Source organism: Caloenas nicobarica, chromosome 9 (genome assembly GCF_036013445.1).
Source record: "Caloenas nicobarica isolate bCalNic1 chromosome 9, bCalNic1.hap1, whole genome shotgun sequence".
NCBI classification, from domain to species: Eukaryota; Metazoa; Chordata; class Aves; order Columbiformes; family Columbidae; genus Caloenas; species Caloenas nicobarica.
In genome coordinates this window covers 19,721,755-19,857,073 of record NC_088253.1, presented here as the reverse complement: position 1 = coordinate 19,857,073, position 135,319 = coordinate 19,721,755, and the positions used below count along the sequence as shown (strand labels likewise).

The 135,319-nt window shown below is 41.3% G+C and overlaps 3 protein-coding genes across 7 annotated transcripts; 1 reads left to right on the top strand and 2 right to left on the bottom strand.

The window, feature by feature from the left end:
• Positions 1-29,912: 29,912 nt before the first annotated feature.
• HSD17B2 (hydroxysteroid 17-beta dehydrogenase 2) lies at positions 29,913-39,172 on the bottom strand. Its single transcript, XM_065641183.1, has 5 exons — positions 38,896-39,172; positions 35,705-35,917; positions 34,808-34,993; positions 31,672-31,809; positions 29,913-30,271 (listed from the first exon to the last, which is right to left on the bottom strand). The coding sequence occupies exons 1-5, from the start codon at positions 39,170-39,172 to the stop codon at positions 29,913-29,915; spliced, it is 1,173 nt and encodes a 390-aa protein (XP_065497255.1).
• A 12,728-nt stretch (positions 39,173-51,900) lies between these two features.
• On the top strand, positions 51,901-55,410 carry SDR42E1 (short chain dehydrogenase/reductase family 42E, member 1). Of its 4 annotated transcripts, none has more exons than XM_065640987.1 (3): positions 51,901-51,929; positions 52,390-52,491; positions 53,812-55,410. In XM_065640987.1, exons 2-3 carry the CDS (start codon positions 52,424-52,426, stop codon positions 54,917-54,919), a joined length of 1,176 nt encoding a protein of 391 aa, XP_065497059.1. In that variant the 5' UTR covers positions 51,901-51,929; positions 52,390-52,423; the 3' UTR covers positions 54,920-55,410. The 4 variants fall into 4 exon arrangements, with proteins under 4 accessions (XP_065497059.1, XP_065497058.1, XP_065497061.1 ...); XM_065640986.1 differs by having other exon boundaries at positions 51,914-52,144; XM_065640989.1 differs by lacking the exon at positions 51,901-51,929 and having other exon boundaries at positions 52,442-52,491; positions 53,817-55,410.
• A 5,570-nt stretch (positions 55,411-60,980) lies between these two features.
• Positions 60,981-121,569, bottom strand: PLCG2 (phospholipase C gamma 2). Of its 2 annotated transcripts, XM_065640781.1 has the most exons (33): positions 121,487-121,569; positions 116,112-116,351; positions 102,487-102,627; positions 99,954-100,047; positions 98,397-98,444; positions 95,061-95,145; positions 94,219-94,302; positions 92,802-92,845; positions 91,547-91,619; positions 90,405-90,506; positions 90,113-90,231; positions 88,676-88,761; positions 87,633-87,753; positions 86,312-86,480; positions 84,377-84,481; positions 84,069-84,158; positions 82,864-83,042; positions 81,816-82,016; positions 80,320-80,439; positions 78,834-79,014; positions 78,003-78,071; positions 76,716-76,825; positions 75,761-75,857; positions 74,888-74,954; positions 74,498-74,655; positions 71,766-71,868; positions 70,607-70,816; positions 69,866-70,011; positions 68,736-68,850; positions 67,345-67,512; positions 66,636-66,724; positions 62,994-63,178; positions 60,981-62,224 (listed from the first exon to the last, which is right to left on the bottom strand). In XM_065640781.1, exons 2-33 carry the CDS (start codon positions 116,305-116,307, stop codon positions 62,182-62,184), a joined length of 3,798 nt encoding a protein of 1,265 aa, XP_065496853.1. In that variant the 5' UTR covers positions 116,308-116,351; positions 121,487-121,569; the 3' UTR covers positions 60,981-62,181. The 2 variants fall into 2 exon arrangements, with proteins under 2 accessions (XP_065496853.1, XP_065496854.1); XM_065640782.1 differs by lacking the exons at positions 116,112-116,351; positions 121,487-121,569 and adding an exon at positions 109,824-109,886.
• Positions 121,570-135,319: the final 13,750 nt, after the last annotated feature.

Genomic DNA, 135,319 nt, shown 5'->3' with positions numbered 1-135,319 from the left:
CACACTCATGGGGACACTGGTGACTTCTAACCGGTACTGCAGGGACTCGTGGACATGTGAAGACTCTTTTCACATGTTTTTTCCACCTCTCCATGCACCCGCAGGTGGTACATACAGCACAACATGCACCACGTATAGGTATATGGAAAAGGAGACAGAGTATTCAGGGCTGGAGCAGGAGGGGAGCAAATGGAGCTGGCAGAAATTGCCCGTGGTTTTGCAGGCTGGCACCTTGGGTGCTGCCTACCGAGGAGGGACGGGAGGAGAAATGCAGCTCTGTGGGGGTTTGGGAGGGACAGAAAGCTGGGAAGCAGATTTTAGGTACAGTCGGTGCAGGGAGTTGTATTCTGGAGACCAGAGCGGGGAAATAAATTCACTGTTGACAATATATATTGTCATAGCTGGTGGGATCTAAAAATCACATCCACTTCTGTATTGCTTGGCTGGGAACTGAGTCAATCTTGTAACAAAAAAATTAAAGTTACTTAATCTAATCATCTTCCAGGAATCGAGCTATGCCAAGCAGCAGCCCTTTCCCAGAAACCAGCTCCACGACAATACCCACAATATTTTTTTCTTTTTCCAGCAAGAATCAGCTTGATCATTGAAAGGTCTTTGCTGTGGGATGAACTTAAGTGACACTGACCCCGTACATTCTCATCCCGGAAGGTAAAAGGCAGCTAATTTCCACACAACAGCAATGGTACTTTCTTTCTCACACCATTGCAAATTAATGCTACATCCAGGTGAGTGCTTCCTCTGAGAAGGATGCTGAGGATGCTGTCATGCTGGAAGGTTGTCCATCTGCCTTTCTAAACCTTTATTTAATAGGAGCTGTGGTATGAAATTCTGGTGAAATAGTCCTTGAAAAGCAACCACCTGCTTTTCAAGGGGCTGGAGGCACATCTCTGCTGCTCCCTTATTTAAAATAAATAGACCTATCACAGAGAAAAGCCTATGGTTCAGCCCCACACCGTGAAGTCCCACTGAGACCGAACCCAATGCTAAATTTGTCGATTCACACTCACGTTATTTTTAATTGCTTTCTCGGCAGTTGTGCTCAGACCCCGCTAGCACCAGGCGCTGTGCGCGGCGTTTCCTCGCAGCTCCTGCCCAGCACAGCTCCCGAGCCCCTGAGCCCAGAGCAAAGCGAGACAAATATCATGTTCACAAACACAGTATTGTCACCAGGGCTGGAGACCAGGACCCCGAACCCAGGCAGGTGATGGAAGAAGGTGCCTTCAACTCAGGATGGGTTTCTGATAAAATATCAGAGCTGTGCAAACCCTTTGGGAAATTTCTGAGATGTGGCAAGATTCAGAGGGCAGTTGGACATGCAAAGTAGCTGCAATGCACTTTTTCCTCCGTCTTCCAGCTTCCACGAGAGGCACCAGGTGTTCTCCAGCTCTGCAGCAAAGATGGGGTGAGGTCTATAAACCCTTCAGCAAGCAAACCCCAGCCCCTTCATCACCCATGAAAGCACTAAGCAACCTCACCAGAAGAAATCGCTGGTCTTCTCTCAGCTGTCTCCTGCCAGGTCGTTACCCACTTTGCAATTATTCTTTTTATTCCTGCCTATGCCAGCATAGCTAGTAATTTTCCAAATAGTGTTGCATCAAAAGCTTTACTGGAATGCAGAACCTGAGGTCCCACTACACATTTTTTCCTTCTAGAAAATTACCTGCCTGCTCATAGAAAGCCAGTAGTTAATTTGGGCTACCATTTTTAATAAACTCCTGTTCTGTTGTTATTGCTCACAACTGTCAGAAGTAGCCATAGCATCTGATGTGCCTGAATCTGCCTTATGCATCTATCTGAGGCATATTCTCCAGCGGCATCTGCAATCAGACAGTGCGAATATATATTCTGCTTTCAGCTAATAATTGAGAGACTAAACCTGCCTGGCTGCTGGAGACTCAAGGGAAGGGCTCAGAAATTGGCTGGGAGCTTCCTTCTCAACTTTCATCGAAGCAGCTCCTGAATGTTTCATCATAAGAAAATCTGGCTGCATATTTATATGGCCACAAAGATACCCAGTTTAAAACCGCAAAATCAATTCACCAACTGCATCAGTTATTGTGCTCTGTTGTTACTCCAGCTAACCCGATGGACTTGGTTTTCATCGCTTTGCACAAGGAAGACATGAATAGGCAATGCCCTGCCCCACTCTTGTCAGAGAAAGTGTTTCTCCTAATTATTTGCCCAGTAACACACCATTTGCTCACACCTAATGCTTCAGCTACAGTAAGGTACTTCAGCAAGACAGCAGAATTTAAGTCCAGCCTGACAAAGCAGACACGACCGTGGCCAGATGGCCCATCAGACATTGTAAACCAGAAGAAAAATCCTTTTTTTTAAAATCATGTCATCAGTCAATCACTAACCTGGAGTGGAAAACAATCACTTGATCTAAACGTCACAAAAACGGTGAGTTCCTACTGCTACCCAAATCCCGTTTCGATTCGAGATGCAAACCTGAACTGTAGCTTTGATGCCCACCTGGCATTCTCTCCTTATGTGGTTTTTTCCCTTCAGTGTTGGTCCAGCGCTCAGGCAGAGCTGCTGCAGCACCGCGTATTCCTAACACTGAATAAGGTTCGTTTTGCTTTTTTTCTCCCTGGGGAGTGCCACGTACTTTTCGAAGCTGCACATCATTTCATCAGTTCTCTTCCCAGTCTCCGAAACGTCGACCTTCTTTTATATGAATGTGCTGCAATTTAGTACCATCAGCAAACTCTGCTGAAACAGAGAGAAGTACAGGCTGAGCAAAGATCCCTGTGGGAACCCACTCACAACCCCTCCCCAGCGCCGGCACTTCGCCCTGTATCACCCCTGCAGCACTTTAATTCACATAATCTACCCTCATTTGTAACCCATCTCATTCCCTGGCCTCGGCTAACGATCTGATTTTGTGTGTTATGCGTTTAAAACGCTAACGATAAATGTTTTATTTCTACACTGGCAGCACCTTTGTGAAATATTTATGATCACTAGATGTCACTGTAATTTTACTCTCGCCAGCCCCACTGAACCAGTGTGATTCCCGGGCTCTAGCGAGCTCGCTTCAAAGTCGTTCTGAAGAATATATCAGTGATCAGAAAAACACCCAGCTGCTGTCCTGATGGAGGGGTTCCTGGGGTGGGAAGGCAGAGCTGGTCTGGGTCTGGGCTTTGGCTGTTTTTATGGGCAACTTTTAGGCTGTGGCAGAGTAAATAATGCAAAACCAGGCGATTTTGGAGCCAGGCACTCACTCGTGTGCAGCAAAACGTGTGTGTGCAGAAACGTATTGCCCCGGGCTGCGTGCGGTTCATGGGGCTGGCACGTCTATTAGGGCACCCAGCGACTGCAGATTTCTGTGTAGCTTTAGATTGACAACTGCCCTTAAAATCTTGTTGTTCTTCTTTAATAATGCTGCCACTTCTCTCCCAGGCACACAGCTGAAATTCCATCACTATCATCAGAGCGCTCAGATCTCCTCCCTTTTCGTCTGATCTTCCCATTCCTACTGTAACTTAAATTAATCACACAGGTTTTAAGGCTCAGAAATCTCTATAGAAGCATCTTGCCTGTTTCACTCACCTTAAGATGTTTTACAGAATATATTACTTCAAGGCTGACTGAAATCCACACTGTTTCCTGGGTTGTTGATTTCTCTGTTGGACTCAGCCTTTGGGATATGACAATTTAAATATTATAGACCACATTCCTGCACAGGCACACATGGGATTTTTTTTTTTTAATTGAAAAAAAAAAAAAATCACCATTTAAATCAGTGGAAATGCCTGCTTAAATATCATTTGTCTCCATCCAATGACATTATCCAGATCAGCAGAATATGTCTTCACTCTGTACTCCAGGTCCCGCTGGGGAATATGCCAAAAGCAGGTCTTTCAAGAAAAATCAGGTATCGGGTGTGCAGTGGGAAGGCTCCTAACACAGCGCTGGCAGCTGAGCCTGAGGAACTGAAGCTCTTTACTGGCATCTTTTGGTGAGCAAGGAGAAAGGACCAAGGGCCGTGGCTGTCTCGGTGTCCCCGCAGTGGCCAAGGATGGATGACAGAACCTGGCCACATCCAAGGGATCTTCACAGCTGGGGCAAAAAGATCTGCTGTGAGGCAGTTACATGGGGCCACAATGGTACGAGGGATGCTGGGGTGATGTGCGCTGGGTAGAAGCCAATTGCAACATCTACATCAACATAGAATCATAGAATCATTCTGGTTGGAAGAGACCCTCAGGATGATCGAGTCCAACCATAACCTAACCTAACTCTGGCACTAAATCATGTCCCTAAGAACCTCGCCTAAATGACTTTTAAACCCCTCCAGGGATGGTGACTCCACCACATCCCTGGGCAGCCTGTTCCAATGCCCGACAAACCTTTCCGTGAAGAATTTTTTCCTAATACCCAATCTAAACCTCCCCTGGTGCATCTTTGAACTAGTCCACATTGACTTTATAGAGCTCTAGTGTGGCAGCAGGAGGTTTTTAAAAGCTCAAGGGTGTCCGCCTCTCCTGCAAGCGGCAGCAGGAGGTGGGCTGCATGAGCAGGGGGTAATGCCACAAATTAAAGGCACCTTCTGGCTTGCTACTTTCACCCAAATTACACAGCCTGCCCACCTCTATTAATCCCAACATCTCATCTGCTCTAATACATTACGTTCTGGTATCAACACCATCTCGCTTTTGATGAGCCTTTCTGTTCAGGCTTCATTAAACAGAGCCTAAATGAGCAACAATGCCTCTGGACATGCATTTTATTTTCCTATGGAGCCACCAAAGGAGCTTTGTTGGTTCCCATGAGGTCAAATACCTTCAATCTTCTGTGCCAGCCACAGCCTAAAAAGTTCTAAATTTCCTATCAATTTTGTTAACTGGTTGAAGAGATGTGGTTCTCTCTCCAGAAACTCTCCTCCACATCTTGCCCAACAGGACACATGGCATTTTGCCTAATGAGTTACAGCAACACACAAATCAGAAGAGACTTAAAAGTTTTGCCACTGAATTTAGATAAATGTTACGGCTATGCTGCTAATCCTCAAAAATTACTGGGAACCCTGTCAGTACAACCACAAGTTAGATTAGTAGACAGCAGACAGAAGTCTCTCCTTGTTAACTGGAGACCCACTAGTCCTGGGTTAAAAGTTAATACTGGTGCTTTGCCTGGGGCAGGAGTGGTGGGTTTGGAGGTGTTGGGTGCAGCACCCCAGCTTTGCATGCACCCACTTGCCAAGTTCAAGGCCCCTGAGGGCCAATGTCTGTGATTCACACTTGCAATCACAGCAGCTCTCTCGTTGGGCTCCTCTGCCAGGTAAAGCGCAGAAAGGTCTTTCATCAAGATGACTGGTAAAAAAGGGAAGGAGGGACAGAGCAACCAAAGGAATAAAGTAACCAGCTAATGAAAATTACATCCTGGATCTATTTTCTTATATATAGCAGACTCTTAAGGAATTGCATGAATTTTCTTATTTGTTTTGAAGGGTTATAAATTACCTGGAAGCCTAAGCGTGCATAGACAAAAAAAGTGTTGAAACAGACCAGTTGCAAGTGTGACAGCTTTAAGCCCTATTTAAACATGTGCAACTCCCTATACATAGAATCGCTCCCCAGGTCATTGACTTATTTCAACATGATTCAACTCAACCAGGAAGCCTTTCAACAAAACCCAACATAAACCATCGTCAAGGCAAAGTGAGGGATTGCATATTAAGAGTCAGCACACGCTTCATTTCTTTGGCTGAAAAACCAATTAACGTTACATGGAAAACTGTTCAAAATGAGACTAAAGTTGTGTGTAACACCCCTACATAAACATTACTGTAAATCATACTTTTTAACTGATTTAATCTGTGTTTACCCAGAAAATACCCCAGAAGACTAACTTGAACAATACACAGATATGAATTCATAGCGCAGATCAGTTAAAGCAGATGGTGAGCCTGTATGGATGCGCTCTGTCAGAGAAAATGTGGCCATAATTGGATTTATTTTAATTCACTTATACTTTGACTACAGGAGAAATGCTGGTGAAGTTCCTCATGCAGACAAGCCCTGAGGTTAGGGCTTTCAGGGAGCTACTGGTTCCCTTGCTCTCAACTCTATTTTGAAAATTGGACTTAAATGCAAAAATAACATTAGGTACTTATAAATGAAAGTGAATCCCCAGTCTTAAAACCTTTATTCATGGTCAGATCTTGCCTCCTTAATGCACTCTGACTAGCACTTTATGCAAGCGGCCCTGAATGAAATGATATTCCCCTGAAACAGCATCTCACTTAACAAGTGTTTTGCACAGACTAGGCTAATGCTGGGTGCGGGAGGGCACATCGCTCACCTCCAGCAGTTTCAATTTTCACATGCTTTGCAGCAGAAGAAGGAGACGAGTTCCCGTCGGGAGGTGCCACCCCTGAGGCGTAGAGCAGAGCTGAGGGAAGGCGGGCGACAGGTTTCTCCAGCCGCATCTCCTGCTGCTGCCTTGGATGTGCTGCATCCCATCTCTGCAGCAACCTCCCTTCTGGGATTTTTCTTTCCTCCTCTTGATTTGCAGGCTTCTGCCCAGGCAGCCTGGCTGCTACCTGGATGACACCTAATCATCACTTTTAAGCTGGGTTAAAGATTGTTTTTTCCTCCTAGAAAGGTGCTGCTGGTCTGAGTCCAGACTTGCTGGAGGATGTGTGCAGCGACTATGGGCGCTGTGCCCCAGCCAGAAATGGGAAAGGGGTTCATTTCTCTCCGTACTGATCTGTAATGGGTGTAAATATATCCAGTAACTATAGGCCTATTGCTGTGCAAGCACATAATAAATGCAACTCTCATTTACTTATGAATTATACATAATGGGCCGCCCACATTACTCACTGGACCACATGATGCATTGACTGGCCATGCTGAAATCTGCCAACCACATCATCACAAGCCTCAGTTTCTCTTATAGTTTCTCAAATGTTCTCGCTTGCAAACCACCCCAGCAAACCACGAGCACAGGATGCGCACAAGGTCCCAACCAGCTGCCGGCGACCTGCAGCCGAGCCGGCTGGATGGCCATGGGAGAACCAAGAGATGTGTGACTGCAGAGGCAGATTGTGCGCAGGGAGGAATGACCTGCCATAGATACACCTCTGATATCTCTTTATTTCACCACATTTGACTGATGCTAGGGGTTTTTTTGCGTGTGTGTGCTTATCCTACGTTTTAATTTGAGAAACGCTGGCTGGGTGAGGCAGCGCCCAGTTAACGAGAGGCTGTGGTTGGACGCGGAAGGACAGAGAGCTCGCATCAGAAATACGGTGCTGCCACGCATGTCAGCCTTGTCCCCACATCGGTCACTCTGAAATTATTGCTGATTGGTTTGAGCATAGCCCAAACATCATTTCACTCGTTCATCACTACAAAAATCAAAGTCTGTTTCCCCATTCAAGGCACAGAGCGGAGAGCAATGGGAAAAAAACAACCTGGCATCTGTGCTCAGCCTTGCAGCGTGGATAATCCTTCCCTGAATGTGCCCTGGGGGAAACAGCTGCTGAGAGCCTTCCAGTACACAGATGTTGCCTCCTTTCTGCATTTTTTTTTTCAAACATTTCCTCAGCCATACTTATCTACATACGTCTGATATATACTGGCACTACCCTGTTCTTGCAGGCTGAACAACCTCTGCATTTAGAGTCAAATCACATCAATGTTTCTTGTCTAAGAACCAGTTCTAATTGACAAGAAATCAGTCTGTATTCTAGCACCCCACGCCAAACCTTCCAGATTCACGGAATATTTATTTTTGTATTTGCTAATTCGCATATAATGGCGTATTTCCTTGCAACTGGCTTTTCAAAATATTTCTGTTAATTGGCCTAAATTTCTCTCACTAGACACCTGCAAACTAACCTTGTTGTGTCACATCTCAGCAAGCAGCCAGTCTGTGGGTGCTGGCGAGCGCGTCGCCCACAGGGAGCGAGGCGGTGGGACAGGGGAGGTTGTCCTACAGGAGAGCAGGATTTCGGAGACAAAAGGCTGCTTTGGTGACATTAACTCTCTGAAGCATCCCAGGTGCTGGCTATGACCAGGAACATGGGGACAGCAGGGGAGAATGACTGGTCTCCTTGGACAGCTGCACTATTCAAAGAAATTCCAGTAATATTGTCCTCAAGCAAGATGGGAAGGTCTGTTGGTTTTCAAAGCTCTGTTTTGTGCCCAGCACGCTCAAAACATTTGGAGCAAAGGTATTCACCCCATACACCACTGCGAATTGCCAGCAGCCACTAGATGTCACCAGGATTTTACTTGCTCTCTATTTTTTACCCATCCAGGGACACTAAGAACACAAGAAAATAATTAATCATTAATAATGAAAAAATGATTCACCTATTACAACAAACACAGAGTTTAGAGAAGAGGGAAAAGTGATCCAGAGTCCTGCTCTTGTGCATGCCATCTCAGAGTGCTTCGACAGAACACCTGAATGCATGGATATGACTTCCAATTTCTCTTGATGGCAGGAGGACAGTCTGATATCTTAACGATCAAGCTTCTCCATGTTGGCATCAGGATAAAACTTCCTTTTGTTAATGCCGTTACCAGAGCCCTATTTAATCCTCCAGCCTTGCTAGCTTTAAATTATCCCCTCCACTTGGTAATCCTGCCAGAGAGAAGCAGCTAATGGAGGCTAGCGTCAACTGGGCAGTAGAGCGGACAAGGAAAGATCTGGGGATGAGGTGAATTAAATGCAAAACATGCGAGCAAATCAGCAAAGCCATCTCTGGGAATAATTCTGCCTCCAAAATGCATGAAGCCATAGGAAAACAAAGGGCTCCAGTGATCAGTGCAGCTGACACATTGATCTTCATTAACCTTCACTGGTTGATTATTAACCTGTAACCATGGAGGATAAAGATTAGAAATTGTGTTCATAATCCCAGGAGGCTCCACTTTGTCTCTCACCTCACAGGCACTAAGTCATGTAAACGCAGCCCCAGGCAGAGGTGGGATTTTGGCAAATCCTGCTCAGAGTGTCCCAACTCCTACGCCTGTGCCAGCGTAAAATACAGAAAACGTCCCCAGGTATGTGCTCAAACATATGATGCACAAAGCAAGTTGCCTGTGCAAATCCTTCCAGGTATGTGCTGAAACCTCCCGTGGCGGTGGCACGGCCCATGTCACAGCCATGCTGAAGCCTACAAATCTTTGCTTTTGGTGATTCTCTCTCTAACACTAAGGAACTGGTGCTAGTTCATGTGACTGTCCATTAGACATTGAACTTAAGGTCTAGTTTTTCAGATATTTAGATACTGCACTGAGCATAATTCTTCACTTTTTCTTAAAATCCCTGGCCTCCAACTGCTGGGGATTTTAAACACAGATATTTCCATAGTGCTACACAAGCCCCGATGCTTGCCTGTTCCTCTTCGGCTGTTAAATTCTCTATCCAGATCACCTTTGTAATCAGACCACCCATCCTTGTCCTGTTCTTATGCTTCTTTGCATCCAAGAAGATGCTCGTGCAAGCTTATGCCCCTCTCTTACACAAAACCCAGCAACGTAAAAGTCCTTCAAAAGGAACTGAGGTCAATACCTCATTTCCTAAATCATACGTAAGTTCATCAAATCCTTGTGAGACTGTTTGGCTTTGGATAAGCCCTGAATGGCATAAATTACTGTAAACAGAGGTCCCTTTCTAAATACATTTCCTTTGAGATTTCCATAGTCAACCCTTAGCAAGATGAAAGCGTCCATCCCCCCATCGGCCCCAGTTAAATCCCATTCCTCTGCTCAAAGCTAAAGGTACAAACCCCACAGCAATAACTAGTAGAGATGCCCATGTCTGCTTAAAGGATCATTCTGGGTCTCCTAGAGCACGTACTCTTTCAATCTCAAGTCCACTGTCTTCCAAGAAAAGTCAAACAAAACAGACTTTACAGCTCTGTCGGAAGACAGCTTATTAAGTTAAGTCTGGAGTTATTTTCATTTTTTGCTTCATGACACATAATATATTTAATACAAAAGAAAATATGCCTGGCTCAGAACTTCAGCCAAAGATGACAAGTCCAAAATTATCTCAACTTAGAAATATTACTACCCAGGTTATTAGTCTGAGGTTTGGTTTATGATCGCTCCTTCCAGCAGTGCTGCTACACTTGGAATTAATTGCAGCTTGTGTACTTTCCGTAGAGAAGAAGGTGAAATAGAGTATACATCTTATCACTACTTCTTGCAGAAATATAAAAAGAGCAAAGGTTGCTTATTTTAATTTCTTTCAAGCAAGTATCTCTGTAACTTTGTCTTTTTGTAGCCTGCTACTGGTTATTAAGTTGATGTAGATTATCTTTCATTCCACAGTTTTCCTTAGGAAGTAAGTATCTCTCTTTTAGGATTAAGAAATTCATTTAAATTTCAAATTACTTTTTTTGACAAAATATCTTCAGTTCACTCTGATAGCAAAATGTGTATAATACCCAGAGGGACTGGCCAGATCTCGCTTCCAGAGGAAAGACAAAAAGAAGTGCATATCTACCTTTTGTACCTCATTTCCCGTAATCTCTTCTCTTGCTCCCCATGCCACCCTGCTCAATATCTACAGGACCCACCTGAGAGCAGGGAAGGTGATGTCGTTCCCGATGCCTGCCCACCCAGAGACACAGCTCCCGCCTGCGGTAACCCCACAGAAAAACAAAGTCACAAGGTTTCTGCTCAGAAATCAGACATTGCACAAAATCCCCAGATGTGGGCACTGAGATTTGCCCCCACTCTTTTTTTTTTTTAATATCAGGCAGACATATCCTTCCAGGGCTATGGTTTCATAAGAGGTGGGAAAAACTACCATTTTATTCCTTATTTCTAACAAGAGATGGTGGATTCTCCCGACATGTTGATCAGACCGCCAGGTGAGAGTGGCCACCACTGGGGCAACCTCTGCCTCAAGCAATGACGCTGCCAGCACCACCAGAAGCCCCAGGAGATGCCCACCTCACCAATCTGCTATGAACTCTAATTCACAACCAACACTTCAAGAAAATCCAACTGCAATGGCCACAGATGGGTAATTCCCTCGGTAGTAAATCGCCCGGTCAAAACCTCATGTCTCAGCGTCAGGTAGATGATAAAAGCATTTTAGGGACCAACTTTCCATGACAGCCCCGGTTCTTTTAACCGTTTTCCCCCTCTAAAGCAAGTGCCAAAGTGAGTGATGGATGCTGGGGAGGTAGCTGGTGTAGAGGACCTACTGCTGCCATGCGTCACGCAATGAAGCAATGGCATCTTGCTATTTCTCAGCCTTGTTAGTTTAATATCACTTACTCAACTTGTCTATTTGCATTAAGCCCAACACTTTGGATGCTCTGATGTATTTTATGATACTTTCTTGCTGTTGCTTTTGATGGTCTTACTTGTGATTCAGCAAATAGTACCTAAGTAATCAATATTCTGTCTTGGACATTTTATTTATCTATAGAGCCACCACATGAATTCAGTTGGTTTACTGGAGGTCAAACGCTTTTCATCTTCTCCATAAGCCAAAGAAAATTGAAAGATTCAAAATCCCTTTGAATTTCTTTGATTAACTCAGGTGAAAGATCTTTTTTTTTTTTTTCAAACTCAGAGGCAGAATTGTCTTCGCTATAAATCTCCCTCATTTTGACACATTGATCTCTGCATAATGGGTAACATCAAGCACTGAAACATAAACTGGAAGATGAAGGAAGCTGTAGAAGGGTTATGAATTATGTTGTTATCAATTATCCATATGTACACACCTCCTTTGGGTCAGATTTAAAAAAAAAAAACCCACCACGCACATAAAATCAATAAGAGCTATATAATTAGCGGGTGAGGGGAGAGGGGAGAACAAAGATTCACACATTAGAAAATTGCATATTGTGGCACGAAGTACCCACACTGCATCAGCAAATGGTACATCAACGTTACGTACTCACATCAGTATCATCCTCCCAGCTGGACCAAATTCAGATCATATAAGTGCATGCAAAGCCACTGCTTTGATCACGCTGTTTTTAAAAAGCAAGAAGAAACCCGTTATGTTTCAGGCACATGGAGGAAAAAAGAAGCTGAAGACCAGATTTCAGCTCCTTTGCATTTCCCTCGAGCAGCTGTGCAGTGCCCTAGCTTGCAGGGCTGGCAGAGAAACCCAATGATTAAACCAACTGAATAATGAAAATAAAATCCTGGATCTCTCATGATTATTTTTTTTAACTTGTAAGATCTTAGAGTCAAATTTTTAAGACTGCTTAAATGATCCAAGCCTTTTCACATAAAAGTCACATCATTTTAAATAAAAGCATGCCTTAAACCCCATTTAGTTAAACAGGGAAATCCCTATAAAGACACATTTATTATCAGTTTTGGTAACCTGTTCCTAGTTATTGCATTTTTATCTGGAACTGGTTTAAGATTAATTAAAATAAGCCGCTCTCTCAACACACTGCGACTTGCATTCATTTAACTAAATTAATGTGAAAAGTGGCGTCAGGTTAAGCAAGTGCAGATTCTTCATGCTGACAGGATTTAAGGGCCATTCTCAGTGTGATTTAGACACTACTGCCCAGGATCACAGGAACCTCAGAATACCCTTAACCAGCTTATACTTCATGCAAGCAAGACCTGACTTCTTCCAGAACAACCATGGCCCGAGCATCTGGACAAAACCCCCAGAAGTTTGCCTTGGATGGTTTTCAGAGATTATGAGATTATGAGAGTCCCAGGGATGCAGGACACGAAGGAACATCGTGAGCTGCTGTGGTCCTACCCCTCGCACTAGGATGGATTCAAGCAGATCACACCTGAACCCTGCAGAAGAATTAAATACATCCTTTGTGCTGCCAAGCCCCGGGTTCGGCTCGAGCAGCCGGTGAGCTGTCTTACCCTCACACCCTCCAGCCCATCAGCCCTGTCCTGCTCCCCCTGGCCTCACCACTCACCAGCCAGACACAAAAGTGTTGTTATCCTTCCTCAGCTGTCTCCCTCGAGGACTAAACAAACCCTGTTCTAGCCACAGTTTCTGATAAAGAGATTTTTTTTAAGAAAGCCTGACTTGTTTTTTTTCCTCTGGGGTCCTTTCTCTGCACTCCCTCCTTCGTGACGTGCAACAAAACTGCACACGTCTTCGCCTCTAAATCACTGCGGCGCTTGAACCGTTACACACTGCTCTTTGAAAACAATCTTTCAGTTTTAATAGGTCCACCTCACTGCAGATTTTTTTTTAGCCTGTATTTTCTGTGTCGGTTTATAGGAACGTCACAGGCACAGCGTCAAAAAATCATGTGAAGACAGATCAACGCATACTGCAGGTCTAACTAAGAAATAAATTAGATTGGCTTGAAATTCTTTGGTCTCAGAAATCCGTTTAGCAATGTATTTTCCTGTAGACATTTATATACTGTACAAAAAGGCTTTGCGGTAACACGCTTGGTATCGAAGAGAGAGAAAAAAGGAATACATGGGAATAAAAGTCATGCGGATGAACCAGAGGAGCCAGGAGCTGAAAGGTGAGGAAATATGGTGGACAACCCTCTGTGGTTCCCTATGTGGTTTCAACGGCATTCTTCAGTTCTCCACTCAGACACGAGTGATGCTTTTATGCACCTCGGGTGCATTTTTCTAGAGCACTAACGCGTATTTTAACCTCTGGCTCCAACAGGCAGACGGGCGCATGCGCGTCCCCAAAACGCCATCCCACAGCACTGCACCTTTGGGCTTGTTTCCGCTCTCTTTTCAAACTTTCCCATGCTTCATTGATGTCGCTAAATATTTACACGAGGCGGCAGTGATTTTGGCTGCGGTTAACAGCGAGTTACGCATTTGCAGCATCTGTCAGGCTGTTTGCTTTTGTTCCTGCGCTGCTGGCAGAGCGCGCACCCACACTGCCTCCCGCATCGGTCGCGAACAAACCGTTTCCTCCCAGCCGTCACAAACAGTTTTTCTAACAAATTACGGCTAAGAAAACAAGGGTATTGAATCTTCATTGGGTTTCCCCTTTGCGGGTAAGCAAAACCAGGTCTCAACTTCCGCGTCTCCATTGCAACACTGTGTGACCCCGCTGCCCACGCCAACATTTCTGCTTCGTGTAGCCAGTGATGGAGAGGGATCTCACCGGAGCACAGAAGCTGTAGATATGAAATGCATCTGTCAACACCGCAGCGGTAACCGGAGGTTGCCACTAGGTCAAGATAAGCGTCCAGAATCAGTGTAACGAGCTGGCAAGATGCAGCCCCCGGCTCTCTGTGAACAGCACCGCTTCACAGGGCTTTTTTCTGTCCTTAGAAAAGTTGAGTGAATGAGTTTCCATTTCCAACCAGCTGCCAGGTAATAACTATTTGTTTGCTACCATCTGACACAGAGGTGCTTGGCAGCACCACACAAGTGTACCAGGGCTTTTCCTTCTGTCAGACCCCGGGCTAAAAAGCGATGATCTGTCTCAATCCAATTTGGCCATGAAAATGCCTGTGAGGCATCCACAGCAGCCCTGGCCTGCGAGCAGTTTGGCTCTGAAGACCTTCTAGAGTGTTTCTGGCCATCTGATTTTCTGCAACTAGGATAAGATGACTGGCTGGCAGTCAAGGAGGGGGAAAAGCTGGAGAGGACTGAAGCAACTTGTGCGGGGTGATGAGTCCTGACACAGCAAGCAGAACAACGTGACCTTCATCTTAGCAGCCTGAAAAGATGTTCTGACAATGTTTGGGTTTGGTTTTGGTTGGTTGGGTTTTTGTTTGGTTTGTTGGGTTTTTTGTTGTGTTGTGGGGTTTTTTTTGGGGGGGGGACGTGTTGTTTGTGGGGGTTTTTGTTGTTTGGGGTTTTTTTAATTGTTTTTTGTTTGGTTTGGTTGACATTATTCTTGGTTTGGTTTGGTTTTAAGGGATGATCCTTTACAATCTTGAAATAGTCTTCCACTGAGCCCTTAAATAACATCTCCCGGTGAGCTGACTCGCGGCTCCATGAATCATTGGACGCTTCATCATCAACTTCTGTTTTTTGTAAAGCAGCTATTGATGTTGTATGCTATTACTTTCTTGGCACCTTATACTAGGCTTTCATCAAAGCAAAATGCAGATGCAATTAGGAAAGGATACCAATTTATGCAGCAATCCACATTATCCCTCAAAGCTTCATTAGCCTCAGAAGCTAAGGCACTGGAGAGAGAACTTGGGGAAGTGCTGTGGTACCTTCTGCAGCTCAGCCCGTCTGCGCTGCTGCGTTGCAGCCGGGAAGGGGAGATCTGGATCCAGCAGCTCCTGGCTCCACAGCTCTGGGAGGGGACAACCACCGCGAGGGGACAACCACCACCTCCACCGCCCCAGCCCAGCCCCAGGACCTACACACACATTCTGCATGGGTCCGAGCTATCGCGCGGGACTAAGCATGTTTTGACAGGCAGAGTCAGAGCAGCCAGGGATGTAATTTGCAAGGAAAAAAAAAAAATAAAATAAAATTCAGGTTGTCTGTCTGAAAGACATCCTGGAGCTCCCACCGGTGAGTGATGCTCTGCCACCGTGCCGGTGTGCCCTGACCTACTCCTGCTTCTCCTCTTGTTCCCTACAAACAGTCCTGAGGTCGACAAGGCGTAATTGCACCATTATTTCACAGAAAAGCCACTGACGTCAGCAAGAAGCAGCTGCTGGTGGGACGGAAACCTCACTTAGCAGCCCTTTTGCTGGGAAGGTAATTCGGTCTTTACAACTCTGAACACAACCATCTCTTTATACATATTTCACTGCATTTACCAGCAAATATTTGGTCTCCTGGGTTTTGGTGGGGTTTTTGTTGTTTGTTTTGTTCGGGTTTTTTCTTCAGCTCAATAATTTTTATAATGTTGATCCACGTTGTCATCTACCTCTCCACAATTCTAAATACAAGCCTTGCCCTTGACTGAACAATGCAATGAAAGCCTTCAGGTCACAGCTTTTAGAACACTTGATGTTGCTTTTTCTTTCTGGAAAGAATAAATAATGTTAACCTCTCTGTTAGTGTGGAGGAAAAACAAAAAGGAAAAGACTATCAGAGGCATGTCAGGCTGGTATTGAGCTTAGATCACTCAAAACCCATTGATTAGCTTGCATGGCTTGACACAAAAATTAACTCACCTCCCAATTAGCTGAATAATTAAAGTGCATCATCCGATTTCCAGTTACATCCCATAGACAGATGCACCAGGGCAGCCATGGTGAGGTGAAGCAATGTTTTCCTTTTCCCTGCAGATCAGGGCTGGAGCTGGCTTGTACAAAACATGGGTACTGCCCCAGGCCAAGGCTTGGGGGGGACACGGGCTGTGGGACAGCTTGGGCTGCACCGTGCAGCCAAACAGGCTTCGTCTCTCAACGTCTTCACATCAGGGGCAACGAACATGTTTTAGTCACGCACTAATCGTTTGGCTCAACGAAACAGAAATTATGAACGCCACTGCCAGCAGGACACGTTACACTATTTAGTGATCTGTAGCAAGCTTAAGTACCTATGGATTTACAGAAAATTTAAAAAGGCGACAGAATTTAAGTGACCCATTCGTGCCTGGTACAAATGCAGCACTAGAAAGTACTGGAGACACATTTGGCCAAGCATGCTCTTGTATAAATCCTGCCCCGAAGACTGTCAGCATCTCCCCTACCTTGCAGGGACCCCCCCCAGCCCAGCAGCAAAATGCATCTGTACAAGGTTGGCTCCTTCCCTGTAAGCACCCCAGTCCCGAGGTAGGATCGTTTGCATTTTATACAAACAACTGCACAGCTGGGGGGAAGAAAGAGAGCAAACAAACAGGTTACAGCCCTGCTCTCCAGCTGCTTTCTGCTGCAGCCCGCGTGCCCAAAAGCAGGCAGCGCTATTCATTTGGAGAACACCTTATCTAAGGGATGGGGATGGCACATATGCTCCTTTGAGAAGGTGCCATCTCAGTTCCTGGAGCTCACATCATGGTTTGCAGGAGCACGAGGAACTTCTCATGCCTTCCCAGGATGGTAAATCCAATTCCCAGATGGTAAAACCTGGAACAGCCCTGAGTAGAATGAACTGAACAGCTGAGAATAACTTTGTTGTCTTACCTGGTCTTTTCCAAGTAGCCTTCCCTTTCTACACATCCAGGAAAAGCAAAAAGAAAGTGGTACATATGTTCCAAGATGGAGACATCTGGTATGTTCCACTAAAACAATAAATGTGTTCAGAGGCAAATCTTACCTCTTATTAACTATTCTCTTTCACTTTCTTTCATCTACTTTTAAACCTTCTTGCAATTTTGCAAGACAGAAGAGGTTAAAGAGATGTAAAAAGCAATTAATTGTGCCATTTTACTTGCCTACAACAGCATAAATTATTGCCATTTTAACTTTTTTAGCAGCTCAGGAAACAGCAGGAATTAGCAGAGTGTTTTTTAAGTGAATCAACTGACAGCATTATCCAAGCTTTCTTCTGGCTTCATGCTTGAAAATGCAAGCAAAGCCCAACTGCTAAAAGAACAGTTAATTCTGATTCTGGAGGTGAGAACAGTCTGGTCGTAGAGACATTAGCACAGGACTTGGAAGAAGTGCGGCCAGTCCCAGCTCACATGGCACATGTATTATGTGAGCTCAGGTACAGCTCGTACAGCCAAACATTTAGAAGCAGCCACGTGCCTGATGATGCAGATCAGCACCTCTTGGGACTTGTGGGCAGGTTTCCAAGTCACATTCATGTATTTCAAAATTTTGGCATGCGCAGACATTCGAATTAACTGGATCTTAAATTTAATTAGAAGAGCACTTTGGAAGATCGGGTAGGAAGAGCGTGGTGTGCCCTGGTGCACGCAGTGCACGCCATAAAGCCTTGATGCCTGTGGCATGGTCAGATCATCCCTTCAGCTGCCTGGGATTCAAAGACCGAGAAAGAAAATAAATCCCACTCTCAGCACCTTGCAGGGGAAACACTGGAGCTGCTGTTCACTTTTCTGAATCTCACAGCCAGGACAGGGGCCAAAGCTCGGCTCTGACAGGACTTCTAGGAGCTTTCCTATTCCTAGTTTTTCTAAGTGGGTGTTTCAGCGGTGCCTACTGGCACCCGAAGTTTACCCCTAATTCACTCTCCTGATCGAGCTGAGGGTCTCTGTACGACACAACGCAAAGGTTACTTTGCACTGAGGTCCAAGACACTTCCATGAACTAATGGCTAGGCTGGCTCTGCAGGAATTACTGTGTCTGATGCGATGACCTCGGTGCTCTCCTCGGCTCTCCCTTCCCTTCGCACCCTGCCCGTTAATCCACAACAGGCTCACGTACGCCCAGACACAGGAAGGCTCGGCCTCTCCTGCTGTCATCTGGGGAGCAACTTCAAGAAGAGCGCGTATGATTCATTAGCACTCAGATGGCCAACTATCCATGGCTGACCACCATATGGCCACCATCACAGGCATCCATCACGCCCAGCCAACCATGACTTTTAACTTGAAGCCGAGCGCTATTTCTACAGGATGAAGAGGATACCAGGCACTGCAAGGATGCGATCATGTTGTAAATTACACCTTATCTGCCTTTTCAGCTGTATTTCCGTGACAGATGGCACACTGCAACACAACTAGAGCATCTCCTGCTTAACTGCAGAACAACTTGGCCTTCTGGTTGCATAAACTCCATTGTTGTACAAGCCCTCTGTGGCGGCTGCTGCAAAATCATGGAATATTAAGAGTCTGACATTCATATTTCTCTAAATCTCTGCAGAACTGATAAAAATTGTATTTCTGGATAAGATCTGGAAAATATTTGAAAGTATGAAAGTCGGGCATCTAATTAAGAGGCACAACCAAGCAGGCACCTAGATAAAGAAGCAAAAGAAGCTGCAAGGTAAAAAACCTGAATCTGCCTAGCTGGACTTAGAAAAGGGGTGTAAGGGCTCCAGAGAGAGAGATGCACTTTAATTGATGCTGTCTGATGGGGACCTCTACCCACATACAGCCTGAGGCTTATTATGGGCCCAAAGAAAGAAACCAAGAGCCTACTGTCAGGAAAGGATTAGCTGAGGAGAAGAGAGGCGTCTCCAGTTTAAGCTTAGTGTCAGTAAGGTGATACAGTTTTTCTCATTTCTTCATGTTTTGTTTTGGTTTTATTTAATTCATACCTGTGCTATCTATTCAGACATTACAAACAAAGAGTTAAGTCCTGCCCAGAGGCTGATGAGCTTCAAACCTTTTGTGCTTGCCGGGTGAACATTAAATGACCACAAGAAAAGATGGTGCTGGTGTTGGCGCTTGGCTTCCTCCCCTTAAAATGTGTTTTGTTTGAAATCAACAGACAAGGAGCCCTGAGAAGACCCTGGCCAGCCAGCTGCATGCACATGAACTGCAGTGGCTCTTGTGGCTGGGAAAATTTCACGACTTCTTCTGAATCGCGCATTAAATATGATTTCATTTACAAATTCAAGCCCTGTATTTTTTTTCCCTTGGCTTTTGTTGTTTAAAAGGATCCAGATTTTAATCAGAATACACTGTGAATCCCATTCTAAGTATTTCTGGCAGCAAGTATTTACCCGGGATGACAACAGTGGTTGCCTCAGCTCAGTAAGTTTAGCTAAAGGAGGGGAGGTTGTGTGACAGCAAGGAGGTTGAATGGTTGGCAATTCTCTCTTTCCTTAGCCCAGAAAGAAAATTTGCAGAGGTAATTTCTGTTCAAACTAATTAAGGCTTTAAGCTGGGACAGCGTGTACTGCGCACCTGATTTCAAACCACCTCCATGGTTCATTCAGATGGGCTCCTGCTGTTTTTATCACTAGGTTTACATTCCTGGAGTGCACAAACATAATCTTTTTAAAAAAGAAGTCCAGACTTGCTCACTGAGAACTGCCTGCTGCAGGTCTGCAACTATCAGCACCTGGACACATGTCCAGTTCTAAAAATTGCATACGATGGCAATGATGCTGTTTCTATAAAAACAACACAATTTTTCTAGAAAATGCATGACCTCAAATCTACCAAGTCAGAGACCTTCTGCTTTCTAGAACTGTAAGATTATTGCACCAGTAAGAACTAGTCTGGTGCGGGGGCTGGATGCAGTTTAGCGTTACCAAGTTAAGCCTTTGGTACCACCCTGCCCATGTGGGTCATGCTCCCCAGGCCAAGGCCACCCCTGGGCACCTTGGAAAGGTGGTGTTGAAGGCTTCGATGGGAGATGCCCTGCAGGTAACTCAATTTAACACACTTGGCGCTGGGGATGCCCCATTAGCTCCCGCCTGCAGGGTCCTCGCAACACGCCAGGACACGTTCTCTTGTTTCTCATCATTTTCATCACCATCATTTGGAAACAGGAACCATTTCATAACCCTCTTGGGAGTGCACATCAAGGTGATGCATCCCCAAAACACCAGTCTCCCCAGATGCAGCTCAGCCATGGAAATCCCTGATTTCTGCATATTCTCCAAGTGGTTACCTCCACTGAATTCCAGTCTCGTTTTTCTCTTCATCTACCACTATGATAGAAAAATAGCTAAATCACCTGCTTGTCTCCCCTGTTAAAACTTAAAATTGTTAGATTATTTGAGTTAAGAGACCATAGCTCAACTGCAGAGGAGATGCTTAATGTGGGTAAAACCAGTTTGACTTTTAGGGATTCTGAGGATTTTCTTTTTCAGTATGTTGCATCTTTCCTCACTGCCCAAAGCCTCTCCGTGAGAAGATTTGTTGCTAAAATTCAGGTGTAAATATGCTGTAAATACTTAGCAAAACATAGTAAAACGTCTAGTTAATACGCTGGCAAAGAGCTGCTGGCTCTGATTGCTGTCTAAGCAGAGTTATCTGAGTGGTCACAGTCAAGCAGGCAGCAGCAAGTTTTGCTGTCTGAAGGGGGATTTTTACTAATGAGTGTTGGCCAGTAAGGTCTCAGCCCCAGGTCCCTGTGAGCACCAGGACTGAGGTGCAAGCAACATTCCTCCATACAATGCACACAAGAAACGCGTTGTGCCCCAGCAACGTCTACTTTTCCCTTTTACCACTGGTCCCAGGTCACATTGCACTCTCTGAATTAATCAGACTGGGGAGGAAGAGGAGGCTTAGGTTAGAAGCAGATAGAAAGCTGCTCATGGGAAAAATTACTAACCATCTCTGCTGCCTAAATGGAATTGGATTGTCAAAGTCACCCGTGGCACAAGCGGAGAGCAAACAGCTCAACGGCACGGAGGGGTCACAGGAGAAACAAACTGCTGTCACTACAGCTTCTCCAAAGCTACCAGCGACACTTGGCACGGAGAGATTTCTGTGAAGCTGAAACAGCTTGTGTGACAACCCATGGGGAATCCCAGTTCATTAGTCTAAAAACTAAGACACTTGCCTCAAATGCTTCAGTGTTGAAAACTTAATTACTACACCACGTAGAAACTTCCATTAAAAGCCACGAACGACCCAGTTTACGACGGGACTTCAAAAGGTAAAAGAAACCTAGCCTGAAGAGCTGTCGTTCCTCCATGGAAGCTATTTGCTGGATCTCTAGGGGCTCCTGGGATGCTGCTCGCGGCCACCCTGGCGCGGATGCCCAGGGACCCCGCGGGCGCTGCGGGTGCTCGGGCAGCGTTCCTGCCAAGCTGCACGTGTGCCCACGACAGACTGACGGACGTCATCTACCTGCCCATTCCCCACAGGACAACGAACATGTCTCTTCACTCCCCGTACCTCTGCTCCTAAATACACTCAGGAGCTGTCAGATGGAGGCAGCTGTAACATAGCTCTGATATGCAAGTATTGCCCTGCTTAAGCAAATGTCACTCTGGAAAGAAAAAGGCCTGTGTAAGTATATGGCACGGTCAGGTAGGACCTTGCCAGGTATGTCACAGCTGTCATAAACCATAGAAGAACCAGGAACAATCTTACCCTGGCTGTCCATGTCAGCAATAGCAATACTGCTTCCACTAGATGCATTGCTGCACACCAAATAGCGAAGGACCAAGGACTTCTCAAGACCAGCCCAGATGAAGAACCGGTTTCCACGGTGGCATCCATGACCCCAGGAATCCATGACCTCAGGACCTTCACACCTCAACAGAAGGGCAACCACAGGCAAATTTCATCGGCCCCATTTTCCCTCCTTACCTAAAAACACACACTGCCAGAATAGGGTCCTCTTGAGTTCATCAAGCACCATGGAGTAAGAAGAGAAAACCAAAAGCAATACCTACTTTCAGGGGATATCAGGAGGTTGTGCAAATGTTTATATGGAAGACTAACTCTTCCAGAGTCATCTGGCACTTCTAAGCCAATTCCCTCGAATTGGTTGGGACTCAATATTTTGTGCAGGAACTGGATATTTTTATTGCAGTAAGATACACAAACGTCACGAGCGCTGCCTCAGAGCTCACAGAGTGAGGAAACACCCCATCATCTTTTCCTCATAGAAAGACTCACCTCTTAAGTCATCAATCCCCTCAAAGACAGCAGAGCGCAGACACAGCATATTGCGCCTAGACGGCCTCAGATAACTTTAGGGTGAAAGCCCACATTCCCTCCCTTCGTCGGGGAGGAAATCTCTGATGCTTAGCAATGCTTTCAAGAGATTTCAAACCAAAAAACCTCCCCAAATCGACTCCAGGCAGCGCCCTGCCCCTCGATGCAGCACTCCCTGCGCTGCACCGTGCCAGCACACAACCTCTCCCCAACCAGGAGCTCCTGCACCTCCACTGCACTGAGCCAGTTTGCTGGATTTTAGCTCTAAGCTCTACCTGGTACGTGGTGCATCCATCACGTCGTCCCGGTTCATGCTTAGCACATTTCCCTGCCTGAGGCTGAAATTCGGCTGACACTGAAATTCAGCTGGGCTGCCCCTCGGACACAGCCATCCATTACAGCACACGTGGGCCTGTCACCGCGTCCCATTTGCTTCTCCACGCCATATGTTAAACCAGGAGGCTGAGCAGAATCATTTATCTTCTCGTTTTTAACATCTATTCTTATTTTATTACACTATTAGCCTTTGCCTATCTTTGAGAACACTTGAAAAACGCAGAGGGAGCAACAGCGTGGCCCAAAGCCATGTTTTCATGTCAGTGTTGCTGAGCAGGTGCCTTTGGGGGATGCTTTTGTGTCTTTTTTTTTTGTTAACAACGGTGCTTCCCACTAACATCTAAGGCAACACACGTTTATGATCATAGTGGCAACATTTGGGGTGAAAGGATATAAACCCCACTGTATTATTGCACGAACATGTAATTCAAATGAGACTATGAAACAGCCAAGTCCCAATGTGAACTTTTAACACAATTCTTCACGATGGAACGTTTTCAAAAATGCTAAATTTTTAAGCCTCTTCTTTCCTTAATTCATCTCTGCCAAGCATACAACATGATTACATTGCTGTATATACATTAAAACACAATAACGGTATCATGTTTGCTCTGTTTTCCTCCATTTATCTTTTTTAATTAAATTAGCCCTTTAGGATTTTGTCCTTCAGGCAGCGAATTGAGATTGTTTGAGAAATTCAAGGCATTAAGATGCTTTCTGAGATATGCAGAAGCCATCACAGTGATTTCTAACCCTTTTTCTGAGAAGGTAGGATGCGCCCACACAGCAGGGGTATAAATCACCCTCGGGCCGTTCTCAGAAGTACATCTTCTTCTTGTTTGCTTTGTTCGCTCTGTCATACACGCACCAAAGATTTCCACATGTGCTGCTGGATTGGTGTCAGCGCTATTGCTGACAGTGCATGCCCCCAGGAAACCCCAGACAGACACCACCACCTACTCTGATTGCTGCTATGGAAATTACTACGGCTAAAAGGCAATAATTTTTTTTTTTTCTCCATTATGACACAAAGTACAGTGTGACATTCTTTCCCCCAAAGAGAGCAAAGAAGTAAACGCTGCCAGACTTGTGCAGGCTTAGTGAAGGAGGGCTGACGTGCATTGTTCCACCACTAACATCTCCCTGTTCCCAGGGATGTGGAAATACAAAGACTTGCCTCTCCCATTACCGCCCAAAGCCACCAAGAGCTGGTCAAGCTTGGAGCATCCATCCCTATCCTCAGTGCAACTCCCCATGTCAGAGCAGGTCACTCCCATCCCAGGCTTTTATGGGATGGGACATCATAAAAAACAAGCAACACAAGTAAGGCTTTGGCTCCAGAGTAGGTAATTTTATCACAGTTCACAGTCTCTTAAATAGCACTTTTAATGCCAGGTGTTGAAGGGATTGGTGGAGGAGGTGTGGAGGACAGTGGGTAACACAACATGAGCATGAGACACATCAACGGAGCTGAACCTGCTCCAACTCATTTCCTGAGCACGACCGCGCTTCCTTCCTTCCTCCGCTTCCTTCACTGTCTGCCATTTAAACCAATTGCTGTCATTTTTTTTTTCTTTAGATCTTTCATTCTCACACCCCTGGATCTTTGCTTCATCTTCCACCTCTTAACTTGGCATTTGAAATGTGTCCTTTTATATCAGAAAGGGAAAGTCCCCAGTCCAGATGGGTTGGGCAAAAACATGGCTGGAACATGAAACTTTTGGAAGAAATATTATATATGTAATCAAATTTAAAGGTCACTTCTGAAAGGCTCTGTTGGAAGTGCTACACGCTCTGCGGCTCACAGAGCTCTCCTGATCGATCAGACTAATAGCAAAGGCTGAACTGGCTCCACCAGGATTTGAGTCACCCTTGGACCCCTAAGCCATCCTTATTTTTCTCGCTCATGGGAGTTGGCAAGATCTAAATCCTTAACTCACAGGATTAGTTTCCAGCTCATTCAGTGCTCTTTCCAAAGCCAAAGGCAACAAGATGAATAGGCATATAAACTTGGATTGTTTAACCTACATATTCCAGACATTAAACCTGTGGAGGCTGTTTATATCAGCCTAATGACTTTCGCATAGGTTGGTAAAGCCAGATTCATTAGCTTAGGTTACAAGGACCTATACAACATGCTTAAAACTCATTTATCCTATTAAAGAGATTTAAAACTCGCCTCCTTTCATGAGATATCAGTGATTTTTGATTAATGACTTCGCCATGCTTTACAAATAAAAGCAATTACCTCTCTTACCATGGTAAAAGCCCACTCTCTCAAAGTTGCCACAATACCTCTATAATTGAACAGCAACAGCTGTAATCTTCAGCCTGGATGATGAAGGCACTTGCTATTGAAATATTGCCTATGACGGCATCTGCATCCCAGGGAGCACTACCTCAGCCGATAATTTTCAGCTGAGCGATCGCACCTCAGGCATCTCAGGATCCAATGTGCTGGGTGTTTCCTGGCAGCAGCAATACTTTCCAATTAAGTATTTTAACCCTTTGAGGAAATAAAAAAACAAAACCACCCCAAACCCTCTTGTAAACTTCCTTGCAAGATTCAAGCTCTTTTGTTTGAATGCTTTCCTTTGATGCCTGCATTAATCTTATTTCAAAGGAAGTTTCAGTGTTCCTAGAAATATGATGGCTCCATGATGCACAATACGCTTACGTGTTGTATCATTTTGGGAAGCCAGCTTACCTCCAAAACACAGCCATAAAAAGGCTAAACTAGGCAATATTTTGTCCCAGAAAGGATCCCAAAATCAGTCTTTTAGGAAAAATGACCAAACTCACATATTTGTCCCAAACATACTGTAAATATGCTTGATGCACAGATGGGTGCCTATTTGGTCTCCCCATCCCTGCTTTTAGCCTATACTAATGAAAAATCAACTTTAAGATTACTGTTTGTATGTGATGCTGTATTGACGACTTTGGCTTGAACAATGAAGTTGTGCATAAACATTACCAAGTCGGACACCATAAAAAAGCCCGACGTGGGAGAGTCTGCTCAGCCTCTTGTAGGGCTTGAAAGCAGTTTTAGGATTAATCCCTGTCCCAACACAACTCTCCATTACTGACTCAGAACTACTCAGTCTCCTACACCACCAGTTTTATCCAACCCAAAATTCACTATCAAGTTAGGTAGATGATAAGCTCCAAGCAAACTTTATTCTAACCAGAACTGTTTAGCTGAGAACCAACCAGAATTGGGGTTTATGCAAAATTATTCAGTACTTCAACATTATAAACCACAAATTTGGATACTGGTTGGGAGTTACAATTACCATACAGGCAATGCAGACTCAATGGATCCCAAGACTCCAGAATGATGATTCAAAATGTGCATCTTCCCACTCAAAAGGTGAAGGCTCTCAAGTGCACTCAGAAGATACAATCACTTACCAATAAGGTGTCTCAATCCTCAAGGAAACTTCCTTAGATGGCATCCCAGTCTAAGGATGCGAATCCTCAACTGCAGACCTGCTGCTCCAAGCAAAACCAACTCAATGCAGCTGTGGTAATTTATGGTAATGGTCTAGAAACTTCTCTCAACCAAGGCATTTCATTGGTCATGGGCCCTGTCTGTCAACCAAGGAGTGGGTACATGACCATAGTGGTCTATTGATCTAGAAGTTTCTGGTACTTTTGGGGTGGGAGCTAAGTGCATCAGCCACAATGGTTCTTTGGAGGTGGCCACCAAAACCATCTCCTGTAGTCAGCCAGTGATAAAACCACAAAAACACCTGATATTTTACCTCTTTTCCCCAGCTTGCAATGCTAGAAACTTGCATTAGATACGGTTGTCATCAGGGGCCCCGTAAGGATGGCAAAAGGATCCAGAATTTTTAAAAAAAGTTATAAAGCCAAATGATTTTATAACTCACCTTTTGTCTCACCAAAGCTACATATGCTAAAATCAGTTATTCACATGAAGAGCAGATGTCAGCCAGAGTAATAACCACAGGGTAGGGAAGTGGGAGCCCAGGACACCAGCCAGGGATTTGCTTGGTAAAAAGCATTTGAAAGCATTTACTCCTTGGTCACAACCTACATTCCAGAGGAATGTTGGATCAGAGGGCTGTGCATCAAATCTACTCTTTAATCATGATTTCTGCAGCATCTGACCCCTTTTAAACTGTACATTTGTGTGCTTTTAATATATACACTCTTAATGACTGTGGGGCATCAAGTGACATTTAGGAATGTTATTTATTAGCCCATTTTTCAGGTTACAGCCAGTTTCTTCAATTTGTCAGATACTCCTCTGCATCCCATATGCTTTTTGTTAGAAAAGTCATCTTTGAAAATAGGCCCAAATCACAGTGGTTAGTTTGGGGTTTGTTTTTTTTAATATATCTGTTTCCACTGCTAGAACTAAACATCCTCTCTTCCTACACCTGAAATCGCTTTGGACAGATCGGCCTTTTTAGTCAGCAAAGGAGCAATAACAGCCAGACACCGGTCCTTGAAAGCACGAGCTGGCATCAGCTTTAACATCTACATGGGTGCGTTTGGCCACAAACACCCACAATTTATTCTGCAATTCTCCCACTCTCACGGTTGGGATTATTTGCAATGCAAGTCATCAGCAAAAGAACTTTACCTCTAATACAACAGCCCATTAAATGGCACATAATTCTGTAATGTGTTACAACAGAATTATCTTTAAAACACAAAGATAGATCCCTGTAGAAAGAAAACAATAACAATCTTTGATGCCGCAATTATTTGAGACTTGCTAAAATATCTTTGTAGTTAGGCAAAGAGAGGTAAAATGAATGTTTAGAACATAAATTTCCTGGGAAATAAAAGCAAAATAAAATAAAATGAAATCAAGCCTTCCATGTAGATCCCTATTTTAATATATCTCCAATGTGAGAGATAATATTCCTATTACAAAAGAGAAAGGGAGGGAGGAAAAAAGTTATATTTTATAGCCAAACAACATAGCAGCAATTAAAGATTGTTATGAAGATTGCTACACAAAACAGCTGTCTACTAAAAGGAATTTTGGTTGCATAGTGCACCTAAAGGCAACATTCCAGGCCACCTAAGTTACACCTAAATTAGGTGTAAAGTGAAAAACAATCACCTCTGCCCAAGATGGAGAGACAGACAGGCTGACTGGCAGTAAATTCCTTCACCCTGAATGTAGCCAAAATTCAGAGGTTGCTGCCCAGCACGGACCCAGCTCTGCACCCCATTGCACCCACTTTTCCTTTTGGCTCAGAAGCCGTCTTTGAGCTATTTTGGGATCGTGTCCTTCCCAAAACAAGGCACCCACTGACATCTTGTCCCTTTTCCCTGGAGAAGGTCCCCACCATCTTCCCCCTTGGTGCTCTCCTGCTGTGGGACTCAGCGCAGCCCAGGAAGGGAAAGGCTGTAGTACCAATCCCCAAAAGCACAAAGGGTCAGATCAGACAGAGTCACAACTCCATTTCTAAATAATAATTTTTATTATGCAGTTTTGCTGACAGGTAAATTTGGGAAGTAGCTAAACAAGAAAGACAGGGAAACAGAAAGAGGCACAGGTTTTCCCAAGTTAAAAACATTTTTGGTCACACCTTCTCCAAGTAAAACAAAAGTCTGTAACAGTGGGACTGATGTAAACCCACAAGGAGATGAGCCTCAGTAGGAGAAGCAGTAATAATGACAATACGTACAGGACAGGAGGATTTCCACACTGGGGCACAAATTGAAATCATGGATCAAACCTGCTGTGCATCCTCAGGAGTCTTGTGTTGATGTAAAAGATGCAGAAGGAGGTGGAAGAAATACTACAGATGCAAATTAAATTGTGGTTTTGTTCGGCTGATTGCAAAAGTACATCACATGAGTAGGATTATGACGGAATACTAGAATTTGTTCAGAAACATCTGGGAGAAAAAGTACCTCTATATGTAAAGCCCAGAACGTAATGACTTCCAGTTTTCTATCACCTGAAAAGAAATGCATCTTCGCAAATCAAGGCACAGGACAGATGGACAAACCAGGGAATGCAGGGGATGAGGATTGCATTCAAAATATCCCAGCCTTTCAAAGCCCAATGATGTGACAGGCAATGCAAAAAGGGAAAAAGGGGTAGAAGAGGGGGTAGGAAAATACAGGCGAGCTGCCCAGCCTCTTGGCGTGGGTGAGGGCTTCATGGTGTAGGGCAGAGGGACAACCAGCAACAGGGAGGGCACCTGATGCTCCTAGAATGAATTCAGGAAAGCAGGGCAACCAAAAAAACCTATCAGAAGATAGACACTGGACTCCAGTAAAGCCAACTTGAAGACTGACTGGTCTTAGAGGGGCAAGCACAAACTCTCCCAAAGCAGAGGGAGAGACAGGAAGGTGTCAGGAGAAACGGGCAAAAATTGTGCATTCTTCATAAATCATGCACAGAGTAAGGAATTGTACAACAAGCAGAAGTGACATCAGAATTTATTAATGATTAAAGAAGCACAATATACAGGCAATGTACAAAATGACCAAGGCAGTGATATCAAATTAGCAGCTGATATGCTTATGAATACTTTTTATAATACTGTAGGAAGGAGATTGTTTGCTTCTTTGTGAAGGTCTTGATCTGTCTTTTTTCATTTTTTCCCCCCAATTAATTTATGTTGCTTAGTGTAGCAAAGAGGACACACTATAAACACAACAACTATATTCACAAAACTTGGGGAAAAAAGTTCAATCATTTCTCAGGTCCAACGGCAATAGAAACGAAGTAAATCCACCTTGGGCTGAAACTGTTGCGAGAAGGATTGGGATTAGATATTTTTTAAATTTCAAGTGATAGGAATATATGCAGCTACTTCTAATGCTTAAGAAGTTTGTGGATGCTCAAGCATTTTTTTGCTCTGTCTTAAAAAAAAAACAGGTTAGACATCTCTCTATGTGCTGGTCGTGCCTTTTGAAGCAGACATGATCTATATAACCTCATGAGATACCTTACACAGCAGGCAGAATACAGAGACATCAGGAAAACACTGAAATTCCTCCAAAAAAGCCCCATCTGGGTATAGCTTTCTGTTTATCCACCACTTTTCCTGAACACTACTCTTAACACAAAGATTTACCTCTGTCCGCAAGGCAGTGTAAATGCAATTTAACAAAGACAGTACAATATATAGCAATGCCTTAAAATAGAGTTTTTTCCCCAGTTACCTCATTAAGTAAGACAAACACCAGTGGACACCTTAGAAATTCTTGCGCTCAGATTCCCACGTTCTCAGTGCCCTTGGGACAGACTCAGTACTCGGCATCCTGCTACTGAAAAAGTCATAGAACCAGAGAGGAAAGTAGCAAAAGATGCAGAGGAATATATAAGCCCCTCTGCCTGGGGTGTACAAGCCGTGTGGTCTCCTGGCCAGCAAGGCGTGCAGGATGGCGCTCAGCACGGGGGAGAGGTCGGTGTTGCAGTGTGGGGCCAATTGCGGGAGGTAGCTCTTCAGCTCCAGGAGATAGTCCTCACCATAGTCTTGCCTTGTGTCTGCTGGGAGATTCTCCAGCAGCTCCTTTTCTTGCTTATCCCACAGTTCAGAGGTGCCCAGTATACCTGCAGTAGCAACATCACAGGATAGCAAGTGGGTATGGGGATGAATTAAAAAAACCCAAATAATCTATAATTAACAGTCAATGAGTTGTTCACCACCACCCTCCTGATTCACAGTTTCTCTGAACTGGGTCAGTGAAGAACAGACCAAACAGCAGGTGAGCTGCAAGGGCTTTTACCTGGCAGAGAAGGGAACGCTTGAAACACAGGCTACATGAAAAGCATGGGGGTTATGCACCATTTGGTTACCAGCTCTAACTAAAGAGGCTCTCTTACAGCCACATCAGCTTTTCCCCCCACCCCTTGCTATTCCACCCTTATTCATTTTGTGCGTGTCTCTAATCAGTTTAAGAGATGTGAATGACTGAGGGGAGACAGACAAACCAAGATGAACAGGATTGGGTTGGCCAAGTGCTAAGCTCCTCTTTCACAAGTGACACTGGTATTTCAATAACTAGTTTCACAAAAGACAAGGCTTGTATTAGGCCAGATTTTTTTTCAGGAAAAAAAACCAAAACACAACACACCAAAAACAAAAAGCACACACGCACAAAACACACCCCACACCAAACCCAAACAAAACAACCACAACACAAAGCACACCAACCACACCACTATTTTTTCCCCCGTCTGCATCATGTAAGAATGAAAGCAATGGCTTTTCCAATGCATTTATTGCCTGACTATCATGTATTAAGCACTGCAAATAAAGACAAATCTTTAGATATTTATTTAAATCTCAGATACTGGGCCTTGTTTTGATGCATAAAGTTTTCATCCAGAAGTCTGACCACAGCTAAATGAGGCACTGAAGGTCAAACCTGGGGCAGGTACCACTGACCACGCGGGCGCTGTCAGAGCCCAGTGTCCCACACGGGCCCTTCCCAGGCAGGGAGGCATTCAAGGGAGTGGGATTTTATTAGAGAGACCATTTTGCTTTTCATCAGCATAAAAATTGTCTCCATGAAGTCACCAGGACTTGCTGAACAGGCACATCAGAGGGAAGGAGTGGGGAGGAAAGCCCAGAACTATACAGAGCAATATCGACAGCAAAGCAAGCAGGATGACTGGTATTGCTGCAAATACTTTGGTGCAAGACTGAGCAGCTCAATAAAGAGAGCTCTGATATTGAGAAAGGCAGGACTGACAGCGAGTCCTGAAGCTCTCATACAGGACAAGCAACCCACAACACTCAAACTAACCACAGTGATTTTTTTTTTCTTTTTGTTAACTTCAACAAAACTGGAGCAAAGGGAAAGCACCAATTGCCTGGATCTAAATTTCCATAACCAAGAAGAAAAATGGGAAAAAAAGTCTGACTGCTGAGGGCTCAGGGCTCTGTTTGAGGATGCTGGACTACAGGGACAAGGCAGGAAGAACTACCTGAAATGTCAAATACCAACCTGTTCGGAAGCCTGATGGATGAATTGCAGCAACTTTAACTCCCCATTTGGAAAGCTCTTGCCTCATTACCCCAGAAAACATGGACAGAGCTGCTTTTGACGCACCGTACGCAGCAAACTTCGGTAGTGGAATGCCTCCTGCAGGAGCAATATAAACATGATAAAGCTCAACGGTCGCTCTTTCCAGCCTTTATTTTCGTGATTTAGAAGGAAGATTATAGCACAACCAAAATTATGCAGCTCTCACTGAGGTTAAAGACGAGTCAGTGAGGGAACAATTTCTTTCTGGAGGTTAAAAAAAAAAGTGAAAGTTGTAAATTAGAAGTTGCTTATAGCAGTTATGCTCGGTAACACCTGAAAAGACACCTGGTATGGCAGAAAAAATAAACTGTATTGCATGTAAGGGTAAAAACTGCTGAAAATTATGACTTGGTTTCAGAAACCCAGATAATGTTTTAGTTCACATAAATAGTGAAGCAATAGTTTAAAGCCGCTGTTCTTGTCACTGTAACACGAATTTCAAGCTTCTACTATAAACCACAGTTACAACAGGGTAAGTACTCTCAATTCTAGCTTTGTAAAGCCAACTTATCTTCCAATTCTTGCCAGCTAGTCTCAGAAAGACCAGAGGCAACAGTGAAGGAAGGGCGGAAACCTCTGTGGACAAACCAAAGCTGGAATCGTGCCCCCAGGGTGACAGGATTCCCTGAGACCCATCATGAAAGCAGATCCCCTGGCTATAGTTAAATCCCATCTTCCCCAGTCCCAGCAGCATTTGTTCACATGGAAAAGATAGAATACAGACGTTATTTTAGGTGAATTTAAAATAAATCCATATTTTTACGAAACTAAAACTTCCAGAAAAAGAAGAAATTTCTTCCAAATATGGAGACTTCCTCTATTCTATAAACTGGCGGACTGTCACTGCTTCAGCTTTAGAAAAATCCTAAGATGCTTCGAGCCTCTTCCCTTCCTGCTCAGCCCTTCGCTTCTGTCACAAGGTCAGCATTATCACCACACAGAGAATCTCATGTAGGGTCATCACAGCCACCACAGCTGTTGGCACAGCGGGAGGTGGGGACAGAGTGGGAAACCCTTCTCCTTGGGGCACCTCGCTCCTCCTCCTGCCTGCACAGGCAGTTGGGCACATCCTGTGGTACAGCCTCAGTTTCAAACATTATGTATTTATCTCACTGTATTTGGATCTTTTAAAAGAAAACACTTCGATAGAGGGGAATTTTCAGGTAAGCCACTGGTGCCATTTATTGGGTTTTGTACTGCAACAATCAAGGTATTACAGGAACGTCATACACAGAGTCATTCCTTTGAAGAAATCAGGCCAATTATATGTTAATTATTCTTCTGTATGCATCTGATTGAGTTTCAATTGGTTTGAGCCAATTGAATCACATACTTTTTCCCCTCTGAGGTCAGGCTAACCTCGTGCCCAGCTAAATCAGCTCTACAGACCGGAATAGACCCGGTACAATGAGACCTCGCTAACTTTTCTGCTAATGTTTGACCAAAGGACCCTCAGACCCTGCGTTAAAAGGAAGCTATTTACCCAAAGCAGCCCACGTGCAGGAACATCTGTGCGAACAGCTATAGTTTAAGCAGGGTCATTATCGACTCCTGTAAGGGCAGATTACTCAGCACAGGGAAGCTCTCCATTTATCCCTACGAGGCAGCCTGGGGATTCATGCCAAGAATTAAGACGTCCGCCTCAAAACACCAGAAATGCACCTGGGTGCTCAGGGAAAACAGAGGTTTGTCCTCTGTCCCTGTGCCAGTCCCGATTTAAGTGTCAGCAACGAACCACGAACACAGAGGTGCAGACACAAAACATACTGGGAATTATAAAAAGAAAACAGAAGAGGACAGTGTCAGAGCTAGGCTCTGATGTCCTCAACATCAGCCATGAACACGGGGTAACACCTTCACAAGACACCCCGAAAATACAGCAGGATTCAGGTGGACAACAACTGCAAGGGTCCAAGCAGACAGGGTGAAGGAAAATCTGGGAAGCAGACAACATGGTAAATCCTTAAGAGGTCTTAAACCAAAATACTTTCCAGCATCATGACATCCTGCTTTTAGCAGGTCTCATTTTCAAAGGAGCATTCTTGCTCCTCAGCTGTTGGCTACCAGATACTGTATTACTTCAGTTCCTACATCTTAGTATCTCAGCTGTCCTCCTAGAATAGAAGGTCATGTTATAAAGGCACATTATATATATAGTAAGCACAGGATCCAATTTATGGGATAAACCTGCTGTTAATAACTTGAAAAAATATTTTATTCATGAAAAAATATCACTTTACTCAATAAATTAGGATAAAGTATTTTTAAGAAGATATCAAAAATATTTTAAAAGAAATATAAAACACAGACTTTTTAGGTCCCAGGTTATTAGCAGGCCACACTCTCAGAATGTGCACTCTGGAAAGAGCTGTAGGATGCAGCAAAAAATAAAACTGGCTTCTGCTCTTGAAGAATTAAACGTTTCACTTCAGCAGGTGTTTTCTCATTGCGCTTTTTCACTCTAGCTGTAGTACTTGATCCCTACAAGGGTGGGAGGTGGAATAACTAACTTCTATAACAAACTATTAAAAATGGCAAATTTCATGAACTTCCCTGAAAGATATTTATGCTCCAATTTTAACCCAAAGCATTAAAAAAAAAAAAATGAAAGTTTAGGTGTAACCAGCCCAGATGGAGTAGAGCCTGTCTCTGCAAGAGGCAGACAGCTTTTGGGCATCTCCACAGTGTGGTTCAATGACACACCAACTGAGGTGGCCACAGACTTCTGGTGGAACGTGCTATAGAAACATCTGTTATTTACCACCCATCTTTCTGGAAGCTCACAAAGCTATCACTCAGAGCATCCACAACACGGGAACTGAATTTTACTGTATTTTATATAACAGCATATTTTTAGACATATTGAACTCTTCTTCTTCAAGGGCTGTTGTATGGAAATAGTCTCCCCAAAGAAAAACCTGCACTTATAGATATGAACTCCCTAGGTGTATTGAGAAGCAAGACTGACTGACATCTTCCTCAGCATTTTTACTGAGGAAGTTGGTTGCTTTTTCTGTTGCACCAGGAATTTGTTTGGTGATTTAGTTCAGCTCACCTGCCATGCTGCATATGTTAACCAGCCTCCCCTGGGATTTCCGGAGTAACGGTAAGAAGGTCTTGGACACCTCCACAGCCCCGAAGAAGTTCACCTCCATGCACTGCCTGTACATGCTCATGGGCAGCAGCTCACCATCGGCCGGCAAACCCAGGACACCCGCATTGTTCACCACTCCCCAGAGTCCTGGAAAGAGGAGAAAGAACAAGGCTGCCATACAGCAGGAAACCAGTTCCATAAAGATTAAACTGGTGAGCTGGATGGTGCCTTCAGACCAAAGCAGAGACAATCTGCAGCTCTTATGAGGACAGGCTGAGTTGGGGTGTTCAGCCTGGAGAAGAAAAGGCTCTGGGGAGACCTTATTGCGGCTTTTCCGTACTTAAAAGGCGCCGATAGGAAAAATGGGGACAGACTTTTCAGCAGGGCCTGTTGCAATAGGACAAGGGGCAATGGTTTTAAACTAAAGGAGGGGAGATTCAGGCTGGACATGAGGGAGAAATTTTACAATGAAGGTGGCAAAACACTGGCCCAGGTTGCCCAGACAGGTGGTGGATGCCCCATCCCTGGAGACATCCCAGGCCACGCTGGACGGGGCTCTGAGCAACCTGAGCTGGGTGCAGATGTCCCTGCTCATGGCAGGGGTGGCACTGGATGAGCTCTGAAGGTCAACCCAAACTATTCTGTGATTCTACAGATACACAGTACTGATTCCATGAACAGTCATCAACATTTTTCACGTGTCCCAGAAAGCAGAAGTCAATGTAAACACCCTGGCTGCACACCGACTGTGGCATGGAAGTGACCTACACACATAGGTCGCGATGCAGCCAGCAGTTAAGAGATGCACCTTGTAAAAGGCTATACTAGTACTCCTATTATAACAGAAAAAAGCTGTACCTGTATTTTGCACCTTCTCTGAGACTTTTACATAGGCTTCCTTGACTTGGGTGGCATTGGTTATATCCAGTTGCAGGAGAGAGAATCTCTGAGAACAGGTTCGTCGCAGTTCCTCAGCTCCAGGTCCGTCCTTATTCAAAACCCCAGCAAACACCACAAAACCTAAGTTATCCAGGTGTTTAGCCAGTGCATGTCCAAACCCAGTGTCGCTTCCTGAAAGCATCAAAAAGAGACTTGAAAAGTGGGTCTGTTCTAAACCATCATTTAAAAAAAAAAAAAAAACAAAAAACAAAAAGCACACATTGGAAATATAAACAAATGTAACCAAAAAGAATAAAGTCACCGAAATATATATGACAGTAGGAAGAAAGGTTCAGATCTACTCTGCTCAATCCTTTTTAAAAAAGAAAAAAAAAAAGTGTTTTGGCATTTCCGAAGTCTGCAGTTTATTGAAGATGCACCAGAGCACCACATAGACCACATTTAAGCTTCTCACAGCCCCGACCTGAAAGAGAAGAACAAACCTGCATTATTGGGATTCCCTGAAGAAACATGAAGAGGCCTGCGAATATCCCAAAGATATGACAGATTTCTGAGTTTTGGGGTGGTGCATCTTTCCTTCTTTCACTTCTAGTTAAAAACCCTATTTCTTGATCAAATCCTCCCCCTTTCATTCTTCCTAGCCAAGTACACAGCCACAGAGGTACATATTACTTAAGTTTTACAACGCAGCTTTTAACTTGGGAAGGCGCAGAGCACTCAACAACTAGGGATGGGTGTAGCAACCCTGAGAAGGGAAAAAAAAAAAAAACAAACAACCAAACACCACAGTGTTTATCTGTTCCTGCCACTGGGTTTGTCCCCAGTTTTTATCAAAACAAGTCTGATTTGAGTTTCAGACCTATTACTGAAGTCCAGAGAAAATTTACCCTTCAACTCATAAAATTCAAACAGTAGTATGTTTCGGGGGGGGGGGGGGGGGGGGGGGGGAAGAGAATTCAACCCTCCCTTGCTTCTATGTCAAAGATGACAATTTGTGAACTATTAGAAGATTTATTATGAGAAAGGCAGTTACTACTGACTGTAACTTCTGAGAATTTATCATCAGCTCACACTGAGCATCAGAAACGCCAAGTCACACATCAAGAATGAAAAGACCAAGTTAAGTGGAGAAATTCATCCCACTGCACACAATCAGGGCAAGAATTTTACAATTTCCGCTGCTTCAGATCTTCATGGTAATTTTTAGGGAATCTGGCTATTGGGTCTACCAAACTACAAATGTTCACACACCCAGGAGCTTGTTTAAGAACTCTGAAGCACTCACTCCCAGCAAGAGGATCAATAGAAATGTTTCACCAACAACTTCAAGACTGCCCAGAGTTATTCACGTGAAAAAGCATTTTGACAACTGGGCACAGTTTTCCCTTATCGTGGTATGCTGACGAACTGCCAGCTTAAATAAATAACGCACAATGGCAGTTGTACAAGGGACATTAAAAGAGGATCAGAACAATATCTGACAAAAGCCAGGGAGAGAAGCACAGAGATTATTCCATCCTCTGGCCAAAGCAGTCACCTCATGAGTGATGCGTGGCAGATGCACAGCAGCATTCCTGAACCCTGCAGGGCTGAAAGCGGGGGGGAAAGGAGAAAATAAATCACTGTTTCCTATTAAGCGCCTGCCTCAGGTCTTGTGTAAATTGTAGAAAATGACACCAAATTTGATTTATAGGCACCTTGCACCCGCACGCAGACACACATCCTAAGGTAAAGGGAGGAATACTACAGTCAGCGCAATTTCACCAAGAAATGTGTTGCGTAAAACTTTCAGTTGATGAAGGGTTTGATTGATTGCTTGCATATCAGTCTGGATTCAAGTGAAGACCAAGAAGAGCCTCCTCAGACGTGTCACCTGTCAGAGGCGACCAAACTTGCATTTCTTCAGGACAGTTGCAGCCCAGGTACAAAGAAAGCACATTCACTTGCTGGAATATACCCAAATGCTCTTCACTCCCCTATATTGCTCTAATTCAAATTCTCTAGAGCAGGTAAGAGCGCTCTTTCCGGAAGAACTGCAGTGTAACAAATTAAGAACACGCACAAGTGCAAGCACAACCTCAGCATCTGCAGGGCTGGAAAAGGGGTGCTCCCTATTCCCCACTCCCCAAATACCCATCTTCTTCTGCTACATCTGCAAGAGAAACCAAGCTGGCAGAGAAACTGCAAGGGGAGAACTTGCTGTTCTTCTTCTCCTCTTTTAACTTTTGTATTTAATCCTATATGAATGCTTGCTAGGCAAACCTAAATTATTTCCAGGTGTCCCCATAAAATGAAATTAAATTCTGCAAGAAATAGCTATATAAACCAAAGCAACTTAATTCAGCTTTCCAGAGGGAAAACATAAAAAATAAAACAAAAGAGAGCAAGTTAACAGTGCAAGAAGCAGTTGGCGGGCGCTCCGGTTTAAAGGTTTGATTAACACAAGTAAACAACATTCAAAGTTTTTGAAGAAACAGGAGAAAAGCCATAAAACTACAAAAACGCAATCCCTGCAAACTAAAAGTGGGGTTTGAGTAGATCAGAGTGTTAATAGAGAGTGAATTCATTAGCTCTGAACTTTCACTGCTAGTGAAGGAAATTACTCCTGAATTATTTCATATATCATTTCAAAGAGATGGCACCAAACCAGTGTCTTGAAACATACATATGATATACAGAACATGCACTGTGTAAACGCACACACCAAAAGATAACTGTACATCTGTAATCAGTGCAATAAATTCAAGTAAACAAAAGTAATGTATGAATATAGTGTTCTGAGGGCTTCCAGGAATTAACGTCTCGCCTAAAAAATTAGACCATCTTAAGTATTCTTATGCTTTTTGCAGCAGTTAATTTCACAAGTATGTCTAAAAAGCTACTTATAAAGATTAAATGAGACACTAAAAAATAACAGCATCTATTAAGATGCTTCTCTACTTAATTTCAAAACACTTATTTACCTGGAATAAACATCTCCAGCAAAGCAAATAAAATTTAAAAAAAAGAAAAAAAAAGAAACCTTACAAGCATGCATTTCATAGACAGCTAACCCAAAGACACAAAGTTTTCCAGCCCTCTTGTGAGAAAACAAAGAAACAAAAAACCCCCCAGTTTTTGCTTCCTAGAGCTTATCTGCAGTAGCTTACCTGTGATGAGCACGGCTTTGTCACCCACGGGCAGCATCGTCCTGCCGCCCAGGTACACAGCAGAGATGACGCTCACAGCACAAAACACCCCCAGCCCCCCAGCAGCGCCCAGCGCGGCCGCGCACAGCAGCCCCAGCGCCGCGGGCAGGAGGCTCCAGACCAGAACGTCCCTTTTCTCCATCAGGCTCCTCTTGGCCACGAAGAGCATGGTCGCCCCAAAAAGCGCAGTGACGCCCACGGAGAGCCATCCCAGGGCACTGCTGGCAAGAGCATCCATCAGCAACAGTGAGGAGCAAGAACATCCCACCAGCAGCAGGGTAAATGCAGGTGTTGCTAAAGGCAGCACATGTTATATAGGAGCAGGGGGTGGGGCAGGGAAAGGGGATTCTCTTTAAAGCTTTGACATAATCTCACTTACCCTTGGCATCAGCAAGAAGCAGAAGCTTTCCTCCTCCTTTTTTTAACCTTTTATTCCTTCTGCCTGACAGCTCCACCTTCTGAACAATATGCTGGCTGAATAATGATTGACAACACTAGGAATGGACATGATGCAGCAAGCACTGCCTTCGGGGAAAAATTAACTGCTATGTTTTGTATGTTTAAAATACGTTTTCCTAGATAGGGAAAAAAAGAACAGTTTTCTTTATGGGAAATTGTTGTGATTTCCTGCCGAAAAACTTAAGGTGTAGTTTCAGTGGAACTGATTTTTGATGGGCAGTGACAAAAGTGAGTTGGGACAGGGTTATTTACTCTCTGTAGTGTAAAATGTGTGGTTAGCATTGGGCTTTATCACATGTAGGTCACCCTCTTCTTTCAACAAAAAGCCCCAAATGACCTTCCCCACCTTAGCACACACCTTTGGCTATTTACCTACTCTACATTTAGTGAGTATCTGTGGTTAACTGACATTCCAGGGGGTCAGGAGATGGGGAAGGGGTGGCTGCTCATTTGCCATTAAGGGCACTTCGTTAAAGGAACACACGTAACACACCTGAGATGGAGACTTTGGTTGACCTCCAGTGATGACATTAAGCTTAGCTTTGATAGGAATCACTGGTTCAATACCCACAGCAAGCTGAAAAAAAAAACCCAACACAATTGATTAGCTATATTTGAGAGATGTAACACCTATTCTGGTGTACTCTGAAAGTTACTTAAACAAAAATAAAAGAATATTTTAAAATTCATCCAGCTAAAAGGATTTAAATACAACATAGGCATATTTCACACTGTTTAAAAATCCCTGCTAACTGGTTTGAGAGATGAGCCTAAGTTATCACACAACCAGCTAACATGATGTAGCTGGTTCTCTGAAAGAAAATATACTGCCAACCTATTTTATTTTGAACAGGCGCTAGAAGATTGACGTGCAGGGTGCAAACCTAACAGGAGGCACAAGCACATTTCCATTCCGTTATTATTTTGCTGTTTTATGGGATGATACATCTGTTGAATACAAATTTTTACAGCCAGTAAGAATGTTTACATACCTCTATAGGTAGTTTACATTAGAGATGAGGTCACTGTCTTAAAGGAACATCACCCTGAAGGTCTCCTTGTCATTCGTTACTGTTCTGAACACTCATCCATCCTCCCACTAGTGCACAAGGTGTAAACCATTTTCACTTCTCTTTGCCATTTGCTGTTTCTGCTTTTAGTAGCGCGCTGGTCTCGAGGTCAGTTATACCTTGCCCTCCATTAAGGCATCTTCTTAAAGATTTCCTTGGAGAATTTAGCATTCTCTCCCTAATTGGGCTTTATCGCATGATTTAGCTGATCACAAATGTGCTGGCATTTAAAGCATCCACTCTCGTGCTTGAGGATATGCACAGCTGGAGTTTTTGTGTAGTGGGAAGTGGGGCAGAAGTGACCACATTCAGTTCAATGTCCTCCCCGGCTCCCCTGAGCCTGCGGGGAGGGACAGAGGTGGCCAAAGGGCCAAGCAATGGTGGCCACCGTGCCTGGTCCCTGCAGAGCAATCTCTGTTGGAGCTTTCTCCCTGCTCCGGGCTCCCCTGCCATGTCCCCCAGTGAAATGTCTACATGTCCACCCTCTCCTTCCCACTCCAGTTCAGAGCAGGGGGGACACATGGGCTCTGGGGACGCTCCTAGTGCTGCCGTGGGCTGACACAACACCCGTCTGTACCACAACACTGCAGAACGGCTGTGGGAAGGGCTGATGTGGACTGGTCTCTGAATTAATGTTGAATTTCTATTTTGAATATAAAATCTAACCACTGAAGGAGTCTTTTCATGAGAAGCTGATCATGCATTCACCTTGGTGTGTGAATAAAATAATACGTAAGTGCACAGATCAGACTCACCATAAGACAGAGTGCTGTCAGAAAGTATAAGATTTAAAACTGGCTAAGAATCGTTAACTTGGAGTACCCACCTCGTGTACCGTCTGCACATTCTCTGACAACAACAGAGTCGAGATTTTTCAGCACAATTTTGCAATGTTTTATCATCTCATGCTCACTATCCATCTTAAGAAAGTGTCTACTTTTGTCTCTACCACTTTGGTATGTCTCCAGTTCTCACAGCTATACATTACCACAAGATTAAAATTGATTTTGCTATTATTTCCTATTTCTCTATGCCATGCCTCCTCCTGCTGTGGCTTGGGTAGGGGTCTGCATTTCAAGTTCTGTAGGGAGGTTCTTGGCTACAAGACTTTTCATGGAAAATAATTTCAGCAGAAAATAGGAATCTGTTTCACCAAATGTGTCATTAACTGAGATAGAAAAATGATTCTCATGTGTAAATAGATCTATGAGCAGAAAAAATATGAAATTATTTACTCTGACTACAGCTTCTGAGAGTATCCAAACACCTTCATACATTTGGATTTTGGTGGATTTAATGGCTACAAAAGCACTTGTCACACTATGAGTCCTGGATGCAGAAGCTATTCAACTTGCATATACAAAACTCATTTGGGCAAATAAACTTTGCTCTTACAAATACTACAGAGCTTCTATACGAAAGTTGAGATAATCCTCTGCCTACAGCCAGTCATCTCTTCATGCACTCAACTTGAAGCACAAGAATTGTCCCAGTAAAGACAACAAAACTGTCTGCCTAAAGCTGGGAATGTAGCCAAGTACCTTTGTGAATTAAGATCTCTGAACTCACAGGCATGTATTGAATAAGAGGAAAAAAAACCTATTATCTGCAACTGAAAATAAGGATGTGTAACCTCTCCTTTGTCTTCAAACTATTTCTTTAATAGAACCACAGGGAAAATAATTCCTGTCAAATAAAGTATTTATCCACTAAAGAAAAGTGAGAAGTATCTTTTACCTCTAAGTTACTGGGGATTTTGTTTTTACAAATATAGTAATTGTAAAGACTGTGAATTCAGAGATAGACAGTGATTCCTGAAGATCACTTGGCAGTGAAGAAACAGCTTTATCTCACCATTTCTCAATCTTCAATTCTACCAACAGCTAATGATAATAATAATCACTTCCTCAGCTAAATCTTCTATTAATTTCTCAAGTGTAAGAACCTCAGAGTGAGGAACTTCTGTACTGATAGCCAAACCGGACCTATAAATCCTTTTGGCAGGTACCCATGCAAGTCACACCTTAGCATTATATACTCTCCAAAAGAAATAATTACCACCTGCATTTCCCATGTAAATCCAATGCCTGCAGCAGCTCTATCTTTGACGCAGCTAGTCTCATAATAACATGCCACGTGAAATGAAGCCATGAGCGGAAAGTTCTGTCTTGGTATTTACATGAACTCTAATAGCCCTTTGTAAATTTTCTGCAATAGCCAAAACATCTTAAATCAGAGAAATCATTAAGATTATAAGCAATCCTTTGTATTTGGAAGGGAGGTTTTCTTCTCTAGCTCTCCAGACATCTATGGGTCTCTCAGCTTTCAGGAACAGCTAAAAGCAGATTGCACTCTTCCCAAAATAAGTCATTTTTATCAACTCCGTTGTCATTATTTTCCAAAAAGAGGATAGAATCAGAAAACCTAAAGGCAGTTAGGTACTCTTGAGGAAGCTAGCCAGGAATCATCTCTAGGTTATCCTCATGAGAAATTACACTTGCCTGCCTTTCTTCCGCAATTCGGGAACATGAAACGGCTTTCACAGAACCATCAGTGTCAGGGAAGAAAATATATCAGTTTATCTTAGTCCACTTCTCTGCCAGCAACAAACTCTTCCCTAAAATTTCCTTTGGTACATTCAGAGTACAATTCCAACCCTGCCTAGGACAGAGCACAGCATAGCAGTGCCTCAATACATAGGAAGCAGAGATATAAGCTACACACTGGACTGGAAGAATAGTCTGATTTTCCAACTAGATTTTTATTATATCTCTGTATTCCCTTTCCTAGAGCTTTGCCTCTCTGAAGTTAATGGTAGCATCTATGTGCCCAGAATACAAAGGATTTCCATATTTTCCTAGCCCACACTCTGCTCGTTTCTTTGCAGGTGCTTCCTGAAATGCAACTGGAATTTTGCCTGCCTTCCTTCTGGATGGTTTCACCTAACCACAAGTCACGTAGACCATATCTATACCAGAAAAAAAACCCGCAATTGTTAACAGTAGACATCAAAACATTTTGAAATATTTAGGTATTATCTATGCAAAAGTCACATGATTTTTATCATAGTTAAATTCATTAATAGCAATGTGAATATGGAGGCAAACAGAAAATGAGGCATCCATGGTAATCAAAAGCCTGATTAAAGCATAGGTAGACAAACCGAGTAGCTAAGACAGGTCAGAGTAGTGACAGAGACGCGGAATTCAGTAATCCCAGCTCAGCAAGCACTGCGGGTACACATGGGAGATTATTAGTTCCCATTGAAATGTGGGCCCTAGAGCACCCTTATAAATATTTAACCAAATAGTGCCATCTTGCAGCTAGCATCAGCACGTAACTTTAATCAGACCTTTAAGTGCAGCCTAGACATGGACCGATATTGTCCAAAGCAAGATGGTGACCAAAAAAAAAAATCCTCATCTCCCAGTTTAGCTGCTCTTCTCTCTTTTCCCCCCGAGAAGAGTCCCTTCAAAGTGAGGGGATTTACTACATCACCAACGCGACTTGGCATCCATTGTAGATAGTGACAACATTAAAAATAAATCACATACAACTCGGAACCCTGGAACATGTTTCTGAGCTCTGCATGGATTCTGCAAGAGGATGAAAGAAAATGAGTGGTAGCATCTCCTTATCATCACTTGGGTTATTAACTATGCACATCTGCCACGTGCCTCCCCGTCCATCTGCAAGCTCTTAAAAAAATCTCTGCCTCTCATAAACAGAGTTGACCTATTTTTAGCTTTTCCTCACCGTTACATCAGCTAGTCTTTGAAATGAAAGCCAAAGCAAAATGAGATGAAAAATGAGCGATGATTCAAAAAGCATTAAGTGATCAACCATGACAAAGTGTCACCTGCTCTGAACGCATTCTGTTTTCTGTCACTCGAAGGACAAATCCCTCGCTTCCGAATGGTGAAGCCATGTATTTTTCCTGTTGAGGAATCGTGACCTCACTCTGTGTGTAATCAATGACTTACGTTACTATTTTGATTGAATGTGTGTTTGCTACATACCGAATGTCACCGATTTCTCCTCTAACGCTGCGGATCTGAAGAGCGTTTCGGCGCTTTTCAGTGATGTCTGTGCTGCCTGAAAACTGCCGCAATGGCATCCAACTGCTGTCAGTGCAACCAGCTTTGTGTCGGGAATGACTCGGTGACACACGATGCTCCTGTGGAGCAGGGGGACAAACTCGATGACCTCTCAAGGTCCCTTTCAGGATCTGTGGGGGGCTGTGATGGTCCTATGGCAGGTAGCATTTTAGTTAAATGGTATTTTTCCTTTAGGCAATCCACCAACTATGGAAAAATTTCTATACTCAGCGTCATTTTTTTGTCGTTTTGTTTCCCTTTATTATATTGTCCATCTTAGGCATTTTATATCATGCAGTAACCTTAACCCCTGACTCAAAAATTGTTTAGATGTAAGCATATCTAATCCCATTAAAATCACTATGACTATCCTCACATAAAACTAGACAGATGATTTAATAGTTTAATGCTGAATGATGGTCCCAATACCTGTTAGGTCTAAATGTTCCCCGAGAGCCCAAACCTACAGACACGTACATTCTTAAAAATAAACACGGATATTCATACACAAGGACAGATACGTTCAAACCCATGTATTTAAACATGCGCACAGCTGCAGAATTAGACCCTGTCTTAAAGACATCCTCCACCTGGATTTGAGCCATGCTAATAGATTCACGCAAATGAACCTACATCGTCAAACTATTCAGATTTCCAGGTGACAAAACTATAAAGTGCAACTTTAATGAACTTCTCCAAGTTTTAAAGTCAGTATTAAAACATTGTCAAGCCCCAGGTGGAAATGGCACCTGAGCAGGCATAGGTTCCATGTGATGAGTCTGCACAGGCACTTCACACTAATCGTCCCTCGCAGGGGATTCCTTCCTCAGCTGTGCCGTTTGTAACTGGTTTTATTAATACTGTAAACTATCACTTGACTTTTAGTTTTCATTTCAAAACTGCTTTTCAACAACATATATGACAGCCTTAGGGCAAACATCTCTCTTGGATGCAGGCAAACTTTGCTAGAATCACTCAGGGCTATGCAGGCATAGCTTCAAAGGCAGATTTGGGACCTATAACTTTAATTCATCCACCAAATGGAGCTCCAAAATCCATTAAGGAAAAATAACCAGTAACCATCTGTCTTTATTCATCAGGCTGAAGGCAGTTAATCAAACCTAGTGGACATTTTTACTTTCTTCTTTCTCTCTCAACAGCTTTGAACACAGATGCAGCCTTTCCATAATTAAGCTGAGCATAGTAGCTCCTAGACAGATTAATTCTGGAGAGCTTGTCAAAAATGTCAGATGGCATACAGGTTCTGTGCCTTGTCCACGGGATTTCTGGGATTTATATATTTATTTTTATAAATATGTATGTATATATATGGGCAGATTCAGGACACAATTATTAAAATTAAGAGCTGTCTATAGCCCACACTCTTAAACCATTACAATGTCAGCAGTGTTAGGAGAAGCCTCGCTCTATAATAAGGTGTGTATTTTCTCTCTCTGTTAGGGCTGCAAGTCAAGATATCAGTGAACAAATGTCTCTGGGAACTGAACTGAAACACAGGATGTAAAATGGCCACCAGAAGGCAGATACTTTTCCTCACTGCTGAACGACATTTTTGCTGGTAACTGCGTACAAAAAGTTTTTGTAAACTCATTGACAGTGTTCTGAATGAACCTAAAGATATTCCAAGTTAAAGGAGTTATATTCTAATAAGCTGGAATATAATTAGATAGTTCAAGCCTAACAACTATTCCAGACACGTGATTTTAGGAAAGTTCTCAGATACATGATATAGTTTCTATTAACTTTAAAAGGATCTACACAAGTATCCAAGGTGGCTTTTAGATCTTGATTACTATTAATAATGAGCTCATATGTGTTTTCAATTTCCTTTTTTCTGAGTTCTAACATTTTAAAGCAGAGAGCATCTCCAATTCTTAAGAATTTTATGTTCCTTATTAAATATTCTGGTTTTTCAATTTAACTCTACAATCAAATTTATGGACTGAAACTAGGATTTAAAAGTACCGGCCTCGGAGCAATTTTTGCTTCCTTTAGCCTAGGGTTTTTATTTTCTTTTTAAATAAAGTAAAAGCTCTTGTCAAATATATCTTTGTGCTGTTAAAATCAGAAATGCAATGTCATATAAAAGTTTAAAAGTTCTTAACTTTATAACTGGTTACAAAGAAGAGTTGATGACTATTGCTTTTGATTAGACAATGCAGTTTGAAAATTAGTTGTGCAAAATAAGGAGAGACTGTCCCAGGGAAAGCCATTCGATGGCTCTAGAAAAGAGACAGGCGATGGGCTTCCAAAGTAGCCATGAAAACTGGACTGCAGGAAGCACTGATAGAAACCAACAGATACTGGCCAAACTTCACGAGTCAAATGCAAATGAAATTTTAAAAATTACAGGAGTCTAAAACATGGACTGTGTGTGTAGACTTAGGAGTATAATTTTATTTCCTTATGTTTAATTGCTGATAATCAGTTCAGCTTGCAGTCTTCTATCCCCACAGATATATTCAAAATAGCAAATAGAAATGAGGCACCCAACTATATTTGGAAAAGTGGGCAAGAATTAAGTTGCTGTAGTACCTCCAGATATTGGCCTCTACAGCAGAAAGTAGAGAGGAAAGAGGTATTTTGAAGAAAAACTATGCTGGCATCATCTCTCTGTAAATGGTGCTCCATCCCCTCAGGAATATTTAAACACTTAGCTATCATAAATGCTCTAGGAGGCAAGACAGAATTACTGTTCCCACAGTACACATGAATGAACTGAAGCAAAGAGAGGTCAACTTCTAATTAGTCAAAAAAATCATAGATAAAAACTCCTGTATCATGGCACTCAGTCCTGGGTCCTGCTGCTTGAATATGCTGTCAGTAGCCATCAACTTGGCAGGAGGTGCTCTTTGAGTGCCAGGAACCTAAAGGCCATCGAATAAAGTTTTATAGACATCATAACAGAGTTCCGAGGTCAGCAGAGGATCACACTGTACGTGCTTATACAGAATTGCCCTGGAGAATGAGAGAAACATGAGAAAAAGCAGGAAGATGCCCAGCTGAAAAAAAGAAGTGGGCAGCAGAGACTGGAATTGCGGGCTCATCAGAAGTGGGTGTCAGCATCTCTCTGCTGAATCAGAGATAAGTGTACAAGATAAAGACATATATATGTAAATGGACAGATACAAGTGAAAAGAAAATTGCTTTTACAAAGAAGGCCAAGGAAAAAAGATATTACTAATCCAAGGGAATTATGCCAAAGGCCTGAATAAAAACAAAGATATTGCCCATGGGCAAGTGCTAACTATGACACACCTGGCCTCACTGGTGTGATTCACAGATCCACATTCAGCTGAAATTTGTGGAAAAAGTACCAGGGAGATGCTGAGCCAGCTGAGGTTCTTCACAGGATGTTGTTCTGCAGAACTGCTACAGGTTCAGTCCTGAGCACTGCCTCGCCTTCCCTGTTCCAGCAGGAATTGTTTGCACCCCACTCTTTTCTATTCATTTTTCATGCATCTTCCTTGAATCTAAGTCCAGTGAGAAGAAGGTGAGTGGGACTGCGTCCCTTCTGAGAAAGGATGCTCCATGCAAAGCCCTTTGGATTTAACCAGCAGAGGTCAGAGAGGAGGTATCTCACAGAGCGCAAGAAGTACAAAGCTGAGCCTCAGCTCAGGCAGGTGAGTATCTTTAAGGGCTAAGAATCACAGAATCATTTAGGTTGGAAAGGACCCTTAAGATCATTTGGCACATAACAGAAATCAGTAATACTGGAGTCTTTAAAACTGGAATTTTAGACTCTGTGAAACTTTGTCAGCATGTTAAACAGCTGCTGCAACCTCACGAGGCTAAACCACAGCCCAGCATTGTACAGCAATACACCTGCACAAACAGGGATACATTCAATAAATTATCCATTAAAATGGAAGTTCCAGTTTACAGTAATGCAAGCCAGAATATTAAGAGGAAAGTACAAAGACTTAATGAAAAGGTGAGAAGTGGCAACAATTATTTTAATCCATTCTTTTGAATGCCACCACATACTTGCATGTTGTGTTGTTATAAAGAAGTCTCTTCGTAATCTCTAAAGTCTCTAAAATGCCAGAGAACTCATAAAGCTTTTATAAAATCACTACTGCTAGTAAAGGAACATGAAGACTTAGCTGAATGGTACCTCACCTGTGAGAGTACAGTTCAACTGCTATTGGACAGGCCCATCACCTAGATGTTTCAGAAAGTGCAACTGAAATGCAAGTCATAAGTCAAAGGCTGCAAATGTAGCCACAGAACACATGCACCAGAGGAAAAAAAAATTACTCTGAGAACCTTTCTTAGAGTCCTGTCATGCAGCCCTCCAGCGTGATGCACTAAACAAGCTATAGTCACTATGTGTGAATTATTTTCTGTAGTATTTATATACATATGTTTAGTTTACCCTTAATTTTTGTACTAAATAGTCCTCTTTTTATTCCATAAAAGGAGAAAGTAAAATTTAAAGTTCATAACCTGCAGCACCTTCATCCCAAGATATCAGGCCATGACACTAACTTCAGCTACTATGGACAGAAGCACCTAGCGGTCAACTTGTTAAAGAAATTTAATAACTCAAATAATCTAATAATTCTAATTTTAAGAAGTCTAAATACACTTAAGTCTGATAAGCTGCTTTGGGTGATGCCCGTCCCTCGCAGACATTACCTTCATTTATGATGGTAGGGAAAGGAGCCAGGACCAAAACTACATGAGAAACGCAAATGGTGAAGTCTCTTTGGCTTTCCTCCTAACAATATGGCACTCAAGGGATTCCAACTGGCCACTCAAACTGCTTTCCCAAGCTTTCCCGGAGTATTTTCTAAAAGGGCGAAGGAGCTCAGGCAATACCAGTGACAGACTTGGGGAAAGAAGAATACTAGCTAATGCCTTCTCTTCGAAAGTGTTAAAGTGACAACTACTAAAATACACATTCTTATGATAATAATGATAAATTGTTAAAGCTGAATATCTAAATTGATTAAGCAATTTTGTAACTTCATTACATATTAGACTTGAGAAACTTTCATTATACAAGAAATCCAGTCACTAGAACATGTTGTTCTTCTAAGTCATACAGAATAACATTTCAGTTTACGTAAATTGTCCATAATGCGTTTGATGTTTGATTCTTCCATGTTCCTATGATAAACAAAGAATTAAGTTGACGTATGACCTGGAATTAAACCAGCATTTTCGACTGGCACGAATTCCGTTTCAATGGGCTGGATGCTTTCTGAAAGAAGCAGCACTTTAAATGCAAAGCTCAGTCGGAATTCTTTCACTGCAAGAATCAAACAAAAAATCATGTACTGGAATCCCTCAGCTATTCAGATCTTGCTTCTCCCTCAAACACAGTAAAAATTTGGAATTAGTTATAACCAGATGCTGTGCCCACAACTTTTGTTAAGAGGAATGAAAATTAAGAGAAATAATACCTTGCAGTATGTTACTTCAAGTTACAGGCACTCACGCTCCCAGTTGAACAGCTCCAACTTTCAACACGTTCTTCATATTACCATTCCAGGAAAAAAACATGTCCAAATAAGCCTTTTGAACAGAAGATAAATACACATGTTACAACTACTTCATCTTTGTAACCTTAGTAACTTTGCCCCATTATAGAGCTAGGGGATTTATTTGGTTTTGACCAAGTGCCTTCAACCTACAAAGTTTCTTGTTTTAAACAAATCTATTTCAAAGGAAAACTCAGTTTTGTGCCAGAACCGCTTGATTTGAAATGGGTCAGAATTAAATCACACATCAGGCTGTGATAAAATGCTTATGAATTCTGAATTCTACAATCATTAATTTCATGGAACAGAATAAATAGCATCAGATATGCAAGAAAACTGAGCTATTGTAAATACCAAGATGCCATTAAGTAAGTCTTACAGAGGTTATCTAATTTAAACACAGCTGAAGCAAGAAGGACATTTATCCTTTTTTTTAGGTAGCTTTCCTCTCCTTACATGTTCAAACTCTTACCTAATCCTTCCTCTGCAAAAACTCATGTAATTTTTGCAATGCTTTCAAGGTAATTACAGAACTAAAATGGGCACTACCATTTTTAAGCCAGTGTCTGTTCTGCTTTCTTGCTGTTCCACATGCCTGAAAATGGGAGACCACTACCTAGACTTTGAACATATTATCATGAATCTGAAAGCACCAGAAGTAAATTCGAAGATGGATAACATTTCCTCAGCAAATATATTTCATTTACCTGTCAGCAAATACAGCTTCCACTGAGAAACCCGCAGAAATGCTGCAACAAATTCAGGCTTTGGTGATCTTGCTGACACATATTTGCTCATGCTCAGCAGCAGCACCTGAAGATTCCTTATTCACAGATAGATAATTAACACAGTACAAAATACAGATTAAAGAACACATCTTGCCTCGAGTTCGCTCTACATATGGTATAGCGCATGATTAGCCTGTGAAGCTGAACGATCCTTTAGATCCTTCCAAAAGATCAAAGTAGTACATCTCCAGCCATCAGCTGGATGTTCAATTATTAGTGTCAATGATTCACAGCAGACAGACCCAATCTTGTTTTTGCTGGCTAAGAGGGTGACATTTCTGTAAACCTATGCATAGTTGAATTAAGTTATAAATTACTACAACAGGGAAGCCATTCCTCATTATCAGTGCGGCAAGTAAGGGCAGCTGGATGCACATCCATCACACTTAAAACCAAATCAGACAATTACTGAAACGTAGAGTATATTATTATCTTCTAAAATAGTTGCCTATTTAAACTTAGGAGAAGGTTTGCTTTAAGTAACCTATCGCTTGCTGCTTGGGAGATTCCCTGTTTTAAAGTGCATTATGCTGAGAGCCAAGATCTGCCCGACTGTTGCTGGGGAAGGGACAGGACAAGTGACAGGACAAGGGGAAATGGCCCCACGTTGTGTCGGGGTGGTTTAGATTGGGTATTAGGAAAAATTTATTCACGGAAAGGTTGTCGGGCATTGCAACAGGCTGCCCAGGGCAGTGGTGGAGTCACCATCCCTGGAGGGGTTTAAAAGACGCATAGATGAGGTTCTTAGGGACATGGTTTAGTGCTAAAGTCGGGTTATGGTTGGACTTGGTGATCCTGAGGGTCTCTGCCAACCAAAATGGTTCTATGATTCTAAAGGAAAGGGAAAAGGAGCATGGTCCGGACACACAGATTGCCACAACACGGCAAACTCCAGCAGACTGACGCCCACCGGCACAAAACTCAACACCTACCGGCCGCCTTCCCGCCCGCCGCCTCCCGCCCACACGGCCCCGCCGCCATCTTGCCGCCCGCCCACGCGAAACTCCATTTCCCGGGGAGCCCCGCGGCCGGCACAGCGGCGCTCCGGGAAGGCGGCGGCGGACGGGGCAGGTAGGGCCGGGCCCCGCCGGGCCCCGCCGGGCCCCGCCGCTCCCCCGGGGCGCTTTCCCGGCGGGGCGGCTGCTCAGCGCGGCCCTGCGCTCCCCGCGGGGCCCTCCCGAGGGGCCCCGGGCTGTGCCGCGCTGAGGGGGCGCGGTCCCGCCGGGCCGTCCCGCCCGCACTCGGTGTACACGGAATAACCGCAGCACAAGGCCCGGGGAGGCAAGGTGGAGGCTTTCCTAACTTTTCATAACGACAGCCATAGATCTGCTTTTGCCCTTTTTTTTTCATAATATGACTGTAAGCTCTCCTTTGAGGAATACCAGAGCAGGAGGTGGTTCAGCCTTGCCCAGCAGATGGTGGAATGAAGGGCTTCAATTAAAACATGAAATAGATATGTGAATAACTGAATGTGTAGCGATGTTAAAACACAGATTGGTTTTAATGTGCATTTTTATGACGTCTTTTATAGGACAATTTCCTTCAATAGTGCCAAAGGAAAGAGGATGAAACGAGAAAACGCTGCCAAGGAAAGAGTCCTCATCACTGGAGGAGGCGGCTATTTTGGCTTCCGGTTAGTGCATTAAATAGTTATTACGTACAAGAATAAATGTAATGGATTGTTGCTGGTGAGGCAACAAAATCAGTCTGTAAAAGGGAAAACCGGGCCCGAGGTGCCTGATCTGGTTCCCCGCGTCTCTGAGTCATCTTGGGTCGCAGTTTTAAACAAACATGTTATTCTGTTTGTCACTGTTTTAAGCAAACACATTGTTGTGTTTCCAAATGTCAACATCAGCTGACTTGCAGACATTTACCTGCCTGGTCACTTTCGTAATGGGGATTTAGAGCAAGCCCACACTTGTACGCAGATCTTTGTATTGACAGGAGGCCACGGCCCGCACATAGTTACACACATACTTGGCCATATAGATTAAATACTCCAGCTGCTCTCAAGAATATATTTATTTTTATGGATATTGATGTTTTAGGATTAGATTTGCTAATAAGGTACCTATTTCAGTGAAATCCGTTTCCTGTAACTGTATATGGCTCTGCAGGCTAAACCATGTAGAGAAAAAAACCTATTTTGAGCCCTGGACTATCTTCTAGAGTAGCTTCAGAGTGAGAGATTTTAGAGTCATGACCGAAAAGTAAATTTCAAGCAGGGACCAAAAAAAAAATCTCAGAATAAACCTATCTGAATTCTGCTTGTTTTTTTCCACTGTCTCCCCCTTTTGGCATTATAGAAATACAACAGTTGAAGGAAAGGGGAGGCGGGCAATACCAGATTTATACGTTGTATGAATACCCGTGTTTATACCTGTAACTTGGAGTAAAATGTAGACATGTGGCAAAGTGTTCATACCAGCTTAGAAGCATCTCACTCATTCCTCTTCTCCATAAATTTCAAGCACAGCAGTGAAGACCAGGCTGTTGTCCTGACAGAACTGGGATGGCACAAAAGCAGTAAGATAAAACCAATAAGATTGATGTATTATTTTAAAAAAATATTTGGCTACAGGTTTACATCCGAAGGGTTTGCTATTGCTGATCTATAGGGGACAGAAGCAGATAAAAAGTTGGGTTCTTCTAAAAGGCTGCTGAAAGCAGTTATTTCTGTTCTGATTTTTCCTTTATCATAGTTCCACCTCTCCACCCACCCCCCCTTTTCTTTTTTCCAAAGTATTGATGAAGCCTGAGAAATTAGCTCAGTATCTAAAGTATCACAGTTGAATCTTCTCCATAGTAGATGGGTAAATATTTTTAAAACTCCCATCAGAAAAAAAAAAAAATCAGTATTAAAATAGTTAATAGTCTTCTCTTACCTCCAGGTGAAGTGTTTCATGCATTGTTATGCTATGTCTACTAACATATGGTTTCTATCATGTTTCAGTTTAGGTTGTGCCCTATACCAAAAGGGAGTTGATGTGATTCTCTTTGATGTTGTGAAGCCATGTCAAACCGTGCCAGAGGGAATAAAGTTCATGCAAGGGGATGTCTGTTGCCTGTCTGAAGTGGAAAGGGCTCTCAGAGATGTAATCTGCGTATTCCATACTGCTTCCTATGGAATGTCTGGCAGGGAGCAGCTGAACCGAAAACTTATCGAAGATGTTAATGTGAAAGGAACGGAAAATGTCATCCAAGCCTGCAAGAGCGCAGGAGTGTCGGGTCTGGTTTATACAAGTACATATAACGTGATATTTGGAGGCCAGATTATAGAAAATGGGGACGAATCTCTGCCTTACTTACCTCTTCACCTTCATCCAGATCACTACTCCCGGACCAAATCTTTAGCTGAAATGAAGGTGCTGGAAGCAAATGGTGCTGAGCTTGGAAATGGGAAAGGGGTGTTAAGGACTTGTGCTCTCCGCCCAGCAGGTATCTATGGGCCTGGGGAACAAAGGCATCTTCCAAGAATAGTGAGTTACATTGAAAGAGGACTGTTTAAATTTGTATATGGAGATCCTCTTAGTTTAGTAGAATTTGTACATGTAGACAATCTAGTTCAGGCTCATATTCTTGCCTCTGAGGCCCTCAAAGCCAACAAAAAGCACATAGCTGCAGGCCAAGCCTATTTTATTTCAGATGGCAGGCCTGTAAATAACTTTGAATTTTTCCGACCATTAGTAGAAGGTTTGGGTTACAAATTCCCAACCTGCCGTCTCCCTCTCTCCCTTGTCTATTTTTTTGCATTCCTTACTGAAGTAGTTCATTTTCTTGTAGGTCACGTTTATAATTTTCAGCCTTTCCTCACTCGCACGGAGGTTTACAAAACTGGTGTCACGCATTATTTTAGCATGGAGAAGGCCAGAAAAGAGCTGGGGTATGAGCCTCAGCAGTACAGCCTGAATGAAGTGGTTGAGTGGTTTAGATCTCAGGGATGTGGACCAAAGCCGAGAAAATACACTGTTGTACATCTCATTAGGGATGGAGGATTGCTCCTGCTGCTGATTGCTGTGATGGTCTCATGGTTTCCATCTGCAGTTACATTTTCAGCCTGAAAGATGAAATGCTGAGTATGGAGGAGAGAATTTACTTGTGTTCTCTGAGTACTCTTCGTCTTGGGGTAATTAAAAAAAAAAAACAGGAAAATACACATTTGTGTCATTCAGGTAAATATCTTTAACAGTTTTATCCCCGAGGAACAAAACTGCTGAGTAAAAAGGTGGAATTTTTATACATAGTTCCTCTTCAAAGTAAAATTGATCACATCATGAACAAGATAAAGCTCAGGGTTACTGCAAACAGCATTTTATTCTCAGGTACAACACCACACTACAGGGAATGGAACAAATGTCTTCAGACTGACCCTTCTTCCCCCTGATGGGATTATACTCTCAATCTCTACCCTTCATTCCTAAAAAGCTTGTGCTACATGATCCAGAGGAGAATAAACTTATTCTTCGATCGCATTCCAAAACCAAATTCTGCTTTCCAGCTTGGATGTATATATGACTAACCAAGATTAACTGATAAACTGCTAGACAATAAATAAATTCCTTTTTTTAATGAATACATTCTGGTATGCTTTTCTGAGTTAACTCTGATATCTAATGGCATTTCTGGAAAATGCACAATGGTTAATCTAAGTTACAGCAAAGTGCTTGAAGCAGCACAGATTTGTAGATTTTTCTAACAGTAAAATATGCCTGTTTAAAATGAATGAGCCAGCTAAAGTGCATTCATAAATAAGACCTATGATTTTTCCCAGCATTATTGAACGGTTAAACAAATAATCCATCAAAGATATTTGTTAAGTGATTACATTCATGTTCCACTGTTTATAAAACATTTTTAGCCTTTAATAATATTTCTGTAACCTGACAACATTTGAATAGAACTTCACCTTTGTAGTAGGATGATAAACACTTGATCCAATGAAACTCATAATTTTGTGGAGTTTTAAGAATAGAAAATAAGACCTTGTTAAGTACAGGTCACTACTGTTGTCTCCAGCATCTCCCTCATCTCTGCTATTAAACTATCAGTTTAATATAGGAAGAGATGCTGAGAAAATTCACATCAAAATGTTAAATCACGAAGGTCTTTCCCTCAACCCATCAGCATTACAGTTTCAGTACTTCCTGATAAAAGGACACTCCTAGAAGTCCAAGGTTCTCTTTAAACTTTACTCTTTCCATTTTAATAGCTGAAACTACACTGATCTTAATTTTGTGTAAGTTCCAGTTACTTCAGTTCTGTTACATCCTGCTGGGATCTAAACAGGGAAGTGAAGAGGAAGAAAGAGGCAGTAGTTGCACTGCATTGCTGAAGGATTCTCAGAAAACAAAACTGCCTACATAAAGGAAGCAAGCTTAAAGTCCACTGCCACCTGTGTTTAGACAGTGGAGATTTTTGTAGTTAATGCTGACTGAAGACAGCATTATTTTTTGAATGTTGAGTTCTTTTCCTGAGAAGTTCACCTTTAGAAAAAAAAAAAAACACAACTCACTATTGATGTTTTGTTAGGCTTGAAATCTGAATTTTCTCCTCAATTACCCTACCAGTGTGTACACCATGAAAGAAACTAAATTTAATACTTAGCTTGAGGGACAGCTCAAGAGAACACTCAACTTCTTTTCTTTCCCCCTCCCCCTGCTATAATAGGAATAAAATTGAGGGGGCCTGGGGCAGCGGTGTTTGTGTAGCAGGAGTGCTGCACTCCATAAAGAGCTTACGTGCCTCCAACAGGGTGGTGATGGCACAAAGGCCACGTTCCAGAACTCATCAATATACATCACCATAGTCTGCAGAAAGAATAAACTTTTTAACAAAACAGAAAAAAGACAGACATGACCTCATGAAAGCACCGGACTGCTGTTCTGTTTCCAAAAGGCCCTGTTTTTCAAGTGAAAACCACTTGGTTATTTTCCCCTTTGGGTTCTCTGGTTTTGACACGATGTTATCAGAAACAGATTAAGAAATTTTAATGCCAGCAGAAGCAACAGACAAAACCAAAACGTACAAGAAATTGCACAAGCCCATTGCACAGAACCATAGCATTGGTATTTTATGCTGTCTTGTAAAAAAAATCTTTTAATTTCAGATACGGCACACAACTCCTGTGCCCCAGAGGAATTTCTTCTGCTATTTGTGATATTTTTATTAGCAAAACTCAGCTACTACCGTCATAATTATCTCAATGGTGAGACTGGTGGAAAGTGTCCTAAACTGATGAAGCCTAAACCCACGCTGTTAAGACTGGCTGAGGTTAAAGCCCTGCAGAGGTTTTTAGGTATAACAAAAAAAGAAGATCCTGAGAAGACAAAAAGCCCATGAATACCAAAACTCCTGCAGAAGCTGAGCTCAACACATGAACCTTTTCATTTGCCTGGAGTCAAGGACAGAACTTTTGGCTGATAACAGAACAGGAGGCATTATTTTGTCTTGAGAGCTCCTGACTCCTGCTTGAGCACAGGCTCCTAAATCAGGTACTTGTGAGGAGAACCAGGCAGCGGTTTGGCACCGGCCACCCCGACCGCATCAACAGCCTCTCGGTGAATTCATTAATTCCCCGTCATTCAGCTCCATCTAGGAAAAAAAGCCAAGTCCTGGCTACAGAAGAGGTGAAGGATACTTTTTCCAAAATGAAAACAGGAAATCTGTGGCTTAAGGAGATACTTCAAAATTGTTTGAAAATCACCTACGTATAAAGCCAGTCACAGCCGCTCCTTTTTAACTATTTTACAATGAGAATTCTCTCCTTCTTCCTGCTTTTCATGTTCATACTCTTGCAAGAGTAGCTGAGTAAATTGAGATAATTAATTGAAGTGTTGTGTCTGTTTCCAAACTTTAATCTATTGCCTGTTTTCCTGAAAGTGAATTACCAGAAATGCATCTGAAAACTGAAAAAGCAGAACTGAAAATATAGCACAGCTTCAGTTTTTCCTAATCCTCAAAATTATTTGACAATTGATAGGTGCCTCACTATAAAGAATGACGCTCATGTTTTAAGTAACTACTTAAAGAATCGTTGGTCAGCTGCTTCACCTCGCATACATAGTATGTCAAGGTAAAACCCTCCCAGAAATACACAACTTATATTTCTAATGTATATTTAAATATATTTGTTTTAGAAGTTTAAATGTCAATCACCCTGAAAGTAGACCAGATTTTTATAGTCCCTTCTCCTAAGAGACTCAATCAAAACTTTCCTTCATTTCTATTTATTACTAATTTCCACATACTTTCAACAGTATAGTGGCATATGTAATGATTTATGATGTGTGCTTCATAGAAAAGCATCCTGAACACCGATAATTTAGACATATTGTAAAAGATCTGGGAATTAAATTGCAATTCAGTAGTGCACAAGTGTTAAGGGAGCTACTCCTGTGTTTTTCTAGTCAAGATCATGATTAAATTCTTTTAAAACTAATAGCTGTGCATGCTTATAAATACTGTTATGGATCAGAAGATCAATTTGGCTCCAAACTGATTCTGAAGGTTAATTTGCATTACATTTATCTCCTGTTTCTAATGATATAAACTGAACTTCAGTCTGGAACAAAGTCAACTAGTTGCACTTTGAAATGCTCACACATGACTAGTGCAGAATTCAACAACTGTACTTCAGCTTCCACACCGCATTCAGTTTTTTACAACTACTCTGGAGAATTCAAAGATAATCTCTGGTACACAGGCAATGCCGTCTCACCATCTAGAAGTTCGGTTTGAGAACTGCAAAACTAAAAAAATGTTTGCAACAGAGAAACTTAAGAGATGCATTAGGGTGGAAAAAAGTGAGAACACAGGCAGCAAAACACCTGAATGAAGTAATTTTTTTTTTACTCCAGAACTTGTGCATACCAATATTCACAAATTAAAAGGTGATAAAGACCATTCGGCTCATGTAATGACCTAGAAGAGCAAGGCTGCAGATACCTCCTATCGAGTCCTGCTCAATACGCATGTCATTTTTATCAAAAGACTCCAAACAATGAAAAAGACGACAACATGAAGATGGCATCGTTCACCCAGCAGCACTTCTGCCCAGGCAACCTTACGGGCAGAGCGTGCTGATGCAATTTTATGGTGAACATCACGATTACTTTGCTTCCAGACTACTACAAACCCATCTTTGCCTTGTTCAGGCTTCACTGTTTGAGTTGATCCAAATGTGATGTTCACTAGGGCTGAAGCTTATATCTACCTATCACTGAAAAAGGTCAGTTAGGGTTTGCAAGTTAAACATGATCTTTGACTTTTTCCTTCTGCCCTGCTTGTCTGCAGCCAGGTGAAGTGCAGCAATAACCATGCCTATGGAAACGATCAATAAGTCAGTTCATCTTAAAAAAACAGAGATGCCCTTCCTCCAGCCTCCCGCAGAACACACCATCACACACCAGCAGACCATTTTTCTATAAGAACTCACTCATACTACTGCAAATGACGAGCAAAATTCTTGGAATTCCATGAGCAACGCTAAAACAAAGAAGCATCTGGCATCATTCGCACCGCTGCTGAGATATCAAAAATTATTTATTAAAAATAAGTTATTTTGAGAATTTAAAACAGTTTCTATAAGAATATAACAATTTAACAGATATTGTTGACTTCAAAAAATTTATAAATGTTTTTCCTCCTAGGTTATACAATTAGCACACACATTCAAACCTACTTTCATATTAAAACAGTTGCAACTGTGAAAAAGTTGCTACAGAGTCTGCCCTGGCAAAGAATTGAGAAGTGGGATTTTGGAGTTAGAAGACAGAATGCAAGAAACAGGAGAAGAGTTAGTACGTGGCCTTGCACATCCCTTGCAAGTCAACAAAACAGCCAATGCGGTATTTTCCTTCCGAATACAGTGTAACATTACACTCAGGGGAGAAAAGGTCTTACTGTAAAATGATTTTTATAAATACTGAGGAGTGCCTCTTGTAACTTTTGATACCACGTATGTGTGGGAAATATACACGGGACTTTTCAGAAGACTAAAAAATGTGCTAATTCTTAAATATTTGCAGAGCAGCAGCACAAGGAACTCCTGTGTTCATCGCTGTTCTGTGTCGGGAATATAGATATCAATTAAAGAAGCCAGGACAAATGGACAGTTTGGTTATGTCTGCTCTGGAACTGAGCTTAAAAAAACAAAACAAAAACCAACCCACCATAGCAACAGCCTTGAGCTCTAGGGTTTGGTCTCCCTAGGCCACAGCATCTTGTAGATTCCTATTTTTTGTGATTCATCCAAACTGAGCTGGTAGTCAGCTGCCTATAAATCCTGTCCCGCCTGTAGCAACAACCTCAGAACCTTCCAGACGAGGCTCTGGACCACCTTGTCTGTTCAACACTGACACCACAGTGTTCTCACAACATCAGATGGGAATCATGGAGGTTGCTGAATGAAATATATAGCACAGGGACTGATCATACGACAAACTAACGACATCCTGGAACATGCTACAAAATGCATGCACACCAAAGGTCCCCCCCTCGAGGAACAGCAACTGGATCATCCAGTTACACCTGGATACTGCAGATAAGCCCAGCTTTATACAGCAGTCTAGGTTACAGCTCCACCTCCCAATTCTACAGTTGACGTGATTTTTCTTTGTTTGAGGGTGGTTTGTACCCATCTAATCCTTGAACACAACTGGCTACTGAAAAGACTTCAGCCAGGAGGAAGAAAAGCAGAAAATTGCCTTTAACTTTGTTCTCTTCTCTTTTTCAGTTGAGTGATTAGTAATTAAGTTCTTTATAATAAAAAATTTACAGAAGCCACCTCATCGTGGGACACACTATTATAGCACTTTCATCTTTGAGACAAGAGTGTCTTTACAGAATAACTAAAACCTCGAGGGGGTTCCTCAAACCATCATCTGTGAACGCACAATGGCATCAATTAAGTGCCTCTTGAAACAACAGAAGTCATCGCATGGGGAGCAAGAGAAACTGAAAATTGCTGAGGCAGCTTCATCGGGCTGTGAATCCCAAATCCATGTACATTTTCCGTGATCAGAAACACAACACTATGTACGCAGCATTTTATGCCTCAGGCAGAAAAACTGAACTCCTCTGCACACATTTAGAGGTTGAAGTCAAGCACACAGACAGCAAAACTCCACCCGTGTAGAGATAAAGGAACGTGATAGTAACAACAGTGGTAGCACAAAGAACCAACACATGCACAAATTATGACAACTGGTGCTAAATGTGCCATGGAAGGACTTTGGTTCTGCTCTGGTAGGAGAACACACTTGCTAATCTAACAAGTTTTCTCATGCATGTTCATTTGATTAAAGCCATAAGAAAGATGTACCTCTATGTGCATACTATCATTCTTGCATTAGATACATTTTGGGAAAACAGTCTATATTTACAAAGCACTATCATTTGACGCTATCGTCTAAGTAGGATTGCAAGATTTAAATTGGACAGTTCATTTAAAAACTCATTTCTAAGAAAGTTAGCAGCTGAAAGGATTTGCAAAATGACACTACACCAAAGTAAATGATTTTCAGAATTTCAAATACTTTCCACAAACAAACAGATATTTCCTACTGTGTATCTTAAAACTCTTCCTTGTGGTGCCTTGAGGTTGTGAACATAGGTTCACAAGGGCAATGAATACAGATTCACATATCCTTGCTTTCTTGAACCTCCACAGAGAGTTCAACAGGAAAAATACAGCTACAGTTGCAGAAGATATTTGGTTTCAACAAAATTAACATATTATCTAGTTCTCAAAAATGTAACAGAAAAGGAGAAAATACAGTATGAGCTATCAGCTGCCCAAAATATTTTATACAGTATCAAAAGTACAATCTGCTGCCTTGGGCACTGTAACGTATATGACATGACAATGCTGGTGTAAAAGTGCTTTTACAGCATTTAATAAATTAAAACCTCACTACCAGTTAATTTTAAGGAGCCAGGTTGTTAAAGTGGTGTGATTCCATGCATGCAAATTGTTGTGAATGTCTTATCTGTAGCCCGCATACACAAATATAGTAGATGACTTGCAGTTCAGGTATTGATAATGAGAAGTGAGGTCTATCCAACAACATGCCCTCAAATTTTAAAAGTCTTGAATACGTAGAAGGTCTGGCCTGCACAGATGGTATGCTTTGGACAGAATATAAATTATTAGGAATTAAAACAGTTTTTCTTATAACAAGAAATTATAAAGGAAACCCATCTTTCCTCCTCCTCTTCTTCCAGTCATTCAATCTGATGAGACCGTCATTGAGTAGGACGACCAGGATAAATTAGTATCTCTTCCTGAATTGCACGATAAAGCACGCATCAAAGAACGATTGCTTTAAGAGTAGAATTTGCTGTTACTGACTTTCTTCTCCTTTAATCTTAAGGGAAAAGAAAAGGAAAACGTCAAGTCTAGTGGGAATTTCTCAGAGGAAAACAGTCTACCAAGTTCAAATTACTTAGATACAAATGGCAAGTAATGCATCAGTAACAAGCATTGCATTTTTTTTCCTCAATAAATGGGAGTAAACCAGTGATTCATGCAGCTGTTCAGCACACATAGAAAAGTCTTCCTCCCATCCCATCTTGAGATCTCCTCAAGAATTCCTGCTGGTACATGAAGCCTCTGCCTCCCTCACACCGAGCCCAACGGTGGTGGCAAAGGAAAAGGATCCTTCCCCTCAGCTTTGGTAATGTACTGACACTTATCAGACAATTCTAGGCTGTTACAACTCGATACTGGTTTTATCTTTTGTGGTGTGTGTATCTGGAAGCATCTTCTATTCTCCCATACCTAATACGCTAACGATATTTCCAGGGACACAACTTCACTAGTGTAGAAGGAGCGAGGCGGTTTATTTATTTGGCTGTATGTACCCCCAGGCTTTCCTCCTGGAAAGCAGGAGAAGAGAGGAACATAAGCTCACAGGATTACAAGTTTCACTGCGATCACTGAAACCGAGATGGCACTAAGCAGAGATTTCACGGCATCTGCTGGCCTCTAGTGGCTCGCAGCCCTTCCCTGCTTCGGACATGCCCGTTCTACCCTCGCCACTCTGCAGATGCTCGTTTTGATAAATTCGAGGTTTCCTCACCAGAAATCATGTCTAAATAGAGCTGCCTGGGAAAGGAGAATGATTATCAACCCACCTGCGGTTGCATGTCTCTTGATATATCTGGAGTTTGTGCTCATTCACATTGAATTCTTTTAATATAGCATCTCTGTTAGGATTTCTTAAATTCATATGGGTGTCATAAAGGAACAGCTGGTTATTAAGCTCCTCCTGGCGCTTCCGAAGTTGCCGACATGAGGAATAAAGCTCTTCTTCACTTTCCTTCAAAAGAATATTGGAAATCAATGTGATTTGTAAGACAAGTACCAAAAATGACACTGAATCAACATAGGGAGACTATTTGTTTTCCTAAATACATTCCATTTGCTTTATATAGAATGTTTTATAAAATTAGTTTTACAAGATGTTTCTGGAATGTTTACAGAGACAAACTAACTAAGAAAGCACTAAAAAAACTCCTCAGCCCCACAGTACAAACAGCCATACCCTCTAACGGGGGCATCATGGACATTCCAGGGCAAGTAATGAAATGTGTACATCTAAAAACTTCTATTGGAATATTTTTCCATAATAAAGCATGACAGTCTGTTGAGTAAAGGACAGCAAATGGTGTATTATAGTGCGGTATCAGACTGTAACAGTTTTAAAAATACTTTAAAAAAAAAGTTTAACTTTTGACTGTTCCATCATATTTGTGTATTATGCTACATCCTACCAGTCCTGGTGCTTCCCTATTGCAATGGAGACTAACGGTGGAAATACTGACTAGTAAATAGGACTCCTAATAGCAGCAAGTACTCGGACGCCCAAGAAAGAAGGATAGATCCTGTGTTTCTGTGGAGCTATGGAAATTCAATACTTGCAGCAGGACTAAGTATTTAAAAAAATAATTTGCAGCAGTCTGAGTTTCTGTTGTTGCATGTGGCCCACAGCAGAAAGTCTCAAAAAGCTCCACAAGCATAAAACAATCATACTGATTCCCTTTATGACTTCAAATTATTTTAATACTTCGAAACTTTGGATGCAAAACCTGCCTCCTTTATTGAGTTACTAGTGGGGAATAGCACCGGCAGGACTGAAGTCTTAATTTTCACATCAGCAGCAAACCAAGATACTCATCCTCCATGAAATGACATGCAATCAATAAATGTAATAAATCTAAACATTTCCAGAGGCAGCATACTAATAAGAATGCCTCTTTTTGCACTCAGTCCAGATCAAGGAAAATTGACAGATTAGCAACATACCCAAGGACTTTCAGTTAGAGCAACAAGATCCTTTCCTAAACCTTCTTTTTCCTCCTGAAACACATTCCTGCAGCTCCCAGGTATGGGCTGAAGCAACTCAAACAACCTCAGTGCTATGCTACTGATTAAGATTTTTTAAAGTACTTTTTTTCTTTTATTTTATTTATGTTTTTTTAAAAGGTGAAGGAAACTTTGCATTCCAAAATCGCAAAGGGAAAAGCTGATTGCCAACTACCAATTTGCAGATGTAATCATCAAGACGCATATGTACTACTATTTGTTTTTGTAAATAAATATATCCACAAAGCCAGACTTTAAAGCCCCATTTAAGAATGTCCATTTCAATCTTTATGTTAAAAACATATATACCATTGAGGCTGATTGTAATCAGAAAATGCTGAAGAAATATACACACTTTCTGCAGCAGGTAAATCAATTTTCAAGCAAATAAGACATGCTCCTAAATGTAACAACAACCTCAGTATAGTACAATTTCCACAATATCAAGAAAACTGGTTAACTTCCACAGAAAATGCATAAGGCCCCCCATAATAATTCACAAATGTGCATGCTTATGTGTACAATATTCTTGCATCTCTATTCCTGAGAAAGTCCACAGCCATCTGTAATTCCCATTTATAATTCTGTATTTCATTTCCAAGAGTATGCAGATGGGCTCTGTATATAAATGGGCCTGTTATTAAATTATATCATTTTATGGAGGGTCATCATTTAAAAAAGAGGGGCAGAAGAACAGATGGAGACAGCCTTGATCTTTTCTGATGCTTCTTGAATGATCTGGCAAAAGCTCCAGAAGTTGATTAACAACAGCAAGTCTTGGTGTGTTGCAGACTGCCAAACAAAAGGGGAGATTTTTGAAAGTTCTCCTGCCACTGCGTTACCACCCAGAGATATCAAACGTTATAAAAACACAGAGCTGTGCTGCATCTTCATTTGGCTTACCAAGCAGAAGGGGCTTGAAGAGTGTGAAATGTGCTGCTGCCAAAGGACTCGGTGCTGACAGATTGGGAGACATCCCGCTGCTATGAACAACACGTTAAGAGCTACTCCCGCCCCAGGCAAATAATGATCTGAATTTCTGAAGAGAAACCACGGCAGGAGGAATTTGCAATGCATCTACAAGTGATGTCCATGCTCAACCTATTAGGCAATGGCAAGTCGCTCCCAGTTTTCTCAAAGGCAGCAAGCCAAAAAATAGCAGTTTATCAGGCCTACTCTATCAGACTCGTGTCCATGAAATAAGAACATTTTAAACGTTATCTTCAAAGAATGTAGGTCTCTTTTGTTTACACACAGAGACACAGACTTTTGGTTTCAGCTTCCAGCCTTCTCCTGCTCTCGTGACTCTTGCAACCCACCGGAAAGAACCTACCACGGCTGCCAAACACCATCACTGCACACGGTCACTTTACATCACGTGTTACAAGGCGGTCTTGTAAAAATACTGACAAAGGATGTTTGAAAAAGGCTGTCGCTTCTTTGTGAGGAAGAATGTGACTGAACTCAGTAATTTCCATTTCAGTGTATGCCACTGTGGGCACAAAACCCTCCAGAGACATAATGATTACGGTTAGCAGAAGTTCATGTTTTAATCTGGAAAAATAATGTACATTGGTGTGAACTGCCACAGAAGCCTGAATGGTTGTAAAATACTACAAATAAGAAGTTGGGCTGGTTTTTTTTTTCTCTGAATCTGAAAGATACTGGAAAGCACCCTGAAATATTCACTTCCCAGAAGCATCTTTAAACTTTCATCCCATGGCCTCTACAGCAGTGTGCTTAAATAACATTAAATATTATTGAGATAGAGTCTGTGAATAATCCTGCTTCAAGTCAACATATATACAGCAATGCCTGTGGAACACCAACAAATGCTGTTCACAGATCAGCCGCTTCGATGCCTGGCTTCATGAGCAAGGATGCATCATTATTTTTTCCCTTGTATGTTTAAAAATACTACTACTCCAATTAGGTGTTTTGAGAGGCTTAAAAGATGCAGATTAGCACTTCTGTAGGAATACGTCCTCCACCTGATGGCTTACTTATTTTAATGAAATACTGGGAAAAAGTACTATCTCCTCTTCCTAAAGTGGTTTCTTTTTATGTAGGACCTTTAAAAAAAGACTGTTCTACAAAGCCAAAGCTGAATTAACTTTGCATGGCATCAGTTAGCTAACAAGGGAAGACAACGACCATGCCGTTACAGCAAAAACTAGTGGCGGTAATGAGACTTTGTTAGTACTTTATTTCTTTTAACAACTGCATAAGCTGTCCACCCAGAGGGAGAGTAACTCTATTTGCGTTCTTGGTCTTCCCCAGTACCTACAGAAGAAATGCCTGACAATAGGCACAAGAGACACAGAACAGAAAACTAAATCCTCATTTGCTTTTTTCCACAAAGAACTGATAACACACAGTCTAAGTGCACAAAAAGCCCCAGTGGTTCTCACCAGCACTTGTTGCATTTCACAGTGAATCAGAAGAGAGGCCAGCTCTATATCTTCACTGTAGCCGTTCTTGAGAGGAACTGATCTAAAACCTGGAAGGGGGAGACGTACAAAGGACAATTAGAGTCAAGGCAAAGGGTTATCGGCAGTCACAAAAATGGTGCATACAGTCCTGAGGACTAATGGATCCTTCATTGCTCAAGTGCTCCGCTGCGCAGAGCGGGCTTTGCTGTGACAAATACAGGGAAGCGAAAGGCAAGACTGGCAAAATTGAGAAATACACCATTTCACACACTCTTGAATACAGCCAGAAGCAGAGAAAAGCAGAAAACTTACTCTACATCCACAGCTAAGGTAATTAACAAAACAAATGCACTGACACCAAAAGAGAAAAAGAATCTTCTCAGATTTTACTCAGAGCACATAACCCTGTTGCTGAAATGGAGTATGTGGTAAAGACAGTGCAAATTATTCTACATAATGCTTTCCTATCTCAGTTTTAAAAATGGAATTTCAAGAGGGTGACAGGATTATTTTAAATACTTACAAATGACACACCTAGTATCATAATAAGCAACGGATTATAGGAACTCGGATCAACAGGGCACTTGTCCTTTGGCACCTTGTAACTTCGACTGAGAGCAAGTCACAATACAACAATGCTGAACAGCATCTTTCTGACTTAGCCCCTTATTATACCCACTGATCTTACCTGATTTGATTCCTTTGATGGGAAAAGTGGCGTGTGCTAAGAAATTGGGATCACTGAACATATCCTCCTCATAAACAACAAAGCGCAGAAATGCTAGATTTGGATCATAAATTTCAAATTTCACTTGCTCTGGACAGGGTGCCCAAACTGGATTAAGGCCATTGTCATCTGTAACCAAAAAGAAACATTTTCATTATGAAGCAGTAATTTCACTTCATTCACATATGGGTATGTATCCCAGGATATTTTCCGGGTATACAAAGGCCCAAAAATCCTATTTACCATCTGCCTCCTGTTGTAACCTTGCTTCAGAAGGTTTGTATATGTTTATTTGTGGGGGGAGATAGGAAGAAACTTGGCAGGGATGAAAATCCATGAAGAAAAGCTATTGTTTGAATTTAAACATATAATACGTCCTTGGACATGTACTTGTAAAAGAAGCTAATTCGTTGTTCATATTCATGAGCCTTATACTCCGTATTAGAGTAGAAGTGTGAAAAGCACTAGGAAGACTAATGTGCAATGGCCCAATTCTTACAGTAATTTAAGGAACACCAAATAATTTGGTACGTGTGACACAGCCAGGAAGTTTGCTTTCTGAAGTCTTGGCCACTTCCCACAAAAAATTAAAATCATAATCCTCTTCTCTGAAGTACTGAAGAGCTACAATGCAAATTCTGCTCCTGATTCTGTGTTTATTTTCCACTGTTTTGCATAATTAGAAGCAAAGCCCCTTGCCTACTAGGAGTACTGCTGCATCCAGAAATATTAGATGGTGAAATACTAAGGGCTGAGATATTTCCCCATTTCAGTGCACTTAAAGGAAGCTCTTGTACACACAAACACACATGCACACAAACACACGCCTCTTATGCAGAACTTTGATCAACCTTCTATTGCATTGCAAGTTATACTTCTTTACAGCCATATATTCCCAAGCTGCCTCCGAGGGGATGCCAGTCTTAGAACCCAAGTTTAAATAAATACAGTCTGGATCTCACAGGAGCAACTTCCCATTTGGACCAGGCTTTTGGGTGCTGACTAGCACACACTTCCAAGACAGCAATTTTTTAAAATATGCAAATAGACAAACTTAGGCATAGGCAAATACATAACAGAATTGTGGCGCTTTTTTTCTACAAAATGTAATAATGCTTTTTTTCTAAATTTGATATACATTGTGGTTTCTCAAATTAACTGGCCCTGAGGCAAGCAAAAGAATTACACTGTATGACTCATTAGTCCAGAGCAACAGTTAATTGACTCCTCCCTCTATAGGTTTCTGGCCAATTACAGACAATATATATTCATGGTCATCCTCTACGCATTTTATTTAAGTGCACTAGAAGTATTACCATATCTCCACAACACAAAAAACTGCAGATACTCACTCACAACTGTTGTCTTGAATTTGTTGTTATCATATTCAGTGCCACAAATTTCTACCTCTATAAAGGGACAAGCGATGCTTCTACCAAGTTTAGGGAGATGACGAGCACCTAAAACCTGCAAAAGCAACTGTAAATTATAACCACCCCCAAGGGAAACTTGGCACTATTGTTTCTGTACGGAAGGTAGCCTACGGAACTAGAGGGGGGAAAAAAATTCCAGAGAACATGCAAAAATACATATTCTCTCTCTTGAATGTGTTCGCCTGTATTCAGCACACTATCTATACCACCAATAATAAAATCTTTCATTGTTTGGGTAACCCAGTAATTTTTATCGTAAGATACTGTTGCTGACATTGACTGCACACAGTATGCAGTTCCAGACCAGGCCTGTCACATAAATTTCATCATCTTTCCTCAGCCTTTATTACATACCTATTTTAACAAATTCCTGCTTTACATTCACAGTCCCTGTTTACCTCTTTTCTAAACTGTAGTGAAAAGCAGTTAATGTGTTTCTTCTTTCTCAGAAAACATATTTTTAAAGGACATATCTTATTGTACAGCAACTAAGAACAGAAACAAGTTCAATTCCTGTTTGGCACCAGAAGACAACATGGTATAATCTTCAAATGATAAACCCATCTTTCAATGAAAAATGAGAATGACATACTGATTAAGTCACACTGTACTAAATACAGTGAAGGGGGGAAGAATCAGCTTATTAATTTTTCTGCTGAGTTTCTATATTTCATTATAAATATCTTTCTTCCACACTGGAAATCTCTGAACTAGTTGGTCTGCTGCTAACCAATGTCCAATAGGACCCTTGTATTGAGAAGTGATTAGATTGCAAATGCAAGTTACTTCACTTGAAATTTTCACTAGCAATTATATAAAATTATCGCAGGACTGTGTTTTCAGTCCTATAGCATGTGCTTCATTAGCATGATAAAGATGTATATTTCTTTTCAGGAACCAGTGGAATTAGTTTTATTCTCAAACACACTGACATTTAAAAACAGTATTTTGACAATCTGTCAGATCTTGCTCTGAAACATAATAGCTTTATTTTTAGTTTTATAGATATTTATGACTTGTAAAAAACATAATTTACAAAAGAGATTTACCCTCACTGTCATAATCATCTGCAATTTCCTCTTCGAGTCGTTTGGCATTGGGTCGTAGTCTTCATTTCGCATGCTTTCTGGCTGCAGAACATAGCCAGTGCGTCCATTAAGTGAAAACAAGGCATGGTTCAATTGCATGTATTTATCTAGGGAGAGAGTTAAACAGTCAGAACAGAAGATCTCTATTTGAATAAAGCTAAGGAAGCACTAAACTGCAATCCTTTCTGGTCACCACTTCATCCGAAAGAACTGGAAAGGTAAGTTGGAAGACTCGGTTCCCTTCAGTAACTGAACCTGACAGGGTATTTCTCACCAATTTTAATCCCGATAAACCCATCCATTCACAATTATTTTCCTATAAATGTGTCATAAGCCAGCTGGCCCTTACCAGAAAGTTGAGTGCAGCCTTCCCTGTGCCTGAACAACTGTTCATCCACCTGAAACTTGCTGTAAATCTCTCCGCTTGCGTATCACAAAGAGATCAAAGTGAAATAAATGTTTCAGAACTTTGGGGCTACTTAGGCTTAAAGACCAGGCTTTTGCAGACTGACTTTTGGGGACCAGATCTATCAGGTGATCCACACATTCAAAACCAACCTTTAGCTCTCACACATCCCTTCTTGCTGGGAAGTACAAATAAATAGGACAGCAACAGTGACTAGAATGGCAGAGGGGCCAGAAAGAGGCTCATTTATGGTGAAATGGCAGGTGGATTAGATCCTTTTTTAAAGGTAATATTACCTGGTGTTTGGAAGTTAAGAGCCACCATCTGGGAGCCACAAAGCCAGAGGCGAAATGGGTCGTAGTTGGATGAGTCGACCCTCTGTCCTTTAGGATAGACGCGTGTCAGTCCCTTCAGGTTGTATTTCAACAACTCAACTGGCTTTTGCTTAACAATGTTTTCTGCCTTGGTTTCCACAAAAGAACGGATTTCTTTGAAATCAGGATTTTCTACACAGGGTAAGGAGGAAAAGGAGGGGTTACTAAAGGAAGAAAAGTTGACATTTATACTGCATTTCTACTAACACTTTGGTTTACTTTGTTTTGCTTTGTCCTTTAATGCAATAATTGGCACTGTTTTCATGCAGACGTGGCAAATTGGTTGAGCACAAAGTCTGAAAGTTAAAATTGCCTGCCTGCCACATGCTTTGCAGCAGGGCAGATAAGAGTCTATAGTCATGTTCTCATCTCATCATTGCTAATAATGCACTTCTGACTACTATAACATATTTAAATGAGACAGCTTTTCCTGGGTTTAAATGGGGAGAAGAAAGGGTGAGCCAGGGTTAGCCAATGCCTCAAACAATGACTATAATTATAATGTCTTAACCACACTGACAGCTTATTAGAAACATTTGCAAAGAAACTTAAGGAAGAAGGGCACATTTGCTGGCTTCTCCAGCAGCAATAACAAAAAACTGGAATAAGAAGTACATGTTCCAGTGTCAGATTCCACACCTGCACTTACACAGGCCCCAGTTCTCATATTATGAAACCATATACCATTCCAATAGCTTACTTAAATAGCAAACAGGTTCTTTCAGTAAAATTATATAACGCACAACAAATCCATCTTGGAGGTTTTCACAAGCAAATCACAAGTGTTCAGCCAGAGTTCTTCATCTCAGAAAAGTCAATTGACATGTAACTAGCGAGCTTCCCCATGAAAGACACCTACGGGAGGGTGTCTCTAGTTAACTAGAGGAATTTAGACATTTGTGACAATTTTTTTGTACTCCAGTGCACGATTTCAAAGTGTTACTGAAAACTATATGGATGAGTCAGAACTTTGCTTTCCAGTAGAGAAAGGATAGATTATATCTTCAGTTCTAAAATGTCAACTAACATCTGTAAAGATAAAAGAAGGGGTAAAATTCAGATGTAATATTAAAGGAAATACCTAAATTGTCCTTGGTTTTGCTTGTTGGCTTGCAATAGATTACCAGATCGGATAATTCAATAGCAATCAATTGATTCTTTTCCCAGTATTTCCTCCTGTTCTCCTGAAAAATGTATCAAAGTTTTAGATTACAGAAACTCCAAGTATTATGGTAGAGGAACTCCAGGGTATAATCTAATGAAACGATGAAGTTGAATATTCTTTGTTGCCCAGATTCTTATCTGAAACCTTAGACACTTGCACAGATGTAATGTACTTCAAGACCCAATTCAGAGGACAGGCTAACCAAGTAGGTTTAGGTGTTAGTTGGGGTTGCAGTTTTTCTGAGAGGTTTGTTGTGTTGGTTTGGGTTTTTTTAAGCAAGTGTTTCAGCGTTTCCCTGATCAGTCCTACTCAGAATCCTGGCAACTTTTTTTTTTTCCTTTTAATGTGGGTCTACTCGATTTTAGTCACATTCTCAACTCTGCACCTCATATAAATGCAAAGGTATGAAGAAAAAATGCAAAGGGTAATGAATTGTCTCTATGTTTATTTACAATCCCGAGCAGGACTTAAGTCTTGTTAGTAACTCCCAAAGAGTTGAATTCAAGTCCCATGAGCATCATTCCTGTAGTTTTCTATTTGCGCACCAAACCAATAACGTGATGTATGGAAAATCACGTGCAATCTTCTTGTCATTATCAGTAATAAACCCATTATCTACTTCCATGTTGGCAAGCACATGCTCTGTGGAAGTTGAGCAATGGTCTCTGCAACCAGAGACTGGGAATGACTGAAATCAGAAAGACTTGTCCTGAGTGGAGATATTTGGGCTGGAGGATTTTCAGGCATAGAAGTAATTACAGGATAAAACATGTTAGAAGAGTCCCACACTGAACAGCGATTAGCGTTGGTACAAGAGGTTATGAAGCAGCAGCAATTAGGAAGTTTTCCAAAAGAATTCCCTCAACAACACAAACTAAAGAGGAATGAAAATCAGAGCTAGGGAACCATGGGTTTCCAGAATGTTTCACTGAACCAGAGATTATATATTGAAGTCTAGGAGAAGTGAAGAAGAATATGGCGTTTAGACTTGGAAATAACCTTGGGAAAAAGCTGTACAAACCTCATTGTACTTAGTGAGTGATCCACCACAATTTCCCAGACATTGCTCAACAGTAACTAGAGCTCCAAATAGCAAAGGACCACTTGCAGGTGCCATGAGCCCACCTTTAGACATAACTCTCCAGTGACAACAAGGTAGGAGAGCTAGTAATGAACAGCCACTCCTAGGAGCATGCCAGGTGCCAGTATTAAACAGAGATGACACGACACGTGGAGCTTAGTTTTACTTTTTCTGTATAATGGACACTGCCCCAAAATAAACTCATAAAACACCTGTATAATTTTGTAGCATAGTGATGACTCGCTATGCTTTTTCCTTCCCCAAAATTCAGCCTGTTAACTGTACTGGCAAAAAAGGCCTTTCCTCGTCTTTTTTCCCCTCCCCATGCAGCAGTCTGTCACGTGAACTTTCTAGAGGCCACACGGTGAGAAAAGCCTCCTGACTGCCACAAATGAGTTTTAAAACACCTTTGAACACAGACTGTTTAATACTTCTCTGAGTGTACAGAGAGAGAAAAAGCTGCCAAGCTCCTGAAGAGCCATTGATGTACCATAAAAAACATTCAATTTAGAGACACTTCTTCTAGGCCATATTTCTCTTTTTCTCATTTTTATTTCCAAATGAAAGCCTGGCATAAGAACTGTATCTCTCCTCCCCCAACAATAGGTGAGCAGCTCCTGTCACTTCTTCCCTTGCTGAATTTGCAGTCCTCTGATCAAGACACCGACTTCCCTGCTATAAATAGGATTATGATGACCCTCAGAGCATTACCACTCCAGATCACAGATAAACAGCGTGAGCCAACATGACACTGAAACACATTTTTCCATCACTCATATCACCTGTTTAATAAAAAGTGAATAAAAGCAACAAAGGAAAGAGTATACTTAAGCGTAGTCATTGCAAGGGCTTTTTGGTCATGTCAAAGACTTTTTGAATACTAGAAAAGATGACAGGGAGGTAAATTAATACATCAGAACAGGAAAAGCAAGTCCTGAAGAATGTCTTTAAGTGGCAGTAATTGTAGAGGGACATAAAACCTAAACTTAGGCAGAATCCTTTAATCTTTAGGCAAGGATTTGGAAATACTACTAAATACAGAATGTGCCTATTAGTTACAAACAAATAAAGTATTAGCCAAACAATTTCCTATCAGTGCCACTGCATTCACTGGAAGCAGAGTTAGCAAACAGGATTTCGAAGAGTTCAGGCAAAAGCAGCTCAGACTTCACATATACTCACTAGTGGATTCACAACTCTGAACAGAACAGTCCGGTATTTGAGTTTCTTCTGCTTAACACTAGGATTGAAACAGTGTAACCAGATGTAAAATTGTAATGGTATCCACTTTGTATTACTAAGCACGCTTCTTCACTGAGGTACAGGGTACAAAACAGACAGTACTCTGCTGAAAACTCCTGTTAACATGAATTTACATAGGATTCCCAAAAGAGTTTAGGGAACAAGGTTCACAGCATCAGTAAAATGGGCAGAAAAACAGCAATACGAAAAGAGTGAAGGACCAGGTGTCAGCAAGGTTTACCAGTGTGTGGCAGCTAAAGACAAATCCTATTGTAAATTTATAGCAGTACATTATAAAAAACAATGGACAGATATTTATCAATACCTCTTCTGTAGTTTTCCAAGTGATTTCACGGATACTTTGGTACCATTCAAAGAGTTCTTCTACTTTATCCGTTGCAAACTCAACAGATGGATCTTCTGGATTCTTAGGTTCCAGAATAAAGACAAAAGGCTTGTTGTGTTTCCCTTGTGGCATTTTCACTGTCAGGCAACACAGGAGCAAGAAATTGATACTAAAATACAACAGTTGTTCTTCTAAGCTGTCATTGTTGATTTATTGCAATAGATAGTATCATACATTTTCATCATATTAACTGTACTAGCTGTATTAATACAAGACGATTTTTTTTTCAATCTTTCCTGCTAAACATAAAAGAGTTTACTCAACACAGAAAGCTCAGGAGTCCACGTGTAAGCACCAGAAAATACATACCAACGTTGTACGTATTGAGTACCAGTATGCCACGACAGAGAGAGCCTAACGGATTGTCTTCGATAATCTGAAAGACATGAGTTAAATCCAACCTTAAGTCTTCTCTTGAGCGAATATGCACAGGACATTAACAAATAATAAACATGCACCATTAAATCTAACCTCAGTTTCACTGAAAGCATGCCCACTACAATGTTTAAATGCCTGTTTCCTTATCAAGAATTTCTCATTTTGAGAAACACGTGAGAATCTCTATAGTGAGAGTATATCAAAATGGGGAGTGCAGATTCTTTCCTGACAAATGCTCATTTTTCAAGTCTGCTTAAAGCTGTAATGACAAGGGGGGGTAGGGGTGAAACCTAATATATGTGTTTTCCTCCAAAGACTCCTGGTAAATCATTGGAAGTGCTTGAGAACAATGAAAGAATTCGAGATTTTATTTTTAAAACTCAAAAATGTCAAAACTGCTTACTATGGAGCTTTGTTTTCTTCTGTTGAAGAGATCTTTGTCCAAGATTCTAGACTAGATTTTTAGATGCTTTTGGCAAACACTATAGGGTTAGTTAGGCATAAAAACTTAATAACAGAGTGTGAAATGGCTAGTAAGATGTGTTTGGACACATAGTTTTCTTATTTGCAAATATTAAGGCAGTTATTATACAGGCAACCTAGTTAAAAGTTTAAGGCACATTACTGTTTAACCAAACTCTCTGAAAAAATCTAAACTGGTATGATTTTCATTAGCAGGGAATGACCATAAACACCTTGTTCTCTCAAACACATTATGCAGAGTAGTAATTGTATAAACCAGACTTCCACTTCCAGTAGGCAGTTTCTTCTAGGGAAATGTGTTGGATAAACCTTAACCCTCACCTGGCTCTCGAGCTCAGCAGAGTTATCAGATGACAGGTCTTCAACATAATTAGATGGAAAATAGTGTTGGACTTTTTCTCCATAATCCCCCTTCCACCTGAATTTAAGAAGAAACGTATATAGAGAAAAAAAATAAAGAGCTTCAATAGGACATTAATGAGGCACTAATCCTCAAGAAATTGGTCATTAATATCCTACACTAGCTTGTCTAGCTGGCTATCACCAAAATGTAAGTGATGAAGTAGCTAAAACCTCTAACAAAGTGATCATTAAATGTAGAACAGATTATTTCAGAGGGATTACAGCCCCTGTAAACTGCAATTAATGACTTAAGAGGCTTTTTCCCCCTCCAGTACTAAAGATACTATTATATGGTTGATTACCCTGCAGAAACTACAGGGAAACATTAGATTCCCAAGCTTTCCAAGCAATTTACAAGCCAGCTAAGAAAGAAAACTTCTTATGAAAGAAGACTGTACCGATAACTGAAAAAGGTGGGATTGATGTCTGAGAAGTACTTAGCAGAGCAAGGAAAGAAACAGAGCAATGATGGCAATAGAGCAATGCGTGACTTCCCAGAATACACAAGTGTTCAGGAAGAATAAATGTAGTAAAGGAAAAATACTGGATACACTGGGCTATAGAGGTTCTGCAGGCTGAGTTTATCGCTGTAGGATAGAGAAAATGGAAAAGACATGAAAGGAGACTTGAGGATGAGGGGTTTTTTTTGTTTGGTTTGTTGTTTGTTTTGGCTTGGGGTTTTGTGGGGTTTTTTGGCTTTGGTTTTTTGTGGTTTTTTTTCTTAATGTACTGCCATAAAGATTTATAAGGCCACAGTTAATAACCAGCAATCAGACAATAAGCAAAGATTTTAAAAACAACTACCCAAAGCTCAATATTTTCCTCCATCTAGTAAGTCACCAGAAGTTCTCCTATGAGAAATCTTTGTCCTTACCAGCCTCCAGTTTCCTTTGTGACATTATGAATTAAAGCTCCTCGAGAGAAGCTCAATTCATCACTTCTTTTGGCTCTGTAGTCATACAAGGCTTTCACTGTTCTCTGAGGCTTTAAGAGAAACAGAGCAAAGGGGTCATCTAAGGGTATGGGTCACAAAATGATCAATAATGCAATCTTAAAAAATAATAAAAAAAAAAAGTGAGGGGATTGGATCATTTTTTGTTATGAAGCTTAGAAAATATAATACTGAAGTTCCAGAGTGACATCTATTGGTGGAAGTAAGTGATGCTACTTAACTGCTATGCTTCAAGTATCAGCTTGGAAAAAAGAAAGAGAAAAAAAAAATATTTCTTTTTTTTGGGGTGCTGAAAGAAAAAAAAAAAACAAACTACACATTGAAATATCAGTCTTCTATCTTCATTACATGTATTCATATGCAGTCAGAGTTTGTAGGCTTAGAGGCCCACAAAGCCTCTACTTCAAAACCATATCAGCTAACCTGCTAGTTATATTTCCTTTAGGAAGACATCCAGTTTTAGCAGGACAAGCAATTCCTTATCTGGAATTTACTACTACCCAAATTCTTCAGCAGCTACGCAAATTCACTGGCCAAAAAGACTAAAAATAATTAACAGCCAAAAAATTTACAAGCAGGTGAAATTTTCTGAGAATTTACAAGTAGGCAGGCCCTAACAAGAATTAGAGATAAGTAGATGTTTGCTGTGCCACTTGTTTTTAAACCATTAAATACATCTTAAAAGAAGACAAACTTTAATAACTCACTGATAAACCAAAGACACCATTTTTATACAGAGAGCTCATAAATAAACTCTGCACCTATTTGTGCATGCAGGCCATGTTGGCTAATGGAACCGCGATCATTTTGTGCACAGACAACCATGCTCATAAACACACACGCTTGGGGTTTACATGTTGTACTTTCTTTCCACAGAGATTTGGGCTCCTCCAATTAAATCTTCTCGTAGGTTATTTAATTTGGGGGCACACCTGCATAAGCAAGCATGCTAAATCAAATCGCCTCCACAGACCTAACAGCAAAAAGTGCCCAAGTTCCCAGTAAGGATGAATCAATACAGGATTTGCACACACAAAAAAGTTTGGGTACAAATTTGAAAGAGATGCTAGAAAAAAGTGACACACTTCAAATCAAACATACTAATGCTTTCAATTATCCTTTTCATTACTGCTAATAGGAAATAAAAAAGCCAAGTCTCATCATTTTCAGTGGTCTACAGTAAGTATGAATATTTCTCTTTAAGCTTACCACTGTAGGGGTGATTTCACTGGGTTCCACATACATCTTGACCTCATAGAGGGAGCTTATATCTTTTTCCTAGAAACAGGAAGAAGAAAAAAAAATGAAGTTACAGGAATAAAATATTATTAAAGTACTTAATGTTAACGGAACATTCACTGCTGAAACCACCTTTCTGACAATACAAGGGCAAACAGAAGAGGAGGGAAGCCAGACATCTATGTTATGCTCATTTCTATACTTGAACATATCTGAACATGAGTCTGTTATTTAAGTGTCTCTGGGGGAGATTTCCTCATGCTTATCTCAAAGAGTGAGCCTTCAGAGGTACTTCTCGTTTTTTAACACAGAAGGCAGCTGGACACCATCCCTGAGATGGCTCCAGTGCGGTGAAGCGAATTGCACTGTCTGTCCAGAGCGAGGCACAGCAGAATATTTCATTTTTTTCTGAAATGCTTAGCAATTGGCATCTGCAGGATCACTTTAAGATCTCTGCCCACTCCAGCAACAGAAGAGAGGGCCAACTGCAGGTGAGGCTGTTATCAAAAACTCTTAGCAGAGCAATGATCCCCCACTTCACAGAGCAGCTTTTCTAATCAAATCCCGAGGAAGGCAGGAGCTGACCTGTAATCAAAGATGAAGCTCTTTCCTTCACACATCTCAAAACCTTTGTGAGAGAAGTCAGTACAACCATCTCAGTTTCACAGACAAGAAAACTACCTGGTTAACCTCCCCCGAAGATCACGTACCACAGCCAGAACCCAACCCAGCACCGCCAGGTCTAGATCTGGGACTCCGTCCGCGACAGCAACTGGCACTGGGACACAGACCATCGCTCACCGTGCTGTAGCGCTCCAGCAGCTCCTCAGTCACCGGGTAACGCAACTTCATTTTCCTGTACAGCGGATGCTTCTCGTAGTACGTTACCAGCTCCACTAAACTCTCGAAATAGGCCGAGGTTCCAAGAACAAAATGACGACCTTCTTGCTGAATTCGGAAGTGCTTCACCTTCCCCTCCGCTCTGTGAAACAAGTGCAGGTGCTGTAAATGGTTTTGGTACTTGTAGTGAGAGCATCAGTGCTGTAAACTGGACTAAAACCGCTTTGTGCATCTTCACCACATCAAATAATTTCTCCCTCTTCCAAAGCCTCTTTTATTCACATCGAATTCCAGTTGCTTGATTCAATTCACAAAAAGACAGTCTCACTTTTCTGCAATGTACAGAGCCTTGGAACAAATCTACGGTTTTGCTTAAATGTCCCTATTTTTTTCCTCTACAGGTATTCTGTCATCTTCATACTAACACATATGTCTCTGATCAGACTGACAGACCCTCTGGCATCCACTGTAGCTGATCTGCCACTGTCCCTAAGCGACGGACACATTCCCCTCAGGACGAGTAGCTGTCTCTTCCCTATACTCATTTTGATGACGACAGAAATCCATTTTGAAAGAAAAACAAACAAACTCTCGTGCTTGAACACAAGGTTTGTGCTTGCATTGCTAACAGTAAAACCATTCACTGACAACCATCTCACCCACAGAAGACCCCTACATCCTTTTCAAGCCTCTTCTTGTTTTCCCCACTGTGAAATTGATTTATTGAGTTGCTGCAGCTCAAGCTACTTCAATAACTTAATGTAATACTTGGTAATAACACTTGGTAACAGCAGAAAGCTTAAAATCAAAGTACACAGGCGACTGGGGAATTCTAGACACCTTCAATACACAGTAAGGCATGTAAATATGAGGAAAAAACAAGTATTTGTTTTTCCAAAGCAATTTTATATGTTGCAGAAATATGCATTTTCAGAGAAACACAATTTTATTTGAAGGCACGATGGAAAACATCACAATTCTATACATTTTATTAATATTGCTGCAAGAACCACAGTTTCAAAAATATTTTCCCTGGCAAAAAAAAAAAAGTAGTTTCATTTTGACATTTCATTTTGGTCAGTTATATGACAGGGCAGGATTTCCAAGGGCATAAGGACCCAGAATCACTGCTGAACCAGCACCAAAGAAAACTTCAAAATAACACCCTGTAGTGAGGAGTGTCAAGAAAGTGAAGAAGGACTGTGCACAGTTCTGTATGGGAAGAGAGGGACAGTCAGTGTGCAAATACTCTTTATAAAAGCATCAACGACTTTTCCAGTCACAAATTAACTCTTGTACACATTGTCATACATGTACCTGCTGCACAAATTACCATGCTAATTACTCAAAGTTTGAAAGCAATAATTTTATGATTCTTAAATATTTTTAAATAAAACAGAACAGCATTGGGCTACTAGGGAATGTCATCATATCTGTCTTTTCTTACCTGAAAGTCATGGCAAACGAATCAGGCTCATCTCTCTTTCTAATCAGAAAGGCTCCATCTCGAGGAATTCGCATCAGCATGTCTTCTGCCTCTCCCCGACTCAAGTTACTATAGTACCAACTACAACCGTTAAAAATCAAAACGGACAAAGGATTACAAAGCTTGTCAAGTGTCATTCAGTAAGAATAACATGCAATGTTATTAACAATACTTTCAAACATTACAAGAAAAATTCTGCATTGGATTTTCCCCATCTCGCCACCTATGACAGCAGCTTATTACAAAACATTGTAACACAGCAGCTTATTTTGGATGAAAGCATCAAGAATAGATCAGAACACTTTGTCTGTCTGAAATGATAGAACATAAATCTGCATTTCTTCCGGACACAAAGGTGCTGGATCCTGCTTTTAGTCTACCATTCAGTTTTCAGTAGTTTATTCAGAGTTTTCACATAGTAGACTTAAGGAAAAGCCCAAAAAGACAAAAGAAAAACACCAGGCATTTGAATTATTTTTTTCAGAGCTTCATTTTGTCTTTCACTGTAGAGATACGCCCATCTTGGATGTAATGTGCCTTCAGTGAAGCTGTGGCCACTTATTCCGGCAGTACATCTCCACCTTATACAGAAAGGCAGGAAAGTCTAACCCCTTAAACTCTACCTTTCCTTCTCACTGGCTTCCAAAGTTATCTGTGGGTGCTCAGTGACTCCCAGAGCATGGGGGAGGGGGGGCAAAAAAATAAGTTTAATGTCACAGATCAGTATTGCACATGCAAAGGAGATTTACTTTTTCCAACTGAAAAGAAAACTGAATGAAGGGCAGTGATGACAGTGTTCTGCCAGCAAACAAGAGCAAACTCTGCCTGGGATCTACGTCAAGCAAATACCAGCTGGAAATAACCACCCAGCTAGACTGTTGCTTGCAGCATGGGGCAAAGTCAGCCTAATCATCTCTGACAAGGCTGAGGGGAGAGCAGGATTAGGAAAACGTAACTATTTGGGCTCAGTGCCCCAGTAATAGCGTTTCCAGATGGCATAGACCATGACCACTTAGTTGCCAGACCACAGCCAACTACTAAATACCTAATCCAACCCACTGGGTGTTGTAAAAAAACTGAGCCGAGAAAGAAGGAATTGGCACATTTCCACAGTATTACAGTTCTCACTGATTTTCCCAGTTGCTGCTGCTAAATTGCTTTCCCAGTGACTGTCCTCTGTTGTACCAGGTTCTCACAAAGTCAGTGATCTTACTCAGCATGGAATCATAGAATCGTTTCAGCTGGAAGAGACCTTCAGGATCATCGAGTCCAACAATAACCTAAACTAACTCTAGCACTCTTTCAGGGAAGCCTATCCCTACGACACGCATGGACAAGCAACACTCAGGCGTCCTCCTGAATCCAGGGAATTTTCTCTGAAAAAATCCAGGACGATTTAAACCAATGCCAAGGACACTGACAGAACAACCCTGCTGCTTGCCTTCTGCTGTACGTACTCTTTAGTCTCATGAGGGCTGGGATTAGGCACAGCATCAGTCAGACGCAGCTCAAACTCAGCACATCGCAAGTGGGCCTCCTTGTAGTGTTGAATGAGATCATAGATGCTGTCGAAGGTGAGGTTGTCCGTCAGGTAGTATTTCACAGCGTCCCCGTCACTTGAAGAACGGATACGGCAGTGCTGGACTCTGCCTGACCTCCTGAAGAAATGAAGAGGGGCATAAGGAAAAGGAAAGTTTTACAACAGGTTTTCTTCTTTTGAAGCATTTCCTCACTGTTCCTGGTTAACTAGCTGCTGAGCTTGCCAAGAGGCAAGAAATCTGTATCATTTCTTAAAACAAGCAAAGTAAGAGGGGCAACAAAAATCCTGACAAGTAAGATTACAGGACCAAAACCAATAATTGTGAACTCACAGTGGTTTAAAATCTGGTATACACTCACTCCCTGCAAAATTTGCTCTGACAGCTCTGTGGGTCAGGAATACATGTGATACACTAACTGAACAGACTAAAAAAAAAAAAAAAAAACACAAAACAAAAAACAACAACAACAAAATCACAAAAACAAACCACACACGACACTCTGAAAATTTTTTATTATTTTCCCTCTAGCGGACCCTTTCATTGAAAAGATCAATCTCTGCTACTAAAGGTTAACTCATGAGACTACATTTTCAGTGTAGAAATCAGTCATTTATCCCAAAATGAAAAGATCAAACTTTAGCCCACTTATTGAGGAAATAACCAATCCTATATCCTGCCAGAGCACTAGAAAAGTTGGGGGAGAAGGGCAGGGAATCAAACCAGTCAGTCCTCTCTTGACAACTGTTACACTTCAAAGACTACTGTGCCAAAACCCACTACACTACACTGAAGTTTAATTCAGAAAGTAGTCTTTCACAACCTCATTAATAACATTCTAGGAATTATAGCAACCCCTTATTCATATTTCCTCTCACATATAAATGCATACTTGAAAAATACAGACGTTTTTGTGCACCATAAACCAAACAAAACCAACATAAAATTTTTATGACAGTCGCCATACCAGAATGACAAGGTGCAATCATTAGGGAAAGCCTCACTTTCCCTAACTAGGAATGTCCCATCCTTGCCACCCATTTCAGCACAATATTCCTGGAGCAGTTTCTCAGCAGTTGTTCTCCCCTCCTTCATTTTCCCATGGAACCATTTCTCTTTTAAGTGCAGTTCAGTACGTTTCACCTCCTAGACCAGAAAATAAGAATTTTTATAGCACGTTTCTAATTTTATGACTGTGAAACAAAGTACTTGTTATTGATATAGTAATCTACTGTTTCAGGATTTCAGCTCTTCCTAGCCCTGAACTCTCCTCCCACAAACAAGCCAGTCACCTTTACAGTCACTCTTGACTCTCCTTCCCAGTCAAGCCGTTCCTCTGGAGCAGTGATCAGCTTCAGCCTTATTTTAATATCTAATCAACAGAAAGTGAAAGAATGCAGCAATGCAAACACTGATTTATATTTTTAAGGCAAAACACTCTACTGCTAATTCACAGGGTTTCTCATCAGCTTTTTCCAGGATTCATCAGTGTTCTTCCTTACACATTAGTTATTTTACTGACATTAACATCTAGGTGAACGAGTCAGATGTTCTGCATATGCAGAGAGATCTCTGAACTTTGCACATACATCTTACCCATGAAAGGGAGTGCATGGAAACCTGAAAGACCAAACTAGAAACCATGCTGAATGTTACTGCTATTGCAACCATTACTGAGCCTCATGTTTCTTGCTCTACTGGGCACAACCACCAGGTAAAACATGCTCACCTGTGACAAACACTTTGCAAATACAAAGTGAACAACATGCCCTGTGTAAGAGGTATGCTGTATTACTACCACAACAAATCTTGGTTCATCATACTGTCTAGTTTGAGAATAGCAATATTACTTAGCCAAAGGCATATAAAGACTTTGATTGCCAGTGCACGCAGCAGCATTAGCATGTAAGTACCAAAATTTTATTTCATTGTCTTTGTAGTCTTTTGCACAAGTCCTCAATCAGCCAAGGGAAAAGGTTATTTTATTAAAAATAGGGCTAACTGGAGTACCTCGGCAAAGACCCTTTACATTTTTTATCTCCAGATACACTTGTTATCTGATACCGATCCTCTACAATTTGAGCACCAGCATAGAAAATATGCACCTGTAGACACTGAAACAATCTGTGAGAATAAAACCAACATGCTTAAACAATAAAATATAGCCATCACCTTTGGTGAATCTTCATCAGCATTCTGTTCTATGTCATCGCTGAATGAAAGCTTCTCATCAGCAATAGCACAGTAGTGCCGAGTCCATTTCTGAAAGTTGAGAGATATTAAAACCATTAACAGGACAGAGGGAAACTCACTAATGACAATTTCCAAACAAGGTGTAACAATAAACAAAATACCTTCTTCCCCTCAGTCATAGCTGTTCAACTGACTATATTACCTCACAAATATTGAGAAAATCCATGTAAATTTCCAATATTACACAAGCTAGTAACAGACTGTAGCAAGTGTCACGTAAATGATACCTGTTCTATCGTGTCCCACATGTAAAGTTCTCCTTGTTGTTTTTTTTCTTCTTTCTTGTCTTCCAAGTTCACATCAACGTCTCCCTTTGGCCCCAGTTTTTTGTGCTTAAAAACAAAAAACAAAACTCACCACATACATACACTCACATAGAATAATCTATAAAATTAGTCATAATATTTCACCACACTCAGTATTACTGGAAGTATTTCCCTCCATTGCCCAGCCACCTTCTATCATTACAATAACAACAGCTGTTCCACAAAGCTTTATGCAACAGGGCTGGATTTTCTGTCTTTAAAATGTAAATGTCATAATAAAGGTTAAAAATTTAGCAGAGGTATCAAGCAATGAAGAAACAACTAGTTTGATAAGAGCTTACCATTGTTTAGAGGACAGAAAACATGAAGTGACACATATCAAGAAATAAGGATAAAACAAGAATCCCTCTGCAGAGAGCAGGACATAAGGAATTAAAATGAAAGGGTTCATTCTTCTACAAGAAAAATGAGCAGAAGCAAAATCTTTTATAAAATCTTTTTGGAGGGGATAAGTTCTACTTTCTTGAGAGTGATCATGAAAAACTGTGGCTCAAGGGGCTAAGAGTAACATCAAATATTGAACTGCAGTTAATGATAGGATTCTTCATCTCATATTTAGTAGTTCTTAACTACATTCAGTTCTGCATAGCCTACTCTAGGTAGATTTCAATTTGACAGGTTTATCTGAAAAATCCCACAGGCCCCTAAAGTAGGAGTTGCCTCTGTTTACTGAGAACATTTTCCAAACAAAAGCCAGATAACATGACCAGCTCACTGGCAGGTGCTGATCTATTTAAAGACTCTTTAATGCTCTTTTAGACAGGACAGAGTGATACAGATATTCTCTCGTGCAGACTCACGGTAGTTTGTAATTCTCTTTGAATCAGATCTGTCACATTATTATTCATGTGCCTATGCAACTCTCCTCTATGCTCAGCAAGGTAATGACAGTTTGGAGGGAAAAAACACCCAGAAACCTAAACACAGAACTTTTGGGGTGCTATTATTTCCAGTCTTGCACTCAAGAGTTGTATGCTTACAACTATTAATATCTACCCTTATTTCTTCTGTTCAAAAGTTTAATAGGATGCAGTACTGTCACAAGAGCTGGAAACCTGAAGCACGGACAAAAGTTATTATTTTACTAAAGACACCATGAGCAGCCCCCAGATTCTTCACCTCATTTTGCTTTTTGAAAGGTTCTACTGCAGTTTCAATTTGAGAAGTCATCTTTCAGTTACCTGCCTCATGTTGTTGCACAACAGTAGCGAGTAAAGCATCCATATTGCCCAGAAGGTAAGACACCCTAACAGTGACTGTCTTCTAGTGGTTTCACAAGTGGCTCACTAAATTACATACGTAAATCACACTGAGTTAGCAAATACCCACAAATTTCTGCAGTTTGCAAACAATCCTGACAACCTAAGTGTGCAGCCTGCAAGTACTTTGGTTTTTACTTGAATGAGAGGTATTCGTTGGAAAAAAAAAAAAGTTAATTACTAATCAAACTTCCTCTTCAAGAACATGCTTTTATCATTTTTAAGCAGGCCACATTGAGTAAGAAGTCTATGATGAGCATCTGTGGCAGTGAACTCCTGCTGAAATTTAGCAGTGACATTTCAGGAGCTGGAAGACCATTAGAAAAGAGCTGACATTCAATCTGGCACTTGAACTAGCGACAATTATTGCAACGAAAACCAACAGCAAGCACTTTAATGTGTTGCATTACAGAACTCCATGCAGTATTGCAAAATGTTACCAGCGCATACTTCAAGCATGGGGTCTCTTGTCTCTCGACAGGAACTAACAGCTCAGCTGTGAAGCCAGAAGTAGTGTTTCTGGCTCCTGTTCTTGTTTTCCTGTTTTATCTACCACCACCACACAAAGCAAACCTACCTTGATGATGATTTTTTCTTTCAGCTGGGTTGGTGACGGCAGCTGATCTGCACTGGCTTCAACGGGCTTCATTAAAAGCTGGTCCCCAAACACCTCCTTGAACACTTTGGCCATGTGCCGCTGCTGCTCCACACTGCAGTGCTCTTCAATTGACAGAATGACTGGGTATCTTGATGGAGCAAAGAAAGGTGAATGAAGAAAACTTCTTTTTGCTACAACTGGCAAGGCAAACAGCTCCTGCCCTCATCCCTCAGATCAAAGAAAATGTTTAAAGCAAACAAGAAGACAAAAGGGATAGAGGTAGACACACAACAGATAATAACAGATGTGCAATCATGGAATCGTTAAGGTCAGAAGGGACCTCTGGAGGCCACCTAGTCCAAACCCCTTCTTTGGGAAGGCCCAGTTCCCAGGTTAGATCAGGTTGCTCAGAGCTTTGTCCAGCCAAGACTTGAGTATCTGCAAGGACAAAGATCCTTTCCAAGCTCTTCAGGCAGAGTTTCAGTGCTAAAGAACCATTATGTGACATTTTTTTTCTCCTCTCCTCAAAATTGTGTCTGTTTTCCTTCACATGCACTCCAAGAAGAGTCTGGCTCCATCTTCTCTGTAATAATCCACCAGGCAGTGGAAGACACCAACCAGACTCCCTCATTAACCTCTTCTCAAAGCTAGACAAGCTCAGTTCTGTCAGCTTCCCCTTGGATATCATGTGCTCCAGCTCCAATATTGAAAACTGAGGCAGAGAAAGCACTGAGTACCTCAGCCTCCTCAGTCACTAAGTCTGCTGTCCAAATCAGCAGCACATTTTTCTTCATCTTCCTTTTGTTGCAATTCTACCTGTAGAAGTCTGTCTTGCTGTCCTTCACATCCCTCAGCAATTTCATCTCTGAATGAGCCTTGGTTTTTCTAATTTTGTCCCTGCATATGCAGGAAATATTTCAATATTTCTTCTGGGTAGCCTGTTCCTTAATGGAAGTAGGGAAAGCATCACACAGCATTCATGGTGCTGATGGTCTGAGGCCATAAATTTAAGACATAGTATTCAGCATTTGAAGTTTCACATTTCAATTTAATAAAAGAAGACCCAAGCAATGAGATGGGAGCCACTTTAGGGTACTCGCTATCTTCCTTAGCAATAAATTGTAATGTAACGGGACTTTCCTCAAAACTGAATCTATAAAAGACGCATGTTTAGCAATAATGAAGACTACTGGAATGTTATTATTCTCCTATTACTTTTTGCACTAGATCACAGAGAAAATAAGTTCAGGAAGGTCTAAGCATACGAAAACAGGCTTAAGGAAAGTAAAAAAAAACTTACTCAGATGTAACAAAGGCATGATCTTTGATTGCCTGAACTACGTCATCGAATTTGATCTTTGTTGTCCGTGTCCATCCATGGTAAATGATGGGTTTCCCATCAGGACCATCCCAGCAATCCACTAGGAAAAACAAGCAGTGGAAAAACGAAAAGACCGAGCAATTACTTAAATAATTCTAACAGAAAGAATACACCCACATTTTCAGCATTTCACATACTGAGTCATAGACATTAATGCTCTAATAAAATATTCTATTAGACGACTTTACATCTCTCACAGAGGAAATTAATTTCACTTAAGTAAGAGCAATACAAATAAAATACAACGTAAAATTTTCTCAAAGCATTGTCATGTGGGAAACTGGAACAATAATTTTCCAGGGATAAATACACTCCAACAAGTGGCAAGTCGACAGCATACCCATTTTGATGATTTTAACCCTGAAACTCTGATTTGAGATACATTTTGCCTTAGCCAAATTGAACAGGCAGTAGCAACAAGTTTTATGAAGTAACTGGTGAAATAATATGAAATGAAAGTCAAATTTTTCAATGAGGTACACAAGCACAGGGATGAAGACACATACACGGTTAGCGGAAAAAAATACACAAAGACATCAATTGATTTACAAGCAAGTTAAACAGGATGAAAAATGGCACCAAATTACAAAAATATCTGTGCCTCAGGCTTGTCTGTATTACAATGAAGGCAAATCAACTATCTATCTACACTAAATAAGTAATTCTGGTTGAAATCCTATTCTCTCATATAGTAGATCCGACATTGAATTTTTGGTGTACAGTGAGATGAGATTTAGAAAGTCCTTCTTAAAATTCCGAGGGAACAAGAATCAGAGCAAGTGAACCAAGGCAATACTGAGGCATAAGAAAAACAATTTAGGGAATCGGTGGTTTTTTATATGACCAACTTCAGAAAACAAACTAGTTCTTGATTTCAGTTCTTTTTTCTCTCTTGGTAAACAGAGGAAACTCTACTTATATGGAGAGCACATTACAAACCACTCTACAAACTCTTTACTTACACTCAATACATCGACATCCCATTCTAAGGCACCTGATGTAAGCCTCTGTGGAGGATTCACTTCGAAGCTGGTCTCCTGTCAGATATCTAAGGAATAAAAGGAAATTGTAAAAGACAGGCAGTCAATTTCAACCATTTCCCACTCACTTCGTCTCCTGTCATGAAGACTGTATGTTGATTCTTTGATTGGTTGGGTTTTGGTTTGTTTTCCTTGCAATGGAAGAACTGAACTCTGCTGAACCTGATGCAATCAGATTTTTGAATGGACCAAGTTATAGGAGGTTAAAGCCTCAATCTAAACATCAATCAATTCAAACTGACATGCTTCTAGACAGCAAATCATGAGCTTTGAAACACACCTAAATCTCATCGTGCTGAGGTATGATCATTTTGGAACGGATGGGGAGGGTATTGAGAGTGATACCACAGCCTAAAACTTAAAAATATACCTATAAACTATATCCATATCCACTTTATTTCATTCCCTGCAATATTTTATTTGTTCACCTCTCCTCCCTCTTTTTACACCTTCTTGCTTTTCATTACAATGCTAGATGAGCAAATGCCTTTCATTTGAAGACAGTTCAAACTCATCATCATATAGGTTTGTACTTGAGCTAAAGAACTTGAATACGACAGATTGTCGAGGAAAAGGGCTGGATACCTTACACACAAACTACAGAAATCGGCAGCTCAGTTGCTAGTCACAAAATTCTAAAACCAGTAACAACAAAAATACAGTCCTCAGGCCTTCAGGCTTCTGGCTGTACAATAAACTCAAAATAACAAAGAAGAATGTGGATAGCAAACGGTGCTCTTCCTCTGCCTCAGGGACCTCTGTCTGCTCCGATCCTCGTTACCAGGCAAAGACCATGAATAGCCAAGTCCTCATCAGCAGATGGGCTAATTTAAGGTCTCCATATTCCTGTCTTGCTCAGGACCAAATCTTAGTCCACTTTGTGACACTGTAAACTGTCAGCGTATCTATTAATAGTGCACCTCACTGCCTCCTTTCCCTAGGCAACAAATCCACACAAACAGTGTGGGATTTTCCCACAAGACAAGTGGGGTCCTTCTGGCATTTCTATGTTCAGGTACAATTAGTGCTGACATTAGCTCAGTGCTTGGAAAAAAAATCGAAGCTCCCTGAACAACTTTAATTTCTGAAAGCAGAAAGGCTGGAACAGTGTCGACTCAAGACTTCTTTTTATTTTTTGTAACAGGATTCAGGGTTTTCCTCTTCTCGTAGTGTGTCTAAGATCTTAAGATAAGGGGAAAAAGGAATCGCACAAACTGTATTTGCCACATTTACATCATGCTTTAGGAAGGTTTCACAAATCTGCACAATATATTTCTGGCATAGTCAGAATTATTACTTTCTCCTAACGTGCTAGGTCTGTTTGAACAGGGATAGACAATGGAACTTTTGATCACTTACGTGTTATGAGAGGAAGAAATCCAGTAGTGGGACAAAGGATTATTCATGTCCTGCGCATCTATTGAATCATATTTCTCATCCCAAATACTGTTTTCTTTTGCAAAAAGGTAAGTAAGGAACTATAATACAAAGAGAGAGACTGAATTTAAATGCTTTTACCACACAAGACTAAAAGAAAAACAGCAATGTAGCAAGAGAAGCCTAGAGGATCTGCCACCCAATTAACAAACTAGGAACTAGCAGTGAAAGATAGAAGTCCACGACGAGTTATTAGAAAGTATCATTATTTTACCTCATCAACAAAGAGGAAGGGTTCAGCAGTTTCTCTCATAGTGTCATCAATAAACTTCGTCATTCGTTCTCTGACTTTACTGAGATCTTGTGCCCAAGATTCCTTCAGATAATAATAATAGAGTAGAAAAAAATCTTGAGAAGTGGTACGATGCTATACAAAATCAAATAAGGAACAGAGAGACCTATAGATGTCATTTACTTCTCTCTCATCTCGCAAGTTTACTGCCAATCTGTTTTATTGTACCCGCGTATCTTAAGAGTCTCTTCTATGACGTCTAAAGGGGAAAAAGAAGATCTCCATCTAAGTACCTTTATATAGATTGGAGGCTCATGAGATACATACTACATATGCACACAAATGCACGCACACACAGAGAAAAAAGCTGGCCTCCTTGAAGGATCTGCTTCAACTATAATCTCGTTTCTAAGTGCAGTCTGAACATCCTCTTAACACAGTGCAACAGGGAGAAAAAGAAAGTAGCAGGCTTATACAGGAAGTGTAGGTCTCACTTTTCAATCATATTTGCGAACCTGGAGCTCAGCAGCATCCAGCAAATATCACACAATTTTTCTCATGGTGCCTGTGCTAAATAACGTACTAGAAGACCATGAAGACATGGTTCCAATCCTTGGCTCCATCCTTATCTGCCTGCTGGTATGGGACACCGAACCCGCTCTATTCAATAGAAAATTAACATTGACTCGAATTCAGGCAGTCAGCTCAGCTTTTTATGTAAAAATGAGTTACTGCTGCTAAAATGGGGCCATGGTCAAGGCATTACCCCAGATGTAGCTATGATGACAGCTGTATCTAGGCCAGGCTGTCATCTTTGACATACATCCAGTGTTTATTCGTAACCTTGTCTGTTTATCTACATGACTAAATGGAGACCTGTTAAAACCTTATTTACTTTGTTCACTGTCTCGTCCTCTGGTGCACCTTCAGAGTCTTTGTATAGATGAAAAATAATAGTTCTTGTGAACTTCAACGGCAACAAATAAGGAGAAATCTTTCCAAGGTCTAGTATCACAGCTGACATCAATCATATTCTATGACACATCACATTCATTTTTAATGAGCATAGAATTCTGTGAGACAATCTCAAGAAAAAGAACCCAAAATTTCTGCAGCCTTCCCACCTGCTGCTCATGTAGCAGGAATCTCTGAAAATCATGGAGATGAACTGCTGAAGCATCTGGACGGTCAGTATTTCTTAAAAAAAAAAAAAAAGGGAAAGTGAATCTAAAGAATTAACACAGCAAGTGTCGTCAGATGTTCTATCAGAAAATGACATGGATTTGTATCTTGGATTTACAGCATAAATGTGCTGCCACCACCAAGAGACTTTTTATTACTTCGATAGAATTTTGATTAGGCTTGTAATAGTGTATTATCTAATTCCTGTATTTTGAGTCTTTAAATAAAGCCTCCTGGATTCCTGATGTATTTTTCGTAGCGATTCACTGGAAAAAGGATCAAATCTCTGCCCATTGCTTTGTAGCAAATGAGCAGCATTCACTTGACAGGGGTGTTGTTAAGCTTAGTTGAGGCATATGGAGACACCGTTCTTATAAATGACCATAGAGCCACACTTCCACAAATAACTCCTCGCATGTATTATTCAGATGATCTACTGTGATAGATCAAAACCTCCTAAAAAAGGATATGAGATGCAGCTGCACCAAGAAGAAGCAACACAACTGCTTTCTCTTTTGTAGGACAAAAATGCTGCATCATCTGGTACCAACAAGGTATTTATAACTTACCCATCCTTGCTAAGTCTGTGCTTTTAAGCAGTCCCACAAGGTTTAGTTCATACAACATGACCAAGGGCTAAGGAAATATGCAGCACACTCTGAGCAAACTGTTTAAGTAACTTCCTTAACCTGTCAGTGTAATACTCAAAACCAAGATAAACTGGTTTAATTCACAGTCAAAATGTGAGCAATGCCTGTGACCTCCCTTTTCATGCTGTACACATCTTTCTTAAAAGGTCAAGTCCACCAAGTGAAAGGTGCAGAAACTGTCACTATCAGCATTCTGCTCAAGTGTAGGTCAAGCCACCGCACCACTCTCCAGACTGAATTTAAAATTTCTCCATCGAATTGTCCTTCAATAGTTCTGTTCAGCTCGTAGTAAAATCAGAGGATGGGCTAATTTGCTTGTTCAAGTCCATACCATTTTTGTAGTCAGAAGGTTAAAAACATTTATCAAATTATATCCGGCGTTTTTTTCCATGAAAAGTTCACCTTTCTGAATGCAGAAAAATGTATCATTTCTTTTCACTTACTAAAGCATCAGAACAAAAAACCAGTGAAACAATTAAAAAAATAATCCTGCAGCACTAAAACCATATGGAAATGTGGAAAAAAGAATACAAATGAAGAATCTCACCCAAGAATGAACACAGAGGAATCCTTTTTGAATTCATCAAGAATCTTAAAACAAACAAACAAAACACAGAAAAGGGAGACAAGATAAATAATAAAAGAATAAGCAATTTTCTATCTAATGCCATCTAATAACGTCCATCTGTCTGGGAAGGTGAAATACATGTATTTCTGCTCTAGAGAAGCTGCATACAAGTTGGCAAGACACACTTTGAATTAAACAGAAAAGAAAAAACACGCTGTCAAGGCTGGCACGTGCACTTCAGGCCTTTAGGTATGAACACATACAATTTTCAAGCAAAAAACTTGCTGTTGATAAGGCAACTTATACACACAATCGGTCAAGTTTCTAGGGCGCTTCTATTGTTTGATATCCCAGAAAAACTGCAATTACGTATCATCCATCACATTTATTCATGTGAATATAAAACCTAAATTGCTTCCAGCTTGGAGCAACATAGTTACAGATCGCAGGACACTTACTAACTGACCCAAAGCAGTTGTTGAGCAAACTGAGGCGTTTCTCTGAAATGATCCGGAAGGGCGATAACAAGAGTTTAAGGAAATCGGAAAGGCTCTGTATTCTCTTTTACTCTTCAGCTTTAAGCTCAAGCTAATTAACTAGACTTTCATGGCCAAAATTAAAACCCCTTCAGTAAATGGAGATTCTTTATTACTTCACAGTAATTTCTGTATCACTTTTAAACAGCACAATAAAGCTCTATTGCCAAAAGAAACAGCACTGACTTTCACTATTGAAGCTTCTATTTTAGCAAATGCAAGTTGAATCAACTATAAGCACACGTCGTTATGCAAGTAATTTCAAATTATGTGTTTCCACAAAGTTTTAAAGGTTCCTGACTTTCAGAGTCACTAAATGTATGCAGTTTCCACCAACTTCATGAATCTCTGCAACGAATACATGGAAACAGTAGTCGGGCAGTTTCCCATCTTGTAATGGACTCACCACCAGTAATCTCTAAGCATGAACGATGAGAACAATAGCTGTTACATGATGTCCAGGATACATCCTCAAGCTTTACAGAATGTTCTTAGTGATAAATATTCATGCGAGTATGGAGAACCTCGCTCTTATCAGTAAACAGATCAGCCAAGCCTAATGAAAAGACATGCTGCATCCTGAACAAACTCAGAAGAAAAGTTCTTCCTAGAAACCCCGTTGCATCTGTGCATATCTCTGCTGCCACAGAAGCAGCAATATCAATGTCTTGTTCATCTTCTTAAGCCAATTGCTGACGGTGACTGTTATCTATAAAGTACAGTGCTATAACCTTTTGCTGTTACAAGAATGGGGAAATAAGAAAAATTAGTAATAACGAGAAACAAAAAACAATCAGCATTCATTCTTTATTCTGATCAAGCAATTCAACGGTATGAAGACTACTTATGAAAAAGCTTACCGATTTCTGCTGTTCAAACATGATTTTCTTGTAAAACAAATGAAATTGTTCAAAACTGAGATCTTCCTTGTGAGCGCCTATTTCCTACAACAGAAAGTAGCACAGGGTGAATTTAGAATTCCCTGAACTGCATTTGCACGGCAAACAAGTTGCTCTTACTCCAGCTGCCACCTTCTGACACATTCTGCTCTACTCCAACTTCACTTGTTTTAACCACTGGGGATTTTTATTTTTTTTAATTATTTTTAATGCAAACAAGTAAACAGGTTGTTGGTTTGTTACGTAGTGCTTCTAATCCACATCTTTGGCCTGGCATTTTGTATCGTGACTTCATTTCCACTATGTTACTGAAAGTACCTCATTTAGTCATTGTTAGCTGGAGCAACAGAAGCAAGAATGCAGGCTTTAGGGGTGGAGAGCTGGAAAGCAGGAAGAGGTGGGGATATTTAAAATTCCTGTAGGAATCAAAACAACCTTCAGAAGTTATTAATATTAACACAAGTTGGGCTGAAGAGGTTATGACTTGATCATATTACAAAAAAAAAATTCTTATATACGATTTTTATCTTAAACATAAAACAGTTTCCCATTCTCTTGCACAGTATCAGCACTGGAGCTCAAAACCCAGCGTTGGCTTTGGTCAACCATTCAATGAAAAGATGGAACATTTATATCTATATTTTCTTATAGCCTTAGACATAGGCAAAGCCAAGCTGAAAAAATAACTAATAAAATTTATTTTTCTGTACATGGCAAGAAGCAAAAATACAGGCAGTGTCCTGAAAAGAAAAAACAACACATATCAAATAATACCAAATAGATATAAGTTATCAGGTAATTACCGCAAATTTATCCTTCAAGAACTTCATGCTGCTCACTTTGAAGTTTACTTGGGGAAGGACAGTTTTCAGCTCTCTAAGACTGATACTGGAGGAAAAAAAAAAAAGAAGAAAAAGAAAGATTGCAAAAATCCCACATTTCTGCTGTATCTCGTCAGCTACTAATATATTTTCTATCAACACAAACACATGACTATCGAAACATTTTAGGTAGGGCTCATCTCACAAAGCTTTAGGCTTCTATAAACATAACATGCACATGTGAGCAAACTAGACATGTTGAAAACAAGGAGGTGCAGTTTTCATTACCATTATAACCTTTTTCTCCAGCTGTTATTCACTTTTATGGTAAAATTGATTTGCAGCAGCAAGACTCTCCCCTTCTCCAACACCTGAACATGACCTCATCCTACCCTCACAAGCAAGTCTCCCCAGAGAGGAATTGCCTTCCAGGTCATTTCCAGAGACCTGCTGACCCTTTCTACAGAGTTTCAGAATGCCCAGTGATACACAAGCAACATTCCGAAAACCAAAGTTTTCTAGATAACAGCAAGACCTTTCAAATAAGACACACTTATTTCAGATTTTAAGCAACGTAGTGCTTACATACACCAAGTATTTAAGCAATATTTACAAAGCTAAATTTATTATTATTATGAACAGAGAGAACTTTCTCTGGATAGCAAAGAATGGAAATCAGGTTGCATGTTCTAAGATAGAGTTTGAAACTCTGGGTAGGCACCGACGTGAGGTCTCAATGAGAAAGACACAGCGTTACAGTGGGACATGTGAAGGGCACAGGGCAAAGTCCCAGAGTGGAAGATGAAGGGAATTCATGGCAGCAAAAGGAAGCAGGGAAGAGTCAAAAGAACATAGGCACAGCATCCATGGGTTCTACTGGCAATGCCCACAAAACATTAATGCAATAACACCAGTACCCAAGAAAACAAGGCTCTGTCTTGACCTACAGTGCAATTCATAAGCCGTTAACTCTCTGCAAACACAGGATCTGAACAGAGTCACTTGAAAGCAACAAAAACAACCAGCACATAGACGAAAGCAGCACTTCTATTCTACAGTGCCCATACAAGCAGCTACCCTGTGAGATATTCTCATCTCCATTGTGTAGAGAGAAGGAGGCAAAGTGAGAAGGAACTTAGCCAAAGCCCATGCCAAAGCCAGATTAGAACTCAGGAAATTCCTGGCTTTCCGCCTTGTCGCCAGACCTCTGGAAAAAAAACTACTTCTTTTAGGAGCAAGAACAAGCACTCCGTCTGTACCCTAAAGACCAAGCACAAGTAATTTCCTCTGGCCAGACAAGTACAAGCCAAAACAAAGAGCTGGGACTTCATTACCACTGGAAAAAAACTCAACCTGTGAAACCTGGAAGCCTAACCTTTACAATTAACCAAGAAACTGCAACACTAAACACAATGAAGCTCGGTCTAAACTGCTTTCCTGACTTTTTCTAAAAGCATGAATCATCTGTCAAGAGAACGAAAAACTGCCCTCTCTGCACTGCAAGTCCCTTTGATCCTAATCAGACTGTGACGAAACAACCCTAAACCAACACATGAAACCTCTTCAGCAGACACACACTGTCAGCCACAGTTTCTCCATCCTAACATTTGCTTGTGTTTCATGACCCTCGCCAACATACCCCCATCGCAGGGCAAGTTTTACAAAATATATCAGGAGGTGTAAGCCAATATCCAGTAAAAATGGTTACTTTCCCCTTCACCACTCCAGCCAGCTTAGGAAAGGCTGTTTTGCAATGGTGTCTCAGCTCATGCTGAGGGCAGCTGCACAATGGCACAGGCTGGCTGCACAACGGTGTTGTTTCCTGCAAGAACGCAGTCTTGCACACAATTCAGACAATGAAACACCACACTTTATTTTGCTTTTAGGAAAAGGCCTAAATGAGAGGAAACGCATGTACTTTTAACAGTGAATTACACCTTAGAATAAAATGCATGTTCCAGACAAAGGGTAAAATGATGGTAAAGTAACAGACATTGGGAAGGAGGGGTTAATATTCTTCTCAAGGTCACATGATTTCTGGCAGCTCTAAGGAGAGGTACGCAACTGAATTAATTTTTTTAAAAAGTCTCCTTTGTTGTGCAAAAGCTACAAACCCACATCACACATGCACCTGAAATGAACTGCTGAAACTCAAACATACGAAGCCACACAGCACACTGGGAGCTACAACCCATGGGACGTCTTTCACATGACAAGCACCATGTCAGAGGTAATTCTATGGCTTGGGTCTATTTGAACATGTGGCAAAGAGATGAGCCTGTGTAGCCAGGCCAATTGCTAAAAAAAAAAATTAAAAAAATAAAATCATTTGCCTTATTCCACACCACTAGCTTGCCTTCCTTCTGTATCTATCCTCAAGAGTATCTTCTGTTTCCCACTATTAAAGTAGCTCTTTCCCATGGTACTACCCTGTGATATCAGTACTCTTTCTTTCCCCTAATATCCTCAGGTATCTCTGCTGTCTCCTCTTAATACTCTGTTCTCCTCACAGCTCTGACCCCTGCAGGTAAGAATTCATGTTATTGCTGGGACAAGCCCATCTCTGGATATATTTGACACTGCTGCCGTGACTAGTTTCAAACTAGATACCACACATACTATAACACTACTACTAATAATAATAATTACAATACTAATAATACCACACATACTATAATACTAATACTAGCTATGCTTAAGCCCCATCAGGACTGAAACAAGAGAAGGCTAATCACTCTGCCCTGGATCTTTAGCAGCCCATGTTGAGCTCTGTTTATGCAGCTTCCTTGTTACTAATGCCCAAACAAGCTTATAAAAGCTGGTTCTGGTCTGTCTAGTTTAGAGTGTAATCATTTCAGTGCAAACATGCTTCAGCAACGAAGGAAGAACTGGTGGCATAACCGCACAGGAAAGCCCACAGCAGGTTATACAGTCCAAGCTGCTGGGCTACAATTTGGCTGTGAAAGGGACCTCTATAAGGTCTCTTGGCTTTATAAGGCAAACAACCTACCATACCTGCACAGCTGAGCTGAATCTCTCCAGTAAGACTGGGAGAAGACACCTCCCTGACTCCATTCTGGCAGAGTAATCCTAAGCTAAAAGCAAAACTATTTATTTTTCATCATTTGCTTCCTTGTTATACCATATGAACATAAGCAAGTGCTATGAGCACGTTGTGTTTAGCAAAGGCAGAGCTCAAGTTGTTAAAGCAAGAGCAAATGCCAGCTTCAGTGACCTCATATTTATTTGTTTTCATTCCATGTTAGAACCTGCAACAAAAGTTCACTAAAAACAAACTGAACAAAGAGAGCTTCTTACCTATTTCTTCTAGTTTGATCAACAGAATAGATCTGCTTTCTCAGCCAGCTTGTGGGAAAAAAGGAAGAAAAAAAAAGGTTTAATCTAAGAATTCTAAAGAAAACACAGCCAATGAAATACCAAAATCCACAGATTAAATTCAATAGAAATATTTAAGTCACAAGATACATGTCTTTTAATAAAGTGAAAGCCTTTTCAGTGCAGCATGTAAGGATTCAGCCAGTTTTATAACCGTATTTGTAAATACGTACTTTTCTGCTGCTTAATATTGCATTTTAAAGCCACATAAATAACACAGGAAGGGGAAGGGTGCGCAGGACAGAAAAGAATGAGCAACCAGAAGTTGTAAAAATATAAGCGGATAAAGTGAGCCAAAACTTCAGCTAATCTAAAATGGAGTAAATGTTTTATGCCAGATGACGCTGCTGGCTCAAACATCTGTTAGATGCATAAAAATTAAAAATTAGGGGGGAATCACAGAATAGTTTGGGTTGGAAGAGACCTTCAAAGGTCATGTTTAGAGGATTTTAAAGAAAATCCTCCTTACACTGCAGATCAGTTTTAGGTGCACAGCAAAATACTGTTAGCAGCATTAATAGTAAATACACACACACAAAACGTTGATCTAAAGGATGAACACAGCACGTCATCATTAAGCTTATCCTCAGGCTCTACGGGAATCACTCTGCTGTGCAAACGTAGCCTGGAACCCAGCAGCACTTTGAATAGCAGCTCACTGCAATACCATACAACAGATAAGAATAGATAAGAACCCTTTCTCTCCAACTGGAACAGCACGTAAGTAAAGACAACATCAATGTCAAAGCCACAATTTGCTCAGGTAGCAAGCGAGGACAAGGTATATCCTCACAACAGGTAACAGCAGTGGACAACAAACAAAACTGCCAGCAGTGATGAAAAGCAATCAGGTACAGGGACAGTGTTAAAAGCTTGTCAACAAAACTGGCATTCTGAGCATGAGTAGCTTCATGTGGAGAAAACAGAAGCATTAAGGGCACAGTTTCAGCACCATATGGCTGGCTGCGAAAAAGTAACCCTTAAAAATGTTCATTTTCAGCCTAGCTCTCGGAGTCAGCTGAGCACATTGCCATACAATGCAACGGGTCCAATAAAAAGGAGAAACTGCAAAAGTGCGTGTCGAATTACTGGGACACAGGACACATGGACATCTAGGAGAGCAAGCCCACTGTGATTCCGTAAGACATTTGAATTTTCCAGTAAGTCGATGCACTCTTACATCAGATGTACTTGCGATCTCTTTAAGAGATTTTTGTTTTGTTTTGGAATTCAGAACAAGGTAAACTGCAAGTCCGCATTAGTGGCTGCAGCAGAGGGTGATTCCAGAACATGTATATAGCAAAGCAGACACGGAGAATTTCCATACGAGCTTTCTGTATCATACACTAACTAGACAGTAGTTGTTCTTAAGGTAACTTGCCAGCACCACTTGTTGCACGTTAAAAATTTCTTTCAGATTTTCCACTTTCAATTTGAAAGAAAAGCCAAATTTCACGAAGTGAAATTATGTCCACATACCTCTCTGTGATCGCAGGTGTTGGAGCACTCATGACCTCTTGATACAAGATATTCAAGCCACACAACCATTTATCAGCATCATCTTTAGAGTCAGCTGAAAAAATAATATGCTATGAGAAACATCAAAAGAAAATCAACACAAAACCAAGACATAACTTATGATGTTTAGATAAACCCTAGTATACAAAGCTGCTGACTGATCTTTCTCTTTGATAAATCTCACGGCATAACTTTATGTTGCTAATAATAAAACTAATAAAAAACAGTATAAATTTGGAGGTGGGAGAGTTAATTCTGCAAGCTGTCAGAAAATACCTCCTCTTAGAAGTCTGCTTATCAGGGTAGGCAAGTTTCAATATCTCAGCAGAAAGACTACGAAACTACTGCTGAGCTCTTGTAGTAACACAAACAAAATTCGTCGTCTTATTTTCTATCTCCAAAATGGCAAAAACCCAGGGACCTAGATCTAGAGCAACTTGAGGTGCACAGACAAAAGAACTCAGTGTGTTATAGCATGAAACTAGTTCATTATATTCCAAGCAACCTACAAGAAAATTGTAAAATACTGGCTTTTGATGTACACAACCACCTCCCAACTGTCCTAACCATACTTCTAAACACAGATTGTTCCAGAACGGACTGAGGCAAGAGGAACAGGAAGGGGGCAAACCAGAAGAGTCCTCCACATCATTTAACGTGATCACATCTGGTAATGCTTTGACCCAACAGAAGCAACATGATGAACTGCGTGCTGGGTATAGCCTTCCCTTGGGAATGCCAGTTAAGCTGAAACCCGTTTTTTGGGCCTTGGATGAGATGCTACCACTACAGCCTTCAGCGGGGCAAAGTCCATCTGCTTTAGCATGCTGGTTCTGAAATTTCATGAAGGCATTCTTCAGTTAAACCAGTTCTGAAAAATTATTTTCACACACAAGCTGAAATTGTGTTTCTCACAAGATGAAGATTACATTTTATTTAAACATACTGCCAAACAATGCTTTATCCTCCAAGAGTGAAGCTAGAGCCCAGCCTCAGCTCCCCATGGAAATGTTTTTCAGTTAGTTACAATTTTGGAAAGAACACCCACTACCACTGCCAAACCAATTCTTCTCCCAAGACAATTCTGCCCTTTATGACACCTACCATTCCCTCTAAGTAACGACTATTTTATATTGTTTTAAGAAACCACAACAAAGCACTTCAACAAGGAAAAGGATTTCCCCCTTAATTGAAAGTTATATCATGTTGTTCTGCAGTTCAACATTATGGCAACGTATCTTGTGATACCAAGTGTTTTCAAAGTATTGGCAGAAGGCTGGTTTTGAGAACTGCCATGGAGAAGGGACGGGCGGGTTGTTAGAGGAAATCAATCAGAAGTACCTGGCACGGAAGCACTTAAGCACAGCCGCTTGCTCAAAATTTTCACAGACTTCAGTCAACAATGGTAAAACTTATTTAAAGTTACAAGCCTATAACAATGGATTAGTCACCAGCAGTCTTTAATTTCCAGTGCACCAGACTGCAAAAAAACCCCCTGTCTTCTAGTACTGCAATCCATAAGCAATTCATTCCATCTTTTAAAAAGCTACTGTTGGCATTAAAATGCTTACAAAGCACTCCCACTTTCTCCTATTAAGGTCTTGCAATTAATTTAATTATTTAAATGGACAAGCGTGCTCCTGTATACAACACAGAGAACTACCACTCCACATAAATCATCTGTATGATTCTAAAGGATCCACCACAAACTTTTTAGAAGAAAAATCTCTTTGTAAACTCCATTAGTTAGAAATTGTATTCAGCCTGCACTCTAAGAATTTATATCCCTTTTCATTTCAAAAACCTTGGGTTTGCAACCCTGGATAATCTTACCTGAAATAAGAAGTGTCCCATCCCTTTCCACAGATATGGGATACAACTTCCCTCCATTTCACATGGATCACTTCATCTTCCGATTTCATTTATGGTCCCCTAGTACTTCTTTAGAAGTTTGGTGTTATCGGGTGACATGCACACAAATAACCCAAACTAGAAGTTCACTTTTCCAAACTAGTCTGCAATTGCCCATAGGTGATATGAAGTTTCTGTGATGCAGCTGTAGTCTAATTCTTCATGGCTATTGTTTCCTGAATAATTTTGTCCAGACTGAAAATGCCAGGGCAATATTCTGAGCACAGTGAAAACAATAGCAAATCCTTCTCTGACTTTAAAGAGGACAACATCACCTCTGCTCTTCAGTGTTGAAAACCTTGCTATAGGCATTTAACCAGCAGAAGTCTACCTTGCTAGAAATGACTGAGCAAAGCAGAAACTGTGCTCACACGGTACACTATTTGAAAGCAAAACACTACAAACACAGCAGTTCACAGACACGAAGGGCCGAGTAAAAGGTCTGTCTCCAGATTTTAAACATCTGGTGCGCTCCTGAACAGTGGAAGTCAAAACCACAGTAGTCTTTGCATTACTGTTCCATCAATGTATTTGGTTTGTTGAATCAGTAGGTTTAAAGAAGAAACAAATAAGAAAAAAGTACCTGCTAAGCTTAAGGTGTTGAGGACAAACTGGGTACCATAAAAAATAGTAAAGCAGTGTTCTTCTCTTTGCTTTGCTTTGCAACGCTCAAAGTCCTTCGAATTCTTTCCTGGGCGAATTTCTTTTATTTCCATCAGATCCACTGAAATGAAACAGTATTTAGTCAGTACAACTGCACTTAAGTTCCAGCAGAGTCTGAAACAATAAGATGAACAACTCGAAGCATGTATACATATATAAAATATCTATGTATAGATTTTTTATGGGCAAGAAATGCAAATTGCAACAGCTTGCCATCCACGCATCCACAACTAAATATATTACTGACTAACAGACAACAGTAGAGAAGGACCAAAAGAAGAAGAAAAATAACTTGTCATATTTTTATCATTTCACTGTCACTGATTATCCATGGACAATGTGTATACACATAGCTCCTTTGGGTTATAGAAGACACGATTTCACAAATGGCAAGAATTTTCCAATTGCCATGACAACTGTTCAGAGACAAAGAAGAAAAGACACAACTTCTAACTTACCCACCTAAAAATTATACATCAGATCTTAGTCAGCTAACCTTGTCAGCTAGTATAGTTGCTGGCACTTGTAAGAAAAATATTTAGAAGTAGGAATATAGAGAGAAAATCCAGCCTAATAATTAAAATGTTTGTGAGGTTTTTTCTGGTCAACTCCAAAGAGATGTCTGGTTTTTAACATTATTTATATTATCAGTTTCAACTTGCTGCTTTCTACAGAACACAGGTACTTTTGAGAATAGAGCAGAACGGGAATGCTGCACGAGCACACATTTTCTCAAGTCAGCTCACTTTTTATCAAACCCTTGCTACATGGCCTGCACAACAGCAGTGGGACAGAACTGAAATAGAAATATGTGCACTCTCAAGATAAGATACTTATTAGAAAACTGAGGAAGTGGTTTTGTTCTGCCTGTGGACCAGACAAATAAACAGCTCTTCCCACTTCTGGACAGTCTTGACTTGCAAGCTACAAGATGAAGAGTGAAGAAAAACATTTCATGGTTGCTCTTGAAATGTGTTTATCAGACCTAGAAAGATCCAAGGAAAATAGCTGAGTTTCTGGCCACGCATGTAAGAACACCCAGCGTAAAACCCTGTTTTAAATGAGCACCTCATCGGTAACAGAAGACAGTTAATAACGCAATGAAAAAGCAACTCTGCTGCCAACGGAGGGGGAGCTGAACACCAGTTAAAGCTTTGGCCTGTCTAACGCTGGGATTCTATGATGCCAACACAGAAAGCAGGGAGAGACAAGCAAGGAAGTTCATCAATAAAAGCCTGATAATGAAACATCAATTCATCTTGGAATTTCTTATTCTCTGCAAAGTATTCCAGGCCAAACTTTCTACCAGACACTCCTTTCTCCCAGTCATTGAACAACTTAGGGAAAACAGGATCTCAAAGGTTAACCTGAACTAATCACAGGACACAAGCATCTTAAACTAATTTGTCCAAGTATAATTATCTTAAAGATAGAGCTTTTAATGTGTCAACATCTGTGTCTCAGCCACCCTCTCAAAGCACGAAAATGTCTCCTAAGATCTGCATATCTGATTGGCCAAAGCCCCTAAATTTAGATGTAAACTCTCAAATAAATTCATGACATGACCATAAATGTCCAGCAACCAAAAGCTCCTGCTGATGGCTCTGACCCCCTGACCATCCACAGTCTCACTTGGATCCCTAGTGGTGTATCCAAATATCCATCCCAAAATGCCACCATCTGAAAAAGATGATCTAAGCCCACGAGTTCATGTTAGTATCACCAGAGAAGAATTAGGATGCAGAGACAGAAAGTACCCACATGGAGAGGGAAGGAGGTTGCGTGGGACTGCACACCATGTTGGCTCATTCTCATCACGAGCAAGAGCAAGCCCAGTTACCTCTTCTGCTTTCCCTTCACCCAACAAATCCCTGCAGAAAACCAGTTTTAACTTCAAAGCAAAGCACACCTTTCATTTCAGACTCCTACAAATCCACACAGGAACACCACAACACGAAGACCCCCTCAAAGTACAAACTATAAGCAGCAATAAAACAGATTTCACAACCTGCATTGCTGTTGTCGTTTCAAGTGGCTCTTACCTCATACTGAACTCTGAAACAAACACACAAACTTACTCAATGTCTCCCCTCGGTTACAAATACTCACTACAGTTCTTTTCCTTGCACTACAGCAGCCTTCCAGCCTTACCGTCCCATTCTCCTGCATGAACGTATGTGTATAAACATACAGACACGAGGATTTTTGTATGCACAGGTTTCACGCTGGTAACCATATTACTGTTTCTCCGACTGGTCTTTGAAAGAGATTACTATACTCTAATTGCTAAAATTCAGTAAACAGGAGAATGGTTCAGCAAGAGAACAAAATCTGGGGAGAAAGGGAGGAAGAGAGAGAAAATAGCTATATAAAACCCCCTCAAATTCAGAATTTCACATTCCTTTACTTTTCAGGCAACATATAGGTCCTCGAAAATTCTGGCAAGATATCACTATGTTTACTTAAATAATATATGAAACAAGTGTACAAAACACTAGAAAGACATAATACATGTTATAATTTCAGAAAATTAATAGAAACTACCTGAATATATTTTAATGATATTTTATAGTGTCATTTAGGATGCATTATTCTATATTATTGAAAGAAAAGCCGAGGCAGAAAATCAGAGGGAGAAACAAGAGACATGCACAGTGAGCATAAGTTTGGGTCTCGTGGTAAATTCTGCTGTCTCCCCAGGTAGTCTGGAGTCACCCGGCACCCTCCAAATGATGCTCCCTAAGCCCAGAATGGTTGATCCCAACTAAACCGAGAAAGGAACAGGCCAGGAAAAGCTGCAGCATGTTTCAGACTCAGATTAGTAAATGAGCTGTACCAACTTTGCTGTTACGCAGTCACTGTGGACTTTTTATAGCACAATCTGTCACTGAACTATTAAAACGTAACTTTGTGCCAGTGCTCAAACTACAAGCACAGCACCTCGGACACTCTATTTACTCCCTTGAAGTACTGGAGCCTTCCTCCTTCTCAGCCCCACGTGCAAATTGCAGAGCTGTATCTTGACCCGTTTTTACACTTATTTCACGGGTATGATACACCTGAAAAAAGCACAGACCTGGACATATTCAGCTTGCAGTGTCAGATCAAATCCAACATGTTTGCAGGTGCCATTTCCACAAAATAGTGCAAGAAGATTAATGCATTTTCCAAGGAAATATAAATCAAAGTATGCCCTCCAGTCGACTCACACCCAGCACGATGAGGAGGACACTCCCAACGCATTCGGTCCCCAGCCAAACAGTGCAGAAGTCTAGTGCCACTCTAAACACCCTACAACTGTAGTTTACTAGGACATCCATCCTTTTATGTGGTTATTTCCATGGGTTAAAAGGATGTCCTTGGCAGCCTCATCAGTCACATATTGATTCTGACAACTCCCTCAAGCGGCTCTTTAACAAGGCATCTTCAGTTACCATCCTGTTCCAGGCTCTGAGCTGGACGTGCAGTATTCGTGGCAGTTCAGAGCCTGAAACTGCTGAACTTCAGCTCCTGCTGGTTTGTGTTGTTCGCAAATCAGTTAATTCAATGGATCATTACACTACTACATAGCTACTTTCCAAAGACTGCACAGATTAATTGCTTGGTGCCTTCCAGAGCGCTCGCTAGAGCTCTTTAGTGCCATAAACCTAACGACAAACTTTTGATCCTCGACATCTCCACTGATCTCCATTCAAATAACCTGGCAGTAGTGATCACATTTAGTCACGCACTTATACGTATGAATTGCTGTTACATTTCCTTCAGTTACACTTAGAGACAGACGGTAAAACAGAACTTGGATTCTACCAGAGTAGGTGCTGTGCAAGCTGAGCAGAAGAAAAGACATAAGGTAAGCACAGGTAGGGAATGGTGTGAACAGGAGAACTGCAAAAAACCTTACATTGTTGTACACTACAACACTCCTCATTCCAGAAGAGAACCAGCACTGCTATTCAAAGGGACAAGTTCTGCCTCAGAGCTCAGAGTTATGTACTTAATGGAGGAGAAGACAAAGCCTACAGATTGATTCCAAGGAGGCGGACAGAGCTGGAAATCAGGCCATGAGCATTAGTTACTCCAGCAGGTATTTTCAATAAGTCTCAAGAAGACTAAAAGGAAACTACTAGCAATGTTTCAGAGAGGAAAATAAGGGTCTCTGATAACATAAGTGCTGTGGACTGAGAAACAGGGTGGGCATTCTCTATACGAATATTTTTGCACTTTCATGTGTGTGTGTGTGTGTGTATATATATATATAGCAACATTCTGCACTTAAGAACCAGTTTTCAGAATACACTTTTTTTTTTCCCAACGATTTGCATTACAAAATATTCCAAATAAGGTTTCATTTCAGAAAGGCAGAAACTGTCCCCTGCAACAGAGGTTATGTGCAAATGAGTGCCCAGTGACTGAAGAAAGCCTTCAGTATCCTTTTGCAAATGTACTTCACAGTGGTTAGTGAGGACAATGGCTTTGTCCTCACTTCTGCAGAATTAAAAATTAACTATACAAGGCATGTGTTAGTAGCCTGTTTTATTCAGAGCAGGAGTGAGACACGGATCTTGTGCAACTCTAAAGGGAACAAGGTGAGGCTACTCTCAGCGAAGGACACAGTCACACGAAAGCAGAAATCTCCTGCAGCGTCACAGTACAGATGTGGCACAGCAAGTAATTCAGCTCATACAAACCGTGAAATTTAGCGAGACATTCAAGTGGCCCAAAGAAGATTTTACAGGTAAGCCACAAAAATATCTGAAAACACAGTTACAAGGATGGAACATGAGAAACAGCCTGGTGCATCTTGAGAAATCACACGTGACTGCCTTTCCAAGGGCTCCTCTGGGGATTTAGCGGTGTGACTGACATAAGCTTTAGACAAGTCCACCTTTTAAACCCACAGGTTTTTAAGTAATCAGGTCACACAGAGCTGTTCTGTACAGTAACAACAAATTACCATTAAATTAATAACTTCTCACCGGACTGCTCAGCAGAGCAACAATATATTACAGCCCTTACCAGTTTGAGCTCTGAATTCAAGGGGCCATATATCTCAAATGGCTATTGGTTTCATATTAAAATTAAAAGGCACCTTCACAAAATGAGATAGGAATAGGGTTAAATTTACGTATATGCCCTTAAAAGTTTGCATTGTACTCCATGCAATGAAACGAAACAAAAATGCTGTCATGTAAAACTTGGACGCTGGGGAAAGTGTACTGGAGAACTTCTATTTCGCACTCACTTTGATCAATCTCATTAGGGGTGCTCAGGTACATGAAGTTCAACCCATCCCCATTTCACTGGTTGGCGATGACAGGAAGTCTGGTCGTTGTAAGTTAGCACTAAACATTGCAGAACTGAGCTGCTAAAGGGAAGAAATGATTTTAAAACAGCTAAAGGCTACACACGTTGATTTTTTCATTTGACCGCAGAAACCAAGCTCTAAATACTCAGCTGAAGACTTACACAAAGATCCCCTGGGTAACAACTGAAACACAGCCATTTCAAAACAGAAAAAAAGGTGAATTTTAATGTTACTTTGAAAAGATACTCCACAAAGAGCAAGAAGTGGATTCACTTTTGCAATGACATACTGGTTTTTCACAGCACTCAGAATACAAAATGAAAGAAAATGACAGAATATGGAGTTGAGCTTTTCAAGGTGAGTTATTTATTACTTTATGTCTGAAACAGTAAGGAAATTCAGACAGAAAGAAATTCTGATAGCAGAAACTAGCAAGGTCAAGTCCAACACTCCAGTCAAAAGAAATACTCATTTCACACTCCTCAGCAGAGTATGTAGATACTCATCACTCCTCCCAGAAAGGCACGGATGCTGTAAAAGTTTACACCAACTTCTCCAAAGGGAAAGAAATAAGTTTTCCACCACAGGGGATGTTCACATTGGCATTAACAATTATACCAATTAAATGACTTAGCTGGTTTACCTATGGGGAGGAGGGGGGGAAAGAACCATCATATACGTTTAAGAATGTAAATCACTTGTATAAATAGTCTCTTAGGTGTTCAGGTGTTTGGGGTTTAAGTTTCCCAAAGCACCTGACAGCTAAATGGATGCACGGAACCAAAATTAACTCTCTTTGTCAGGTCATTTTAGCAAAGATTTTAAAAGCAAAACCAGCAAAATTTATTTACAGGGAAAACATGCTGCAAGATAAAATTCACAAAATACAACCATAAAGATTAAAAATACCCACCGCATTTTAGCTAGAACAGCACCACCTGTGCCAACATACATAAGATTGCCATTGCATTAAATTACGCATCCCTGCGTTTCACCTCACGCTGTAAATTTTATGTGGCCTGATGTGGTTCTGTTACCCACATGACTATATTGTAGATGCGCTGCTTCTCCAGCGAGCTTTGATCATTAAATATCCAGGTGCAACATTTTGCAGAAACTAGTGATTTCTGCTTGGCAACATAACACAATCTGAAACCACAAACAGTGCAATCTTGTAGACCCAGAAAAAACAGAGCGGCTCCCACAGGTTCTAATTCTACATAAACCATGAATTTACTAAGTTAGTTCTTTGTTTCCATTCACTTCCTTTCTTAATATACCTGTGAAACATGAAAATTCAACTTGTTTTTATGGTTTTTTAAAAAATCATATTCTAGAGGAAAAATTGTGAAAAATCTCCTCTTTCGAGCAGGAAGAAAACCTCAAGTGATCTCAATCTTCAATAATTTTTTACATAGGTTAGAAGAAAGATCAATAACACTAAATGAATTTGAGGCAGCAAATGTATTTAAAAAGCCATGGTCATTTTATTCTACAAACTCTGGAAAAATATTACAGAAAAAAACAAGAGAAGAGAGACAACGTGAAATTATGAGTCCATGTTAACCCTAAAATAAAATATTATGCATTGTCAGTCATACCTTCCTATTAAAAATGAAAATAGGTATAAGACAGTCCTACTGCATTAATAAAGGTCTGGACTGAATCAAAAAGAAATGGTTATTATGTGTTACACTGCGGCACATCATTAGCATCAAAAGCCTCAAATAAAGTAGCCTTTATTCCTCTGCTTCGTAATTTTGCAATTACATTGACAAGAGGTCTGCATCTCTGCCATTCCCAAACACAGCTATTTCATCCTCTGAGAAACACAAAGTTTTCAGAATAAATTAATACTAATACATCTATTTCCTTTTCTCTTTCAACCTTACCTACGCTCTAACCTCTTGGGCTACATAAAGAGCATTTTAAAAGCTGATATATTACATTACCTTTTTCTAAACATGGTTCTCCAATGCTTTAAACCTACTTCTTGTGTGCTTCCACAACTAAATGGCCACTAGATTTTTTTTTAATTGAGTACTTTGCAATAAATCAGGAACATTAAAAAAAAAAGGTGAACTTTCTTTTTCAAAAATTAAGGGATTAAAAAATGGTTTCGATCATTTTATAAAAGAAGATCACCTCTTTACAGGAAAAAAAAGATATCCTGGGTAACCAAAAAAACAGAAATCATCTTATGTCCTCAAGAGAATCTTCCTTGAAATATGAAAAGTATTACACATACTTGCACATTCAAGGAAGCCACCACAGATTTCTCGGAGCATAAATTCTCCTGGCTGTGAATCATCACTGAGCACAAGGATTCATGGAAGAGCAGGCAGAAACTCACATATTTTCCAGTGACTAATTAAATTCTAGTCGCCACAAACTTTCCCTTAATAATTGTCCTTAAATGACTTTGCATTTGATAAAGAGTGAAATATCCATTACGGATCAGCCTCCTGGAGATTTACACCTTGCCACCTACTTGCTTTACAAGCTTAAATACCATAACCTCTTCGAAGCCTAATTTATTCACGTCAATATAAATGTGTGTACCACAATATGAGGAAATTTGGCAGGCCTTATTTGGTCATATTGAAAGGTCCTCAGTCAGCAAAGCCCCGGTCGCACAGACACGTCTCTTAGCAGAGTCCGGATGGGCATTTCTCACTCTGGCCACCCCTTCTTTCCCCTCCGCCTTCCACTGCTCTCCGCTGCTGCCTCAGCACACTTGTTCACAGGCCATTTGGTATCCCAGCAAAGAAACGCAGCAGCCCAGTGGCTGACGTGGAGGCAGAAATGACCCCCAGATACCACGGGGATGTACAACACACATCCATTGCGTGGCCAGCCTGGGACAGCTAAAGTGGGGAGAAACAACACAGGGTGTGTGGGACCCAAGGGCCACCACACAGACCCACGCACGGTTGGAAAGGGTAAACATATTAATTATACAATAAAAATACACAAGAGAACCCTGAGAAAGTGACACGCTGGGCAACACACTGCAGTAAATCAGGCTGGTAAGTCACAACTTCACAGTCATGTACCAAGTATGCATAAATTAGTTTCTGCATGAAAAAGGCCCATTACAAATTAAACTGCATTCGTACAAGGAAACTGAAGCTTCCCTCTCTCATGCGTTAGTAAAGCAAAAGTTAGATTAGCTCTACTATAGTTACCAAGATCTGCAGTTCTTAAATTGCAAACCCATGAACACACACTGGTTAATAAAACCTATGAGTAAAACAATCCATAGCCAAGTCATAGTGGGTCTCACTTGCCCTAGAGTATCACTCAATGAAAACCACATTTCCCCCACCACACACTTTCCCCTGCTACGTAATCAAAATTGCCAAATGCCATCCCTAGCACCAGGCTGTGCTACAGCAAGGAAAAGTCGGGGGGAAGACTGTGGTCCACCCGAGACTTCTACGAGATTTGCTTATTTTTCCTGGCAATGGTATCTGCTATCAGCTGCAGAACCAGTGCCACGGGATTTAGATCCATGGCCCTGCAAAAAGTGCCTCTCTATTTCTGTGTTGTCTTTTACACTCAAAATTGCTCTCAATGTTCAAATTACATTTTACATTTGCAATGCCTTGCAAGAGAACTCCCACACTTAAACCAACTGCATAGATGAAAGAAACAAGCTCAAAACCCTCATACTGCCTCAGAGTTCGGAGGTTGGTGTTGTTACGCTTTTTATACATTCAATGGCCAGAGAAAGAGACTCCAGCAGACAATAATTCAGAGCAGGAACGAAACTTCACTCTGGAGGAGCCTTTCATTTTCCCAACCGACTATCTGAGCAGCCAGGTGAGTCCAGCCTTGTAAGTCATCCACTTAGTATCAGGTTGTGAAAATATCACCTCAAAGTTATTTCACGCAGTCAGAAATACTCTTCCTGTTTATAACCCCCAGACCCCGTGCATTCTGCATCAGGGTCACTAACCTTTCGCTGGGTCAGCACTTCTGCAACACTCACCAAAACTTACTTCTCATTGAAAAAACGGAGCAAATTTCTCCTACTGAAAACAATGCCTGGGGCTCCACCGAAACCAGAGTTACTGTGGATACCAAGAAATATAAATGGGAAGGAAAAACAAAACAATGGATTTAAAGCATGGGTGATCTGATGAAGTATTAATACCACACTGCAACATACAAAGCACAACGGGGGAATACAAACAAACAAACACACAAATCCTCACAGGAAAAATATTTGTCTTCAGAAGTTAAACCAATCTTTTGGCACTGATGACCTAGGCAATTTAGGAATAACGGCGCTGAGATTCTGAGCTTCACGAGCAGTCCCATAGTCCACCCAGCAAACTTTAGGTTATCTTTAGGAGTTTAAAATGAGGACAATGCAGAACACAAAGAAATGCCATTAATAAGTAAGAGACAAAAGAAAAAGCTCCAACATTTTGTGGTCAGTGTCTACAAGTATTTCCCTCAGATGATCTTAGAGCTCTAAGTGCATCTAAAGTGTCTCTGTGTATAGAACAATAGCCAGGTGACTAAAGGAAGCCCGAGCATGGGTGAGCACAGTCACATCCAGCTCAGACCCGCTTCCTTCAGCCATCTGCAGAGCTCTCTGCAGGCCCACAGAAGGAAGCACATGTTGCTGGCGTGCATTTTAATACACCAATGAAACTCTGCAAGCCAAACATCAGCGATAAAAACATTTCTCAAAGGTGCATTGCTCCCTTCTGTCCAGTTCGGTTTTGACAATGGCTTGTGTTGGACGCAGCTGATGTAGGAAAGGCACATGTGATACTCCGCAGGCTGAGCAGGCGACCAGAAGAGCAGCAGCACTAAAAGCCTTCCTGGCCTCCATTAAACCTAAAAAACACTTCAGGACGGGCAGCCCCTCTCTTTGCATTGCTCATCTTTCCCCTTTTGCCTAGAAGGAAACTTGAAGCTCACACAAAATGGAAAACATGGACAAATTTCTAACTTTTCTTGAAAGGTGCTCATTTACCAGTCTCTCCTAACTCTATGGGCTAAAAAGGAAAGACACCCAGCAGTCACTTAACAATCTTTGCTTGGGTCTACAAAGCATTAAATTTTACAACAGCAGAATCTCAGTAAACCCAAGAAACACGGATTGTACGAGAGGATCAGAGTTTCCTCACAAACAGCAAAATCTACTGTCTTTATCAAGTCTGATTAGCTTGGACAAGCTCAACAGCTAGCTTGACCTCATGAAAATCACGATACCATCCAAGAACTCACTTGACTTGCACAACTCTTGGCTCCGCAGCTCTACAGGAAAGACAGACTGTTCATGCACAGGTTACCAACACCATTCACACATTTACAGTTCATCAGCACTATGACATCCAAAATTCTCAACGTTATACAAGGAGGTAGAGAGAGAGGAAAAAAAAAACCAAAAAACACCACACCACACACAAGACTTTTTTTCTTAATTTCCAAAGGAAGAGTATCAATATAAAGTATAAAAGTTGGTCTCCAACCTCTCTATCTATTAGCAGCCTGGTTTCGTGTCCCAAAGCTTAAGAACTCTCCTTGCTAACTGATCTAAAAACACAAACCCCATAGTAGATGCAAATATTCAGTTTTTAGGTTCTGTAAAGAGTGGTTGCCAAACTTCAGCGCAAAGGCACACACACACAACAGGAAGCCACCTTGCCCTTCCCACCCACATTCAATATTAATTCTTACTGGACTGTAGCACATGCAAATAACAACCATTAAGATCACATCATGAGTACTATTTCTTGTACGGCACAAGAATATTAAACAATACCATACTCAAAAATATATTCTATGCCCTCAGCCAATTAAAATGAAAAAAAGTAGGGTGGGGTTTTTTTTGACTTTTTCACAAAGTCAACACAATCCATCAGTGAATACTTAGGGTCATTCATATGTACAAACCAAAAAACTTTTCTCCTATCACGAAGTATAGCTCCAGAAAAATACAAATTTTAATTGCCCTCTCATTGGTATTCAAGAAGGCTACCAATTTAATTATCAAATACAAAAGCTTCAAATCCATAATTCGTCCACTTTTCAAGCAAAAAAGAAGCCTGAGTCTCAGCCGAAAGAAGCCATAGCAAAATTTAACTAACTAAATAAATGAAATATTTCCCTCTTCTGCAGCAAAAACACTGTCAGCAAGGCAAAACTGCAGTGACTTTCATTTCAAGTAGATCAGATACAGTTCATGGTAAATTTTAAAAACTGTTCATATCATATTCTGAAACAATGCCTGCAAAATATATCTTGGTTTTGGGCAGATTCATTGCTTTTTAAGACAAGAAAACAATATTTTGCATATTTGTGCTTTAGAGTAGGACACATTCTCAGACTTAAAGTTTACATCATTATAAAGGTCACTTAAATGTTGCTCAATTTAAAAAACTGCTGCGGCACTACAATTTTCAGGGAAAGAGGAAAATGGCCTTTGGGTATATCACAGGTCTGTAGCTGTATTCCCTGTTCTAGTAATGACTGCCTGTGTAACGGAAAGTAAATCATTATCCTGCTGGATTATCCAGGAGTGAGAGTCAAATCGCAATATTCCCCTTCTTTTACAAGTGTTAAAATCTACACACACAGCAAATTGCTTAATTATCAGGATGTATTAGCACAAATACACTCTACCCCAGGAAGTTTTGATAAAAGAAGATTACAAGACAAGCACTAAAAAAGTTGACCCCAAAATCTGGAATGCACAGCTTTATATTTGGCCCCTCTGTGCGAATGGCTATGATAATTCTTTAACTGCATGATCACAGACTGTTTTTGCCAGAGAACTTTAATGCCTCATCCACCCACTAAGTGGTCATTTTCTATTTTGTTTTAATCTTATTGCTCTGTGTGTAACCCCAGGCTTTATTTGTGAAGCATGCTCAAGCCATGCTCTCATAACTGAATTATTCATCTCTTCGCAGGACTTTTTTTTTTTTTGGCACACCTCACATTGGGATGTGAGCATATCCGAACGAGTAATGCATTTGCATTCACACGTGTCATTTTAGGAAGGGATAATTACCCTCATTTTCTACATGAGAAATTGGGGCACTGCAAGATTATAATCCAGAATAGCTGTTAATTAGGGTGTCCAGACCTGTTTGCTTTTCCACAGAAGACTCTATATGATCACATTTTCATCATCAATGACAAAAACATCCTCCAAATAACCAGTCTTTCATTCCCTTACAATATATTTCCAGTTGCAGGTCTGGTCAGCACAAGGAATTCGACAGCAGCCAATGGAAACAGTAACAAACAGAGATTTAATATTTCTAAGTACGGAGCATGAAGGGAAGCTGCACAGACAATCGAAAAACCTGGCAACTTGTCAGTGCCTGTCTTTGCAACCTTAGATCAACGCATTTTTAACTTACTGTGTATTTACAAAAAAAACCCTTCTAGAAATCCACAACTCAGACAAACTCCATTCTCCTCCTTCCTGGTTTCTCTCACATTAGTGTGTACTCACACCCAGGAGAACGAGCTGTACAAATCCCAAAAAGTGCAACCTGAGCTTGGTTGACATCGGCTGTGTTCAGTAAGAACTGAAGATTATTCTCACTTTATTCTTCTACCACAGCTTTTACGGTCCTAGGTAGCTTTACCCCTTCTATTCCCTGACCTTGTTACAAATAGTGGGTTTACTCAGTTCAAATATCAACTGAAGAGACAGTATCAACTCAGGACCTTGAAACCACCTCTTATATGTCACAGCTTCCTTGTCCTAAGTCATTGGTACTTTTCCAATAATGTTCCTAAATAATTATTTCTGTCCTGAAACAGCAAATTCCCTAAGAAAATGGAAATTTTAATTCAGTTTCCTTGTAGCTGGTGGTTTTTTCTTTTTGGAGAGAGAAGCAGTAAAGAAGTACTAATCACTTGAATTTACAAGCCATCTTGATGCTTAATGATAGAAAACAGTTGTCACTCAGTAACTCAATTCATAGAGAACACAAGCTCCATCATATTCAAAGATAAAAACTTTCAGAACAGGGCTAAGGGTAAAAACACATTGATCATATTAAGTAATGTTAGATACCTAAATAACAAGCTGCAGAAGATTCTTCATCCACATTGCAATAATTCAGAATATTCTCAGCAAATTACCAAATTATTTTCAGCCAAAACCTTCATTATATTAAAAAGGCTCATTAAATCAATATTTGTCAATTACATCAATATTTTAGTAACTCCAAGTTCAGGTACACTTTGCAAATACTCACAGAAACCTTCAATCTTGTCAGCTGTCTTGCTCCACGCTACCTGCCTGGTTTCCATTATGACTTGAATAGTCCTCCTTTCTGGACTGCTCTTCTTAAGACTGAAAACTGTCATAACAGTTCCCAACTCCAAGGTCCTTTTGATATGGCTTTTCTCATACTCCGGCAGCACTCCATAGTCTACGCTCTTTCTGGGCATTTTGAAATTATTTTTTTAATCAAACTTCTATGGTTTTCAGTGTCCTGAAGGAAAAAAAAAAAAAAGAGAGAAAATTAAATATTTAAAACAGCATTTTTATTTCTTAAAGAAAAATTGTGTAAGTTAAAGCTACCTAATAGAAACTCCTGCCCATTCAAATCCAATTGTGATCTAAATGTATCAGTAAGACCAACACTTCTCTTCTAGCTGCACCATACCACTGTACCACTAACTGCTTCCTCCGTCTTCTAACACAGAAGTACCCAGTGGTCCAGACAAAAATAAAGTAAGCCAAGGTCTGTTTAGCCCAAATACATAAAAATCACGTTAAGGTGCATAACTCCCCGTATGTTTTTATGCATGTGCATTTTCAGCAGCATGTACACTCCAAAATATGGATTTACATCTCTAATGTCGCAGCATTATGACAGGAAAAAAAAGAAGACATGGAAAAAAATAGCGAATGTAAGTATACCTGAGTACTAGGGACAAAAGAGTAAAAACTACAAAGAATGCAAAGCATTGAAATGCCAAGGAAAATAATGAGTTCATAACAAAGCAAGCATTTAAGTCTAAATAAAACTAAAGAATACATCAGAAACATTAAAAAAAAATTGTGTTCAAACAAAAGCAGAACTATGTTAAAAAGCTCTTCTAAAGGAGCAATATTTGGTATCTCTGTAGCATTTTCTGCCACATTTTCTATAGTCTTTTATTTATTTTATACAGAGTGAGATACCTTTGCTCACGGAGATCTTCTCTAACTGACATAGAGACAGAACTAGCTCCTATCTGAAATCACCATTCCTATAGGAGTTTCGTTATTGTCTTAGGGTATTTGTAGAATTATGTTCCATAAAAACTTCATGAGTTCTATGTGGGCTGGAAGTTAAACCCTTCACTCTTGAAACTGACGAAAATTTCATTTCCACTACTGTCAAAATTATCTGGAAATTCATTTTGTCGTAAGTATTGATGATCTAGATACCAACACAAGAAAAGAGCTATTTGCAACAGGCTTAAATCCCACTCAAAATCTTTCTGTTCTCCCAGGATTTTTTTTTTTAATATTCTCAATACTATCTTCCGATAAATAAAATGCTGTCCCCATTGTGAACTGCAGCAAGTTTGTTCTTCTCGCCCTGTATAACTAAAGAAGCATCAATTTGCTGCCAGAAGAAAACTCTAGAAATCTGAGAAGCCTCAAAGGCTCTGCAGCCAGTGATGCTGTCTTCTTGATATTACATCAGGAGGAGCGAAGAAGTGCTGATGATTGAAGCCTAGCAATCCAAAGACAAGATAACACAAGAAATAATGACATTGGCTTGTGTAAACTTTGATGTTCTGACCAATATGAGAATTTAAGCCACCTGTCTTTCTGAGAACTATAAAGAAAATGAAGGGAAAATATGAGTAAAATACAAATACTGAAACAAATGCTGGCTATTTCTAAAAAAATCTCCGTCTAAGCACTTGTAAAACTTCATGGCTGTGTTTCTCCTATACGGTCCGCTTTTCCTGACGCACATGTCAGGTGGCAGGTATTTGTGTGCACGCGCTCAGGACACATCTTGGCAGAAAACAGCCAAAAAAGAGATGCAAGACGCATGCACAGCAGCTCTCAAATATTAGCAAGTTTCTGTGTTCTGGTCTCCCACACACCATTGCATCAACCAGGTAATTAGAAGCCTGATTACTCCTCAGCGAGATGATTTACAAACAGGATGCCCTGGAACTTGCTCTTTCCTCCACGCACAAATGAAAAGTACCATTTTCACACAAACAGCAGGAGCTGCTGCCACATGGTTCCCAACCATTCCCCTGACCCACATCCCTGAGCAGGACAGGTTTAAAGAATCTCCGGGCACATGCAGCCACCAGCCTCAGCATCTCCTCTGGTTCTCTGCCTCTCTCCTCAGTCCACCACTCTCCATCACAAGCAGTTTCAGTTTCCGTCTTGAGAGCTAATTCGACCATGCCACTTCTCGCTTCCCCTTCGTAACTTCTTCCAGCCCTCCTCCCCCTCGCCCCATGTCACCATCTCCTGACCTCCTCTGCACTCAAGAACGTTTTCTCCTCTCTCACTAACACCACAAAACTGCCTTACAACATCATGTCACTAACTGCTTTTGGTGCAATTTGTCTGAATTTGAAGCTGTCCGGTGCAATCTTTCCAATCCCTTTTTAAATTCTACCACTTCAACAAGCACCTTTTTTTGTAAGCTACCAGAGAAGCAAACAACAGTCCCTTCTTACCTGCAGGGTGGCCTCTTCTGCATTGCCCATAGTGAACCTGAAGTGCTCTAGAGCAGGAACCGTCTCACTCCATGTTTTCCAAAGCATTATGCAGGTTATTCAGAGTTTAATATCTATAAGCTTGTTATTGCAACTGGAAAATAGAGTACCCTTTCCTTATAATACTGAAAAATTTACCCCAATCCTACAACTGAGAGGGAGCGGACAACGTCTAAGGGTAGTAAGCAAAGGCAGATTTTTGCCAGAATGTAACTGATCCTTTTTGGCTCCGTGGAATTAATCAGATAATCATTTAAATTATAACAGGCTTGCATCGAACAAGACAGCCATAGTCATCTTGCCTTGGTACAATGACTTGTAATAACAGAAATGAAAGGAGGGGAAAATCAAAAATTAAGTTAAATTAAAATCTTTCTACAGTGTCTGGTTTTCCAACAAAAAAAGAAACTCTGTCATTTCACTTCGCTCTTTTCATTAAGAATTGTAATAAAACTAATATGCTGTGATTTGGAGCAAGGTTTAACCATTTTAGTAACACTTCACTGCAATAATAAAAACTCAGCTTTTAAATTAGTATAGTTCTTCAGGAGACTGTAACAAAGCACACATCTGCTCTGCCTTTTACAGAACAAGGTGTAGCTGTAAAATGAAACACAACTTAGAACAACATGAAAAGGAGTTTCTAAGTATAGCCATTTAAAAAAAGGCAAAGCAACAGTTTTTTTGAGAGATTAGTCCCTTAGTACAAAGAAACTGCCTCTCAGAGGTAGCTTCTTAAACAGTTTCCGCTGAATATAATATACTGGACTTCCCCTTTTAAAGTAGCTCTTTCTTCCGAAAACAGGGTGAATGGTATTTTCAGTCTAACTTAAATCCTACGTCATAAACCAAGGTTTTAACTTACTAGGAAACAATACTGTTGCTGAGGACACCTACTTCATCAGAAAAGGTGGAAAGAATGTCACAGGATTTGATCAGTTTACCTGACCACTTCTATACTGTTTTGGCTACGTGCTTCTGCTTAGGAATACTTTCACAGAGAGCTTTGTAACAGTAAAACACATTGGACCTCCCAAAATAAGTAATGGAAGCCCTTGATATTAGACCTAACCTTTTAAATATTAAGAGTGTTCTTACACTCACCCACAGGTGCCTGTCAGCCTTCTTACACCCATCACTGCACAACAATTTGAATGAACAATATTTCTATCCATTCACGCAGCAAAACTCTATAATAACCCTCACCATCCCATTATTTGGATCCCTGTAAACTAGCGGGGTATGAGCTATGAGACACCCTTATCTGCAATAGAAGAATTACTGCTCTTCTACCAAAGAGTTATTGAAGCCTAAAGCAGAAAGGTCCAGTGTAACTGACATGATTCAATAAGTGAGTTAATAATCACAGAAGTACATCGTAAGTTCTAGTTGAGACACAGACATCAATACATAAATCTTTCCCTCTGATTGTAGGCACTACAGAAGCAAAACTTTGACGGTGTCCTGTACCAGAATAGGGACCATTTGTTACTGTTTGTGTAAAAGACATTTTCATACCGTTTTTTATTGAAAAGCCTGACTGATTTGGACTAAAAAGTCAGATTCACTCCAAGTAACCAAGTGAACACAGACATGGAAAAAACCCTACTCAGTCTACCCAAAAACCTTTATATTTAGTTTTACTTCATTACAGTACTTCAGAGTTTCAGAAACAAACCCTTCTTATCTGAAGATCAGTCTACAACTCTTAACTTTCTTTGTGATAAAACAAAGAAAGAGAGGAAACTGTTATACAGGCAAATTATAAACATACAGGCTAGCAAAGAACACCTCAGATAAGCACTGATGAACCTGTAACCTGTTATAGCTTCACCCATATGACACAGCCGCTGCTTTCCAGGCACACAAGGGCAACCAAGAAGTGCAATCCAAAGTTTGGCTCTATTCAGTTTCTCACTTTTCCTGTGAGCTCTGGGTGCTGTGAAAGGGTTGTTGCACCTTCTGCCCCTAACTCTGCCTTTGGGGGCACTTCAGGTGTCACCTCACCCGAGCAGGTGCTGCCTCGGCACAGAACCACCAGCACGTTACAGCTGGACTCCGTGATGAGGGTGAGTATCACGAGTGTCAGGAGGATGGAGCCAGGCTCTTCCCGGTGACAACCAATGATAGGACAAGGGGCAATGGGTACAAACTGGAACACAGGAGGTTCCACTTAAATAGGAGAAGAAACTTCTTCTCAGTCAGGGTGACGGAGCCTGGCCCAGGCTGCCCAGGGGGGTTGTGGAGTCTCCTTCTCTGCAGACATTCCACCCCGCCCAGACACCTTCCTGTGTAACCTCATCTGGGTGTTCCTGCTCCAGCGGGGGGATTGGGCTGGATGAGCTTTCGAGGTCCCTTCCAACCCCTGACATTCTACGATTCTATGATCCGGAGGGTTTCTTCCAACCGCAATGATTCTATGATACGGATATCCACCAGCAACACCAGTTCAGTACCACGGCGCTAATAATTAATGACAATCTTCGCCCAGAGCTTTGCGACACAGCCGCTGCCCTGGGGCAGCTGCCGGCACACACGGACACTGGACGTTTCCTTCCTTCTCCTTCGGCAGCCTGGCCTGCGGCCGAGGGCGGCCAAGCCTCCAGGTGCGGGGTGCCCGGGTCCCCCGGTCCCCTCCGGGCAGGCGCCTCCCGCACAGCCCGCAGCTGCTGCCCAGCCCTCTCATGCCGACAGCCCTCGCCCCCGCTCACACGACCCTCCCTCACACCCACCGTCCCCGCCGGGACGCGGCCGCGCCGCCCCAGCCCTCGCGGCACCTGCTGCCGCTGCGGCCCGAGCGGAGCCGGCAGGCCGGGACCGCCCCTCGCCGCCGCGGGGAGCGTCCGGCCGCCGCGCCAACCCGCGCCCGCGGGGCCGCCCTCACCTGCGCAGCGGCGGGGAGCTGCCTCCCGCGGCCACGCCGTGCCGGCGGCTGCTGGTGCCGGTGCCCGGGCTCCCCGCGTCCCGCCGCGCCTCGCCGGGGCTCCCACTTCTGCTTCTGCCGTAACCGGGAAGGGGCGGCGCCACGTGACCCCCCGCGGCCACCCACTGGTGCGCGGGGCGGACGGGCCGGGGCGGCGGTTGGTGGCGCGAGCGCTCCTCAGCCCGCGGCCGCTCGCCCGCCCCGGGGGCTCTGCCGCGCCCCGCCTCCCTGAGAGGGGAAGCCGGGTCGGGGCTCTTCGAGACTTCGCCCCCGTCCCTCCACCTTCCCCGACGGTGCTTCGAGGCGAGCTCCCTGCTGCCGCTGGCCCCTCGGGGCCCCGGGCGCGGCCACGTTCCCCCGTCCCCCTCAGCCGTGTCCTGAGGCTGAAGAGGAGGCGCCGTGTCCACTTCTCGCCAGGGCGGGGGGTTCGGCTGCGGCCACAGAATCCCAGAACGTCAGGGACTGGAAGGGACCTCGAAAGCTCATCCAGTCCAACCCCCCCGCCGGAGCAGGAACACCCAGATGAGGTTACACAGGAAGGTGTCCGGGCGGGTTGGGATGTCTGCAGAGAAGGAAACTCCACAACCTCCCTGGGCAGCCTGGGCCAGGCTCTGCCACCCTCACCGGGAAGAAGTTTCTTCTCATATTTAAGTGGAACCTCCTGTGTTCCAGTTTGTACCCATTGCCCCTTGTCCTATCATGGTTGTCACCAAGAAGAGCCTGGCTCCATCCTCCTGACACTCACCCTTTACATATTTATAAACATTAATGAGGTCACCCCTCAGTCTCCTCTTGTCCAAGCTCAAGAGCCCCAGCTCCCTCAGCCTTTCCTCACACGGGAGATGCTCCACTCCCTTAATCATCTTTGTGGCCCTGCGCTGGACTCTCTCCAGCAGTTCCCTGTCCTTCTGGAACTGAGGGGCCCAGAACTGGACACAATATTCCAGATGAGGTCTGACCAGGGCAGAGTAGAGGGGAAGGAGAACCTCTCTCCACCTACTGTCCAGCCCTTTGAGGTTGGTGGATTCTCCTGCTCATATGAAGAGGAAATTTCACTAGTTTGGCTGAGAATTGCTAGATGATTGAACAGGACCTTGAGAAAAGGAGTTTAGAAAAAGGCTTTAAAACTGTACTGTCACTGGAGTTAGGTTTTCAAGTTAAAATTGACTCACTTTATGGAATCCACTACAAAGCGTGTTGTATCACAACCACCTCAAATGGCAATACTAAAAATATTTCCTAGTTTGGGATTCAGAAGAGTAGCGATAGGATGCAACATGCTGTTCTCAGGACAAGCCCAGATACTGCCACAAAATTTGACGGATCAATCTTGTTCCAGACCGATTTGATAAAACTAGGGAAAATTCCTACACTCATAGGCAAAATATCAAAGTCATCATAGGGAACAAGTCATACTGGTTCAGAAGACCACAGACCAAATGCCTGGAAGCCAAAGCGAGGGATGGCATGGTGTCTGCAAGGAGCAGGTTTCCCCATACAGAGGAAGCTCTTGGCCATATCTGCAAGGATGGCTCCACGTTACAACAGTAGAACCCATGTTCTGAATGCTGGTTCCCAGACAGTGAGGTTAACTCCATCAGACATACCTCTTAATCTTCTCACTTTTCAACACCAGTAGCTGGCACAAAGGAGTGAAAAGGACGTCTCTTTTGACAGAGTAGAATCTAATCTCTTGGCAGGAAAAAAAGTTTTCCACAATTTCAGTAAGCTTTGTAAATGGTTGAACAACTATCAGTATTTTCACCCTAAACATGCAGAAACTACTGAAACAAAATGATATCTGGAATGGGGTAGCGACAACAAGTTCTGCAACAAACACCAACACCACTTGGTTACTTAGAAAGAGAAGAAAATGTCTATTGTATCCAGCAGAAGCTGTGGCAGCAATTTTGGAAACTCTTCCCAAAATCAAATGAACAAGGCTTTATCATAGCTAAAAGCACCGAAGGGTTTCACATGAGTGTGACTTACCAGGAAGAGAACTGAAGAGTGCATTCAAAATAAACCACCACAAAACGAAAAACCCCAAAACCCAATACCTGTGAAAGATGTGGATCATTTTAAATTCAAAATAAAAAGGCCGTTACAATCTTGTCATTGTTCAGTATTTCATGAACCATCTTCCTAAAGACTCTTCACATTTTTCCAGATGCCAAACCTGGGAAAAGTTTCCCTCTTTATAATATGTGACACAGTTACAAATTCAGAAAACAACATCTTAACAGGAGATGTGATAGTAAAAGAAGGAGGACAGCAGAATATGTATCAATCACACCAAAGTGTCTCTGCTGTACTTTACTTTTAGCTCTTCATCATTAAAACCTTCAATGTTTCCTGTTGAGGCAACCTTTGAAATTACATTGACAGTGACAGGATGCCAGCGCCAAGCGGCCAACAACCCCTGCTGCAAAAGCCAAACACCAGAACATCCGTGTGGTCAAACCCACAAGGCATACAACCTGCACAGAGAGCTGAGTGGTGCAGGTGATCCCAGGCATTTTACAAGCAGGAGACAACAATATTCTCTGAATCCCAGCTGCCAGATCCAGGATTCACCTGGCTATGTTGACAGTGAATCCAAGTCCCAGCAAATATCAGCCTCAGCAGCCCCTCCTGGTTCTGCTTCTCTAGGCTGGGTACCAACAGGCCATTCAGCAATCGTACGGCACAACTTCAGCACAGGAACCACCCTTCAACAACTCACCAGCCGCACAGGCATGGAGTTGACCATCTTATGATGCTCAGAGACTTTGCTGCAGAAGTTAAGCACAGCTGCAAAGTATAGCAGGCTTTGGTTTAGACATACCTCAGTGTGGTTGTGCCTCAGTGGTGTCCTTCAAGGAAGACTAAAATCTACCAACTCCCGACATTTCTTGCATACCTTTGGGCTTCCCTGGTAAAACTTTCTCTCTTAAAGCTGAAGAGTCATTATATAGTCAAAGAAAATATGTACATGGAAGAAAATCATAGCTGCATTGGGGTTGATAACATTGAATTCCATAAATTTCTGCATGTAACAAAACCCCAGACATATAGATGGAGTGAGCAATCCTTAAAAACAAAACAATAAAATAGTAACTTTAAGAAACACCAGCTATAACTCAGCACATCCACTACACCAGAAGTAAGAGTACTCAGACACTCTGGCAATCACAATAGCAGATTCAAAGTTATTGTCAGAATCAGCAGCTCCTGCCATCCAACTTTGAAACCTTGAAAGCGGAACCTTCCAGGCAGACAACAGAATTTCCTGTGAAGAGTACGGACCTCAGAGGCACAGATAATTATCAGGTGACATGTTCAGTCCTTCTTTCTTGTAGCAAAAAAAAAAACCTGTATACATGTGCTGAGGAGAGATGTGGGCAAATTAGTTCTCTGAGTTGAAGAATCTGGCCCCTGCGTGTTTAAAGAGGAGAAGGAGGAGGTTAGCCACTAGAATAAAATCTTCCTTCCTTTTTTCTTTTTTTTTCCCAGCTTAACTTTCTTCTTATAATTTTAAAAGGCTCCCTGAATTGTTAAAAAAATATAATCACAATTCATACTATAAGATCTGAAAATGGAGTTTTTCAGCTGGGAGTACATTTTTACATTTCAGTCATAAATCCTTCAAAAAGGGAATTTATAGTGTTGACACTGACACTTTCTTAATTACAGCACTGGAAATTTCAGCCCTTGTCTTATTGTTGTACTTGGTAATGAAGTGTTGATTACTTCCCCTGAAGAATAAAGCAAAACATGAAAGAGAATCACAGGACCACCCCGCAGCCTCATGGATGTAATAAATAATGGTCACAAAACTGGTGCCACTTCCTCACGGGAGCTACAAAGAAAATACAGCTTTTGTGCAGAAGAGAAGTTGAATAGCTTTATCTCATCAATTGTAAGAAATGCTGAAGATCCATTAGGAAGGAGGAACAAATATTTTAGAGACTGTCACTGACAGATTATCTAGCCTAAGTATTTATTAATGCACCATCACAGTATTTATACTCCTTAGCAGAATGTACATTAGCTCAGCTTGATTTTCTGGTTAGAGCTGCAAAACCTACGAGCAGAGATTTCATAGAGAAAACTTCATTTTCAAGCTTTTATTTTATGAACTTTTCATCTGCAGGACTCTGAAGTGGATTTTACATTAGTCGTCAAGAGAACTCACATACCACCTTCTCAATATTTGCAGGGGACCCACTCTCAAACACTATCATACCGTGTGACAGGTCCAACTCCCTCAGCACATCTCAGCAGAAGAGTTCAGGCTCCTCGCAAAGTGCATTTCTCGTAAAAAGCATTCTAGTGTATACTTGGCTCCATTCTTATCAAAGTTTCATTTTAATCTTGGTAAATTATTGTCACTTAATCATAATATTTAAAGTAAATATTGATTTAAAGTAAACTACTTAAGTCGCTAGCGGAAAAGCTGACATGAAGGAAGGGAGGTTGTACTAAGTGACTGACCTGTTGCCTGCTGCAGTATTTGTCTGAGTCCTAAAATGTTCATCCACTCCTCAGTTCAATCACCCTGTCCCTTGTTATTTGCAAGCCCTGTGTGTAAAAAAACTTCTGAGGAGTTCCTTCCCTCTGTCCTCATACACAAAATACAGTCCTATGGCTTACAATTCCTGTAATTTTTGTAGATGTCAAAACAATTTAAAAAAAAAAAAGAAAAAGAATGGAAATCTTTATTTCACATTTTCAAAGGCATCAGGCCCAGAGAGTCAGGTTTGCCAGAGATCTCACAGCAGTTCTGCCTTGGGCAGAACATGGCTTCCAGGTTTTATACTAATGTCCTGACTTAGGAATGCTATTTCCTCAGAGCAAAGCTAGCTGTGCCAGAAGATAACTTTGCATTTGTCAGAATTATTTTTTTTAAGTTTCAGCTGAGCAGAATCTCTGCTGTGTGATTTGGGATGATCAATAATAACCTCAAAATACACACGAGAACGTTTGAACTGTGAAAGTGTGGGGCATTTTATACGCATACTAACCAGCTATTTACTCAGTGTCTTAAGCCCATTTCACTGGCTGCACAAAACACCAGTATATTTAAAGGGCCTGCAATCACACCTTCAGATGAAATGTAAAATACTACAGCCACTGCATCCACAGTGGTAAAATGCCAGCAGCTGGTAACCAGTACTGTCAACAGTGAGAAATTCAACGTTACCGAGGCCTCGGCAGAACAGAAAAACTGCAGAAGGCTCTGCAGGGAACCAGGAAAACTTTTCTCCTGTGCTTTTTAAGCCAATAAAATTAAAATCTTTCATAAAAACGTTATGATTGTGAGTGGGAAACACTGAAAAAAACCCCAGCATTTGACATAGTTTTGAATGAAGTGAGTTGCAACTCAGCAAGAAAAAGTCCAGCTCTTCCCTCTAGTTACCTTCTGGATTTCATTTCTTTCCCACCACGGGTGAGTTTAGGAGAGAGAAGTGCTGTTACCGTTAGCCTCCCACTCATTGTCCCTGTGAGCTCTGAGAGGACTAAAGGGTAAGCTGAGGCAGGCTGGGCACAGGGATCAGCAAGGCGGGACTGGAGCGTTGAGCCGCCGCTCTGAGCTCATCATGGGGAGCCCTGCTGGGATCTGACGCCGCACTGAACGCACACCCAGCGCTGCTGCAAAGTGCTCTCTCACTGGGCAATTCCCATTTTCCTCCCGTTCTGCTGAGGTTTTCTTAACATTGACTTTGCTACTGCTTGTGGAAGATCTTCTGGGACCATTAAACCGACACAGGCCAGGTCTTTCTCTACTTTATACATGGCTGGTTGCAGGGATTTGTTCTTGTCTAAGGCCTTCCCTCAGGGTGCACAGGAAGGGAGGAGAAGTTCATTGCTTCTGTGCTCAGTCATGCAAGGATCAGCTTTAATCCGTCACATGCTACATCAGAAGAGTTTAGAAAAGCCCTCTGGCTAATCAAAGCACTACAATTAGCTGAGAATGGAGAGAGCACACTGGTCCTAATACAGATACGCATATAATCATGCAAAAACACATGTCAAAATCTCACTAAAATCAAAATATGATTGAAAAAATGATGATGTACTTGAGTGATAATTTCTGAATAGGGACAGAATGAGAGATACTCTTCTGGGATATGCGTTGCAAACGCCTGTGCTGTGGAAGAGCGTCCATCTGGTGTATCTCTAGGATCAGCATATTTGTACAGAATGCAAATCATTATTGCAACTGCTGTTATCTTTATGCACTGTAGTCATAACTGAATGAGTCACATTAAAGGGTCAAAACCTTCTGTTCTACTTTTTATGATAAGCATCTTTTTAACATACAGCGTTGGAGACCCTGTGCGTCAACAGATCGAAGTGGGAGTTGGTATTGGGTGAGGTATGACAGACCCTGGCATAGGGACCCTATCTTATTAACGTTTTTGTTAACAGCTTAAAAGAGGAAATAAATGAAGGGGGGGAGGGGATTTAGATAATATATCTACTAATGACTGAAGTCCTGAATAAATTAGATATTCAGGATGGGCTGCTTGAGTTTTCTAGTCTCTCAAACTGCCATCCAGCTTGCAGAACTGATCAGATGAGACATAGTAGAGTCCGCTGGGTACTCTGCTCCAGGCTGACGGGTGGAGAAGACACGATACTGTGACCTCCACCAACTCCCTGAGGCTCGTACTCTGTAATAACGGTCTTCTGAGCACCTCACGGAGCAAATTTAACTTTGCAGCTTCAGAAGAACCTCTGTTGGCAAAGGACTATTTTTCAGAATTTCAAGGAGATACCGACCACCACATGGCATGCTCTATTTCTCAAATACATGTTATCATATGCATACAGAGTCATATTATTTCACTTATCGTATTAAAAAGAAGCTTTTTGCAGCTCCCAAGAGATTTTATTCGTGCCAAAAAATTCAGAAACTTTGCAATATGTTTGTAGGTATCATCTACCAACTCATTCGGTAATATTTGACTGAAAATCTGAACTTATACCCTCTGAGCTGTTTTAAAAACAAACATTAAACCTGAATTTTTCCAACAGAGAGAAAAACACAGAAAAAAAAATCAAAACAAACAACCTTCTTTCAAAGGAAAATTTGTAACACTTCTCTCATTCAACAGGACACGATGTCTAGAATGAAGAAAGAACTAGCAATGTGAATTTGCAAATGCTTGTTTAGCCTGATCTCCAAATTGGAATGAATTAAAACCAGCTTAGTTATCATCAGCTGAGCATCCAGGCCTTATTTATGTCTGTTCCTAATGACATTAAAAATTTCACATACACACGAAAAATTGTTTCCTCCACGTTTTTTGTTTTTTAGACTTGACTAGTATTTTTAAGACACCATTACCTCTTTCAAAGAAAATTATTTTTACATTTGCTTTATGATTAGGAAGTCCTTTTATTCTGGAGGCAAGAAGACAAAAGCTGGAACACAGAAGGCTCTGCGGGTAATTTAAACCCAGCCATCTACTCTCCAGAACCTTTCTGCCGCACATCAGGAATTATTTAACCCCCTTTCTGCAAAGGGTAGCTGCCCTGCTGAGTCTCAAAGGCAGCAACGCAGATCTTACCTTTAATCCTGTGCAGAATAATGAATGATATACTGCTGAGATTAGCGAGGCAGCGTCAAATGGGGGTTTCTTCCTCTTTGTACTCTGATTCCATCTGGGTAGGAGCACACTGTTGAGACCCCTCAGGCATACAAAACCTCTAATCAAGTTTTCAGCAGCCTGGGCCTTTTAGTTAATTTAAAAAAGAAGCCGTCACCTTTGATGACACTCTCTTCTCCTTCACAAGGACAGATTTTGTTATGGCTGTTGCTGACAGGGGGGAAAAAAAAAAGTAAAAAAAAAAGGAAGTCTTAAGAAAGAAAGTGGAACGCTAATTCTGAAATATGTCATTTCCAGCCAGCAAGACTCTCTCTTCTTCTACCGTCTTCATGGGCTCAGCTCTTTTCATGCCATGCCACTTGCATCGTGCAATAATAATGCAGTAATGCATTAATAATGCTCCCGCCTGAGATCAACATAACAATTGTTAGTTTCTGGTTTCGAATTCTTTGCTTTCTGGTTTCTAAACCTTTGGGATGCCCTCTCTTCCTGTTTTTAAGTTTTCTCTGTAACCAAGAGAGTTTATAATTTACTTTTTTAACAAACACTAAGAGTTTCATGGACTCTGCTGATTCCAGCAGCTGGGGTTTGAGGGAAATGTCTAATATCTTTAATCCTTATCAAAAAAATAGGAGAGAGAGAGAATTGAAAGCACTCGTTTCTGGTTTGAGATATGCATTTATAACATAGATATGCAGCCTGTGCTCAGCCATGTGTCCTGGACACAAATGGCTTCCACGTGGAACCCAGGATTTAAAAGTTAGACCAGAACTCAACTCCCGTTTTATTACCCCAAAGGGAAGTATATTAAAAGAAGGTCCCCTTTGTCAACAACTGTTAATTTGCACCAATTCTATTTTTCTTTTAAAAACAATGAAAATGTCGAAGCTGAATAATACCAGTTTATACTCAAATAATAATCATCATTTATAAATACTTCAATAGATAAATCTATTCGTAAATAAATATAATTTTTAAAAGATTAAAAGAAAATCCAAATATTTACACCAAAACAGTGTCCAAATGTGGCAAAACAGAGTTCATTTTTTGAGGGATTTTATGAAAACAAAAGATGGCACCATTTGACCAAAAAGAAAACATATAAACCAACAACAACAACAACAAAACAAATAATGCCGAAATATAACTAGAGACATGGTTCCTTGCAGGATCTCTAAAGAAAAGTAAGAAGAACCTGCTCCCTGCACGTGACAGGCACCAGCTTCCCCTGGTCTGGCAGTGCAGACAGAGATGACACGCACGGCCGCTGGCCTGGGGACAGAAGTCTTCAGCGGCACGAGGAGACCCTGCCTGCTCCTGTGGAAGGAAAAACGCAGTTAAAGAGCAAAGCCAAGAGCTGAAGATCCTTTTGTGATGGTTTCTCTATTCTAACAACAGCCAGACTTCAGCACTTGGCATTGCAATAGCAGTGCTCTCGCAGAAAGGATATATTTCGCTAAGAAAATAGCTAAACTTAAAAAAGTGACGAAAGAAAATCCTCACTAATACAAAAAGAGAAAACCAGAAGGTTTTCAGCCTCCTCCAGTGTACATCAGCAAGGTACTTTGATGTCAGGGAGGGGACCAGTCAACAGAATCAGAAAAGGCCAGACTGGAGAAGTGGATGTCTCCAGCCCTTATCATATATCATGCATATGCTCTGTCTTTAGCTTACCTAGCTGTGAGGAGCAGTTGCTCCCACAGGATGAGAGATAAGGTCAATGGCAAAGCAAAGTATTGCCAGATTCTGGCTAATTTTTTTTTTTTTTTCAGAGAGAGGAAATAATGTGTGCAGAGCAGCAGTGGTTCATACTGGGTCAGTCAGGAAGTGTGGGGCCAGGTATTTAAAAGGCAGATATTTTTGTTTCATGTTGTTCTCTCAGAAGGAAAGCATACAAACCCCTCTTTTTTTAGCTGAAAAAACAAAGTTCAAGATCACCTGTAGTTAGCTAAGTTATTGATGAACTTCGTGTTTCACATTGAAGAATGCCACCCTAAGTGAAATACTTTTGCATCTGCAGCTGCAATTTTGAGAGAAATGCCATTATTGTAGCTAAAGCCATCGCTCCTTTGGATCGTAGCACAGATATTAGCAGAAGACAGGACAAAAAAATGAGAGATTATTAACTCCATTCTCACAGGTGAAGATCTGAGGCATAACTGGTTTAAACATGAAGTTTCATATGCGTCTTCATCCAGCATTTATAATGAAAAAGTCAGTTGCTCCTCCTGCTGCCCTTGTCATCTTTTTGTCATCTCTGCCCCGACTGGTCCCTGGCAGCTGCCCCATGCGCTCCGTCAGAAAATGAACCCGTACTGATCTGCCAGAATAAAAGCAAGACACAAAACAGGAAACAATTTGGGGTTGGCCCATGTAGATAAGAAGGTGGCAAAGGCATCTGAAAACATGAATTTAAAACTGGCGTTGTGAATATAGCAAGTAAGGGAAAAGAGATAAACAGCTGGAGGTGAGTCTCTATATTACAGAATAGCTTTTAACTTGGCCTTCCATGATCATTACCTATTAAAAATAAACTACCTGATAGTCTTTATTGCTGTAAACGTTCGTGAAAAATTAACACAACAAAACCCCTCAGAAGCTCACAACAATAGTCCTTGATCAGCATAGTTGGCTGAAATACCTGGAATTTGATCTGCATGTTACACAGTTACATTTGCCTTCTGATGAGGAAGCTGGAAAAAGGGACTCTGTAATTAAGCAAAGCATTGTGTGTTTTGAAATTTGTTAATGAAAAATCAACCCAGGCAGCAAAAAACTAATTCTTGTGAAGAAAAAGAGAAACAGAAAAATCTATTGTGCCAAGACATCTATGGATACCTTAAAATGCATTAAGACATATCACAGGTGATTTGAGGAAAAAAAAATAGAATAAGAAAATTGTCTGTGATACACTAAAAAGAAAGAGCATTTTGCAAACAGAAGAAGAATGACCAAGTTTTGTGAAAACCTCCATGATGATTTAAAAAAAAAAAAAAATCAACACTAATAATTTCTGTTGAAATATTCAAGCAGAAAAGTTGAGAGTAGAGCTGCCTTGGAAATGCTATTTCTTGCTGACAAACCCTTTACAAAATTTTTAGACCTTGAAACATCGTGGCTTTATTTATGTGTGTGCTGAGAACAAATTTGCTGCCTTCCCAGGCCTGTTCAGAAATGGTGTTTAATCATTCTATCAGAAATCGGGCTCTGCAGAAAAATTTGCATCAGCTGAAGATAAAACAAGCTGCAAATGCTCCTCAGTGTGTGTGGAGCTCACACGTCACGCTGGTTTAACCCTACCTTCTTTTCATTTTTACTGTTCAAAGGAAAGATTAAAGACTTGGGGATAGGCTGGTTCTACCAGCATAATGAAGGTGTTTTCTAATTAGTCTTCCCTGGAGGTGGAGAAGACCAGTGGTCTTTCTGGACATGTTTTAGTTGAGAAGAGACAAGGAAAAATGCCATACGTCTTGTACGGAAGTGCTGGGTTACTGCAGAAGGAGAAGAAAGCCCAGGCAGGGTGACAATCCTCACTGATTTTACAGGAAAGGTGTTTCTTTAAGAATTTAGAGACACATTTTTAGCAGCTGGTTTGCAACAACTCATTAAAAAAAAAAACAAACCAAACCAAAACCAAAACCTAAAATCCCAAACACAGGCACTCTCTATTTCTGTATGGTTTGCTACAGGCCCTTGAGAACAAAGAGCGTAATAATCAAACCAAGGACATAACTGGGGCTGTGCTGTGGTTTTGTAGCATCAGGTCACATTCAAACGCCACCGTCCGATGCGCTGCCGTTGCGTGACCGCTGCCGGGACATTTATATTCGCACGAGAACGGTGGCGGCTCATTTGCCTGTTCACACTGCTACAGCAAAGCCACTCGGGCCAAACAAAACTCTTGCAAAGCATCCAGGAGAAAACAGTGAACTCCACACCTGTTCATTTTCTTTCCTAATTTGACTGTTTGGACAGCAAATATGACGGAGGTTGATAGAGCGAAGAGGAAAAACAGAGCTTTCTGCAGAATTATCATTACAATTAACATTGCTATCATTTTACTACTGGAATGGAATCTCTGCTAACAAAAATTATGTTGCTCTATTTAGAAACTAAGTCAGTGTGAGAGTAGGACTGAAAAACCAGCTTGTAACTCTGAGGCCAATAAGCCAACTAAACTTACCTATATTTCTGTTTTCTCAGCCACCGTATGATCAAATCAGGTTGGGAAGAAAATAGATGTGTTTAAAAATATCAGTTATGGCAACTTTAGCATCTTCTATACTGGTTTCCTGAAGGCACAGGATTACGCAATAAAAAGAAAGTCAATATTGCAGGACTGAGGTTTGAAATTAGCATGATAAATTCAATTTCAAAACAGTACTGGGCCTATCATACTTACAGGTAACAAAACATAATAGAGCAAAGGATTTATAGGCGCTGCCACTGAGAATATAACACAGAAGGAGACTACCAAAGTAATATTTCTATTCATATATGTCACATTACATTTATATGTCCCTTCTGTAGCTGGAAGGCTGTGGGGTGAGGACTGCAAGCCTTCCGTGAACTCCTGGCAGCTGTGGTTTCAAACCAGTGACCCAGAAACACCAGGGAGCATCTTCCAGAGGTTACAATATCATCTGTGCTGCTTGTGAGCACTCTGACACTGGTTTAGTTACCCACACCAGGATTCACGTGCTTTCTTCTCGTACCGTCAATACCATCTTCCCTTTTAATGATAAACTAGTAACGGCCCAATAAGCCCGAACGTACCAGGTGTTTCCATCATCAAGATGTGTTATTTATGCTGTGCATTTTTACGAGCCATAAAGATGGCACATCAGTTCACAGGGCAGAGGAGACACGGCTGCTTTTCTTATCACTGAGGACTGCAGGGTGGAGAGGAAGGAGCAGCAGAAGCTCCACTGGCAAATGACTTTATTTCCATAAGCTGCAATGTTTACAGCTTATCGTGCTTGGACATATGAATAGGACACTGAAATACAGGTAGGATCCCCATCCTGAGAATAACTCCTCTCAGCCTCTCATCTGTGTCTCTGCTGTGTCTAATCATCTCAGGTTTTTTGCTCCGCTGCTTTTTCTGTGATACCACGATGCCACTCACTGCCTACACTCAGCATTAGCAGACTTTCTGCTCAGGATTCATTTAGTAGAGATGTTGCTACCTCAGCAGAAGTGTATGAGTTTCTGGCTTGGCTCCCAAGCGCCTTTCTTCATGGTGTGCACCCACTGGATGTTTTTGACGGGTCTCTCTCAAAGAAGAATAAAACTGAGCAGCTGAATCTAACTGCACCAGCAAAGTCATCTCCAGACACCCCAACAGCCACCAGCACAAGGGCTACTCTGGCCCTCTGACAGCTATAAAACTTTAAAACAACCAGAAAAGACACTTTCTGTCTGTGCCACAGCCCTTCAGCCATCCGCAGGAATGAAATAGCACAAGACAAACAAATGCTTTCGTCCCACCTTCACCAGTTACACCTGCTCTTCCCCAGGGTGCTGCATTTGCGTGGACACGTGGTAAACCAGATCGAGGAACTAATCCAGAGTAACACCAGCCGTGTTTTGTTAGCCTGGCACCAAGAAAAGAGAGCTGCCTTTCTTCTGCCTTGCTCTTAATACAATTATGCCATTACAGTAGTTTTTAGGCTTCAAAATCTTGACTTCCTCAGCTTCTCAGTGATTTTTCTCAGGTTTTATCATTTAACTTGTATGTGCAGGCTACTTAGTGCCTAGTGATCTCTTTCTAGATAGTTTACAGCAAAGATGGATTAAAGATCAACTTAGCTATTAGCTCAGCTGTTTCAGTCTGCCAGGTTGACTTTCTCCCAGAAATAGGCCAGTTTAGCAGTTTATCTTCTCAAATCTGCTCTTGTACATGTGACCTATATTTGAATATGGCACATACCCCATTGTACGGTGGTTTTAGTCCTTTGCATGCTATACATTACCAGCCATTGTATGATGAGGTTTCTTTGGTTTTAGTAATTGCTACAAGAGCACACACAGTTGTGCATCCTATTGCAAATATTATCTTGGGATATAACAACACGGAGGTGAACAGTAACAACAACCTTATACTAAAATTAAGATTAAATAGAATGAAAGCAAAGGTCTACTAAGCTGTAACTAGAAATGAATGCGGGATACTGTACTGACCACATTCAGAGTA

Bases quoted from the DNA above. Each gene is read 5' to 3' on its own strand.
- HSD17B2 (XM_065641183.1), bottom strand. From the start codon at position 39,172: ATGGATGCTCTTGCCAGCAGTGCCCTGGGATGGCTCTCCGTGGGCGTC. The intron at 35,918-38,895 runs GTAAGCTACTGC...TGATGCTTTCAG, and splicing joins CAAAGCCGTGCTCATCACAG to GAAGCGACACTGGGTTTGGA. The intron at 30,272-31,671 runs GTTGGTATTTGA...TTGCTACTGCAG, and splicing joins TCCATCAGGCTTCCGAACAG to GTATACTGGGCACCTCTGAA.
- SDR42E1 (XM_065640987.1), top strand. From the start codon at position 52,424: ATGAAACGAGAAAACGCTGCCAAGGAAAGAGTCCTCATCACTGGAGGA. The intron at 52,492-53,811 runs GTTAGTGCATTA...ATCATGTTTCAG, and splicing joins GGCGGCTATTTTGGCTTCCG to TTTAGGTTGTGCCCTATACC.
- PLCG2 (XM_065640781.1), bottom strand. From the start codon at position 116,307: ATGCCCAGAAAGAGCGTAGACTATGGAGTGCTGCCGGAGTATGAGAAA. The intron at 95,146-98,396 runs GTAAGAAGCTCT...TTTTTCCTCCAG, and splicing joins GATCAAACTAGAAGAAATAG to TATCAGTCTTAGAGAGCTGA. The intron at 84,159-84,376 runs GTATCATTTACG...CTCAACTTTCAG, and splicing joins TGTGGGACACGATAGAACAG to AAATGGACTCGGCACTACTG.